This window comes from Amblyomma maculatum, chromosome 1, assembly GCF_055883805.1.
Source record: "Amblyomma maculatum isolate TAMU_Amacu chromosome 1, ASM5588380v1, whole genome shotgun sequence".
Classification (NCBI taxonomy): domain Eukaryota; kingdom Metazoa; phylum Arthropoda; class Arachnida; order Ixodida; family Ixodidae; genus Amblyomma; species Amblyomma maculatum.
In genome coordinates, this window is record NC_139344.1 from 192,421,598 (window position 1) to 192,565,776 (window position 144,179).

At 46.4% G+C, this 144,179-nt stretch overlaps 3 protein-coding genes across 6 annotated transcripts; 1 reads left to right on the forward strand and 2 right to left on the reverse strand.

Moving 5' to 3' along the window:
* The first annotated feature begins 220 nt into the window (after positions 1 to 220).
* On the forward strand, positions 221 to 81,912 carry LOC146205277 (lon protease homolog 2, peroxisomal-like). 4 transcript variants are annotated; one of them, XM_084589940.1, is made up of 18 exons: positions 221 to 336; positions 33,076 to 33,169; positions 46,219 to 46,414; positions 51,118 to 51,236; positions 53,691 to 53,843; positions 54,753 to 54,913; positions 56,331 to 56,382; positions 57,671 to 57,792; positions 57,868 to 58,053; positions 58,461 to 58,608; positions 58,710 to 58,789; positions 58,982 to 59,078; positions 63,785 to 63,920; positions 65,447 to 65,667; positions 66,156 to 66,368; positions 77,869 to 78,072; positions 79,051 to 79,161; positions 79,553 to 81,912. In XM_084589940.1, exons 2-18 carry the CDS (start codon positions 33,077 to 33,079, stop codon positions 79,664 to 79,666), a joined length of 2,406 nt encoding a protein of 801 aa, XP_084446066.1. In that variant the 5' UTR covers positions 221 to 336; position 33,076; the 3' UTR covers positions 79,667 to 81,912. The 4 variants fall into 4 exon arrangements, with proteins under 4 accessions (XP_084446066.1, XP_084446064.1, XP_084446067.1 ...); XM_084589938.1 differs by lacking the exon at positions 221 to 336 and adding an exon at positions 30,152 to 30,318; XM_084589939.1 differs by lacking the exon at positions 221 to 336 and adding an exon at positions 30,428 to 30,563.
* An 8,060-nt stretch (positions 81,913 to 89,972) lies between these two features.
* LOC146205278 (polycomb protein suz12-like) lies at positions 89,973 to 92,492 on the reverse strand. The gene is made up of 2 exons (XM_084606556.1): positions 91,388 to 92,492; positions 89,973 to 91,324 (listed from the first exon to the last, which is right to left on the reverse strand). The coding sequence occupies exons 1-2, from the start codon at positions 92,490 to 92,492 to the stop codon at positions 90,486 to 90,488; spliced, it is 1,944 nt and encodes a 647-aa protein (XP_084462682.1). The 3' UTR covers positions 89,973 to 90,485.
* A 40,680-nt stretch (positions 92,493 to 133,172) lies between these two features.
* On the reverse strand, positions 133,173 to 138,388 carry LOC146205279 (venom protein 302-like). The gene is made up of 3 exons (XM_084589942.1): positions 138,237 to 138,388; positions 136,281 to 136,395; positions 133,173 to 134,989 (listed from the first exon to the last, which is right to left on the reverse strand). The coding sequence occupies exons 1-3, from the start codon at positions 138,284 to 138,286 to the stop codon at positions 134,873 to 134,875; spliced, it is 282 nt and encodes a 93-aa protein (XP_084446068.1). The 5' UTR covers positions 138,287 to 138,388; the 3' UTR covers positions 133,173 to 134,872.
* Between the last annotated feature and the right edge of the window lie 5,791 nt (positions 138,389 to 144,179).

The window sequence follows — 144,179 nt, forward strand, 5'->3', positions numbered from 1 at the left end:
GGGCGGCACCTCGAGTGATCCCTTGCCCCCACTGATTGGATAGCATCGATGAACTTTGTTTCCCCAGCTAGGGAACTGGGGATACCAAACCATATTTAACTGACGGATTTTTGTTTGTACAGAGAGCTCCGTTTTCCTCTCTTGACTTGTACCCTCTTCAGTATGTAGAAAGTGTATATAAACTTTACTTTTTGCCTCTCCTCCCTGGCTGTCGTCCGCCTCAATGCATCGTCGCCTCCTGAGCCCGCTGCGGTGAAGCTCGCCCCCTGAACCTGACACACATCAACTGGTTGGCTGCGGTGGAATCGTCCACGCTTGGTCCTGGCATCGGAAATGGTGAGCGCTTGACTTTCTCTGAGAATTTGCCAGGTTTGATAACTCAGGGACTTTATCAAAACTAGCAGATTTCATTTTGTGCTTTTGAAGCAGCAGTGTTTTACGAAAGTCATCGTTCAAAAGTGACCATGAACATCAGCAAGTTAAAGAAACAGGAGTTGATTCTGCTTTGCGAAGAGCTTGGTATTGACGTGGGGAAAAGCCATAGAAAGCCACAGCTTATTGAGGCTATTCAGGAGTGTGGGGCGGATGGCAATGAAATTTCGGAGACTTGGGATTTCATTTAGGAGAAGTCCAGGGAGGCTAAAGAAGCAGAGGAGAGGAAAATTGCACTCAGGCAGTTAGATCTTCAAATTGCTGAGGCAACGCGCGCCGGAAATAATTCTAACAATCAGGCTATTCCGACGCAACAATAAAAATGAAAGATCTCCTGCAGCCCTACAAGACAAACGAGGACATTGGGCTGTTCCTCGTAAACTTTGAAAGGATCTGTGAAAAGGAGGGAATTCAGCGGGACATCTGGCCCCAGAAAATATTAAACGTACTTCCTTGTGAAGCGGCTGGAGCAATTACCAGATTGTCGAAAGAGGATGCCGAAAGGTACGCGAAAGTCTCCTTAAAAAGTACCGGCTATCAGCTGATGCATTCCGGCGCCGCTTTTGAGAGGCAGCACGGAAGCAAGGCGAGACGTTTCAGGAATTTTCGTACAAATTGAAAGCAGATATGATCGAATGGCTGAAAGGTGAAGAGGCTTATGACAGTCGCGATAGCGTCATTGAGGTAATCTGCCTTTAACAGTTTTACGGTAGTCTGGGAGAGGAAATGCGCCAATGGGTGCAGGAAAGGCCCTGCAAAAAGACTTTGGAACGCGCGGCAGAATTAGCTGACGAGTTCTCGACCCGTCGAGAATCGGAGAAAGCACGCATCAAATCCAGTGCGAAAGTCGGTAGGGATAATCGGGCGCACTCTCACACACAGGGAAAAGTGGGAATTGCGTCGTCTAATATCCCTGTTGCACAGCAAAGAGGTGCAGTAAGCAGCTCGAAGGAAGACGCGAGGAAAGAAAAGGTTTTCGAATCTAAGAAGCCGGTCGTCTGCTTCCGCTGCCAGCAGCCTGGGCACGTAGCGGCCGGCTGCCGTAATCCAAAAGTGGTGTTTTCGTTTCTGGATAACGAGGACGACAACTTGCGATTGTTGCAGCCTTATCTTAGGGATCTGACCGTATAAATGGCAAACCATGCAAAGTTCTCCGCGACTCCGCTGCTACAATGGACGTCATCCACCCTGAATATGTTAGGGCTGGAGAATTCACGGGTGAATGCGTCTGGATACGACAGGTGGTTGCGGAGAATAGCGTATGTCCGCCGATTGCCCGTGTCGAGATCGAGGGACCGTTCAGGGTGCTTCACACTGAGGCAGCCGTCTCTCAAAACCTACCCAAGCAGTATCCCTACATATTTTCTAATCGCTCGGACATGCTGTTCAGGTAAAAGAGGCTGAGTTTTGGAGACCATGCTGTCCAGTGTTAGGTTTGGTCTTGCGCGCCCCTCGGTAGCGTTGGCCTGGCGGCTCCGTGGACGGAGGACGGCATCAAAGGTGCTAGCAAAGACGAGGCGTCTTCGAACGAAACAACCTTTACTACAACATCGTGAAGATACGGGCAGAGAAGCTGACCCGGAGAGAATACAGACACTCTCACACAGCTGGTGTCTAGCGTCGTCTCCACGGCGCGTCAAAGTAGTCTCTATCTCAGCGGAGTCGGCCGCTGCTTTTTATAGGTTTTTCAGTTCACAGGGGAAGGGTAAACCCTCACAGGAAATGGAGCGCCCAACAAGTCTGGGCAAGTTGGGATGACTCAATCGCAGGTGGTCCGAACGCATCTCCTCCACCTCCTGCAGACGGGTGAGGGCGGCGCACTCTCCCACGAGCTCCAGGCTTGGCCGGCGTTTGCACACACACGCACGCACACACATTTGGCGCGTGGCAGGATCACGTCGAGTCTTGTCGGCGGGAGGAAGCGTTGCGCGGCCGATGAATGGCGTCGAAATGGCCGATCCGCTCGCGGTTCTGCCTGTTGCTATGCAGTGGCCGCGTCAGCTGTCCCACTTGTCGGTGGAGAAACTTAACAGACTGCCCCGCCGGAGAAGGGAGATCCCGAAGGGCAGGGGACTGCATCCGCTGTCCGGAGGGATCGGGATGTTGCTGCTAGCCGGGGTCACCCGACTCTGCTTCCCTTGAGCCAGTTAGCCTGAAGAAGTCCTTGGCAAGTCCGGGTTTCCAAGGCACTCTGCAACTTGTCTTCAGGAGAGTTTGCTGACAACCCAGAACGTCACAACCACGCTAAAAACTCAACCGGTCAGCCAGCAAGCACGGCACAATCTTCACTAAGTTATGCCAGACTATTTCCCTCTTATGCCCCCATCTATATTAAAGGGCAGCTCAGCAGCACTTGGAACGCGTCCACAAATTTGAAAATTGCGCTTTCAAAAACGTCATTCTCAAACAAAAATAATACAATGCAATCTGTTCAAAATCCTATGTCAGGAAGAAAAACACCAAGAAGTGAAAACTGAGGCTTCTTCTGACGTCATGGGCTCCGACTTAAGCCATCGGCATTAAACCATTGCGATAACCTTTTTCACTGAAGCTTCGGCTGTCGGTTTCACGGAACAACCTTGCCTTCCTGTTTCTGTGCAACCAATCACATGAGGATGAATCACTCACTTTTCGGAACAACCTACCCCTCTCCTTACGGGTTGCGCACCAGTCACGCATTTTCTCGGCACGGGCGCATTTACGCCTTTGGGATAGTCGCTTTCTTTTTCGCGATAGCCTCAACTTGCTCCATTCTTTCTCGCGCCTGCCTTTCCGTTTTTTTCTGCGGCAGGGCTGGAACACAGGTTTTCTTTTTGCAACCGTTTGGGCTTGCTCTCCTTACGACGGCAGCAATCTTTCTCGTGCCTGCCCTTCCGCGTTTTTCGGTGGCAGCACTTGAATACTCTAGTCCTACTTTCTTTCGGCGTGAGCTCCGGCAAGCTAGCGGTTAACATTCTAGCGGTAACCGGAGCTAGTAGGACATGGTTGTCGTCGAAGTGGTCAAAGTGCGGCGCCGCGTCTGCATCGTGGCCAGCAGCGCATGACTCACTTTCAGTCAAGTCCGAACGACAACGGCTGACCTCAGTCGCGTCAGTCCTCCTCCTAGGCATATGCTCTGGCGGCTCGCCACTCAGTGTGTCGTCTCGCTCAGCGCAACAATCAGGCTCCTTCGACCGCTGGGGCGCTTCGGATTGAGTGAGGGCCATATGTGCCACGTCCGCGTTCGCACTGGGGTTGCTTTCGCGAATACAACCTAGCGTGGTATCGGGGCACGAACGATTCTGACTCTGCTCTGGTCGCTCGCTGTCGCCTTCGCAAGTCTCGCTCTTTACAGCGTACGCGCACTCCTCGTCGGTCTGCCCTGGCTGATCACAGCTCGCGGGCTGCGCTGTTTCCCTGATCGGCACTTCGTTTTTCTGCGTGCCCTGCTCTACGACACAGCTGATTTCGGAAACCGCAATTTTCTCATTTCTAAGCTGGCTTCCTTCTCCGCCACGCTCTACACAAGCTTCTGCATTTAACTCGAGAGGCTGTTCAGTTACTACCAATTCCCCACACTCATATGATAGAACTGTATCTCCTACAGCTACTTGGGTCGGCGTACAGTTCACCTCGCTTAACGGCGTCACTTCGGACTTCTCGCCGATTAAGCCTGCGCTAACCTTTTCAGCTGGTGGCTCGACCAAGGTAACGCAATACTCCTCTGTTCGAGGCTCGGCAGGCTCGCTACTGCGGTCACATTGCTCGGCCGCTTCCCCAAGTTGTTTCTCACACTCCGGTGCAAGTTCGATTTGCTCCGGAACTTCCGCACTGTCTAGCCATTCGCTTACAGCGGCTTTCAACTGATAGGCCAAATCAAAGTATGCCTCGTTACAATGTTTCTCGCTCTCATATCTCTTCCGAAGATCCTGAGGCGTTATCTGATATCAACAATGACTGTTTTAGTTCATCGTAATTTTTCAAGCAGTCGCCAACCAATCGCTTGATTTCTTCCGACGCTTCAGCGGAGAGAAGAGCTACCAACTTCTGCGCCCAACTATCTCGCTCGAAACGTTTACTTCTGCAGACATTCTCGAAGTCTGCCAAATACTCGGCCACATCCTCGGCAATGAGGAACGGTGACGGACCATCTCGCGGTATTGAACCGTTACACTGAATGGCATTGCAAGCTTTAATCCTTTCCACGCTCATTCTATGTGCTGAAATCTCCAGCTGCATCAGTTTCCTATGTTCACGTTCACGCTTCTCTTTCTCTAGCCTTTCCTTACGTTCTTCAATGATCTCAAGGCATTCCAAAAGCTCGTCATCTTCAGCTTCCAACGCAAGAATAGCCTTTAACACTTCTTGTTTTCTGAGTTTGTCTGACAAATCCAGACCCCACTCCTCCGCAAGCTCCAGCAATTTCGGTTTGCGCAACGACTTCAAATCCAAATTCATGGCTGTTCCGAGTGCTGCCTTCTCTACTGCCCACTATTGCCTTGCTGCACTTAATCCAGCAACAACGACAACACAATTACCAGCTCTGTTCTCTACTTAACAAAAGCCTGGCAAAACTTAGTAGAAGAAAGTCCCACACTCACCAAACCTCGCAGCCAAGAATCCAACGCAGTCGTTCCGCTGCAGGCAACCAGTCATCACACAGGGCTCGTTGCACTGCTCCCTACTTTCCGCTGAGCTGCTTTGATTCACGGGTCACGCCTGGGACATCTCCGCTCTTCCCACCAGATGTTGCACCTCGGTAGGCCTGTCTCGTTTTACCGACCACGGTCACTGTTTGGTCGTCCTCGTACCTCCGCTGTTCACGTTGGACGACGGTATCGCCTGGCTCCTCCGACCACGGTTACGGCTTGGTCGTCGTCGTCCCACCGCTGTTCACCAATTGTTAGGTTTTGGTTTCGCGCGCCCCTCGGTAGCGTTGGCCTGGCGGCTCCGTGGACGGCGGACGGCATCAAAGGTGCCAGCAAAGACGAGGCGTCTTCGAACGAAACAACCTTTACTACAACATCGTGAAGATACGGGCAGAGAAGCTGACCCGGAGAGAATACAGACACTCACACAGCTGGCGTCTAGCTTCGTCTCCACGGCGCGTCGAAGTAGTCTCTATCTCAGCGGAGTCGGCCACTGCTTTTTATAGGTTTTCCAGTTCACAGGGAAAGGGTAAACCCTCACAGGAAATGGAGCGCCCAACAAGTCTGGGCAAGTTGGGATGACTCAATCGCAGGTGGTCCGAACGCATCTCCTCCACCTCCTGCAGACGGGCGAGGGCGGCGCACTCTCCCACGAGCTCCAGGCTTGGCCGCCGTTTGCACACACACGCACGCACACACATTTGGCGCGTGGCAGGATCCCCTTGTCGGCGGGAGGAAGCGTTGCGCGGCCGATGAACGGCGTCGAAATGGCCGATCCGCTCGCGGTTCTGCCTGTTGCTATGCTGTGGCCGCGTCAGCTGTCCCACTTGTCGGTGGAGAAACGTAACACCAGGCTCTCACACGTGCGAAGGCGCGAGAAATCGCAGCGCAGACGAAGCTAGAGGCACGGCCGCTCGATGGATGGAAGCGCACTAGGTGCGGCCTGCTACGTCGCCCGAAACCGGCGGGAGGCGCCTAGTTCCAGTCGCCACCGCCGCGGCGCCACCGTTCGGGGACAGCCACGCGCGGAGAGTTGCGCCTGGCTGCGCTTTGAGGGAGGCGTCGGCGTGGTAGAAGCCTTTTATTTTAAGGATATAAGAGCTTCGCTTCACACAATTTGGCAACACGAGTATACTGTCATGTCTAGTGTGGCCATGTCAGCACTTAGCGCTTGCTCGGCAAGGATGTATACTGGGGTGTACCCCGAAAAACTTATAGTGACGGTGGTTCAAGGCCACTCGATTGGAGAGCTCGCATTACCGTGATGTTGCATTCGGATCCAGTTGTTCGTCACATTAAAATGTGAACCGGCTGTTAACAATTCGAAGCTGTTCAGCTGCCATGGTAGCCTAATGCATAACCATTTAATTAACTATGTCGCGAATTCCGTGTGTCATTTTCATACCATTTACTCATTCCTGCATACAGCTTTTATACACAAATTGATGTCAACCTGTTCTAAGCTACCAGCGCTATCCAATAAAAAAATGTCCTACTATGAGCAACCTCTGTGAAAATGCGACACGTATATAACCAACCTTTCTATCTCATTATGACAAATTTTACGGTGGAAATATGAAGATGTTTATTAGGTTAAATCTAGATGATAACCTGTGATCTTCTACTCAGTTTGAGACCTTAAACTCTGTACGGCAGAACGCTATCCGTCATGGCTTCCCGCATTTTGCATGACCGGACAAAGTAAGCGCGCTTGATAGAGCCGGTCTGCCTCAAGGTGCTACGTATATGCGCCGAAAGTTTTTATTACTATTTTTATTGGCTGCTCGCAAACCCATACAATTTTGCTGGTTCGTACTTTTCAATGGAAGAACGCGCATCGAGTGTTGCTGTTGTGAAACTCTTAGCTGTGACCACAAGAATGTTCACGCGTCAGAGCGCAACTGCAGCCGAGATTCAGCGTGCAGCCGAGTACGCTTATTTAATGGCCACACACACACAAAAAAATGAAGAATATTACCAATCGCAGACGGAAAACTTTTCCTGAGATAGGTTTATGCCATAGCCATAAACATCGCTCCGCTGTTGAGTTGACATTTCCAGCCCAGCTCGCTATCAGTGGGGGCAGCAACTTAACGATATCTTGCATAGCGCCTTAGCATGGGCACGATCATTGTTTTTATAGATTAGCTGCAGGTACTGTGTACAGTGAGAAAACAATGATGAAACCAAAAGTTTACACAGCTTGCTACTTCACCGGACCTCTTCAGACTTCATCATCCTGTTAAAGGTGCTCGTAAGCTGACAAAGCTTGATTACTTCCTTTGCGGGGTACATCAAGCCTCCAGTGTCCTTGGTTTTCATTAACCTGTAGCTGGTGCAGTTGACTCATATTTCCTGCAACAGGCTCTTGCTCGACTGACATGTCGTCTCAAAACCATTACCAAATATCGCATAAATTAAGCAACAACCTGGTAGCGATAAACAAAACTTGGGGTTCTTAAGTCTCCTTGAGGAGCCTCGTTAGAGTGTCCGCACTTTGCTACCTGCTTATTCACGTATCCCGTAATTGCTGCCTCTGTCGCATATCATTAAAATGCAGCCTTAAGCCACCGCATTATATGAAATAGCACCCTACACATAGCTATATAAAGCCTCTCTTTACCGAAGCCGTACGAACGTGCCCTATAGGAGTATAGTGTGCCTGACTTGGGATCTAAGGGTCCCGCTTTCAATAATTCCCATTTCACCCTTACATCTTATTGTCTCTCTCTGGTTTGGCAGCTCCTGCCACATTGAGCATGTCATGTGTTCTCATTGCGCCAAAGGTGTCTGGCCATATCACCAACTAAAGTGTCTCTTACCAGAGAGGTTTTTTTCCGACTTTACGTCGACAGAGCGGGCGCCAGATTTTATGTGGAACCTGGCTCTTCATTTTATCGCATCGGCTCAAACAGTCTCAACAGTATAAACAAATGCTGTATGCACAGGCTCCTTTACTTGCAAGACCACTCAGATTTGCGCAGCAAAATTTATAACAAATTGCATGTTTATATAAAAAACACCTTCGTAGCTTTTTCTGATATGTCCTCGCAACATAACCTGCGAGAAAAGCTTCTGGTGCTACCTCATCGTGTTCATCTGCTTCACAACACATCGTAAAAATCCTAGTTCACTGGCCAGCTCCCTGGAAACTAAATAGGTTCAACAACGTGACGGGAACACAGGGAAAGAGGACGACACAACTAGCGCGGTTGCGTCTTCTTCTCCTGTGTTCCCGTCACGTTGTTTGCACGGTTAACTTATAATTAATCACATCACCAGCAAGAACAATCTGCTGTCCCTTGTAGCAAATTCAATGGCAGCTGATAGGGCATTATGCTTCAGCATCTGGACTTTTTAACCTCAGCGCCGCTTTCATTTCAGAGGAAGCGAGTGCATTTCCACTCATCGCTGCTGTCTTTGCCTGAAGCGAGCTCAGCAGATAAAATTAGAGAGTCTCTTAGATGTCTCCTAAGCGTAGGACGGCGAAAGCCTACCCTTCTCCTATCATTTGCCTTTCATCGTTTGCCAGAGTTCATTTCAAGTCGTCGTTTGATATATTGGTCGTTTCTCAGTCATGGTGAGTCTGCCTGCGTAGTCATTGTAGCCCTTATCACTCATAACTAAGCAGGTTACTCATTTAGAATCAGCAGTGGTCATTACATGTCTTCGTTTCACATATTGCTCATTTCGTCATTATTAACCATTATTAGTCATTACCTCTATCAATGTCTATTTATAACTTTTATTGATTACCTATCACGCTCAATCATTTTCATTCTTAATCTCCCTCCTTGCACGTCCGCTTTTGCGACTGGCACACCAGTGCACAGATGCGACGCACAGAAAACAGGCACAGCTTCTGCGCATAGATTTTCGCTCCATGAGCCTAGAACGGCTTTCGCCTTAAAAAAACAAACGCATCCGGTATCAACGTTAATGTGCTTGCACACGCGTACACAAAAAAGTTTGCGTTTACCACGCAGACGCGAGGCGAACGCGCCCAGAAAGGAAGCAAACCGCGCGTTCAGATCCGGCGACCCCGGCGGCGACGTGTCCCTGAACAGTGGCGCCCTCAGCAGAAATAGCGGGCGCAATTGTAAACTCCCCAAGGACGCGCTTGCCCATTGACGGCGGCGAGACGCAGCAGGCCGCACCCAGTGCGCTTCCATCGAGCGGCCGTGCTAGAGGAAAAGGGTAAGCATGAAACTGTAAGCCAAGTGCAGGATCACGGTGGCGAGCAGCAACACTAACTGATAGCGCTGATCTAGAAAGCACCGATAGAGGTGCTGGCTGCACTGACTGTCCCAATTTATGTGCAACTGCTCAATCTGAGCCAGGAGAGGAAGTCAGTACGAATCTGGTGCTGCCGCATTCAGAGGGTTTTCTCGAGCTCCTTCGGGTGGACCGAGAAATGTTTGCCGCTGAGCAAGAGAGAGAGATCAGTCTCTGCAAAACTTGAGTGATCCAAGAGAAACGGGTGTGTCACGCAAAAACATCGCTTTCCAGAGCCGGTCTGGCCTATGGTATCGCCAGTATAAGGACAGGAAAGGAGTAGAACACGACCAGCTTGTTGTCCCGTCTAAGTATAGTGCTCAAGTTCTCGCCCTTTCGCATGGAAAAGGTTGGGCCTGTCACTTGGGTATAAAAAAAACTAAAGACAGGCTGCTGAGAGAATTTTACTGGCCCGGATGTTTTAAAGACGTCGAAAAATTTGTTCAGACATGCGACACTTGCCAGAGAATTGGCAAACCGCACGAGACAAGAAAGGCACCTATGAAATTAGTGCCCATAATCACAGAGCCCTTCCGGCGTGTTGTAGATGTAGTGGGACCGTTGCCTGTAACTACGTCAGGTTACAGATATATTTTGACTATAATATGTCCGGCCACCAAATTCCCGGAAGCCGTCCCACTTAAGAAAGTAATCTCGGTAGAGGTGGTCGAAGCGCTGCTTTCTGTGTTTTCTCGAATGGGTTTTCCGGCCGAAGTGCAGAGTGATCAGGGCAGCGTCTTTACCAGCGCTCTGACAACTACCTTCCTTGAGAGATGCAGTATTCACATTATACGCAGTTCCGTGCGGCACCCACAGAGCAACAGTGTAGAGGCCTGGCACTCCAAGTTGAAAAGAGTGCTAAGGGCTTTGTGCCATGAAAACAAAACAGATTGGGAAGCTTCCTTGCCAGCTACCATGTTTGCGTTGAGGTGCGTGCCACATGAGGCCACCGGCTTCAGCCCAGCAGAACTCGTGTTCGGCCGTTCTATGAGGTCCCCGCTTCAGATGCTCCGAGAGGCATGGGAAGGGCGCGGAGAGGACCCCACAGTGGTTGAGTATGTGTTGCAGCTACTAGAACGTCTTCAGTCATGTCGCGAGCTAGTGGAGACTAACATGAAATCAGCTCAGGGCAAGGCGAAACTATATTACGACCGGAACGCCCGAAAACGAACTTTTGCTGTTGGAGACAAAGTGCTCTTACTGACTGCGTCGCGAAAGAACAAACTAGATGTTTTATGGGAGGGTCCCGCAGAGGTTGTACAGCAGATTTCGGACACTAACTATGTTATTAGAATGCCGGGAAGACCCAAAGAGGTGAGGATCTACCACACCAATTTAATGAAACCGTACAGACAGAGGGAAGTCGTTGTGCAGCTCGCTCTAAATGTTCCTGAAGAGATGGAAAACAATTTTTTTTTCCAGAAGTACAACCAGATTCCGCACTCGAAAAACTTTGCCAGAAAATTGAATGCGACGCCAAACTGGAAGATAAACAGAAAGAAGAGCTAGAAACGCTTCTGCGAGAGTTCAGAGATTAATTGCTTCGTTGACCGACCCGGCAGGACTAACTTGATCGAACATGATATAGAGCTAATTTGCGACAAGCCCATCCGGTGCAGGCCTTACCGGGTTTCACCCCGGCAGAAGGAAATATTGGCAACTGAGATTCAGCGGATGTTAGACATGGGGCTGAATGTACTATCCGAGAGTGAATACACGTCCCCCATCATATTGGTTGAGGCGCCAGGTACCCTCGTCCATGTATCGACTACCGCCGTCTGAATGAGATCACACGTGATCAGAGCTACCCGATTCCGAATCTTGATGAAAGGGTTGAGGCCATAAGTGGTGCTCATTATATATCCACGCTGGACCTCACTATGGGGTATTGGCAGGTGCCTCTGACCGAGAAAGCGAGCCGAATCGCCACTTTGATTTCCCCTCTAGGAACCTTTCGTCCTCTCGTCCTTACTTTTGGCCTCAAAAACGCGCCCTTTTGTTTTTCCCGTCTCATGGCCCGTGTGCTGCAGGTTACGGGGGACTATGCTCTTCCATATTTAGATGACATAGCTATCTTTTCTAAGAGCTGGGAGGAACACCTCTGTCATTTGAGGGACAGTGTACTGACACGGTTACGTGAGGCAGGCTTGACTGTGAGAGCGGAGAAATGTCAGTTGGGAAAAGCTCAAGTGACTGATTTGGGTCACATTGTCGGACGCGGTTATCGGCACCCGCTAGAACTAAAAGTAGCGGCAATATCCGAATTCCCCAGGCCAGTCGCCAAGACAGATATTCGTTCATTCCTCTGACTAACCGGATGCTATCAACATTATATCCGCAATTTTTCCGAAATTGCCAGCCCCCTTACCGACAGTTTGCGAAAGAATGAACCTGTCAAAGTAGAATGGAATTCGGACAAAGAACGCTCTTTTCTGGCCCTGAAAGCGGCTTTGACCAGTCAGCCTGTTTTGAGAACTCCAGACTACACGCGTCAGTTTATGCTACAATGCGACGCGAGTGACCGCGGTATGGGGGCCGTCCTCAGCCAGGAAGATGACAATGGGGAGGAGCACCCTGCTGTATTTGTAAGTAGGAAGCTCACCCTACGCGAGCAGGCCTATAGTGCATCAGAAAAGGAATGCGCCTGTCTCGTGTGGGCGATTCAGAAGCTGCAGTGTTATTTGGCAGGGTCTCCGTTTCTTGTAGAGACTGACCATTGTCATTTGACTTAACTTCGTAATATGTCCGCCAAAAATGGCAGGCTGCTTCGTTGGAGTCTAGCCTTGCAGGAGCACGCATTTGACGTGCGTTATAGAAAGGGGCGCGATAATGCTAACGCTGAAGGCCTCAGCCGAAGTTTCCCTGGGTAAAGCTCTCTGGTTGGGCTCCCAGTTGTTAACTGGCTACGCATATCATATATTTTTCTTTTTTTTTCTTGCGTAGTCGTTTTTTTGTTGATGTTGTTGATGCTGTTCTTACTATCGTTTACCTACCGCTCCACCTTGGGATATGTTCTCACAGGAAGTGGCCGTTGTTACATTTGGTGGTCGCGTGCTCAACCCACCGCTGACGCCAGTTGTTAGGTTTGGGTCGCGAGCGCCGGGGTAGCGTACCGCTGCGGCGCGCGGCCTCTCGGTAGCGTTGGCCTGGCGGCTCCGTGGACGGCGGACGGCATCAAAGGTGCCAGCAAAGACGAGGCGTCTTTTAACGAAACAACCTTTACTGCAACATCATGAAGAAACGGGCAGTGAAGCTGACCCGGAGAGATTACAGACACTCTCACACAGCTGGTGTCTAACGTCGTAACAACGGCGCGTCAAAGTAGTCTCTCTCTCAGCGGAGTCGGCCGCTGCTTTTTATAGTTTTTCCAGTTCACAGGGAAAGGGTAAACCCTCACAGGAAAGGGAGAGCCAAACATGTTGGTTCACGACGAATGACTCAATCGCAGGTGTTCCGACCTCATCTCCTCCACTTCCTGCAGACAGGAGAGGGCGACGCACTTTCCCTCGATCTCCAGGCTTGGCCAGCTTGTGCACACACACGCACGCACAGGAACACGCTGAGACTTGTCGGCGGGAGGAAGCGTTGCGCGGCCGATGAACGGCGTCGAAATGGCCGATCCGCTCGCGGTTCTGCCTGTTGCTATGCGGTGGCCGCGTCAGCTGTCCCACTTCTCGGTGGAGAAACGTAACAGACTGCCCCGCCGGGGAAGGGAGATCCCGAAGGGCAGGGGACTGCATCCGCTGTCCGGAGGGATCGGGATGTTGCTGCTAGCCAGGGTCGTCCGACTCTGTTTCTCTTGAGCCAGTCAGCCTGAAGAAGTCCTTGGCAAGTCCGGGTTTCCAAGGCACTCTGCAACTTGTCTTCAGGAGAGATTTCTGACAACCTACAGCATCACAACCACGCTAAAAACTCAACCGGTCAGCCAGCAAGCACGGCACAAACTTCACTAAGTTTTGTCAGACTATTTCCCTCTTATGCCCCCATCTACATTAAAGGGCAGCTCAGCAGCACTTGGAACGCGTCCACAAATTTGAAAATCGCGCTTTCAAAAACGTCATTCTCAAACAAAAATAATACAATGCAATCTGTTTAAAATCCTAGGCCAGGAAGAAAAACACCAACTAGTGAATAAAGGCTTCTTCTCAAGTTATGGGCTTCGACTTAAGCCATCGGCATTACCGTTGAGATCACCCTTTTCACTAAAGCTTCGGCTGTCCGTTTCACGGAACAACCGTACCTTCCTGTTTCTGTGCAAAGAAACGCATGAGCATAAGTCACTAGCTTTGCTAAACAACCTATCCCTCTCCTTACGCTTGGCGCACCAGTCACGCATTTTCTGGGCACGGGCGCATTTCTGCCTTTGGGATAGTCGCTTTCTCTTTCGCGATAGCTTCAACTTGTTCCATTCTTTCTCGCGCCTGCCTTTCCGCTTTTTTCTGCGGCAGTACTGGAACACATGCTTTCTGCTTTCTTTTTGCAGTCTTTGGAGTTTGCTCTCCTTACGATGGTAGCATTCTTCCTCGCGCCTGCCTTTCCGCGTTTTTCGTCGGCAGCACTGGAATACTAGCCTTCTGCTTTCTTTCTGCAATCGTTTGAGTTTGCTCTCCTTACGATGGCAGCATTCTTTCTCGCGCCTGCCTTTCCGCGTTTTTCGGTGGCAGGACTTGAATACTCTAGTCCTACTTTCTTTCGGCGCGAGCTCTGGCAAGCTAGCGGTAACCGTTCTAGCGGTAACCGGAGCTAGTAGGGTACCGGTGTCGTCAAAGTGGTCAAAGTGCGGCGCCGCGTCTGATTCGCGGCCAGCAGCGCATGACTCACTTTCTGTCAAGTTCGAACAACAACCGCTAATGCCAGTCCCCAAGCTAGGCATTTCCTCTGGCGGCGCCGCGGCTGCATCGCTTGACTCACTTTCATTCAAATCCGAACAACCGCTCATGCCAGCCCTCAAGCTAGGCATTTCCTCTGGCGGCTCGCCACTCACGTTACACGGGTCCTCCGATGAGCCGCATCGCTCAACGTTAACCGGCGCACGATCAAGCTCCTTCGACAGCTGGGGCGCTTCGGATTGCGTGAGGGTCATGTATGCCACGTCCGCGTTCGCACTGGGGTTGCTTTCGCGAATACAACCTAGCGTGGTATCAGGGCACGAACGATTCTGACTCTGCTCTGGTCGCTCGCTGTCGCCTTCGCAAGTCTCGCTCTCTACAGCGGACGCACACTCCTCGTCGGTCTGCCCTGGCTGATCACAACTCGCGGGCTGCGCAGTTTCCCTGATCGGCACTTCGTTTTTCTGCGTGCCCTGCTCTACGATGAAGCTGATTTCGGAAACCGAAATTCTGTCATTTCCTAGCTGGTTTCCTTCTCCGCCACGCTCTACACAAGCTTCTGCACTGAGAGGCGGTTCAGCTATTACCAGTTCCCCACTCTCATGTGATGGAACTGTATCTCCTACAGCTACTTGGGTCGGCATGCAGTTCACCTCGCTTAACGGCGTCACTTCGGACTTCTCGCCGATTAAGCCTGTGCTAACCGTCTCAGCTAGTGGCTCGACCAAGGTAACACGATGCTCTTCTGTTACAGCCTCGGTCGGCTCGCTACTGCGGTCACATTGCTCGGCCGCTTCCCCAAGCTGTTTCTCACAGTCCGATGCAAGTTCGATTTGCTCCGGAACTTCCGCACTGTCTAGCCATTCGCTTACAGCTGCTTTCAACTGATAGGCCAAATCAAAGTACGCCTCGTTACAATGTTTCTCGCTCTCATATCTCTTCCGAAGATCCTGAGGCGTTATCTGATATCGTATCAGCAATGACTCTTTTAGTTCATCGTAATTTTTCAAGCGGTCGCCAACCAATCGCTTGATTTCTTCCGACGCTTCAGCGGAGAGAAGAGCTACCAACATCTGCGCCCAACTATCTCGCTCGAAACGTTTACTTCTACAGACATTCTCGAAGTCTGCCAAATAACCTGCCATATCCTCGGCGATGAGGAACGGTGGCGTACCGTCTCGCGGTATCGAACCGTTACGCTGAATGGCACTGAAAGCGTCAAGCTTTTCCACGCTCATTCGATGTGCTGAAATCTCCAGCTGCATCAGTTTCCTTACGCGGGCGTCCTCTTTCTCGAAACGTTCCCTGCGTTCACGCATCTCTTTCTCGTGACGTTCTCTACGTTCACGCATCTCTTTCTCGTGACGTTCTCTACGTTCACGTTCCTCTTTCTCTTGACGTTCCTCTTGACGTTCGTCAATGATCTCAAGGCATTCCAAAAGCTCGTCATCTTCAGCTTCCAACGCAAGAATAGCCTTTAACACTTCTGGTTTTCTGAGTTTGTCTGACAAATCCAGACCCAACTCCTCCGCAAGCTCCAGCAATTTCGGTTTGCGCAACGACTTCAAATCCAAACTCATGGCTGTTCCGAGTGCTGCCTCCTCTACTGCCCACTATTGCCTTGCTGCACTTAACCCAGCAACAACGACAACACAATTACCAGCTCTGTTCTCTACTTAACAAAAGCCTGGCAAAACTCAGTAGAAGAAAGTCCCGCACTCACCAAACCTCGCAGCCAAGAATCCAACGCAGTCGTTCCGCTGCAGGCAACCAGTCATCACACAGGGCTCGTTGCACTGCTCCCGCCTTTTCCGCTGAGCTGCTTTGATTCACGAGTCACGCCTCGGACATCTCCGCTCTTCCCACCAGATGTTGCACTTCGGTCAGGCCTGGCTCGTTTCACCGACCACGGTCACTGCTTGGTCGTCCTCGTCTCTCCGCTTTCCGCTGTTCACCAGTTGTTGGACGACGGTATCGCCTGGCTCGTCCCTCCAACCACGGTTACGGCTTGGTCGTCCCACCGATGCCTACCAGTTGTTACATTTGGGGGTCGCGCGCCCCTCGGTAGCGTTGGCCTGGCGGCTCCGTGGACGGCGGACGGCATCAAAGGTGCCAGCAAAGACGAGGCGTCTTTTAACGAAACAACCTTTACTGCAACATCATGAAGAAACGGGCAGTGAAGCTGACCCGGAGAGATTACAGACACTCTCACACAGCTGGTGTCTAACGTCGTAACAACGGCGCGTCAAAGTAGTCTCTCTCTCAGCGGAGTCGGCCGCTGCTTTTTATAGTTTTTCCAGTTCACAGGGAAAGGGTAAACCCTCACAGGAAAGGGAGAGCCAAACATGTTGGTTCACGACGAATGACTCAATCGCAGGTGTTCCGACCTCATCTCCTCCACTTCCTGCAGACAGGAGAGGGCGACGCACTTTCCCTCGATCTCCAGGCTTGGCCAGCTTGTGCACACACACGCACGCACAGGAACACGCTGAGACTTGTCGGCGGGAGGAAGCGTTGCGCGGCCGATGAACGGCGTCGAAATGGCCGATCCGCTCGCGGTTCTGCCTGTTGCTATGCGGTGGCCGCGTCAGCTGTCCCACTTCTCGGTGGAGAAACGTAACACCGTCTATGGCATCTTTCATGTTACGACATGGATCAAAATTTTAGCTAGCATATTTGCAAAAAAAAAAAAATCTTGTTTTTTTCCTTGTCTCTGAGACATGGTCACTTTTGAAAGAAAACTTAAAATTCTCTGGACGAATTTCATTTTGTTTTCTTTACTTTGAAATGGCAATCATTGTTATGAAGGCAGCCTGGCACTTCTCAGAGTTTGTTTTGCGCTCGCTGCTTGCTGTGTTTTGGGCTTTGAGGGTCTGAGTCTGCTAAGTTCAGTTCAGTCGTTCAGTCGTGTCCGACTCTTCGTGACCCTATGGACCATGTCACGCCACGCTTTCCGGTTTCTCACTATCTTCCTAACATCACATAACTTCATCTGCAGTGCCTCGAGGATGCCATCTAACCATCGCGTTCGCTGCCTACCCCTTCTCCGGCGACCCTCAACCTTTCCCAACATCAAATCTTTCTCCAGCGACTCCTCTCTTATCATCAGATGACCAAAGTAGCTGAGCTTTAACTTTAGAATTTGACCCTCCAATGAGCAGTCAGGGTTTATGGTCGACAATATCGACTGATTTGATCTTCTGGCAGTCCAAGGAACTCTCAAGAGTCTTCGCCAGCATCACAATTCAAACGCGTCAATTCTTCGGCGGTCAGCCTTTTTCACAGTCCAACTCTCGCATCCATACCACAACTGGAAATACCATAGCACGAGTTATACGGATCTTGGTTGGCAGACTAATGTCTCTGCTCTTTACTAGGCGGCCAAGGCTAACCATTGCTCTCTTTCCCTGACGCAGGCATCTCCTAATTTCATGGCTGCAGTCTCCTTCTGAGGTAATCTTGCAGCCCAAGAACAGAAAATCTGTCACAGCTTCCACTTCTTGTCCATTGATGCTCCAGGACTTGATAGGGCAAGACGGCATGATCTTTGTCTTTTTAATGTTCAGTTTAAGCCCAAACTTCTCACTCTCTTCTTGTACGCGCATCAGAAGTCTCTTGAGTTCCACTTCACTTTCTGCCATTAAAGTGGTATTTTCCGCATATCTAAGCTTGTTGATACGTTTTCCAGCAATCTTCACTCCAGCTGAAGACTCGTCCAGACCGGCCTTCCTCATGATGCACTCTACATATAGGTTAAATAGGCAGGGCGACAGTATGCAGCCTTGCCTCACTCCTTTCTCGATCGGAAACCAATCAGTAAGACCATGCCCAGTTCTGACTGTGGCCTCTTGCCCTTCATACAGGTTCCTGAGGAGACAGATGAGGTGAATTGGAACTCCCATCTCTTGGAGAGCTTGCCACAATCTATTGTGATCTACGCAGTCAAACGCTTTCGCATAATAAATAAAGCAGAAGTAGATGGGTTTCTGGAATTCTCTTGATTTTTCCATGATCCAGCGAAGGTTAGCAATTTGATCTCTATTCCTCTGCCCTTGCGAAACCCAGCTTGCATGTCCGGAAGCTCCCGATCCACATACTGCTGCAGCCTACCTTGGAGGATTTTCAACATCACCTTGCTAGCATGCGAAATAAACGCGATCGTGCGGTAGTTGGAACAATCTTTGGCACTGCCTTTCTTTGGAATGGGGATGTAAACTGACCTCCTCCAATCATGTGGCCACTGCAGGGTTGTCCAAATCTTCTGACAATGTATGCAGAATGTTAACAGCGTCATGGTTGAGGTTTTGAAGCAACTCAGCTGGAATGTCATCAATTCCGCTAGCTTTGTTCTTAGCAAGGCTGGCTAAGGCCCCTTCAACTTCACTCTTCAGGATGCCCGGCTCGAGATCAGTAATCACAACCGTCTTATGTTGGGTTTGCACATTGGGGTCCTTCTTGTACAGTTCTTCTGCGTATTCCTGTCACCTCTTCTTTATCTCTGAGGCTTCAGTGAGGTCCTTGCCTCGTTTGTCCTTTATCACGCCCAGCTTAGCACAGATATCTTTGATTGTTTAATACAGAGTTTGCTCTTTGATTGTTTAATACAGAGTTCTTGTGTTCCTTAATTGGCTGTTGTTCTCAACTGCTTGGCACTGTATGTTCAGGAAGGCATTCTTATCTCTCCTTGCTATTTTCTGAAAATCCGCTTTGAGAACCTTGTATCTTTCTCTTTCCCCCATAACTTTTGCCATCCTCCTTTCCTCAGCTATTTGCAAAGCCTCTTCAGATAACCAGTTTGCTTTCTTGCATTTCTTTTGCTTTGGAACTACCTTAGTAGCAACTTCTTGTATTATATCACGAACATCAGTCCACATCTCTTCGGGCTCTCTGTCTTCTAGACCTAATTCTTGAAATCGATTCCTCACTTCCACAGCATATTCTAATGGAATTTGATCCAGATCATACCTGAAAGGCCTTCTAGTTTTATGCGTTGTCCTCAATCGAAGCTTAATTTTGGCAACAAGAAGCTGATGATCGGTGCCAAAATCGGCCCCAGGCCTTGTTTTTACTGCTTGTATAGCGCTTCTCCATCTCTGCCGGCAAAGAATATAATCGGTCTGATTCCTGTACAGAGCTTCCGGTGAAGTCCATGTGTACAGGCGCCTCTTGTGCTGTTGAAAATGAGTATTCGCTATGGTGAGGTTGTTTTCTTGACAAAACTCTACTAGCCTCTGCCCAGCTTCATTTGGCTCGCCAAGACCGAACTTGCCTACAATTCCGGATATTTCTTCACTCCCGACCTTAGCATTCCAGTCTCCTATGAGAAAAGCGACGTCTGATGATGGGGTGCGGTCTAAAAGGCATTGTAGGTCCGCATAAAATCTCTCAACGTCAGCTTCTTCAGCAGTAGTGGTCGGTTGATAGACTTGGATAACTGTTATGTTGAAAGGGTGACCTTGGATCCAAAGTGAAATCATTCGATCGTTTTTGGGGTTGTACCCTAGCACTGCTTTGCCCATTCTTCTGTTTACTATGAGAGCGACCCCATTCCTTCTCTTGGATTCGTGCCCACAATAAAAGACATAACGGTCGCCGGAGTTAAATTCTCCCATTCCGGTCCACTTGAGCTCGCTGATACCCAAGATATCAATGTTCAATCTGTCCATTTCTCGCTTGACGACATCCAGTTTATCTTGCGTCATAGACCTTACATTCCATGTTGCCATGTGATATATCTCCTTGCAACATCGGACTTTCCGGTCGCTTCCCGACACATCCACAACTGAGCATCCTTTTTGCTTTAGCCCAGCCGCTTCATTCGTCTTGGAGCTACTAGGAATCGCCCTTTGTTCATCCCCAGTAACATGTGGGACGCCTTCCAACCTGGGGGGCTCATCTTCCGGCGCCATATCATTAATAGTATTGTGACTGGCCATAGGGTTTTCTTTGCAGGAAATACTGGAGTGGGATGCCATTACCTTCTCCAGTCTGCTAGCGCTGTTCAACAAGGAAGCAGGAACCAGATGGCCAGGTTTGACGTGGCCAGACCGACCAGGCTGAACCAACTCCAGGTCTCTGCGGGGTGCAGCGTTGGCTGCTTACACTACGAGACCTTTTCGGGCGGCGGATGGGCTGTTGTGACCGGAGTTCCGGCCAGACTTCAGTAGCTGACAACGGAGGCTGTTGTAGTCGGAGTTCCGGCCAGGCTTCAGCAGCTCACAATGGAGGCGTACTTAGCGGACGCCGGCGAGCGACCGCGAACAAAAGCAGCGAAGCGACGGCGACAACAGGGCACCTATTCTTGTGCTTAATGGGCACGAGACGCGTCGCCGAGCAGCATTGACACCGCTCGCCGAATTCTCGAGGCAAGCAGGTGGTCCCCTTGGAATTTCGCGGGGTGAATGACCACCGTCAATAGGCGACTTCTCGGACCAATTTGCGCTGGTACCGAAACTCCATCGCCCGCACAAAATCATCATCGATGTCAGAAGATTTGCCCTAGCCACCGGAAGATGTGCAAGGAGGTTCACCCTCGGCAGTGGGCGGCACCTCGAGTGATCCCTTGCCCCCACTGATTGGAAAGCATCGATTAACTTTGTTTCTCCAGCTAGGGAACTGGGGATACCAAACCATATTTAACTGACGGATTTTTGTTTGTACAGAGAGCTCCGTTTTCCTCACATGACTTGTACCCTCTTCAGTATGTAGAAAGTGTATATAAACTTTACTTTTTGCCTCTCCTCCCTGGCTGTCATCCGCCTCGATGCATCGTCGCCTCCTGAGCCCTCTGCTACAGTGCTCTAGACCTCTGCGGTGAAGCTCGCCCCCTGAACCCGAGATACATCAGCGGCCACACGCTTGTCAGGGTGTTGGCGGCGAACGTAGCGAGCGATGATGAGTCACGCTGCATCGTAGTGGGAGGAGATGACGAGAGGGGCACGGGGAGGTGGTGCGCCTGCTTTGCTAGCTGATCGGCGGTCTCGTTTCCATGGGTGCCAGCGTGTGAGGGCGTCCATTGGAAAACGACTTGAGCACCTCGCTGCTCCAACTCGTCGAGCTTGGTAACAATGACGAGCGGGAGGTTGTGGCCTCTCTCGTGGTTGAGGAGGCACTGCATTGCCGAACGGGAGTCAGTCATGATTGCCGCGTTGATGGGGCGCGGCATGTCAAGCATGAGATCGAGAGCAAGGTCGATAGGGGCGAGCTCTGCGACGGTTGAGGAGGTGGGCGTGGGAAGTCTGCACTGCTTTGTCAAGCCCAAGGCAGGGGAAACACAAGCTGCCGTTGCAGAGTTTCCTTGGTTTGTGACGGCACCGTCAGTATATACGAACTCGAAATTGGGATAGAGTTCATGCTGCACTGCTGCCACCTCTTGCTGGAGAGCACAGAGCGGGGTGAAGCGTTTAGTTGTTACTCCCGGGAGGTTTGCGGCGACTTGGGGTGGGCGGTAAAGATGGGGAGGCCTCGGCAGGTGCGCTGAGTTGGGAGGAGGACCGAGGAGCTCGTTGAAGAGTAGGAGAGCCCTTCCCATTCGTGAGCGACTGTTGCCGCGCAGGTAGCGGAGCAGAGGCGCACACTCGGGTGCTCGGTGGATACGCTCGACGTGGTTGAGCAGCGTTTGGAGCGCTCTGAGGGAGACAGGAGAGGAGCGTGTCTCCGCATAGGTGGCAGGAATTTGAGAGAAGCTGGGGAGGTCGTAAAAGAGCCGGATAGCTGTCCGGTGGTCTGCGTCAAGGGAATGCCATTTGAATGGGGCGAGGTTGACAAGAAGCAGGGCATAGAGCACCTTCGACGTAGCGACAGCTTCGTACAGTCGCTGGCATAATGCAGGTGTGGCACCTTCGCCTCGCGCAAGAAAGCGACGTGCTTGAGCAGCGACTCGCTTGGTCTCTTTGCGGAGGGCGTTGACAGCGGGAGATCACTTTAGTGTGCAGTCAATGAGCAGACCTAGGTAACGGACCTGCTTGCACCACGGGAGAGGTAGGCCGCCGATACGACGTTTGGTGAGCACCCGACGCGGACTGTAGCCACGGGGATGTACCAGTAGTACCTTGGTCTTGTCACTGGAGAATCGATACATGTGACGACGGCGTAGGCGTTGAAAACCGGAGAAGCAGCGTGCTTCCCGACAGCGACGCCGACGTCACAGCCACTGTCGACTCCGTAACGGCAAGCAGCTAATCTGCCGAGCGGCGCTCGTCAACGCCGAATACGAGTCCGGTGGACTGGTTGCGAGGGGCTGGTTCCTTAGCGCGCACTGCCAGGCCACGTTCCTTTGTGATGGCAGCGCCGCGGTCTGCCGGCCGGAACAGCACTGTCCAGTGAAGCCCCTCGTGAGATGGCACAACAGCGGCAGCTTTCTGGAGGGCAGCCCTGCGTCTCCGTTGGGCTCGGGTTAAGACCTGGCGCCAGGGAATCAGGCCGGTGGCCTCCTGTGAGCACGCGGATGCCATGGTGGTGTGGCCCTCTTCACTGTCGAGCGGGCGTACGAACGGACGGCCGTTCGTCTGGTCCCGCGTCGGGCTCAGGCTGGCTGCAGCACACTCACGGGCGGTGTCCGTTGGCGCCTGCTGCTCCTCCTCAGCCTACGTCCTCGCCATCAGCTGATCATCCGTAGTGCTGGTTCCTCTTCCTTCGAGAGCGGGGGCAAGACGGACGGCAGGTGTGGGAGGGGAGGCAGAAGGGGTGACACATAGCGCTTCGCGCTTAGCAGCAGATTCCTCCCCACTGCTGCTATTGTCCTCCTCTCTCCCCTAGCTGAGTGGGTGAAACGACGCCTCTTGCGATGGGTCGTCTCATATCCATGGTATTGTCCGCATAGCTGCACCTGCTGCAGGAATGTGTCCCCGCTGGCTGGTGGCTGCAGGTGCTGCGCCGAGCTGGCAATGGCGGCTTCCTCGTGCTCACCCGCTTGCGCCGCCATCTCTGCAACACGTGGTGGAAGGGTCATGGTTCGCAGCGTCTCCTTCGCCGTCTACGGGGTTAGGGCAGCGCGCTGAGCTGCACGCTGCACGCACTCGATCCATCTCCCCAAAAGCGGTGACGAATCGAAAGACCCGTCGCGGCGGGCGCTGTGCGAGCGAAATCCACTTTGGTGTATTTTTGCCTGCTTTCGCAGCCCGCGGCGGCGGGTTTCTTGGGAGGGCTCCATGGCCGGGGCCCCCGGGAGGTGATTATCCCAGGTCCAGGCCAGGGGCGTGCGAGACGATCGGGCGCGAGGTAGGGGCCCAACACGAGGTGCCGAAGCGCGCGGCCAGTCCAGTCCGAAGTCGAGGGAGCTAGCATGAAAAACACGTCCTGCTCCGTCGGAGGCCGGCGAGAGTCTCGGGAAGCAAGAGCCACGCATGCATTTTTCCATGTACTGGCTCCCCCTGCTCACAATACACTCACACCCCACCCTTTTTGTCAGCAGTGGCAAGAGCTTCGGAAGGGGTCAGCGTCCTATATCCCCACCCCAAGGCGTCTTGACGACTGGCATGTAGTTGCTTTTTTTTCCGCTACTGGAGTTGGAGGGCGCGTGAGGGCGAGAGAATCGAGACGGCTGTGAAGGGCGCCTGCTCCGGAGAGCGCGCGCTAGTCGCGCACCCCGTAGGTGGAGCCACGGTCGAAATGCGAGAGGAGGAGCGGCGCCGCCGGAGGAGGAGAGAGGAGATGGCGCTACTTTTAGTTTATTGAGGGGTTTTAACTCCTCTTAAAGTCCCTTGATAATTTGAAAGTAGCGACACTCTCCTCCGCGCCGCGCTTTCCTCCTCGATTCTCCTCGCGCGGCGGCGGTGAGCGCTGCGCACGACACGCTTTTTCCCCCTGACGCCCGCCGGCCGGCCGCAGCAGTGAGTGAAGCGCGAGCTTTTGGGCCAGGTCTGCGCTCCAGGAGTGCACAAAATTTTTGAAAAATTGCGAGAAAAGCATTGAGAATGCCGATAGTAAAGTTCATGAATTGATTGGTTTCTTCTTAGAACTGTTTGAATGGGGAATACTGATAAACAAAGCTTTCAGGCGAGTTCTGTGCTACAGACGCTTTTTAAGTCTCATGATAAGGTTTTACTTTGTGCACTTAATCTAGTACTGCCTCTGACTTTGTGTTTGTGTTTTTTTAGAGCGTGAAATCTGTCACCGCGGTAAAACTTCAGAAAACGATCCAGGCTGGTGCTTTGAACTTCAAGATTAGAGAAGGTTAAAGCAGGACTTAGTCTATTTCGCTACTGTCAAGCTATCTCTCTAAGCATAGTATATGTCACGTGATCAACCATGAGATTGGATTATTGGTTAATTGTACATGTATTTCAATCAATTACTGGGCCAAATTAATTGATATTTAGTAAATTGCAATTAAAATCTAAATTTTAGCTGCAACACAGAACCGTATACCGTTGGAAAGCTTAGGCCAAGCGTAATGGCACTGTGCTAGTTAGCGATCCGCGATAATCTGCGTTCATTAGTTAATTTTGTATAAAATCAAATTTTGAGCTGTTCCTTGCTGCTTCGAGGCAAGGAACAGGTTTGCCACGGCAGTCTTGATATGATGCTGATGGAGGAATTAAATAATTTTATGAGTACGTGGCCCCTCACTGACTTCGCGTGTGGTTAAAAGACAGCAGGGTACACTGGGAGAAGTGGTGGGCCCTATTGCCGATACACTGAAGTTCTGGGGCAAGCATGCTGTGGTCTCATGCGCTGTGTAAAAGAGCTGATTTCATTGAACGCAACAATCAAATAAAAAAATTACAAGGTGCACATAGGTCTTCAACGTGCGGAAATGAGAAAGCATATAACTGCCAATTCATTAACTATCGCTATCATATCTATCACTATATCTACTAATGCCAGAGACCTATCGTAACTGTCACTATCCGCAACGAACACTATCACCTTACTATCCGGGCCTATTAATATAATTTACTATTATTATCCGTAACAGTCACCATCATTACTTATCACTATTCATAACCATCACTATTTAATCTGATGCCGTCCCATGACCCATTGATATACTTCAATTTTCATTGACTTACGTTGTCAGTTATATCTCTATTATTTCATAATATCTGACGAGACAACTATACATTGACTTTTAATTCTTGTACTTTCTTGTTTTCTCATAAATGGAGGTGGGAAAAGAGCAAGCCACAGAAATAACTTACTAATATCAGCGCGAGGTTCATGTCTCTGTCGAGGAGGCTTCCTTTACTTCAGGACAGGTAGGTGAGAGAAAATTGATGGAACTGCGTTTGGTCTGTTCTTTTTTTCGAGTTCGTGTAATATTGGCGGCTCAAACTGGTCTTCAGTGAAATGCAGCTAGAACATAGAGCGATGACATAATTACTCAGGCTAAGTGAAAAAGAAAATCTTGCATACAATTGAAATGAGTAATATGTTACAGTGTTAAGAATTGTTGCTCGCAAAATGTTCCCCTATTTTTACATAATAACTATAATCATTATTTATTGTTTAGGTTCGTAAATACAGAAAATTGATGCAATGATTCCGGCTGATTTGACATCGATGGGATAACTTTTCTCGCAATAAATGAATACGCGGAATCGCGCTTTTAGAGCTCCAGCTTTCAAAGCGAAGGTAACCTGCCAACGCCTAGTAGTCATGGTCAAAGTGAAGCGTGTGTGATCATATGAACACCTCCTGCACATTGGCCGTATCCCTGATAAAACGAACGCATATTTTTTAACCCACGCGTGCGTCGAAGCATGGCAAGACACATTCAAGAATTGAAAAAAAAAAAATGCCATACGACCTAACTAGTGCAGATTACCCGCAATACCTCGGGTTTACTTGCCAAAGAGTTTTTCAGGGCCAGCATTCATTGCTCCCGAGTAACCGACGCACACTACAAGTAAAAGCTGGAAAGGCTAGCTCCTCTACAAGCCCGAATTTTGATTTTTAGTGAAGGAGGCCAGGAATCCTAGCATAATCGCGACAAATGCAATCGAGAGACTGTAATTTTCCAGTTATTTCTGACAGCAAAAAGCAGATTATAGCGCCCTGTTTCTGACTGTACAGAAGTCGAAGCGTGTTAAATGATGGAGCCTTGGAGCCTCGCAGAAAATTCAGCATGCTGCAGAGGACAACCTTATTTTTATACAATGAACATGCTGCCGCCGCAAAAATATTGAGCAGCAAGCAGGAATAAAAAACGCAGCGTCAGGTGACGCGTTATTACGGGGAGTGAGAAAGGCACTCGACGTCGCAAACAACTCTGTTGTTTCTAGGAATAAACGTCTTTCGACTAATCTTGTGATTCCATTGACTCGTGCGCAAGCCGTCACGCTTGCCTTGAGATATCATGAATACCGCATAACCACCTTCAGGTCGCTTGCTGCAGTTGTACGCGCAACAGCACGGCATAGAGCTTGCACGCTGCAATAAAAGCACAGCGCGCAATATTCGCTCGCCGAGACTAGGGGAAAAATGGCGCGAAGGAAAAAGAAAACACAAGGAAAACGCCGGACGCGCGTCGGTTTCTAATGGCAACGGCAGGGAGACCAATCGTCGCTCAGGAAATCGGGCGGAGAGCCGGCCTTCAGCGAAGGGGCGCGCAAGGGGAGAGGGGGAGGCGAGGAGGTAGCGCGGCGGCGGCAAAGTTCAATCGTTGGCGTAACTTTCAAAGTATCAAGGGGCTTTAGGCTAGACGACCTTGGGCAGGAGAGTGAAAAACCTTTGCGAGGGAACGGAAGGAGAGAGGCATGACAGAATCGGGTGATTGCGGTGGCTGTAACTGCGTTATTAGTTACTCTTTTCAAAAACATTTTGCGGACTTGCGTTCTAGGGGCGAAGTCTCACAGTCACCGGGGAAGAAAATATTTTCGACCGGAGGGTGGACAGTGGGCCTTTAAGGCGACCCTTTTGCACTCACTGCGAGCACTCCGGGCCTATGCTACATCGCACACCATACTGCCGCCGACATCGCCAGTTCTTCCCCCATGGAATTTTGTTCAGCTGAGCGAAAACAAACCTACTGACCTTCATAGATCAACGACATCTTATGCGGCATCATCCCTTCGTGAAAAGATAGCAGAGCAGGACGCTGCCCCAAGGCTCAATAATTGCATATGTAGATGCTATAGCATTGACAGATGTGAAACGACAACTGCAATTCATTGTCCTTGTAAGACGGCGCTTAATAGCACATCCAGATATCAATTTGCTGAATCTCCTTCTTCTTTCTCTGCTGAGCTGGTTGCTGTCCAAAAGGCCCTTCGCTCTCTCTCCGTCACGACCTTACTACCTACAGCCAAAATTGTCATCCGCACCGACGCCCTGCAAGCAATATGTATGCTCCGACGCGTCGGTCGCAGCCCAGAAATCTTCCAGAATATATCGTCTGGCGGCTCGCATCTCGCAAATTAGTTCTCAAACCTCTGCAGATTCTGCAACCCGCGGCGACTCTACCTTCATCATTGACACGCTTCCTCACTATGGATGATGCCATTCTGCTTCCCACAAGAAAGGAGCACCTCCGGCGCTGCACACGTACACTTGTCCCACCGTGTGCGATAGCCCTCCCCAGCGGTCTTACCCGGGCTGAGGAGGTTGCGCTACGGAGGATCCGGGTCGGGGTTGCCCTCACACCTGCGGTGACACGAAAATGGCCGCAATATCGATATTTATATCAACATCCAGGATGTCCTGTCCGCAAGTCACCGGATCGCGAGGCAGATATCCACCACTTGTTGTGGGTTTGCCCGGCACTGAAGCCGACGAGAATTCGGCGCCTGACGGCAGTTGGCCTTTCGCCGAACCCATCTTCATACATTGCATGGAATTAAGGGCCTTATCATCGCTCTCTCTTGAACTTTATTAGAACAGCCAACCTTTTTTCTTTCATTTAATACCCCCTTTATTTTCTGCATATCTCATTATGCCCCGAGGAAAAAAAAAAACAACGTTATTAAAAAAAAAAAAAAGATGCTGCATTATAATTCGGGGTTAGACTTTTCGGCTTAAACCGAAAAACATCGATAGAGGTACGCCGAAACGATTTTGAAAGGTTCGGCTTAAACTGAAAAAGGTCAGTCATTTTCATCCACTCCGCCCACTCTCGATGGCGGGAGAAAATAACAACAGTGTTCAATCCAGGGACATGATGTAAGACAGTGGGATATTTGGCTTAAGTACAGCGGTTGAGGGTTTTTGAGGCATTGTTCATGGCCTCACGAATGGGGAAAGAATGGCAGCCGTGCTTCCCGAGCCTCATAAACATATCAAGCGTCCTAGGAAAGGCGCTTGCGGCAAGGAAGGCACATTTTTAATAACGTTGTTTATTGCTTCAGGGCGTAATGGAATATGTAAAAAAAATTAAAGGGGTATTAAATGAAAGAAAAAAAGGTTGGCTAGGGCCGAAGAACAGACCAGAGCATTCCAAAAGATCGCGAAGACCAAAGCCCGCCAGTTTCTTAACCACGTGGCACTTCTCAGATACAAGCCGAGAGAAGCGCATTTGTTTTTTTTTTAAAGTGATTTAGGTTATGCAAAAATTTGATTGTAATAAATAATATTTCAGTTACTCCTTTGTCTAACGTGTGAATTTGTTTTACATATGCATTTTTTCATAACGCTAATTTTCTTCATGAAAATATAATTTTCCTCCAGGAACTTAGCTGTATATATGACGACCAACTGTGCATTAATTAAAAGTGCATAAAACAACATGCAAAAAAAAAAGCCGTAATAAACATTACGTCACTTTTAACTGTTAACAGCCTCTTATCTCACCGAAAAAAGCCGATATTTCTTCAGCAGAAGATGATATTCACCGAAAGAAATCGGAAGTTGTGTTTGCATATAAACACCGAAAAAAGTCAGCCGAATTCTCGGAAAATAAAAACCGAAAACTCCAACCCCCAAATTATAATCAATGTTATAAGCAGACTGGAGAGAGTGCAGGCAACTATTTCATCTGCGGGTCCGTCAGAAAGACTACGTATTCGAACTAATGTAATTGTATGGCTGGAAAACTAGCTATGATGAATTTTCAGTTCTGCATTTGCTAAATTAAGCAAATGATTTCCTTCTGAAACAATACATGCGCAGTATACTCGATGGCATGAAAGCCCCGGACGGTAATATTGTTCCGTGCAATTTTTGCATCCCGGCTTGCAGAATTTATGACGCAGTTGAGAGGTGACAGGTAAGGTATCTCGATACGGAAGAGACTGAGCTGCAACGTCAGCCCCCCTCGAAAAACATTTCTGGCTACGCCACTGGCATATATATAGTCGAATTTTATAGTGAATCATGTGAGTTACTGTTTACTATGACCACAGGCAAATAGGTGAAGCATTCTTAATCTGGGAATTGCCGTTATGCAGCGTTCTAAAGAGCCAGAAATGCACCATTGTGATTCTAAGAACTATCCGAAAATATATATATAATCGAAGAAATGAACAAACGCTCATGAGGCGGCCTGCCACGGCGCCGCGATTCCATGCACTCTCGCAAGACCGGTTTACACCGTCGAGTGCAGTGCCCTGAGTCTTTCCCATGGCCTCTTGTTTTGACGGTCAGGGGCTTCACCTTGGTCCATAAACAAGTTCCTCATTACTTCCGTAAAGTCTGAAGTCGCATATCCGTTCAAGCGGGGTCAGCCGCTTCTCTCCTACCGGTCAGCTAGCGCCTGGCGTCAACGGTTGCCGCTTCTCTCCAGTTGGCTGCGTCGCTCCGTTGGCTCCGTTGCCACCATGCAACCGCGCCAACCGTGCTCCGCAACTACAGTGCCGCAACCACGCCGACCACGAGCCGATGGCCGATCGGCGACAACCAAGCTCTAAGGTTCTACCGGTTCTACCTACTTCCGTGACCTACAACCACTACAAAAGCGAAACCGGATATACTAGTAACAAAGGTCATTTTAAACGGTGCGTTCAACTTGTGCGTCGGCCGTAGCGTGAAGAAAACACACCGCAGAACGCTACGAGGAAACCAATTTTGTTTCTACGCGGTTTTAGCTTCCGTCAGCGTGGAACACAAAAGTCCATGTTTGAAGTTCCCGCATTCAGCGGCGGTGGCACCAGCAGCGCTAGTGTAGTTTCAAAAATGGCGACGCCGACAGCAAAACTTCCTCGACGGCTGCCGTTGCTTTTGATTGACGAGGTCCTCTTTCCTGGAGCATCGATAAGAATACCGGTGTCATCGCAAAGAAAGTGAGTGATTCGTGCATTTAAGCAATTGATGTCGTTGTGTCTGGCAGTTTAGTGCAGCTGTTGCTTACCCTCGCGACAGCACTGTGTATGTCCCCAATTGGGCTGGCGCATCGGCACAGTGAAGATTAGTGTTTGTGGGTGTCTGTACACAGTATACTCTTTTAGCCATCTTCAGATGTAGTCTTGAGGCGTGTCCGATTTCCATAAAAAACTACATAAGCGAACAACATGAAGCAGCTCGTTCGGTGCGTAGTTAATGGTTCGCAATTTAATCTGGTGGTTGTTTCACATTTTGCTTGGTTAAAGTTGTTTGAAGTGAAGTTGTGGAGAACAAACACGTGTAGATTTGAATAGAATGCCGAAAATTTCCTGAAACAAATTTTGCCTTCGCTTTGAGGCTGATAGTGGTGCATGCATGCAAGTATTGGCAGTCAGCTTTGGCGCGTATCCTTGCCGTTTCTACCAGATTGGTTATTCCTCTTCATCTTTTTAGAGATAATCATTTTCTTATCTTGGTAATGTTTGTCCGCATCGGGTTCACTTGCTGATTGTTCCCTTATCTTGGTAATGTTTGTCCGCATCGGGTTCACTTGCTGATTGTTCCAGTGCGCTGCAGTTAAGCGCGCAGCTTCATAAGGAAGTCGAAGAGATAGCTGTTGGATTAACTTCGTGTTTACAAACGTAAGCGTAAATGTGTTTCCGTAAACTTGAAGGGACCTCTTCTGTGTGTGCCGGGGATGCGAGTGTATAGTACCGCATGGGATCGTGTACTGTACAGCGCTGTTGAAACCTTGCTGTAGGATGTTTTAATGGGTGTCATGCAATTTAAATTTACTACTAGGAGTTCATTCTCGCTTTTTATTTTCATTGTGAAATGCGGGAATATTTGGACTTAGAAAGGTTGTCCGAATTTGGATGTGTCAAGTCACACTGTTTCAGTATTACCGAACATCTAGCGATGTCTGTGTTGTAAAATGCATATTTTGAGCTTGGTTGTGCCCAGGCGAAGAAACCCATTGGGTCCATTTGGGCTTTCCAAATGCGAAATCTCAGTGTTTTTGGAACCAGTTGCAAGCTCCATTTGAAAATGATAAGAATGCCTGGAACATTGCAATCAAGTGCAGCTGTTCTGTTGGACAATAACAGTGGGAACATTTCTATGATTCCAAATAAACAATTGGAAGCAGTTGTGTATTCCAACTGGCTTGAATTTTGTATTTGGAACTAATTGGAACAGATGGAGAATTCAGATGGGAGCTTATAAGACAAATAGCCCATTCACACTTGCAACTCACAGGGGTTATGCAACCATTTTGGCAGACAAGCAGCAGTCGCAAAGCGGTAACCAATCAGCGGTGAAGTGAACAGAAGTTAGTTTTACATCTGGCTTCTTGTTGCTGGTCAACAGTCTAGATAGACAATTTTCGCTCCAAATGAGACCATTTCATCAAAGCAATCCGCAGGTCACCTTTGCAAGTGTGAACATCAGTTGGGTTGGGCTCCCTGGTCGTATTTGACAGCCAGTCGCATGCCCTTCGCCACTCGCAAGTGAGTGAATGGGCCTTAACAGTTGGCTTCCAACTGGATTGGCAGTTCAGAGTGGGTCAAAGAAAAGCATGCATGACATATAAGCCATAGCAACACTGCAACCGTGGAGGGGTGAGGCAACGCTAAGATGTTCAATATCGGTTCATTAAAATAATTTCCCTCTTCTGGTGTATATACCTTGTTCAAGGGAGCCTCCTGCTAGAGCGAGTGGTGCGCTTGTTTGTTGAGCAAATTGCAGCTGCAGTGATGGTGCAAATCATAACAGGTCAGTAGATTAAGCTGCTAATATCTATCTTACAAGAGCTTAATTAGTTAGCTGTTCAGTATTTGTAGAGAGCAATGTGTACTCTAGGAAATCATTGGCTTCTAGTTGGAGTTTCAATTAGAATTGCACTGTCAGAGCCAATTAAAATCTCTTGGAAGCTCTAATTGGAATGTTCCATTGGAGGTTCTAACTGGATGCCCAGTTGTCAACATTTTTATATGTGAAGTATTAAAAGGAAACACAGTCATCATCATCAGCCTGACTGCACCTACTGCAGAGCGAAGACCTCTCCCATATCCCTACAATCAGCCCTGTCCTGTACCAGCTGCAGCCACCTAAACTCTGCAAACTTCCTAATTTCACCTGGCCACCTAACTTTCTGCCGCACCCTGCTGCTTTGCCTTCTCTTCGGATCTAGTCAGTTACCCTTAGCGGTCATCAGTTATCTTGCTTTCGCATTACATGCCCTGCTCATGCCCATTTCTTCTTCTTGATTTCCATTAGAATGCCATTAACTTGCGTTTGTTCCCTGTCCTTTTCTGCGCACTGCTTGTCTCTTAATGTTACACCTATCATTTTCCTTTCCATAGCCCTCTGCGTTGTCCTCAATTTAAGTTGAACCCTTTTTGTTAACCTCTACGTTTCTGCCCCATGGGTGAGTACCAGTACCATAGATACTATTTATTAGGTATTATTGATTGAACAGAAAGTATACCTAGTGTTGTTTGCTCGTAATTAATTTCCTGGCTAAGCGGTTCATGTAAAGGAGGCTTTTAGAAGTTTACTTTTAGTGCTGATTTGTGCAGTGTTTTATGTAGATGTTTGGTCTTGTTGTACAGTGTCATATTTTGTGTTATTTTTGGTGAGTAGGGCGTCATTAGGGGGGGGACCTGCATTTCAGATTCATCAGACTTTCAAAGCGTATTATCAAACCTGTTTTTCAGCATGAACATGGTGAAGCTCCATCTGCTTGGACATGGCACTTTCAACAGTGCCATAATTGGTGTGGTCCCAAGAGAGGAAAATCAGTCACATGAGGTGGGTGCATAATCTTGAATCAGCTGCATCATATCGTCAGGAGAAGGGTGGTAAGAAATAGCCAATTTTAACTGCTCAAATGTTAGTTTGTATAGCATCAAAAAATTTGGTTGTATAGCATTAAAAAATAATTGAAAATGCTTTGTTTTCTTTGTAATATTCTGCACTATATATTAATTTTTGTAAGCACTGTATGAAAGTGCTGCACCAGAATGGATACTTTCTTTTGGTGAGCTGCATTTGGTGCCATATTTCCAAATAATACTATGTCATTGTTTCATTTGTGCAGACATACTAAATAACAGCATTAGAGCTTGATGGGCATTTCATGATTAGCTGCTTGATTAGTGGCTTGACGATTGCAGTGTTGGCGGAAAGAATGCTATGTTTTTCTTCAGTGGGAACTTGTTTTTTTTTTTTTTTTTCTTGTCATCAATGCGAGACCATCTCATGCAGTAACCCCTTTGTAAAGCAGAAGTGAAGTATGTTTTGCTGGGCATTGGCACCAACAGTGTGGATCCTGATTGTGGACCATTTTTATTTTTTATTCGTTCATACTGAGTCCTCACATAAGGGGTTGCATGCCAAGCGATAAAGTTAATGAAATACTTCATATTAAGTTTCAGTTTTGTGAGTGTTCATTAAATAGCGTCGTGACCATTTGTTTGCTGGGACAGAAATGTTAGCAATACATATGGTGTGCCTGCTTTGTAAAGAGCTTTTGTTGTAACTGCTTGATCTGCGCGCATGTAATTAGCATCTTCATCAACTCAACACAGTGTTCTTTTTTTTCGCACGCAAGCTTGCCATAAGGCATATTATAGAAACTCATGTAAATGGTTTTCTGTAAGAAACCGGAGCAGGCTCCCGCTCTTAGCGTTGTCGGTGAGCCATTTAGAAAAGTCCTCTTCCCTTGTTGTGGTTAGTCCCGCTTCGCGCAGAATCTGTGTCCTTGATGCCCTTGTCCCTGCACAAGTCCATAGCAGGTGGCAACATCCACTTCTGCATCCACATTTTTAGCAAGCCCTCTCTTCTTTTTATTTTTTTGCTGCAAGCAAGCATGTTTTGATTTAGGAGTTGTGCCCACTATAACAACCTGTCTTGCTGCCCTTGAAGACTGACTGTTTACTTTTTGCTTTTTTTGTTGAGAGCTTTCCTTAGCAGCTGCATAGAACAGTTTCATGGTGCTGCTTTCCTTGTTGCCGTCACTTTTTGTCGCCCTGCTTATGCAATGAATGGGGTGAGCTTTGCGTGGCCTTGTTGTGTCCTTTGAGGAAACACAAAAGTGCGTCATCAGAGCCCAGTTCCTTTCATAAAAGTGTCTCTGTTTTTTTTCTGTCTAGATAAGTGAACCCCCCTCATCTTATTGTCTTTATGAAAGTTTGCCTTTAAAACCTAGGGCATTGCATTAATCTGGTTGCAAGATGCTCGATGTGACGACACACTAAACTGTAATAGAAAATTTCGCCTGGAAGTGCTCCTTCTACTGCTAAAGGCACCACATATGATTCTGTTATTACATACACCAATCCAGGGGCTTGAGAAGAAAGAGTTGTCAAGTTGAAGAACTTTCCTTGTTCAAAGTTTCATAGTATGAGGACACTTGTGTTTTGATGTTTAATGGCACCTTACATCCTAGAGAGATCATGTACTGTTTTAGCAGTTTATTTAATTTGTCATGTTTAGTAAAAGGATCTTGAAACACTACTTTAAGGACCACCAAATCTGTCAAGCAAGATAAGGCATTGCTTACAGAATCTCGCTCTTGAAGAGGATGTGTATCGTTAGAACTATGAGCAATAAAAAAAATTATCTTGCGATGCCTTCAAGGCTGTTCCCCCTATAATTCCTACTGTGCTTGAAGCTGAATATTTATGCCAGCAGTATCAGATGCTTAATGGGTGCCCTTGTGCAGTGGTATGTGACATCGCATGCTTTGTTTTGTTTTCAAACTAATTACTACTTATTTAGTGTATTTTCTTAGCCCGCTTCCATTGTGGAGTTGTCATTGAAGGAATATCTACTATTTGCGGGCGGGACCTGTGACAAGCATCAGTGGTGATGCTTTGCAAGAGACACAGGAAATACCAGGAAATAGTAAGCAGCCTAAAGGCAGGATGTTGGATCTATGGCTCGGCATAGAGAGCCTGTGTGGCTCAAGTGTCCATTCACTTGGGGCTCAATGATTAGGTGTCTTTGCTTACCATTTGCGAATAATGGTTTAGGGCTTTTTATAAAGGAATTTAAGCCGGACAGCTCAGTTTTTGAAAATTTTCTTTGATCTTTTTTTTTTTTCTCAGAAGCCCCAAGGAAGAGTAGATTTGTAAAAAAGGAATAACTACTCCTATAGCAGAAATCAATTCCACCTTGAGAGGTTCCCGCAAAAGAGATTAGAACAACACAATTAGCACTTTGAATTGCTAGTTTGCTGTCACCCTGCCATCATCTAGCCGCCCTGGTTAGCCTAGTTGGTAGAGCGACTGCCCTGGCTGGTGTTGGTCTCAGGTTCAAGCTCTGGACCAGACTTAATTTTTTTTTTATGTACAAAGTTTCTTAAGAGCTGTATAGCTTTAGCCGTATAGCCGTATGGCTGTGCTTGGTGGATGCTAATAAGTAATTACTTTTATTTTATAGCAGCCTCACTACTATCAATGAAACTGATCTTTGAGAAGTATATCCTCACTGTGCAGGCTTGTTATAGAAGAGTTATTCAATAAAGACTAAGACTAATTTTCTAAAACATTAATTTCTGAAAGGTACTCATCAGGACTTAAAAAACTTTTAAAGTGCTGTACGCAAAGGGAAATTCACCTGTCCCACCATTTCTGCTATGCCTGGAAAACATCTACGAAGCCATTTTTCGCTACCTGTTTGGAAGCCGCCTCCAAAGCATTGACTGGGTTCTGTGCCATATTGAAATGAGGTCCCTTTAATTCCCTTTTTTGCTGCTGCAGACCAGAAGGGGTCGCGGGGGCCAGGTCTGCACTGTACGGTAGATGGACTGTAGCAATTTTTTCCAGAGCGAGAAATTGAACCAGAGTATTCACAACGTGAGTCCTTGATTTGTCGTGGTGTAGTTTCCATTTTCCCGCAAGGTCGGGCCTTTATCTGGAGATGTTTTCCTTAATAAGTGTTCCCAAAACACTTTTACAGTGCTCTGCTTTTATGTTCTGGCCTCTAGGAACTGCATAGGTGTATGACATTGAGCGGGCTCATCGACTAGGCCGATATTCAAACCCTGGATGCAGTCCGGTGATTGCCAAGTTCGCTAACTTCAAAATCAAAGAAACAATTCTGAGCTATAAAAAAGAGATAAAAGAAAAAGACATTCAAGTATCAGAAGATTACTCGTTTGCCACATGCCAAGCACGCAGAAAACTGATTGATTTTGCAAAATCACTCCCCGGCTCCCCACCTTTCAAACTAAAATACAATAAGCTAGTCGTGAATAACAGATCCTACATGTATGACCCTGTCAGTGAAGAAACGTACCAAATTTCCACTGAACGCACCAAGACAAGATCAGCTCAAGCATCACCATCATCCTACTCTTCACCTAGCGCTGACAAATCTGATTACCGGTCGCTGAGGGGTGGTGGCCTTTGCCTTAGCTTATCCGAAATATCAGTATTATTTACTAATATTCGAAGTGTTATCAAAAAACATACAGAACTCTCCACTGCCATAAACGCATGCTCCGCTAACATCATCATCCTAACTGAGACTTGGCTCCATGAAAACATACAAGACTGTGAAATTTTCGATCCTTCAAATACTTTTTGCTTCTATCGTTGTGGCAGGACAGACAGGCAGGGTGGAGGTGTACTAATAGCAATTAAGAAAACAATAGGATCGAGCACCATCCACATAACATCGAGCATCGAAATGGTGTGGGTGTCTTTGCAACTAAGTTATCGGAGAATAATCCTAGGCGCATGCTACCGTCCGCCAAATGCCCATCCTACATTTGTTGCTGAGCTTCACGATGCCGTTAATATCGTCGTTACGCGCTACCCTTCATCTTCAATTTTTTATGAGGTGACTTCAACTTTCCGGGATCAATTGGTCTCTAGCACAGCCTTCCACGTCTTCGTCTACATGCCAGGAATTCGTTAACTTATGCTCGCTGTTTAGCCTTACCCTAATCGTCAATCAATCTACTAGTATTACCGAAGTTACTGCAAGCACATTAGACCTTATACTAACCAATTGTCCGGAATTGTGTTCAGAAATAACCTACATGCCCAAATTAAGCGACCATTCTTTACTAAGAACTTACGCACTGAACATCATTGGTCTCATTACCGCTCTGCAGCTGAGACTTACATTTCCGCCGTGAAAAGTGCCAAAACCAATTATCTGAATAATATAATGCCGGGCATGTTGCTGAATAATCCGAGAAAATTTTGGAACATTATTAACCCGTCTGAAACGTCTAGAATAGTACTAACGAATTCAAGTGATGAACCGATATCTGATAGCGCATGCGCAAGTGTACTAAATGATGTGTTTTCGAGATTTTTTTTCAAGTGTTAAAATGACGGATTTGCCTGATTTGGCGGATTGCAACTACCTTCCGATGTATCCTGTTGTAATCAATCCTCATGGTATAGCTAAAATTATTGACAATGTTAAAATATCCTCGTCTGCTGGTGTTGACTGCATTACTGTGAAATTTCTAAAAAGTACTAAAATGTATTCATCTCTTGCCTTAACTAAAATTTTTCAGCAGTCATTGGACAATGGTGAATTGCCGACTGATTGGAAGATGGGTAAGGTGGTTCCTGTGCATAAATCTGGCAATAAACACTCTCCTTTTAACTGCCTGCCCATATCAATTACCAGCATCCTATGCAAAATCTTGGAGCACATACTGTTTTCACATATTGTCAGTTTTCTTGAATCCAACTCGTTTTTTCCTCCCTCTCAGCACGGTTTTAGGAAGTCTTATTCATGCGAAACACAGCTACTTTTGTTCACACACAAACTTCACACAATTTTAGACCGTCGCTCGGTTGCCGATTGCATCTATCTTGACTTCGCGAAGGCGTTTGATAAGGTTTCTCATCCCCTCTTGTTACTAAAACTGCGCACGATAGGATTAGATACTAACATTCTAAAATGGCTGGAATGTTTTCTTACGCACCGTCAGCAGTTCATTGCAGTTAACGACGTTAATTCCACCATTCACCCTGTTCTTTCCGGTGTTCCCCAGGGCACTGTCTTGGGGCCTCTGCTCTTTCTTAAAAGTGCGAACATGTTTTGTACCCGGGCGCAGTAGCGGGCACAGAGCGCGCAACGCCGAAACCCCCTTTTCAGACCACCTAAAAATGCAGCTTAACGCGAACTGGGGTTACGAAATAACGTGCTGACATAGGAGCTGATGACTAATTGTGTCTCGTTTGCGAACGCATGGCATATGCTAAGATCATGGGGAACTTTTTCGATAGAAAATACTCGGGACAAATCTTCACCCAAAACCTGCGCAGTTAATTCCATCATTCACCCTGTTCTTTCCGGTGTTCCCCAGGGCACTGTCTTGGGGCCTCTGCTCTTTCTTATCTTTATAAACGACTTACCCAAAAATCTCTCCTCTTCTGTGCATCTGTTTGCTGATGACTGCATTCTTTTTCGGGAAATAACAAACGACAGAGACTAGCACTTGATTTAAACTGACCTTAACACTATCTCATCCTGGTGTAAAACTTGGCACATGACACTCAATCCTAACAAGTGCAAACTTATGCGCATTGCTCGTGTTAATAATGATCTGCCCCACTATTCCCTTGATGATGTCTTTCTTGAACCTGTTACAACATATAAGTATCTCGGAATTCATATTACTTCCGATCTCAGTTGGTCCACACACATAGAGTACCTTACTAACAAAGCTAGTCGCATGCTCGGTTATTTGAGACGTAACTTTCACGCAGCCCCAGCAAACATCAAACTTCTTTTATACACCACACTCGTCCGCTCATAGCTTGAATACGCTTCAGCAGTCTGGGATCCTGGTACTAAACGTTTGATCGACCTACTGGAAATGACACAACACAAATCAACTCGTTTTATCCTCTCTGACTACCTGCACACATCAAGCGTAACCACCATGAAACGTAACTTGGGCTTAACTTCACTTGCATCACGACGCAAAACTGCACGTCTGTGTCTTTTTCACAAAATGCTTCATCACGAATCGATTCGCCGTGAGCTGCTCGTTCCCCCTTCATACATTTCACCTCGAACCGATCACATACATAAAGTAGGCATCACCATATGCAACTAATACCCCCAGTCACACGGTCATTTTCAAAGGCGATTAAGTTGATAGCCTTCGAGATTTTCAATCGCGATCGAACTAGGAGGAGTTGTGCCGTTGCTACACGGCAAAACTCGAAGGCTATTGAAATAGTTCTGGTGTTTGGCGCCAAATTTTTATGGCGTCACTATCGTTGCTTTTGGTTTTGCTTAAAGAACTAAAATCTCTCTATAAACGCAAAATAAAATTTAACTGTTACCACTTTTTTAGTAACTGCAGGTGGTTTAGTTGTTATTCAAGAACAACTTTTTTTTTTTTTAAAGGTCCACGGAAACGGCCCCCAAGAAACCACTGATAAACGTGTTCAGTGTGTAGAACATATCGTTTTGAGCATTAACGCAAAGTATAACTCCTTGGAACAAAGCCAGCGATTTATTATTAATTTTTAAAAACAGCGTTTTTTGAAATTCGCGGGCAGAGGGAATGTCGCTTGGCGGTGTCGCATGGAACTATTTCCTAATCCCGTGACGTCACGGGTCGGTTGACTGGCAAGGCTTTCTAGAAGCTGCCATTCGCTGCGGTCACTGCAACCATGACGTCACGAACACACTTCCGGTAGCTGCGAAAGTCGTCTGCTCGTGCGCTGCTCGAACTCTGTGCGGGCTGTTACAGCTCGCCGCCCTTATCGGTTAGGTGGCCATTGCCCATTAAGTGCAACAACCGAAGCGACGCAGGGATCGACAGAACGAAGCTGCATTACAAATATCTTATTTATATAACGTGGTTTCAGGAGTATCGGAGTGTCGTCCGACGAGGCGTCAACAGCACGGTCAAGCACCGCACGATGGCAGCACCTCCTTGACCGCCGTAAACATCGCCGCTGTGGCCCCTCCTCCCGCCTACCGTTCGCGAACCACACGGCGGATCGTTAGCACCGATGTCCGAAATAAAGCGTGCTAAAATTTGTTGGCGTCTGGAATATTGAGCCGAATATCAAGTATGAAGCCCTCGTGAGGATCGCTGACCAGCAGCAAATTGCTGGTAAGAGCGATAGCCGTGATACAAGCTAGTTTATGCTCAAGCCAGCTGCCGCTGGTGCATTTCGGCTGATCCGATCTGCTCGTACTAGCTCTGCGATTAATGTGTCGGCAGAGTTAATCCTATAATTATTTTACTATGGCAGGATAGGAATCACTATAAGGCAGTTTCATAAGTAGACGATTTACGATAGCGTTGATCATGTTCCAAAGCGTCGACCGCCGCGGCTTCGAAGCGAAACAATAGGCCTAGCAACGACTAGGGACGCACGGCGCCAGCGTTCGCCGCGCTCGCACATTCCACCCCCCGGTAATTGTGTAACGTACCTCAGCCTGCTCGCGGCATCCCGTGCTGCAAGCGTTGCAAACTCGTGTACTTTCATAGCTAAGGCCGCGTATTTTTTGGCGTTCTGCTCAGCAACAAGCCGTTCAAACGATACTGTAGGCACGACAAGGCTTCAGTACGCAGTCGCTGCGCTGTCGGCCGTAATCGAAGACGTCGGGCGGCACCATAATCTATACATCGATCTTAAACGTGATACAGTGGGCAAATGAATAACTTTGTGAAGCAGACCCGCTCGTACGTTTCGCGCACTCGGGCGCCGACGAGTAGCTTCTGTCAACAGACGCCGTCATAACCTCGGTTAACGACGCAAACCGAGGTCGTCAAGCTCGGTTTGCGGTAACCGCGGTTAGTGGTGCAACCATGGTTTGGTCCGCCGTGTAACATAGGATAACCACGGGTTCGCGGTTACACTAACCGTCGCTGCGCGAACTGGCGAACTCCTCAGGCGTGTGCGAGCGAGGACGGGTTGGCGGAGTACGCCAGCGAGCGAGCGCGCAGCAACCGGAAGTTCGTCGAAGTGACGTATGTCTGGGCGGAGCTTTGAACTTGCTTGTATTCTTTGTTTTTTTATGGCTCCCTTCGGCGTACGAGTTGAGAGGGAAAATTGGAAGGGTCATTTTTAATCGCCGATATCTCTGGTGTTGCAGAAGCTAGATTGAAAATTTTTGTGGGAGAATGATGGGTGGTTCAATAACTATCAGTGTTATGGCGTTGTTTACCCTTTTTGGTGACCTCTTTCTGGGGACCTTTAACGCGTTGGCGTTCATACGACTGTGCTTTTCATTGTGTTTTTTTTCTCGGCGGCGCATGCTATAGTAGTAGAGAAGAGTACATAAATAATACGCCTAAAAAAAGAGCGATACTATTTAAAAATTATTACGGGTATTAATATTTTGCCGCGTAAATTAAAGATATAAAATAATAATGCTTGTTCATGTTTTTGTATCGTAAACGCGCTGAGCACGTGTGTGCGAGACGCTCCTCGGGTCAACGCTAGCAACTTTGCGCGACGTTCGAAGGCCTTCGAGATCTCGATAGAGTTCTGAGCTGTTCCGTTGACTCGATAGACTATCGACTCAATGGCCATTGAAAACGCCCGTGTGGCAGCTTTCGAAGGCCTTCGAGTCGATAGCAAGTCGGTTCGAGGGCCTTCGAAATGCCCGTGTGACAGCGGTATAAAACGTTTTTGGACTCTTTTATACCTCGTACATCATATGACTGGAACCACCTTCCTTCTTCTGTTGTGGCAATTACTGATCCTGTTCTGTTTCGTTCTGCTGTTACCGTTTCTAATGTTTAATATTGTATTATTTACTTGTAATGATTTTTTTTCTTTTCTTTTAGCGATTTGTTGCATTCTGTTCATGTTTCACATTTTTCAGTGTTTTTATGTACTTTTCCACTCCCCTCTGTAATGCTTTGCCCTGTAATAAATAAATACAATCTCCATTTGTGGTAAAGAAATGTGATTACCATTGCCTTGTGTAAGAAGACTGGCGTAAGAAGGGGATCCGCTGCACACAGATTCTCTACATGGGAAGATGTTTGTTCAAAATTCTTTTGGTGCTTTCTACTTAAACCGCCTGTTATTGGGAATGTTGTATAATAGTGAGGCATCCAGCAGTCTATCTTTGCATCCACTGTGTTAATGGTTCTCATAGAAACCCCTGTAATGGGGACACCACCACCTTCCTGCAGTTCAGGGTGTCCCTGCTGTTCTTACTTGAACTACTGAAAACAAGTTGCACCAGACCTGACGCCCTCACCAAATGCATGCCTTACATAAGCATGTTTCCATGGCGATTTGGTTAAGCCGCAAATAAAACTTGATAGTGTAGCGTCGTTCACGCAAGGTCCACATGGGAGGACCTTGCAATTTGAATTCGATAAAATACTGTATCTCCTGTTAGAATAAATATTGCTGCCACCTCAGAGCCAGAGTGTGGGGCATGTAGTGCGATATTAGTGGAGTCACGATGTTTACCAAAAATGCCGAGAGGTGGTGCAGTGAGTGCACAGCAAAGAGCACTAGATCCAGTCTCAGTATTTATTGACCAACCCTTTTATGTGGTGAACTTCAGTCTTGTCTTAATGTTGGGAAATAGTAAAGGTAATCGCTAAGATGAAAATCACTGAGCCTTTTTTTTTTGACACAGTCGACGTCTATGCTTGTGCTTACGAAGTAAATGACCGCGTTTTATCTCTTGCAAAAATGCACGTATACCATAAGAACCTGCATATAATACATGTTTTTTTTTTTTTTTTCGCGATTTTGTTTTGTCACATTTCTGCCTCGTATTATATGCGAGTTCATATATACAGGAGTATTTACGGTGTATTGTGTATATATATATATATATATATATATATATTATAAATAGAGGCTTTACAAAAGTTAGCGCCATCTAGTGAAAGAAACAGAAACTGTGCGCGGCGGCCATGTTTTGCTCAGTCCGCCCGCGCCTCCCATCGAGTACGCTGTCATCGTGCGCCTTCGTAGAACCCGTGCATGCACCGAAAGGTGCATTGGAATGCTCACAAGCGATTGTTTCATTTTTTACCATCACAGCAGTCGCTGTTAGCTCCAAGCTCTATTCGGAATGATGCCAGCATGTTGTTGCGTGCCCTTCTGCAGCCAGCGGACCGTCATAGACGCGCACGGAATCAAGGTATACGTGTATGCGACCATTCGTGTGCAGTCCTAATCGGCTTTACAAGGGTCACTTGCATCATGTAACGCATTACTGCACGTCCCTCTGACTGGGAGCTAACTCACAGAATGTGCTATCACCTAAAACAGCAAGGTTAATTGTTTTGCGTGCTATGGAGCCTTGTGAACTTGAAGGATAAACTTATGCTGCGATGGAGGACACGGGAGAAGGAGCAATGCATGTGTAACGAATGCTATTGTGCAAATACGTTCTTTGAAACATTTTGTACGTAGGTGGCATTTACCATTGTGTATTGGATTTAAGACACGGGCATGATTACCGAAACTACTTTTCACAGTCGTACGAAATTGTAGTGCTTGGTGCAGAGAGCAATACGGTTGTCTAGTGCGCCCGAGGTGCGTGTTTCACGCTGCAAAAGCAAGCGGCTGCCAAACCCGCGGCGTCTAGAAAAGCAGAAAAAGATGACATTCCACTAGTGTGTTGTAACATGCTCACGTACAGCCCCTTTTGACCGGTCCACGTCTAGAGCGCGCAGCTCAGGTTTTAAACCTGCCAGCACGGCCGATAAAATAACGAAGCGTGCGGTTCACTTTTGTGTTTTTTCGAGTCACCCGATGGATCGCTAATTCACAGCTACCTGAAATTCACTGGAATTTTTAAATATGTCGATTTCTTGTTTATTCCTTCTGTCAAAGTAAACATTTGAAGCCGTAATCTCATATGAAAGCGCTGACATTGGAAGCTTCGAGGAACTCGGGGGAGGAAGAACTCGGCTGAAACGAAAAGAAATTTGAAAAGTCAACTCACATTACTGTGAAGTGTCTGTGCTTTGTGCAACTGGCTGTGTTCATAAAATCAAATTTATATTATATCATATCGTTATATAAAAATTAGGGGGTCACTTAAGCTTCGCCGTTAAAAGTATAACGCGATAGTGCCTCTCTCTCATACACACACGCACGAAGTTTTTTTTTTTCGCGTGTTATATTTTAGCTCTTTTCTTTATTTATTTTATTTACCAAATACTGCAGGCCCTAACTGGGCCCTAGCAGGAGGGGCGAAAAGAATACAATGCAGTGAAATATGAATTCATCAAAAGTAACATACTACACACAAGTGTAGTATGTTATATGTTGTTATGTATGTTATATTTCTATATTATGCATGTTATGTTATATTTCTATCATTTCTTTATTTATTTTTATTTTATTTGACGTTTTATATTTTTATACACCAATACGCATGTGTCAGCAACAATCTGCTTTCCATTTTGAGCAATTTGACACTTTTGAACACATTCTTCAATTATTTCAATTAATCAATTACACATTCTAAATTTTCTTCCTTAGCATCACCAAGCCCTGGTTTTTCATTCTGACACCTTTAAACCCTTACCTTCCAATTTTTCTTTTTTTTTGTTTCTTTATTTCATCAATTCATCAATTAATTACAAAGATTTTATTAACTCGTCATCGCCTATCGCACACCACTCAATATTCAATCGCTGGAAGCACAAATTACCATGGCACTTTTTTTCTTACGCAGCCCCCGATTATTTCTGAGACTAATGCCAACTACTGCGTCGACGGCATGGGAAGGAAAGTGCTAAGTGCCAGTCCAACTTACGTCAAATTACGCATGATCCTTTTATCATAAAATAAAATGCATCCTCGCTCATTTCACCAACCAAGTATCTTCCAGTGAGATGAGCGACGGTGATTGCGCAAACCAAGCAAACAAACTCGCGATGAGCTCTCATAGGCATTTAAGTAAACAGCAAAGGCGCACAGGCAAAAAAAATCCACATTACAGAGCTCTGGATACTGTACCTGGATAGGGATGACGCTGCGGATTGCCGAGGGAGGGGAGGCATGCACAACTCGTAGAGCAATTTGTAACTGCGCTCGGCAGCGCAGCCGGTTGGGCCCCGCCACGTCTCGGCTGTCAAAATACGCTTCTAGGCGTCTCTAACAGAAACCGCCAGGGACCGAACAGAGGTCCAAGCACAGCACACTAGGTTAAAACGTGAAAAGCGCAAACAGAACGGCGAGCGCTGACGGACGGACATGAAGCGAACGGATGGAGCGAACAAAATATGGTGGCCAGCGCGGGATCAGGGTGCCGCTCACGGTTGCCAGACGTACTTTTGTAAACCCTCTATTGTGTGGCTGGTATTTGTCCTTCAACACTTGATGTCAGGGTCTATTGTTCCGTGTCGTCTTATGGTACAGCCCTGTCAAAAGTATACACCCCAAGGGGTTTGTTTCAAAACTGCGTAACGGGGCGGGGCTACCTATCTCATCTGACAGTCCAAACTTGGAAGGATTATGGTCACTGAGAATGCTAAACAAGGCAGGCTGCACGACTCGGAAGCAAACACCTTCGACTCTATACTTTTGGGGAGGGTGTACGTTATTTTGTTGCTACCTCCCTGTTGTCCTTGCATTATGAATGGAATTTTCATAACCAAGACATTTTAGTAGCCTTTCTTAGAGCATATTTGCTGGGGTAAGTTTTGTCCGTTTCATTTCAGAGGTTAATAATGTTGCAATTTGATGTTGTAAGAAAGCTGCATGTATATAGTATTTAGGGTGAGAAGCGACAGTGGCTCTTTTTCCACATTATTGGGCATCGTATCACCTTCAGCCAAATCACCTTCAGCCAAATTTTTTCTTTATTTATTCATGTGGGTGGTGCTAACCATGTGTGTATTGAGAGAAGACACCTCCTTGCAGGAAGAAATGTTGTCTATGCATCACTTGGGGACGGCAGGCATCGTTGTCCAGGTGACAGGCACCAACTGGCCAAGACCTTCGTACACACTTCTTGTGACGGGCCTTTGTCGCTTCCGCATTGATGGCCTTGTCCTGGAGGCGCCTTATCTGGTGGGAAATGTTTCTCAGCTTGACAAATTGCCTGGGGAGGATGGCTGTAAGTAATGAGGCCACTACCGTACTGCCCTCACTGTTATTTTTATATTACCTTTTGGTTTGGTTTATGGAGCTCAACGTCCCAAAGTGACTCAGGCTACGAGAGACGCCTTTCTACCTTTGGACTTTATTACATTTATATGTGCTGCTTTTACACAGTGATGCTGATTTAGTTACTGACATTGAAGCTGTGCGATACCATTGTTACATTGGATAATAAGCGTGCTTGCATAATCAACTCATCCTCATGCTGGCCATTAACATATGATAAAATTTTACCTGGTGGTTTAACTTTGGTTAACCCTGGAGGGAAGCGAGAGCTTCATGTACATGGCTGCGCTCATCGCTTAGCTTGGATTAAACACATTGTGCGTTTCTCCAAATGCAAAGCCCGCTCTTCATCGGTCTCTTCGGCACGCCACCTTTTCAGGGCCTCATTTCGACTTGCCTTCTTCACATTCCAATGCACTACTGTAGCAGGGTGTTCATCCTCCCCCACCTCGCGCAGTGTTGTAACCTAGGCAGGAGGCTGGGGGCTCCTATTTTTATATGTTGTCGCCCCTCTAGTACCCTGTACTTCCACGTCACCCTGATGTCACCTCGCGCGACGTTGACCTTGACAGTGGTCACGGGCCACTTGGTGGCCTACGTGATTATGCCCCAAAGTTGCTTGGTGACCACCAGGTCACGTGACCTTGACAGTGTCACGGGCCACTTGTGTCCTACGTGACTATGCCCTAATCATATGGCGACCACCAGGCTTAACACAAAAGTTTGACCTCAATCTCCCTCAAGGTGAAAACCTTTCACACCCGATGGCTCGAACTGCCTGGCGTAGTGAAGCTCTCGCTTCAAAATTTTGCTTCTACACAGTGCGAATTTCGCCTTAGATAATAAATTTTTGCTTCTTTGTTTTTTTATCTAGGCCTTACTGGAGAAGAGTTTTACTAGTACTTCTAACATAGAAGTTCCTATCAAATTTATTTGAAGTTTTAATATTCATTTCTTCTAGCCTTTTCCTACTTATGAAGGTTTTGTTTGTGAGGGTTTAAATCCCAAAGCGACTCAGGCTATGAGAGACTCTGCTTATGAAGGTTCTTATCATTTATTGAAGAGGTACTTCTCTTTGAAAAGCCCTGTAGGCCAGTGCAGGAAGTGTGACTAACTGAAATATTTTCACTTGTAATAAAGGCTTAAAGTGAAGTACAACTGAATGGCTTAGTGGAGATGCATAGATACCAACTATTGTGGGCCTGTTTATACTTGAGTATCAACTTAGTGGCATCTCACTTCCATGCTTATATGCTAGTTTCCCGATAAGCAACGTCTAGTTGGTTAGGCGATCTGCAAAGGTGCAAAGCAGTATTTTTTCTTTTCAGCTTTAGGTTAACCATTTAGCTTTTAATGAACATAAAAGATGGCACTGGCACTTATAGCAGCTAAAATCATTTTTGCAAGATGGGTACTTAAATTTACAAATGTTTATATAAGAAGGCAATACAACATTAATGTTCTGCTTAAGCAGTACATATACATGGTTTGGTCCATGATGTAAGAATAGAAAGTTGTACCAATGGCACCGCTTCTCCTGCGCTCCGAATGTTGTACGTAAGTCTCGAAGTTTGCTGCCTGCCGACAGATGAAGACATGCGGGTGCTAGTGGGCGCTCCCGCCATTTGTGTCATCTGCTTGCAGTGAATGCTTCGTTAAACGTAAATTTTGTTCGGCATGGTCTTCTAATTCGGTCTGTGTTGTTTTTCGTTTTTTTCACTGAAGCATGACTATTTTGATTGTGGGTGTGTATGGCACTGTCGCCGGTGCTTCGATGCTTTGACAATGGGACGAAAGTGCTTTGCTTCGTGACACACGACTGGCTACAAGTCATGCAAAGAAACATCGCTGTTTTCGGCATCAGAAGGCGAAGAGCATTTGAAGGTGTAGAGAAATTACATTCCAAGTAAGGACCGTTTGCTGCAACCTTCAGACTTTTCATGTGAGAAGCATTTCGAGCCTCATTTCGTGTCAGAGTCTTGGAAAGCTATGTACAAGGGCCATGCACTTGTCAGTGCATCGCGGTGACCATGTCTTACAAAAGATGCGGTGCCAACAAAGTTTCCCGACTTCCTTGCACACCTGTCAAAAGTCAGGAACGAAACAAAAGGTCTGCTTAGAGGCATGACATTCTGGTGCCAAAGAAATGCCTTGGTCCTCAAGAGGATGCACCGAATCGAGACCTGTACGTCTATGGAGCAGGGCCTGCTGAAAAAATCCTCCTTGAATGCCACATGCGCAGCTTCAGCTGTTTGTTTGAAGTGTCGCTGAACGTTTTACCTTCGAGCTCTTGTCGGGGCTGCCTTTGACTCGTAGCGAACTGGATGGAGTCAGAAGCATTTCTAAAAACTAGCATTCGAGGTCTGATTTACATGCTGCTTGTTTTGTAAGTCGTACATGTGCTCTTTTGCTCACCAGTCACACCGATTTTAGACTTTTGTAGTGAAAGCTACACTGCGCTAGGTTTTCAAACTGTCGGCGTGGCACCATGGTGCCGTGTCACGTGGCCATCGCCTAGCAACTGTCACGTGGTATAGACCGAGAGCTGAGTTGGAGGAGGAAAGAAGAAGGGAAAGAAGAAGAAGGAAAAGAAGACAGATAACTCGGTAGTTGATAGAGGCGATCGACAGCAGCGAGTTGCAAGGACAGAAGGTTCGTTCAAACGTTGTGATGGCAGCACATTAAATCCAGGTGTCTGCAGAAACATTTGCTGCAACACTCACAGCTTTCACTCTATCACTAGATTCAAGCCATGCTTAAACCCTTACAATTTTTGCGCTTTGCCATTAAAGATAGTCATTTGTGCCCAATCAATTGTATGAGATTAATTACGAGCACATTATATATGCAGTTTCAGTATAGCATGCACTTTTTTGTCGTGCATGAGATAGCTTCACACTATGCAAAAAATTTCACATTTAATTAGTTTATAGTCTGTAATAACAATTATAGTAGCTGTCTGATTTTGTTCAGCTCAGCCGCCATAACGAGAGAATTACGATCGCTCACCGTGGTCCGCACCACTGCTCAGACAAGCTGCACGTCGAGGACTAAATACTCTGAATGTTTTTTCTATTGATGCCCAACTTACTTTGCCGTTTCTAGCTCCAAAAGCACCCGCAGTCATCTGGGGCTATCTGATGGAGTGCCGGGAGTTACGAGAGTTTCTGTGCTACACGCGAAGCGCTCGTCTTGCTATTCTTACACCGTGGTCTGTTCTAACATAGGCAGTCATCTTGCTCAGTGCTGTGTGAATTGTGGCTATGTGCTTTCATTCTAACAGCTAAGTGGTATGCAGTCTCTGGCTGTAGAAAAAATAGTGAGAACTGCATCGTTTTCATACTTGCTGACCACATTTTGCCCCAGAAATGTGATTGCACCTTTATATGTGACATCATAGGCCCATAAAAGCCACAACAGAGGGCACAACATAAAATTTTGCTGAATTTTGAGCCATGTTGGAATTAGTGAAAATAAGGAAGCAGATGTATGTGCTGCACAAGTCCAGCATACAGAAATCAAGAATGAGATAAATAGCATTCTAAATGAAATATTGAAGTAAATAATGAAGTGCACTGAGTAAACCTCTGCTAGGAGAATATGCCACCATAAATATAGAAAACCAAGAATGTTTTATTATCTGCACCTTAGCATTGTGCACACATGCCTGACACACAGTTTTTTCTTGCAAAACTGGAGAGACTACCAATATGGACTACCAATATGTAAGCTGTATGGAGAAGTGATCATCACAAACCACATTTTATGTTTCAGAAAATAAGAAAAAAGCACTTCCCACAACTTCTAGGTAAACACATCTTCCTTTATCCTAGCTTAATCTTAGGACAAATTCACTTCATGAAATTCCTTCCGTCATTTCTTCTTTAAAAGAAGCTGACCTTCTAGACCAGTTATAGTATATTAAAATAACCTTTTAACTTCCTGCTGCCAAGCAGCTGCATGCAACATTGTATTTGATGCATGGTAGCCCCTTAGTTTCCCATGTGCATAAAATACAACACACAGTGGATTGTGTGCACTCATATGGAATCAAGTTCATCATGCTGCTCATCATGCTGCTGTGGTGTTAGCAAAGAGGTTCTTGCTATATTGGGTGGCAGGTGTGTACCAGTTCCCTTTGTTATGACATTTGCCTCTGCATACTTTAATTGTACCTGACTACAGAAAAAGGTAACTGCTAAGTGATACAGTCATCTCTGAGTCACTATGTTAGGTAAAGATTTAAGAATTGCACACATTGTACCTATATTAAAATAAAAAAATGTCTTAGAGCAGACTTCATAAGGCACAAAATGTGGTTTATTAGCTTATATGTAGCTATTTATTTATTTATTTCTTTTTATGGGGGGGGGGGGGGGGGGGGCTTAACATCACAAAGCAACTCAAGCTATAAAGGGATGCTTTTGTGAAGGCTCCAAATAATTTTGACTACTTGTTTTTTTAATGTGCACTGACATTTCACAGCATTTGCATTTCTCCTCCATCAAAACGCTGTTGCTGCGGCAACGAATGAGCCGCCGCAGCAGTGAGGCTTTTGGCTGAAACAACAGTTTTTATTTCTTCGCACATTTGATCCTTTTCTAAGTTGAAAACACAACCTGCAGTTATGAAAGATTTTTTTTTTTTTTACAGCTGTGGACATAGATGATAGTGACACAGATCTAATGGAATTGATGGGCCAGTTTCGAGAGCAAGTCGACAGATTGATCGATACGCTGGACCACTCGGTTCCTTCCATCGTCAGGCTAAAGGTGAAGCTTGTTTCTCTTTTCTTTAAATTGTGTATATTGATGGATATGCATGCCTGCCAACCCTCCCAATCCACTCGGAATTCCGAGTTTTAGCTGAACTTTCCGATTGTACGACCACTGCCCTATATCTCCCGATAAGTTGCCTCTACCCGTGCAAGAATGGGTATTTGTGAAACCGGCCCTGGAGAGAGCCTGCAGCTGCATTGTAATCTCCAGCATCACTATCTTCAGCTGTACTAGCACTGTTGGCATCATCAGCATCATCGGCTGTGCAGCCGATCAAAGCCAAATCAGGGCAAAGGCAGAGTAGCTGGTGCTGGTTGCCTTTCGTATTTGTGACACTGCAGCTGCTTGTGTGTACATTAATGATCAGCTAGGCTATCTGTGTGTGATGCACAGTGTAAGTTTATTATTCTTATGTGCTTGAAGTCGTGGCATTATTAAAGCTCAACATGATGCATTTGCAGAAGTTTTTGTGATCTTGCACTTCTGAGTTTTCGTGACATGGGGGAAGGTCGACCATTTTGCATTTTGCACGTGTGGATGAGACGTCAGCATGTCTCACGGTAACAGAGTGATTTGAAACTGAAACTAGAGCTGAGTTCTACTAATCGGTGTGCAACACAATCTTACATCTGCTGCTGCGACTCTGGACCATGCTTTGAGCAGAAGTACAGATTTTTGAAGCTAGAAAAGTTTGCTACTGCAAGTGCTGAGCAAAAGGTTTCAGTGTGCACTGCCTGAAAGTTTGGGTGACCCCCATATCTGAGAACCTGGAACAATAAATGTAGCTTACCCTTCCCCGTTGGTGCAAAAAAAAAATTAAAAAATTATATCGCCAGGTTGGCAGGTATGGATATGATACTTGAAAATGGGGCCACCTACTCCTTGTCACGTGGAGACTGGAACCTTTTCCATGAATCTTTTACATGAATGAAAGTGCATGCCACATTGCTGACTGAAAACAGTTGATTAAATATTACTGTTTTTACTCACTGTGTGTGCATGAATGCATGTTTTGCATATGGCGGTCCTGTTTTACTTAAAGGGACAGCATACTGCCGGAGTCTAGTATTAGGGTATTGGCATATTCTAGTATATCTCACCACTTGGTTTCAGTAACAGTGGCAGAGCTCACAGTTCTGGCAGAAATTTATATTTTAAATTGGTCAGACGTTCAGGTTTCAGTGGATGGTGGCGTCATGCTGTTTCCTTCTGTTGGGGCTAACATGGTAGCTGCCTGGAGCATTTGAAGGGAATATACATTTTATTACTATACCACAGATAGCCCCATTTGTTATCTTCGGTAACATAATCCTAACGTAATATTCGGTGAATTGAACTTAAAGACCACCGGATTACTCACACACAGATATAGGTCACGAAAAATATGTGCAACTTCCTTGCTATGTATCTCAAACAAGAGACCACGAATAAAAAGTCAAGGAGTATTCTTCTAACAGTAACCTATTTCGTTATTCATTTTTTGTACATACGGCCATTGCCAGCTGAAGTTGTTGCTATCAACAATAGTGATACCCTTTTTCAAGCTTTAATTTCATCGCAAGCTTTGTGAAACTTGGTGGTTTTGTTTAAGTCCATTGTTCTGAATTCGTTTGTACCCCCCCTCCACACACACACACACCCACACGCACGCGCGCACACACACACACCCACACGCATGCGCGCACACACACACACACACACACATGCGCGCGCACACACACACACACACGCACGCACGCACGCACGCGCACACACACACACACACACACACACACACACACACACTTGCTATAATATTTTAAGGTGATGCAGGTATCCAGTAAGTAAATAAATGAAATTAGTATCAACATAAGGCAGTGTACTTTCTCCTCTTAAAAATAAATCATCACTATGTTCTTTATTGTTTTATTGGCTTTTAAAGTGCTTTCAAGAAAGAAATCGCACAGCCAAACATACCTCTATACTTACTTGGTAGGGGCCTACAGGCAACAATGATTGCTTGTAGATACTAGGTCACCAGATTTATTTAGGCTATTTATTCATTTTATTCTATTTAAGGCTGTCTTAGTATTTTCAATTATAAATTTACCAAAATTTGCGCACCTTAGTAAATATCATGCTTTGCAGGTGACCTAGGTGATGCAGCAGTCATTGGGTTTACAAAGTTGCATAGTTACAGTACTATGTATATATATATCATGTCTAGATGTCATTGTTTACAGACACTGCATACCACTGAGAAAACGAGGCTACCGGTAATATAGAAAAATTGAGTATTAAATTGTTCTGCAGTGTTTCAAATTGTTCTGCAGTGTTTCTTAGCTGCCAAGGCAGATATTTGTTAATTTGGGGACGGAGCTTTTGAATGATGCTAAAAAAAAAAAATTGTTGAAAAAGTCTCCACTGTTTCTTTAAATCAGCATGCTGATGTCTTAATTTTTCTTGCAGCGTCTGTTGGCCTCTCTTCCCATTCAAAGCTTGCCAGATGTCTGTGCTGCTATCGTGAGAGCTACTCATGCCGAGCGACTCCAAGTTTTGGATGCAGTTGATTTAGGCGAGCGCTTTAAGAAGACTCTTCCCTTACTTATTCGACAAATTGAAGTGAGCTTGGTGACCTTTATGTCCACTTTCTATTCTTGTGCATGTTTTGAAGTTTCCTCTTTTTTGTTTTAATAATTTGTCATTGCTTATGAGTAGTCTCTGGGCCTGGAGTTAATGGGCTGTGACTGTTTCAGAATTTTTGTTTTTATTGTGACATGCTTGTAACGGAAACAGTTGTTTCAGTTGGGCTGGTCTGTTTTAGTAATGGTATATCTCTACTGCTACTTCATAATAAGGCATTGGTTACATTTTTCTGATCTTGAGCTAATTCATATAATTCATATTGCTGTTTCTTTATAATAAAGCATCTCATTAGTGCTACATAAGATGGGACTGAGGATTCATTTCGCCTTACTTATTGCTACTAGAAGCCCTAAGGACATTATATAAAGGGCGGTATACTTCTGTGGATTTGCAGAAGACTTAATTATCAAGGTACCACAACAGATGTGGTGACGCTGTGCAGTGTACTTACTTAGGAAGATAATGTAATTTGCAGTTGAAACACATCTGCCTAAGTATTGATAGAGCATCAGTAAATGAGAAGAAATCCTTACGTGTTGACCTGGATTTCAGTACAGGAGTTTATGAAATGCTTCTACGTACCTGTTGTTAGCATATGTTGCACTATTTTGCTTGCTTTTTATCTGCATCATTTTTACAATGCATCATTAAAATCTAGCATTTGCCTATTAGTGGACACTTGAACAACTAGAAAGGCAATAAAAGCTATCTGAACTAATATCACGAGCTCGATTGTGATTGCCACCAGTGATCAAAATATTTGAGTGCTGTGGCTATGGCTTTAGAGATGTGGAAAATGTTTTTTGAGGAGTAAGTTAAAGCATTGCTTTCATGTGATTTCTATTGCATTTGCTTGTCGGCAATTTCTTTCTCTTCTTGTAAAAGGGGCTTCAGTTCTTGCGTCAAGCCAAGAAAGATGGAAGCCCATCCCGCTCTTTCCAAATTGACAAGGTTGGGTCACCACACCGCCCAAGGCAGCAGCTGGATATTGATGATGATGATTTTGAGGACGGGGATGAAGTTGGCTTGTTGGAGAAGAAGATAAAGTAAACAATTATTTCAAATTATGCATTCTTATGCTCTCATCACCATCATCGTCATCATCTGATTAATTTGATATATTTTTTTCTTTCTTTCTGAGAAAGAAAAGGAGCAAAAGCAAAAGCATTCTGTCATCATTTGATAATTTCTTTACAGAATGTTGTTATGAAATATACATGCTAAATTTCTCCTATCAGTTTAGTATGAGCCACTGAATATCAGCTGTATATTCTGGACAGTAGTTTTGAAGAAGGGGAGGAACTTGATTTGCTTGAAGATGGTGTAGAATTACAGTTCTTCCATATATACCAGGCTTAGCAGGTAAATTTAACCAAGCTTTTAGAAATGAGAGAGTCGTCTTGTCTACACTATTTCGTTTTTTTCTCCAAAGTTAATTAGTGAAAATAGGCAACATTTTAATTATTGCTTTGAGAAATAAAGCATGAATTCATAAATTGTAGATTGTCTTAAAGAGTGGCTGAGAAAAATGCTTACACCAACTTTTTAATTATTGTTTTTGAGAAACAAAGTGGGAATTCAAAAGTTGTAGATAGTCTGAAAAATGGCAGACTAAAATATCTGCACCAAAGTGCCATTTACATAGACTTCTTTCTTTTTTTAATGCTCCTAAATGATAACTTGCACAATTAAAAAGGCTTCCACAGGACAGCGAGTGCTGCTTAAGCATCACCAGATGTGCATCAAAGAACATTTTCACAGGACAGCGGTGCTGTTTCAGCGTCATAAGATCCGGGCCGAAGCCAGGAAAGAACTCAGAAAATCTCATATGGGGAGGACGCAGGAAAAGGCTGTGCATTCTAGACGCTTATCGAACTATGGCCGTATTCGTACTTTGTATTCGTACTTTTGCAAAAGTTGAATGTGTTCGTGGTGCCCAGCCCGCCCGAGACAAATACATCTTTGCGAAGAGGGCTTTCGAACAGCCCGACCTGGCCCGCGCTTTCGGGCCGGCGCAAGCTCGTGCACAGCTCTATGTGCAGGCATACACTGCTTTACTTTCAGTGTTTTGCAGCAGATGGTGTACTACTTATTTTTTTTTTATGCCATTAAACTTCGTTTTGTCGTTTAGTCATGATGTCAATACAGTTAATTCTTAATAATTTGAACTCAAATGGGGATGAAATTATGTTTAAATAAAGGGGGTCTTTTTAATTTTAAAAACACTCTTGATGTTGATGGGAACAAATCATTGTTCAAATAAAGTGGAAATTCAGATTAAGCAAGTTCAAATTAACTAGTCCATTGTAGTCACTTATGGTCTTGTTTTGAAGGAAGTAGGCAAAGCTTTTATTGGCATGTTAACTAGCACCACCAGTTGTCATATTTGAGTGCATGCAGGGGGGGGGGGGGGGGGGGGCTGCATATTTTGATGCCAGTTATGTTTTTGCTCTTTTTCTATAGGGCAGCTGAGATGCCTGACCATGCAAAGAAAGTAGCTGCAAAGGAATTACAGGTATCCCGCAACTTTCTTAAATGCCTCCATGCCAGATTTATTGTGTTCACGGTAAATTAAGACTGTGTTGCTGAAAATCTATGCCCGCTACCAGGGATTGACTCGCAGGAGTTATTGTTTTCTATACCTTGCCAGGGCGTTTTTGGAAACCTGTTGGTGCATTACTGGGCTTGGTTTTTTAGTGCATATAGAGAGCAAAAAAAAAAAAAGAACGAACTTGACAAGACAGAGTGCTAACAAACAACTCAGGTTTTTGTTAACAGACCACTTGCTTATGCAGGGTGTCTCAGCTAACTTTAACCAAGGGTTAAAGTATAAAACATTCGAGGTAGGCCAGAGAAACCGCTTGGTTCCAGCCATCTTTCACACCACAGGCAATTTTGTGTTTTGCAATTAGCAATTAGGGTTTTTTTTTTCTAAATTACTAAATATTACTTTTAGACAATAAATGTTTGCAAATTTAAAACCACTTTCCATTAATTCCAAGACGTTCCATTAATTTGTGATAAGGAAGGCCATACATGTTTTTTTTTCTTTTCTGAGCTCCAAAGAAAGCCCGTGAAATACAAAACCTATCATGGGACTAGCACATTAGTGTGCCCAGTCATAGTTTCAGTCAACAAAATTAGCTGCTACCATGACTCAAAGACCCAGTTCTATTGTTAGGCTTACAAACACTATCACATGCGTCGAATGGCTGATGCGGGCGAACAAACCGTCGCAGACATATCGGCCTGCCGCTGTAATGGGACCATGGAGCCATGGCCGCAGCTGATTTCGTTCACTGAAACCACGAATAAGAGCAGTATAATTTTGGTGCACAGACGCAATGGTCACATGATTTTTTTGTATTTCACGGGTTTTTCTTTGGAGATTGGAAAAAAAGGTACACATGAGGCTTTCTTCACTGCAAATAAATAAAATGGGGGTTTTTGAAGGTGCTTTCCAACTTTTTAAATCATATATATTGTATAAAATCAACATTTAGTAATTTAGAAAAATTGCTAATAACTAATTGCCAAACAAAAAATTGTCTGTGGTGCTCAAGGCAGCTGGTAGCTCTATGCAACTGGTTTTCTTGGCCTACCTCAAATGTTTTGATTTGTTGACCTTTGGCTAAATTTAGCTGGGACACCCTGTATACAGTAGCTGCTCACACCAGGAAAAAGGAAAGACAAGAAATCACACAAACAAATTGAGGCAACTGATATCCTGTCATCCCTGAAAGGGAAGGCAGAAAAATTGCACCAAAATGTCATCATGCCTCTCTGACAACATTGGCTTTCAGAGGTTAAAGAAGATGCCGCCACATATGCCTGAGCATGCCATGACCAGGAATTACTTAGAGCTGCTCATTGACCTCCCCTGGTCTCACTGTTCAGCTGAAGTTGTTGACCTTGCCAAATCGAGGTATATTTGCTTTACTGTAGGTTTTTGATTTTCCACTCAGCGACCACCAAGCTTATGATGGTGCAAATTTTGCAGGTCTGATTTGGATGCTGATCACTACGGAATGGAGAAGTTGAAGAAACGTGTCCTTGAGTACTTGGCTGTGAGAAAGCTTAAGAGCACTGTGAAGGGCCCTATTCTCTGCTTTGTAGGTCCCCCTGGAGTTGGAAAGACCAGTGTTGGACGTTCTATTGCTCGCTCTTTGGGTCGAGAATTCTACAGGCATGTCATATTTGCTTAGCTACAAGGGTTGGTTCGTGCAGGAAGGGTGGAGGCAGTAGTATGATGTGGACCTTATCAGGAATTTTTTCATTGGAAAATATTAGGTCTACCTAGTTCCTCATGCACTTAGGAAGGTGGTCCATCTCTTGTCAGCTTGCATTCTCAATTTAGTACCTCTTTGACTGTGTTGAACTGAAATCCAGTGCTTTCTTTAGCTGTGAGATTTTCTGTACAGCATACAGACCCAGCTTTAGCTGGATAGATTTGTTGGTGGTTTTGCTAAGCTTTCTTCATATCATAAATCTTAAGGTTGGATGGAAGTATTGATTTAAATTAGGCATTACCTTCTCATCCTTTGTTGTGCACTTCATCCAGAAATAATGAAGTATCAATGATATTTCTTTCAGGATATCATTGGGGGGAGTGAGTGACCAAGCAGATATCAGAGGCCACCGCAGAACCTACATTGGTTCCATGCCAGGCAGAATCATACAAGGCTTGCGCACTGTTGGCGTCAGAAACCCCGTGTTCTTGCTGGATGAGATTGACAAGATGGTAAGTTACATTATTGTGTGAAAATAAGAATAATAAAGCTTATTAGTGTCAATTCACCTCTCAGCATTGCTTGTTGTGCGACGTTTGTGCCTTTTCTGTAGACCCCCGGCATTCATGGTGACCCTGCGGCAGCTTTGCTTGAAGTCTTGGATCCAGAACAGAACTGTGCCTTCATTGATCAGTATCCTTTCTCTAATATGACATCAGTGCACTTAAGTGCCTGCAACTTTTGTAGCCAAGCAATTACAACAGCTTTGCATAAGCTTTAGGTAGCTTCTTGTCTTTCATAAATGGCCTGGTCTACTTCAAATAGGCATGATTGCCTGTTTTTTCCTGTTAGCCTTCTTTAACTTTTCCTTACTTGGACTTTCAGTTACCTGAACATTCCATATGACCTATCAAGTGTCTTGTTCATCGCCACAGCTAACACAGTCTCCACAATTCCAGCCGCCTTGCTGGACAGGATGGAGGCAAGTTGGTTTTTCATGTGCTGTCCAGTTTTTCTTTTTTTTTTCAGTAATTGACTAATGCTTATTGCATTAGGCATTACATATATGCTCCTATGGCATTTAAATAGTTTTCATAGCCATGTAATAAGTCTAGCCTTGCTTGCTTTTGGCACAGAGCAGTTATTTGTAGAATACATTTATTTTACAGTCAGGCTGTTGATAAATGTGCGTTTTATAATGAGACCCATATACATTTAAATCTGGATATAACGAAATTTAGAAAATTCCACGATTTTTCGTTAAATCCAGTTTTTCGTTGCATGTAGTTATTGCAAGAAGGCCCATAAGAACACTGCAGAACAGAAACACGAACGTTTCGCACATATGCTCTGATAACATGACTGCAGCAGCACAATTCTACGAGTTGGGCGGGGATAGTGGGGAGGCGGGGGAGCGGGAGGCACCTTGGCCAGGCTAGAGGAGAATTCACACACGCTTGCACTACCATTGCTATAGCTAGACCAGCGATAAAGGCACGCGCTTCCCACATTTCTACACTCGATCTGCCAGCTGTCATCATCCCAGGAAACAGACTCTCTGCCTTTTTTGCTCCCGACGCATGGCAGCTATTAGTGCTGGAATGGCAGCTGTAAGCGCTGAAAGCAACCATGTGTCAGCAGAGTAAGGTATCAAGTGCTGCGAGGGAATGATGGCTGGTTATGCTATCTAGGCCAAGTAGTAATCCCTCGTTATAACGAAATCGCTTTATTCGAAATATCGTTTTATTCGAAATATCTTCCGGTCCCGACCCAAGTGCATGCATTTTAAGCCGCATTACTCGAAGTGCACGAAGAGCTTGACCCGCTTACAGCGAAGTGGCGAGCGGAGGTGTCGCCGAGCGGCAGCGTCGCTTTTGCTCAATGCGCAGCGGTAACAGCCACTGGCGATGTGTCATGCGACGCCAACGCCTGTCGTTGCCGCTAGCGCATACCGCTCAGCACGGAGCGGATATCTAAAAACCCAAAAACGGAGCGACAGCAACCAGCAGCAATGCTTTGGCAGTCCTCAGCCGTCGCGCGGCCTGTCAACTCCGGTCGGAATCGTATCGTTGGTATCCCCCGTGATAGAATCTGCACAAAATTGATTTTTTTCTCATGATTTGCGATGCCAGAAAAGCACGGTCTCTTGGATGCTGAAGTGGCCAAAAGACCGCGTTGGCATGGGGTGCGTTCGGTGAGCAAATTTTTACCGCTGGAAAGAGCTCTTCTGGCGCTAGCACAAAAGAAAAAAAAAAGTCCGTCGTTAGCTTTGTTGCTCTTTTGACGGTGGAAACCGACGGATAGCTTTGCGAAAACACACGAATTCGAGCGTCGCAGGCCGCGAGGCCAGCGAAGCAGCAGCATTTGCGGCGCTACCGCGCTACCCAGTGTCATGCGCACCTCCCCCCAGCTCCCGAAGTGGACTCGCCTAAATTGACGGACAGCTTTCCGAAAACATCGGGGGCGAGGCAGCGTCAGCGGAATAAGCGGCGCTACCGCGCTACCCATGCGCTACCCAGTGTCCCGCGCTAGTAGCGCTAGGGTGCCTCGATGCGCGCCAAGCGCGCGCGCATGGGGAGGCGGGAGACCGCGCGCATCAAGGCACCCTCTCCCGCGCACCTCCCCCCCACCTCCCGAAGTGGTTTCGCCTTCCCTCACCGAGATAGGCATCTGGGAAGTGCGCATGCACGTCGACTGTGCGATCCGTTTGAACTGCCTGCTGCCAGTTTTGAGTGCTGTCGCGGTTCCTGCCTCCTCCTCACCTCGCGAGGCCTTCCGTGCTTCATACTTCTCGGAACTCCGGTCGCCTTTCTTCCGTCTGCAGACGCGAAGCCCGCCATTGCAACCGTCATCCCCAGTGTGCTCCGACGAGGACAGCGAGATGACCTGAAGGCATGACCACATTTTGAAGCTTCTGCCGTCTTCTTCGCCCGCCGCTTTCGCGCCGACGGCGCATGCATTTGGATCCGTGCTGCAGGCCACGTGGTTGCGTGTTATTCGGAATGCTACGTTAGTCTTGCCTCGCGTGTGTTCTTGTGGTCTACAGTGACAAATGGCTCCGTCAGTCTCCAGGCGAAAATGTCTGACTTTGGAGCAGAAAGTTCTGCTGATAAAAGAAGTGGAAAAAGGCCGCCGGCAGAAAACTGACATCGCGAAGGAATTTGGCATACTGCCGTCAACTTTATCAACTGTGTTGAAAAATAAGGACGCTATGCTGGATGGCTTTGAAAAGAGCTTCTCGTCAAAGAGAAAGAGGAATCGTGATTCAAAATATCCGGAAGTGGAGGGTGCACTTCTACAGTGGCTGAAGAACGCCAGGAGCGCAAATCTCCCTGTAAATGGACCTGCACTTACTGCAAAAGCCGAAGCTCTCGCCCTCCAAATGGGGCATAAGGATTTCAAATGCAGCAATGGCTGGCTTGAGCGCTTCAAAAAACGACACGGCGTGACCTCGAAGACGATCGTTGGCGAAAGCGCAGCCGTGAGCCGTGACACTGTAGACGTATGGCGCCAACATCGGCTCCAAGCTCTACTTGAAAAATATGAAGACAAGACATCTACAACCTTGATGAGGCAGCATTTTTCTACAAAATGCTACCGAATCGCACGTTCACGACCCCTGGCACATCCTCATCCGGAGGAAAACAGAGCAAGGAGCGTGTCACAGTGCTTTTTGGTGCTAATGCAACAGGCGAGGACGAGCTTCCCTTGTTGATACTGGGAAAGGCGGAGAAACCGCGGTGCTTCCGAAATGCAACTGTTCCAAATGAATGCGTCTACAGAAGCAATAAGCGAGCTTGGATGACTGCTGCAATTTTTGAAGACTACGTGCGCCTAATGGATAGACGGTTCAGCGCAAAGAATCGGCAAGTGCTCTTCATCATTGATAATTGTCCGAGCCATGGGAAGATCGACCACCTCAAGGCGATTACTTTGGAATTTTTGCCTGCCAACACTACCGCGGTATTGCAACCGATGGATCAGGGCATCATTGAGACCACCCGGAAGCTGTACCGCAAGGCTCTTTTGCAGCGCATGCTCACAGCGTATGATGCCAGCAAGAGTTACAGCATTGATTTGCTTGGTGCGATCCATTTGCTAAACTTTTCATGGAGAGAACTTGCACCTTGGAAGATCGCCAACTGCTTTGCGCACGCCGGCTTTTCCCGTGCCGCCGTCACCGACCCTGACGATGACCAGCCTGACGATGACCAAACTTGCAGCGATTTGTACGAGGCTGTACATAAAATTGCTGGCGAAGAGGTAGACGGTGACTTCGACACATTCGCGTTGGCTGACGCGGCTGCTCCCGTGGTCGCTCCAGCGACGGACGCGGAAATAATTGACGCTGTTGGTGGCCCCGACGAGGACGAAGAGCCACGTGAAGTGCCAACTATGGTGCAGACATGGGAGTACCTACGCCTGCTACGAAATAAGGTTGAATGTATGGGCGGCGACCACGGCCTCGTGCAGAGCTTGTTCAAATTAGAGCAGGGGTTGCTTGCGCTCGGTAAGAACTTCAAGCAACCAAAGCTCACTGCTTTTTTTGCACATGAATAAAGTTTTGATTCACTGAAAATATTTATTTTGACTTGCTTGCAGTTTTGGTGCAATTAAAGCCCGACTGGTCAAGACTTTGTCAAGTGGTCGCGTATATCGAAATACCGCTTATAACGAATTTTTTCGCTGTCCCGCTGATTTCGTTATAACGAGGGATTATTGTAGTTACTGTAGACCGGGAACATGAGAAGAAAAAGAATTTGCCTCCCATCGTTAGTCTCTTGTCGGTATTCGTTGCAATGCTACATATAATTATAATTTGTTTACAGGAAAGGAAAGGTGCGGTATCTATCACACTTTCTCTGGCCAGCGTGAGTTGGACGGTACACCATCGCTCCTGTCGTGTGGGGTTCCTTGGCGCGCATTCAAGCGTGGCATTGCAGATGGCAGGGACGCATACCGCCTCGGCCAATCAGAATGCCACAAAAGCGGGACACACTTTGTCCACGACAGCATGAGCCATTATAGGCTTTTGCCTTAATAATCAGTAGGATAACAACAGGTTATGCACTTGGTAAGCACACTCATATCATGAATGGCACCTTACCAACATTCTCCACGGGAAAGTAGCCTTGTCCTGACAGTGCTAGCCTACGGGGCTGAAACATAAAATGCAATGAAAAAGTTTGAAATTTATTTAAGGACCAAGTGGCAAGCCTTGGAAAAGAGAACAATAGGGGTAAGATTAAGAAACATATAATGAGAGCGACGTGGATTAACGTTAATTGTATTTAAAGTAAAACCTAGGGTGAGAAATAGACTTAAGTGAGACAAACTATAGAAAAAAAGCTGATAACCAGTGGCTTGTTAAGGTAACAGACCAGATTAAAAGTGAAAGAAAACAGCCAATAGCACCAGACTCGTGTGGGGAGATGTGAGATTTGCTAGGACATGGCGGCCCTGGCTGGTGCAGGACAGTGCTAATTCAGGAATCGTGGATCATTGAACGAGTCATTTGTTCTGCAGTAGATGCAGTCGGGTTGATGTTAACATTCTGTGCATTATTTTCGTACAAGTTCTACTATTGTTGGTGTATTGCTGGTGTGAATGTTGAAAGAAATTACTGTGGCAATTTAAAGGCCGAACTGAGATGTGGTGTTGCAATTGTTTGTTTTCTTTGATGAATAGGTTATTTCTGTCCCTGGTTATACTCACGAGGAGAAGGAACACATAGCTCGAAACCATCTTCTTCCTAAGCAACTTAAAGAGCATGGTATCACAACTGACATGATGCAAGTGACCGATGAGGCACTGAAGAAGCTTGGTGAGTGATTAGGGCACCCTGTCCTCTTTGAAAGAAGGCTTTTTGTTGATTCACCCTGTAGTTCATTGTAGCATGCAGGCAGAGTTAAACTGTCCTTAAATAAGAGGCGTTCTGCAGTACATCCCTCTTTCTGCAACATGTCTATTCACCCTCTTTTTCCAGTGCCTTACAGTCACCCATTTATAGAATCACATCGCCAACTATATGTTTCACGGCCTTGCAGCATATCACTGGTAGTTCTCTGTGGTTTTGGTTTTGAATTCTATTTTTTCACTGCTGGTATATTTATAAAGAAAATATGTTCAGCCATGAAGATGTGTGTTACTTTATGGTTCACTTATGGAATGTTGTACCTTTCACAGGCATCTGAGTTATCACAGTGCAAACACTTTTCGAGCAGGTATAGTTTAGAAGGCAGCTCTGTTGCATGAAATGAGTGATGATTCGTGTTTATATATTGTTAGCTTTGACAGGGACAGCGATATGAGATCACTGCCTGCAGCTGGGTATCTAGAAAAGTGGGTAGGACTTTTTTGGTTTTGTGCAGTTCAAATGTTACCAGGTACTTAATTGGGGAACTTGATAACAAGGCATCAAGGAAAACATGCATCTGTGCTTCCTTTCTACGAGAGAACATTGAGTTTTTTGCTTGTTTGATTCTTCATGTTTTGTCACCCTTCTTATGATGCTAACATTTATTAAAGCAGCTGTAAGGTTTTGTGGGTAATGCCAAAGACTTGTGAAATTAAGCTCACCAAAGGCTGTAGCCAGATGGCATGCAGTGCACAACAATCGCTTTATGGAGTTTCTTTCAGGAGCATTGCAGCTGTAATTTTTAGAAATAACAAAGAAGCATGCTGTATTACAGTTTTGATTTCATGTATCTTGGACTGTTTATGAATATTTGTGTACTTGCTTTCATCAGTAACGCTCTTGAAAGGGCTCGCAGGCACTGTTAATTAGGCATTTCATTAAACCAGAAATAGACATCGTAGCTTTTCTAATGTTGACAAAAATGACTTTTATTTTGCAAAAGAAACCTTGATAAGATGGCTTTAGAAACAGCAGTTAAGTGGTATCTGGGCTGCTTGCTTTCTGTTCTTTAAATCATGGCTGTACCATTGTGCATGGCAGTTATTTTGTCATTTGCAACTAAACTTGAACATACTTTGCTGCCTAGTGGTCTGTTATGCTCATTTTGTATGCACCTTCAAATTTGCTAAATTTGTTCCTTTCTTTTGCTTCACCTTCAGCATGGATGAGTAGCTCAAGCAAAAATTGTTCTTTTGAGTTTATTGATCGAATGATTTGCATTATTTTCTCAAGGATTATACCACGTAAGCCACATGCATACCTTGCCCCTAATGTTTTGAAATTCAGAAAATTAGACCACTACATGCCAAGAGGAGTTTTTGTGTTGATCAATATTTTCTGCTTACTCATGTAGCGTAAACTGTTTACATAACTGTTGAATTTGGGAAGAAATGGTTCATGTGATGTCCTTGATTGCTTCTTGTTGACTGCAGTCGTGAAATACACCAGAGAAGCTGGAGTGCGGACATTGGAGCGCAAGATTGGAGCTCTTTGCCGAGCTGTTGCTGTAAAGGTCGTTGAAAGTGAAGCCCTCTGTCCCGTGGCTCTTCAGCAAGATCAGCTGTCCAACCAGTGTGCTGTCACAGCGACTGTGGCACGCCCACCTTCTCTCCCCATTGTCATTGATGAAATGGCCATTGAAACCGTTCTGGGAGTGAGCTACCATTTTGTGTCTCAATCAGTTGTAGCTTGAGTTTGTAAGTTGCAGGGCACAGATTGGTGCCATGTAATGTCCCTCCCTCCCTACCAGTGAGCGGGAGGCCGTTATGGTTAGCTTCTTTTCTAAGTGGCAGATTTTAAATGTTGCAGCAATAGACATGTTTGGTGTGGTTGTGTGATAACTGATTCTGCTTAAAAATTTACCTGATTAAAGTTTAAAATAAGAGTGTTTATTAATGACTTGGTTATCCTGTGTACAACTCTTAATCTGGTCTCAAATTTCACATTTCATGTTCGAAGTTTTTCTTCTAGTTATGTAAGAACCGAAACTGTTACTTAAGTTCTTACCACTTACTGCTATATGTTCTTCAAGGTTTTCATATAGTGGTTGCTTTGCCACACCCTAGGAATGCTTCTTTTACATGGTAGCTTTGTATTGTAGTAATTAACAGCATAAGTAATTTGGTGGTACTTTTGTTGCAGCCACCCCAGTATGATCAGGACATGGACTCTCGCCTTCTGCAGCCAGGGGTGGCAGTAGGTCTGGCATGGACTGTGGCTGGTGGCGAGATCATGTTTGTGGAGGCCTCACGCATGGAAGGTGATGGGCAGCTCATCCTCACAGGGCAATTGGGCGATGTCATGAAGGAGTCGGCCAAGCTGGCCCTCAACTGGCTACGCATTCATGCTGACATGGTAGGCACACTTTCTGTGTACAGCTCAGCATTTTTGTTGGTCAAACAACATGGCTGAAGCTGCTCTAGTGCCTGTTGTTCGTTTTCTTTTCTTTTCCTCTTTGTTAAGGGTTAATGGCTCGTGCTCGCGGCCAGGATAGTGTCCGTCCGTCTGTCCATCCGTAGCGCTTTCGATGGCCGAGCACTAACTGGACGTAGGGTTTCCTGACATTACGTTTGGCAGGAGCTGCCAACTCGGGCCTCTCCTTTCATATCAGCCTGCCAAGACCCTTGCATTTACGTTATCCCTAGGCCACGCAGGCACGTTCATACGACTTGGTTAAAGTGGGGCTTTATATGTGGGCTGAGGAAGGAGAAAAAGAGAAGAAGAAGAACGCTTGGTCACCCGCAGCTAATGCTTTCGCTCAATATTTGGTTCAGCAGCATTGAACCCTTGTAATTTTAATCTGATGTGATGTACGGCTGTAATCAATGTTTCACCTTGATGATAAGCCATAGAATATCTATAAGGTGCAACCGTGAACAACAAGGTAAGCCAGAACTACGCCAAGGAGCCACAAGCTAAGCCATGGCATCGCTGAAGCTTTTCGCTTCTGATATCCAGGCTTAACCAAGCTAAGCCACCACCAATTTTTTTTTTTTTTTTTCATTTGGCACTTCCTCGAACGCCGCATCACACAACATACAGAAGCAGACACAGTACAGCAGGCATCAGCGGCGTTTCAAACTGGTTTACAGGAAAGAGAAGGCTCACTATCTGTCACAATTCTCCACGGGCACCTTAGCCATGCTGTAAGGAAAAGGAGGAAGGTGGGAGTGAAAATGGAGAAAAAGAGGTGCCATAGTGGAGGGCTTCGGACCACCGTGCTATAGAGGCTTTCGCCTCATCGCAGTTCAGTGATCCAAAGTGCCCCCTAGAGTTTTTTCAAAACTCGAGCATGAAAATCCCTTTTTCAAGTTACCGTTCCTTTCTTTGGCAAGGCATGTCATCTCTTCTGCTAATTATTGGACCTAGTGATAGTCCCCTTTCTTCTGACCATGTGCTTCTTCCATGCACGCTTTTCTGAATTGTTTACTCCAAAAAGCTAAGCCTAATTTTCATATTGTTTGCTTGCAATACCTTTAGAAATTTATCTAGCACAGAAAAAGAAAAGATATGGGTGCTATTTCATGATGCGGCAAAAAAATTTGGAGGCGGCACCTTCTGTGCAATTTCTATTAATTTTTTGTTCTGTAGGCATTCTGATTGGAATTATGTCAAAATCTTTGAAGAATGATTTGTACTTTTTGATTTGTTCCATTACTTGTTTTAGGCTCTGCACTATGTAGTGAATTATTGGATGTTGTGTGCAATATATTTTTACCTACACATATTTCAAACAAGTCAAATAGGTTTATTATTGTAAATCAGCTTCCTAATCCTTTCCAGCACAGTGGTGCCAATTGAAAAGTCACCAAATTTGAAGGGCATTTTATCTGAATCAGTAATTTGCTCTCAGATAACATGAAAAATTCGTTTTTCTTCGACTATTAGATTAATGGCGTTTCAGTTAAAGAAGTGCCAAGGTATAAGTAAGTACCTTGGTATTATGGTAAACTTGGAACTAAAATGGAGCGACCACATAGACCACATTAAATCATCAGCTTTACGTAAACTTGGTTTTCTTCACCATAAACTAAATGTGCGCCTAGCAGCTGCATCTTATTAGCTTTCTCTAAGATCAAAACTTTAAAATGCCGCCATTGTTTGGGACCTCCATATGAAAAAAGCACATAACAGAACTAGCAAAAATACAGACACACAGTATGTGTTATATTTAAAAGGTACAGGTGTGGACATAAGTAAACGGAGCACGCTTTTTTGTTCAAATTGCAATCACGCCGTCTGTATTGGAGATAATAAAACATTATTTGTACATGTGAAAGTGCACTGGCACCTAATACTGATTCTCACATAACATGACTCTCAGTTTCAGTTATGCATCCTGTGAAAAATTTTAGAAAGAAATAGTGTGCTTAGTTTACTTTTGTCCACACAAGTACAATAGAACTGATTCCCTATCTTCACTAATGGGAGGAAACAATATTAAACCTCTCCATGTCAGACGTAAGATCGCCTGCCTTTGCTTTTTTCATTAACTAATTCATGAAAAACTAGGCATTTCTCCAGCCCCTTATATATAGTTTTCATAAATGCGTAGAACTCGTTATCATGATCACACCTTAGCACCATACTTTGCTCATACTAAAGCTTTTTAATTTTTTTTTTCAGGCACGATTGATGAATGGAATTTCTGGCCTCTACGAGTTATCTCGGTCGTTGATTTTTGCGAGGCACTTTGTAATCTATTTTAGGTTCTGTATGTTATGCTATGTACTATATCAGGCAATTTTATTGATCTCTTTGTTTTACTGGTGTTGCCTGCCGTTGTATTGAGTGATTTTATTTTTCTGCGCTTCGTGCCTGGGCTCAAGTGAGCATCTGCAGTATTGTGTAAATAAAAATAAAATAAATTAGCTGTTTATCTATTTTTAGCATTTCCAAATGAAAAGATCCTCCTTTAGGCATTAGATCTGAAAGTAAGAAAACAGTCGCCCTACCTCTTATACCGTATGTACTCTCATATTGATTGCACCCCGAATTTTGAGGTCAAAATTCCATTTTTTAAATTCCCCGCGTAATGATTGCACTCCGAACTTGCTTCCGCCGCCATTTTTGTTTTCATGTCCCGCACTGTTATAGCGGCAGCCGCCTGTTGGTTGATCTGCAGTCATCCGCGCAGCGAATGCATTCCGACGAGTTCCCATGATTCCTTAATTAACCCTTTCACTGTCACGAACGTACCGGTACGTATTCGCGTTTCCTCCCCGCAGTGTCAATAACGTACCCGTACGTATTCTATCTTGCGTTCAAATCTTCGCGCCTCACCGTAAAGCTGCCGCGCTTGGACTTGCTCCGCCATCTGTTGAATCTTTCTACAAGCTGATATGCTCGCTCCGCGCCGATAAGACACATATATGGAAGAGTATGGTGCAACCGCGCCCGCCCGTTCTTTGCTCGTGGGAGGGGGCGTGGTCGCTCCGTGACACTACTCTCTCGAGCGAGCGATCCTTCGGCGCGCGCGTGCGTTTATGGGTTCAAAGTTTGTTCTGCCATCTGCGGCAGGTTTGGAGGTTTTTATTTTTGTTCTTTGTCGCGCTTCCGCTACGGCGTGGCAAGTTCAGGGTCGCACGCGGTTTCCTCTCTCCGACTGACATATGACTCGATTGCTGCATTCGCTCTCTCCACGCGCCCTCGCTTGAGGACAGCTTGCCGTTAGCAGCAGCAGCACACGAGTGTTTTAGCCCCTTTCCATCTTTTTCTCTTTTGACTTCACTACGCGCCGTTTCTCTCCCTTGTGCTGGCCACTGAATGTGCGCCCTCCGCGCGCGCTTACTTTCGGATGGCGGACCGCGCGGGACCTTCGACGGCTGACTGGAGCGATGGCTCTTCGGGTTCTGATTACCAGCCAAGCTCGGATTCAGACTCAGGATCCACCACACTCTGAAGAAGTATTGAGCGTGTTTTTTTTTATTTTATCATATATCATTTATAGTCAGACTGATGATGATGATGTTTATTTAAACACCTGCAGAACACTGACATGTGCAAATTGCATTGACTAATTTATTTGTATACCCATCATGATGCAAAATAAATCTTTATGCTCGTTCCCTGATATGCTCGTTCTCTGAAACCAAGCCGACACTGGGGGTGCGTCCCAGTCAGAAACAGCCGACAGTGAAAGGGTTAAAACGCGCTTTACGGCATTCGCCGTTTTGCAATTCGGCAGCTTCGCAGCGTGCTTTGTAGTTTTGTGTGAGTTTACGCCATTTCACCATGGGGCGGTATGCCAGTTACACCGCCGCGTTCAAGCTCAAGGCAGTTGACTATGCACTGGAGCATAGCAACTGCGCTGCTGGCAGGCATTTCGGCGTCGATGAAATCAGGATACGCTATTGGAGGAAGCAGCGCGAGAAGCTGATGGCTGCGAACAAGACACGGCGGGCTTTCCGTGGACCCAAAACGGGCAAATTCCGTCATGTTGAGGAGGCGATCCTAGAATACGTGAGGGACCTGTGCAAGAATGGTTGTGCAGTGTCATTAGAAATGATACAGACGCAGGCGCGCACAACTGCCAGGAAGCTGGGAATTGCCGCAAAGGATTTCCGCGCTAGCTCCGGTTGGACGACTCGCTTTATGCTACGGAATGGACTTTCCTTGAGGCGGCAGACGTCGTTGTGCCAGCGGCTCCCATCCGCGTATGAAAGCAAAGTGATAGACTTTCATCACTTCGTCACTAGGCTTCGCAAGAAAAGCGGTTACCTCATGTCGCAAATTAGAAATGCCGATCAAACTCCACTGACGTTCGACATGCCTCTGAATACAACTGTGAATGAGAAGAGTACTCGGAGCGTCCTCGTGAAGACGTCTGGCGCAGAAAAACAGCGATGCACCGTCATGCTTGCTATGACGGCCGACGGGCGGAAGCTGCCACCATACGTCATCTTCAAACGGAAGACTATTCTGAAAGGAAACTTTCCCCGTGACATCAGTGGCGTAGCCAAAAATGTTTTTCGAGGGGGGCTGACGTTGCTGCTCAGCCTCCTCAGTATCGAGATACCTGTCGCCAACCTGTCACCTCTCAACTGCGCCATAAATTCTGCATGCCGGGATGCAAAGATTGCATGGAAGAATAGTACCATCCGGGACTTTCGTGATCCATCGAGTATCCTGCACATGAATTGTTTCAGACGAAAATCATTCGTTTAATTTAACAATTGCAGAACTGAAAATTCTTCACAGGCAGTTTTTCAGCCATATACAATTAACATTAGCTCGAATACATAGTGCTCTTGACGGACCCGCGGATGAAATTGTTCTCTGCATTCTCTCCAGTGTGCTTATAATTTTGATTATAATGCAGCATCTGCACTCTAACAAACTAAAGTGTTACGAACAGACAAGGACTCTCAGCAGACCACTTCAACATAAAAACACCGAGATTCAGTGCGAACAAGAGGCCCGAGAGGGAGAAGACAGCGCGGCGTCAGAAGATCGAGTTTGGCCTGTGGAGGCTGCGCACGTGGCGTCACGCTCTCTCCTAGTTTTTTTTTTATTATTATTATTATTTCCCCACGCATTCCTTCTCTGCGTGCTTTATCAGCTTATCTAGTAGTATGGCTTGTCTCCTTTGTATGGTCCGGTGGATGATTTCAGAAAACTAAATGCACCTTTCGCTTTTTTTTTATTCCCGCAGAAATCTCTTTTTGAGCATGAAAAAGACATACTGGAGACAAAGTCCAGATTGATTTCCGGCTCTGGTAGCTGTTTTGGTCTGCGGTGTATGACAGTACAAAAAAATTTCTTGGGGGGCTACAGCCCTATAAGCCCTCCCCCTGGCTATGCACCTGCATGGCATCTATATACGTGCACAAATGAAAGGATGGATGACTGCAGACCTGATGGTCGACTGGATTAAGACTGTTTGGGGACGAAGACTAGGAGCACTTCTGCTTCCCTCGCTTCTGGTTTTGGACCGTTTCAGGGGTCACCTTGTGGACAGCGTGCGTGCTAAGCTTAAAGAGCTGCGCACGGACATTGCAATGATTCCTGGGGGTCTGACTTCGCTGCTGTAGCCTCTCGACATGTCGCTGAACAAACTGTTCAAGGACAACGTTCGAAGACTTTATGCAGAGTGGATGGCAATGGGCCAGCATGATTTGACGCCGAGCGGAAAGATCAGTAGGCCATCCGTGGAGATGCTTTGCTTGTGGATCGCAGAAGCGTGGAGCAGTATCCCCGACGAGGTAGTGTCCAAGAGCTTCAACAAGACAGGCATATCGAACGTTTTGTATGGAACGGAAGATCACTTACGGGATTGTGAAGATGCTCTCAGCAACGACTCTGCCGTTTCCAGTGATGAGTCATGCAGCAATGAAAGTGAGGATTCAGACTCTGATTAGACTACTTACGAGAAAAAATAAATGGGTATTGTGCAGTTCATGTGATACTTAATGTGCGTGTTTATTGCGAAGGTAAGCCTTACTCGACTTTTATTTTTGGTTGTAATTGAGATATCTGTTCTAGACGTCTGACCTGCAACTTGTTTGCGTTTTCGGTGCTCAAAAATTTTATTGTGGAACATTTACCCCGCGTAATGATCGCACCCCGAAATTTGCGTGTTTTTTTTTTTTTTTTTTAAGTGCGATCATTATGCGAGTAAATACGGTACACTGTCTCTAGCAAAACCAGCACATCACACACTGCCCCACACTATAGCAAAGAGCAGGGGCACAAGCTTTATGCAGAGTCTGTTAGTGCAAAACCTCGAGCAGGTGGTCTTTACGGTGCCATTGAATCCAACCTGGCCACGCATCAAAGCAAAGTGACCAGGGTCCAGAGAGACCTAGAGGTGGTGCTAAACATGGCCTGCTCAGCCAGGTCGGATACAATGGCAATTTAAAGAGAGCAACCACCTGCTCGAGTGCTTGCAATAATAGTGGACGACCCTGCACCTCCACATGTTAAAGTCGATCAACGACATTACAAATGCATCACACAGCTGTACACTACAAAGACTGGCATTGTTCTGTTACTTTTGGGGGCAATATTTTTTTTTCAATGAGCTCATTCAATAATGCATTCGACACCTCCTGAATACCACTGATTCCAACTTGAATCACCCATAATAAACGGATAGAGAAAAAGATGAGCCTGAATTGTTGCATTCCACTGAATTATCCTCTTTCCAAGCACACAAGTCTTCTTTTATTAGTTTTCTATTACCTGGTATTCTTTGCCTAACTTGTCATTAACTTCATTAGAATGGCTAAAATCTTTACCATGCCGTTATACAATCTGACCCAAGGAGTTGTTTGCAAGAACTGTGTGTTCCTCTTTCCTTTTATTTCTTTTAAGGGGGATGCTAGGCTAAAGGGTCAAGTTATAAACTGCTGTGCCAATTTGGATAAAATTTGCAGGCATGGCTTGTCTTCCTCTTATTAGAAATATTCTAAATTTAATCACCTAGTACAAGGAGAAAAATATTGTAGCTGTCATATTGAGCAATTAAATATGTCAGCTTTGGAAAACTATCATTTCTGAAATGTAATGAAGATGTACTAATTGTTTGTCATTAGATACCTTCTAGGTAGATCATTATTTGGGATAAGGCCAATCACGGGTTCTTTGACTGTTTTGTAAAAGTGTGAACATCTTAAAAATGAATTTCATTTCTTTGTCATCATCAGTCGCCGACTGATTATTCTGACTGCTTCGCGGCACTGTCACCCTTCCCATAGGCCGTAATGCATAACAAATACCGAAATTTCGGACACTTCGCAACCTCTAATTTGATTTTTCGGACCCTACTCGGGCCAACTCGATCGACAGCAGCTACCCACACCGTCACTGACTGAAGCATGAAGCGCCATTTCTATTTTGGAATGAGCCTCCTTACCGCCCCAAGAGGTGGCAATAGGAACGGAGTCCGCTCATCATCATCGTTTTTGTGTGTTCCGACACAATGGCTAGTTTCAGTCTCGCCCATCCAAATCCAGGTCAAATCCAGTAGCCGGTGGCCCAGTCGTCTCTTCTTTCTTCTTTGTGACGGTGTGCGGTGTTTATTCTACTTGTGTTCCTTGTGTGTTGTGTACGCCTAGCAGTGAGACCAACGAAGCACACGGGAATGGCGCCAACATCGGGGCAGTTAGCGCCGGGGAATTCAGCTAAGAAGCGCGGCAAATACGCAATGATGACAATGGTGAAGAAGATCGCCATGATCCATCAAGTGCAGAATGGCCGCCTGCAGAGCGAAGTTGCCCGGGAGTTCAGCATCTCGAAGCAGACTGTGTCGGACTATATGAAAAACAAAATGAAGATTTTGAACGAATCATTGCAGTCTTCTTCAGTGCTGGAAAGAAAACATTTCAGAGAGGGCAGCCACCCGAAGCTCGAAGAAGCGCTCCACATGTGGCTGTGTGCGACAGTTGCAAAGAGGATCCCAGTGTCGGGCGATCTTCTGAAACAAAAGGCGGAGGCCCTCGCACTGCGAATGAACATCGAAGGCTTTTAAGTTTAGTGATTGCTGGCTCCGTAACTTTAAGAAGAGGTACGACGTCACTTTCAAGAAAATATGCGGCGAGAGTGGTGCCGTGGACCAGACTCTTGTAACAAATTACCGCTCCGACAGACTGGAGTCGCTGCTGGACCGATTTTCGCCTGATGATGTCTTCAAATGTGACGAAACAGTTCTTTTTTTATAAGATGTTACCCGAGAAGACACTGTCCATGTCTGGCGACCCCTGCCACGGTGGAAGGCATAGCAAAGACCGGGTCACAGTGATGGTTGGCAGCAACATGTCGGGAAATGAAAAGCTCCCGATTCTTGTGATTGGGCAATCAAAGAGCCCGAGATGCTTCAAGGGGGTAAAAACATTGCCCGTGTGGTATGAAGCCAATTCGAAAGCTTCGATTGCGCAGCATCTTTTCGCTGCCTATGTACGCAAGCTGGACCGGAAATTCAAGGCCCAAAATCGCAAGGTGTTACTCTTTGTGGACAATTGCGGTGCACATGGCCACATCGATGACCTGGAATCCATTCAGTTGGAATTCCTGCCACCAAACACAACGAGTGTCCTTCAACCCATGGACCAGGGTGAGATTAAAAAATTGAAGGTGCTATACAGAGCACACTTGCTGAGCCGCATGGTTCTGTGCATTGACGCCGGCAAGCAGTATGCTGTAACTCTGCTGTCGGTGATCAGCATGCTTGCTGACGCCTGGAAGGCAGTTACTGCAGCCACACTCCGAAACTGCTTTCGGCATGCTGGCGAACATGTGCTGCAAGACTTGCGCAGTGGCGGCAGGGTGATCCCAGACGCAGTCACCTTTGAGAACTTTTCATCTGCCGACAGTGCAGCACTCACAGACGAGCTAATTCGTCAGGTAGACACCTGTCCCGCCTGACGACGAATCTGAGTCAGAGGACGACGCACCACCTGTTCCGCTGCCGTCGCACGTGGACCTTGTGAATGCGGTGACGATGCTTGCAGCTGCCTACAGTGACAGCACGACCCTTTCAGAGATTCAAGCCGATCTGATTGCTCGCAAACGGAGGAGCATCCCGCAGCGTATTCACGAATTTTTCCAGCCAATTGCGGGACCTGAATAAGTGCATAGGACATGCCAGTGCATAGAAATAAAGTTTTCACTTCTTTTTTTTCTGATGTTTTTTCGGACTCCTGTTTATTCTGATTTTTCGGTGGTCCCCGTGAGGTCCGAATAATCGGTCGGCGACTGTATCTGTTATTTTTTTTCTTAAGGAATAATTAGAGATCCAAAAAGTACCGCATCTTGTTCCTGACAAAATTTTAGTCGAGAAACCATCTTGAAAGCAGCTCTTGGCGAAAGAGTTTGGTAATGATAATTTTCCTAACGGTTTTGCTCTTGCAAGAAGCGCAAACAGAAAAATGAGTTCAATAATTTCAGAAGATGCTATATAATTTTAGGGCCTAAAATATTAAAGTGCCCTGCTGCATATGTTGGGATAGCCTTTTCAACATGACGCTGCTGTGTGGTGATTGCTTCAGTTCGCCTCTTTTTATTGCGAAAGCAATACTACTTTCACTTTCAAGCCTTTGCGGTGCGACGGCGGTGCACATGAAGTCACCTTTCGCATGACCTCTGTGTGACGTCATGCCTCAAAGCTGGGCGACCAACCCATGCCGTCCGTGAGAGACTGCGGTGCACATGAACGGCAGCCTAACTCCTTCTCTCTACGCCAGGAGCGCCACAGGTGTTATGACGTCACGCCTCAAAGCTGGGCGACCAACTCGCGCCGTCCGTAAAAGATGGCAGTGCGCATGTACGGCGGCCTAACTCTTGCTCTCTCTGCCAGGAGCGCCACAGGTGTTATGACGTCACGCCTCAAAGCTGGGCGACGAACTCACGCCGTCCGTGAAAGACGGCGGTGCGCATGAACAGCGGCCTAACTCCCGCTCTCTCTGCCAGGAGCGCCACAGGTATTGTGACGTTATACAGCTGTATAAAGCGGCGACCGACTCGCGCCGTCCGTGAGAGACGGTGGTGCGCATGACTACGATGCCGCCTACTGCTAAGGATGCTTTCGCAACCTACCGGGCTTAACCAAGCTAAGCCTCTGCCAACTTTTTTTTCATCTTTTCTTTTTTCAGTTTTACAGCTGTCCAGCGCCCTTGTCTGCGCTTGTGAAAGGCTTTCCTTTGTTGCTGATGGATGGGCTTCTTCGTCTGAGCTCCTTATTCTATCTCCAGTTTATTGAGCACTCTGGTTAGCCAGGCTCTTTATTGCGGGAAAACAGCATTCAAAGGTCACATGCTACATTTCTGTCAATCCAAGCTTCAGTTTCGGTTTACCAGCCAGCCCGCTGTTGCCACAGTCCAAAATATGTTTTTCCTTTTTTTTTTCTTTTTTTTTTCTGCCTGCTGTATTCTCAATAGCAGGTCTTCTTTGGCTAAAAAGCACGAAAGACGCGCTAACTTGGAGATTCACTCCGCGTTCAGTTTCTTGCCCAATCTGCCACTGCGTCTTCAAAACAGTATTCATAAGCCCTTTTGGCGGTTGAGTACGCTTCGTCTCGCAAATAAAATTCATTTTATTTATTCTACTGCACAGATGACAATCCAAACTTGGTGAGAAATGTCTTTATTACATGCACAATCCAGAACAACAAAAATTTAACACCTTTTGTTTTTTTGCAGAAAGTGCAATTTTAATGTCGCATCGCCCCTCAATGCAGCTGAACCCAGATATATCGAACTCAAACTAGCTCGATGTATCGCCAAAAATGAGGCTAAATGGGGGCACACCCTGACGTGCCGCTCTTTGGACCAGACTGGAGCGTCTGAGCTGCTGCTGCTTGTATCTTGCGCTAGGAAGTCTGATTCTGTTACTGGTACACTTGGATACAGTTGGATATAGTTGATTTCTGCATTGTCTTCAGCAGCGAAGCAGGCCACATGAGAGTCACTGCAAGCCTTCAGTCAGCTAGACTGGCTTCATCGAACACTGGCTTCCTTGCATAACAGTAGTACCGTGCTCAGAACAAGCGTGCCAAACAGGAGACCACTTATAAGCAGACTCGATGTTCACCTCATCACGGGGTTTTACAGTGTTAGCGCTGCCAGCGGGTGCCCAAGGGTACTCAGGTAACCTGACTTCATGCACGCAAAGTGATCACGGGAGCGCCATTAAGAAAAGTGCCCTTTGCTGGAAAATGGCACGCAGTTCAATATATTGAGCGTTCCATTAGCGGGAGTTCGATGAACATTAGTAGAAATGCTATGCTTTTACGTGGGATTTCCAAGAGAATAATCAGGCAGTTCGATATAGCCAGCTTCAGCGGTACTTGTTGATCATTATCATGAGTAAATGGTGCATCATTTTCAGACCAAAGGTCTGTGTGTTTTTTTTAATGCAGTTCCACCTGCCAGTGCAGAAGGGCACTGACCTGATGGAAGGCACCGATGTGCACATTCATTTCCCTGCTGGAGCTGTTGGAAAAGATGGACCTTCAGCCGGCATCACCATTGTCACAGTGCTGGTATCCCTCTTCACCGGTCGCACAGTTCTTCCTTATGTGGCCATGACTGGTGAAATCACTCTGCAAGGCTTGGTGCTTCCGGTGAAGTTTTTTCTCTCCTCTTTTGGGTGACTTCTTTAGATGGCTTTGTTCACGTTTCTGCCAGTGCAGTCAAAAGTTCATGGAACTTAGTTTTGAGACTCAAATGCACTGGCACGCAACCTTCTGGAATTTACCAAGCATGCTGGAGCCATTTGTGTTCCAGTGCCAGAACTTTGTACCAATGTACTACTCTAGACCCCCATTAAAACAAACTCAGTTAAGATTAATTCTCAGGTAAGATAAACAGTGTGATACCATTAGTTCATTTCCCATATAAAAAATCAAATGTCAGCTAAGGTGAACTGTTATATGTGCCTTTCAGCTGAGTTGATTTTCGTGGTGGCCGTAAGACGTGATGACCCCGCCCTATGGCACTCACGGGGCATCTGCAAAGCACCATCAAGGTAGAAAGAGAAAATACGTAACATGCAAGAAAGCGCACCCCCGTAAGATGGCTTCTATGCACCTTTGCAGAGAATGACAGGGAAGCTCTCTTGCACAAGTGTGCTTTCTTGGAGTGGAAGTCTTCTTGCTGGTGTGGGAAAGGCAGGACATATCATGCAGTCTCGTGCCATGTGCTGTCTCCCACAGAAAGTACACCCGCTTGAAGCTTAAAAACTCTGGGGCCGCATTTCCAATTAAAGGGGTGTTGCGATACGTGTTATTGCGGTGCAGAGATGGCCAGATGTTGCTGTATTGCCTGTGGTGTGCAAAAAGGCGAGAAGTGTGCTTTGCTTGTGGAGCTGGTAACAGCTATGCTGCAGGTAGATTGAGTGGTACAAGAGAGAGGCTAAAGTAAATAAATTAGTGATAATTCTATTGGGCCATGAATAAGTCGCCCAAAGCACATGTCTTATTAGCTTATCTGAATACTACATATTTATACCTTGGTTTTAATTTTTGCTGGTGAAGGTTTAGAACATGCTGGTCATTTTGATTTAGACATATGTCTTACTGTTTGCTGGTATAACATTCTAGGTTGGGGGAATTAAAGACAAAGTGCTGGCAGCCCATCGTGCTGGCATGTGCAAAGTCATCCTGCCTAAAAGAAACAAGAAAGACCTTCAGGAAGTTCCTGAATCCATCAAAGTAAGGATGTGATACCTTTTTTTTTTTTTTTTTTTTTTTTTTAAGGGGGGGGGGGGGGGGGGGTAATTTCTGCACCATCATTACATGTCACGTGTGGCAAACACTAGTGCTCTAATGAACTGTTTCGAAGTGCACCAGGGCACATGTTCTTCAGTTTTGTTATTCCTAAGGCTCTGCGTACAGTAATGAAGAACAAAATGAGTCAGAACCAGGGTACTTGGTGCCCTACTCCTTAACTTCCTTTGGGGCGCATTACTGGAGCACTCTATTTGGAACAAACATTTACTAGTGCCTTTCTAGCTTTGTAGCTGTAAGTTGTCTACATTGAGGTTCTTCTGCCCTGGTTTTGTACCAAAGGGCTACCCATGTAACCCCATTCATTTCCACACAGGCGGAATTGTCCTTCTGCTTCGTGACCCACATTGAAGAAGTTCTCCAGGAGGCTTTTGAAGGCGGCTTTCCTGACCTGCCAAGCTCAGTGGTGCACATGCTGAGCAAGCTGTAGCCTTTCCTTGGAGCTGTTGAGAGTAATGATAAAATGAGGGCATGTTAATGCCTTCCAATGGTGTGCGTTTCTGCATTCAATGCTGATACGATCACGTCTTTGGCAGATCGCCTAGTGGGTCACTGCCCAGATTAATGTACATTTTCATTATGAGTGTCATTTTTTTTTAGTTTGTGTGCTAAAGTGTTTCTGAGAGACAGCACAGTGGCTGTGGTATTTGTCATATTGAAACTTGCTCATTCTGCAAGAGCTTATTTTAGACAGAAATAAGCAGCTCTAATATATTATTTTTAACGTCATTGCAAACATCTTACTGTATTTTCTAGTGTATAAATATAATACACATCTTTGCATAGGATGCACCCCTCACGTTTAGAGGCTTTCAATGAAAAAGTTGATGTGTAAGACACACCTGAATTTACCCAGTTCGGGCAGCGAAACTTGATTATAAATGCTTATGTGGCCATCACGAAATGCACTGTACCTGTGAGAGCATTTGTTTTGCGATGCAAAAGGCAACACTTATGCCCCTCCTCTCTCTCCCCCACGAAAAAAAACTCTTCTCTCAGAGATAAAGCAGCAACACTTTCTTTTTACTCCAAGCCTTCAAAGGCTTTTCTTCTAGCACACGGCAATTTCTGGCGAACTCTGCAGCAGAGTGAAAGAATTGCTGTTCTGATAGTCTTCGTACTCTTGCATCATTGTGCTTGTGTGTTGTCACGCAAGGGCGTTAGGAGCAGTACAGGCAAGTGGAAAACACACGTGCACTGGCCACGAAACAAAGTTGGAAATGGCAAAAGGATAAATGCTTACATTTCCTATGGTAGTAACTGGAAAAGTCAGTCGGCTTTGCATGGCAGTGTGGTTGGACGAGAAGCGCGGATGTCACATTCTTATGGCACTTCATTTAGTATATATTACTAATGCTTGGGGCCTATGAAAAACCATAGTTTTATAATCGTAGATAGCGTTTCCACCGCCACTTCATAATAAAGCTCACACAGAAACATTGCACTAATCAAAAAAGAAAATCTTCTATAACATGCACCGTTTATAGGATGCGCTAGCAAAATTTTCGTAAAGAAATAAGACATCAAAAAGAAAAAAAAAAAAACCTCTTATACACCGGAAAATATTGTACATGACCTGAAATGTTGCATGATTTTTCAGCAGAGGTATACTAGTATTTAGTTACCAAATGAAAGTTGTGGTTGTCACTGTGAAATTTTTGACTTGGGACTTTTAGCTTTTTTTTAATCCTGTTGGACTCCTTTGTGGTTTTAAGCTAGAGGCCTTGTGTGTACTTTGACAAAAACGTAACAGAAGTGGCTCCTTTAACCAAACTGACTGGCATTTATCTGTTATGTGCTGCTCTTTATTGCACAATTTGCAGTTTTAGGCAAATGTGTGACATCTTAAGTGAGAACACTTATAGTCAGATACAACTCGGGGAAGCATTGGCAAATGCTCCTCAATGGTGGCTCTTCAGCCAGGGGTGTTAACTAATTCTCCTGACATCACAGTTGATCCCCCAGGCACGGGTCTGAAATGCACGAGTGACATACGGACCACAAAGCTTTGTGGTACAGCCCGCCGGCTCCAAAATTTGGAGCGTTTGTTCCGAACACGGGCCAGCTTGAAGAGAGCTTTACCACCAGAATTGCTTTCAGCTAAAATCATCGAGAAGGCCTTTTTTCCAAATGGTACAATTCTTTGTGGAAATGAATGGAGACACTGGCCCTATAATTTGCACTAACTTCAGATGGACTTAAGCTGCCTCCAAGAATGAGGTGCTGGACAACCCAGCCTCACTGTCGTCTCCACATTTTTTCTCATTAGGCTCAGTAACAGTGCTGTTAACCATTATACACTTTCAGTATGGCTCAGTCTGAGCCATCTTGAAGTGGCTTGAAGTGTTGTCTGGTGTTGAATGAACGAAACATGCACTGCTTTTATTTTTTGTGAAGAATGGTTGAGTGCTGTCTGGGAATAAGACTTTTTGAGTGTTTTTTTTTTTTTTTAATTTTGTTTATTGCTTTTACTTGTTTCTTTTTTGGCTAATTTCTGTCTCCTGGCCTGTGAGGGATGAAACTTTCAGTGCAGCCCACATAGTATATGAGATTGAGACTCATGCTGTAGTATGAAATCGCCGGTGTATGGCTGGTGCAGCTATAAAAATGGGATCAACAACGTCATGACAATCGGTCAATGCCATTGGCTCAAGTGTTTTTTTTTTTAGTTGCATTCACCATTGCTTTCCTGTGTTGGACCTTAATTGGCCCTCCGGACTTGCGGTATTTGATTTCACCAAATTTGATGTCCAACGTAATTCGTGTATGCCCAACTCAGTGGGGCCTGCCAATTTTAAGTGGTCCATCCAAGAAATTTGGCATGCTTGCGCATTCTTCATGCATTAGAGGCTTTTATTTTTTTTTTGTCATTTCTATTTGAGGCATTCTCAAATTTAACCTGCAATATTTAGGTTACAAGATGTGTGCTGTTCTTATTCTAGTTCATGGCACCCTTTTCGTGCATTACACTTACGTACAAAATGTGCATTACAGTCTTTGTAGGGGTGCCAGTGGTGCATTTCTTTAAGGGAAGAATAGCAGTGTAGATAGCATTGATGTTGCTCTCCAAGGACACTGTTACCATGTGATGCAGTTGGTATTGTGTGCATTGTAGTGGATGAATATTTTACGAGTGCATGCTGTTCCTCATTGCTGCGTAAGATACATGTTTAATGTTGGGTGTAATTTCATGCCTACTTGGCTTCACCATTGAACAGCAGTAGGTAGTATTCATCTAAACAGTTGGACATGCTTTGTTATGTTTTGTTACATCAGTACTTTCAAGTTTCTGATACATTTGACAGAGCATGAGCTGGTATTGCAACCAATGTGTAAACAAATGTCTGCAGCTGGCACTTGTGAACTGCATGCGTATGTTCTTTCGGCATTGTCATGTAGCAAGAAACCTGGCCAGCCTCAGACATGTTTTTTTGAGGTTGTCTTCCCAGAGTTGGCTTGGGTATTTATTACAACCTGTTTATGTGCTCAATCTGACAAAGTGACCAATTAATGCTGGTGCTTTGGTGCAGTTAATTTTGAAGCAGCCAAGTTTGTTAAGCCATTTTTTTCAAAATTTGCAAAGCACCTTTTGTGTACAGTATTACTGATCAAAAAATGTACATTGTTTACTGAAACGTGTTGGAGTAGACATTTATGCAATGTGAACAGCTGATTATGCTGTGGCCATATTGCTTGATGCAGCATTCTTCCCTGTGCCTTGAAACCTCAAGGTGGTGCAGATGGTACACAGGAAAGGGTTTACAGAATCTTAGTGTTGAGACAGCCACGTGAGTTGTTATTCTGCAGGAGTAAGCGTATAACATCAGTAACGGCTGTTTGTTCTTGATGCGTGATACCCAGACAAAACAGACCTCCCCTCCTCTCAGATGCACCTCTGTTCTTTTTTCTTGCTTTTCCACAAAAGCAGGGAGCCTAATTTCACCATTAGTACATACCACGGAGTAAGATAGACAGGAGCGCCGACTCCACTTTTGGGAAGGGCGAAATTTTGCCGCATCGGAGAAAGCTTGGTGGCAGACCCGATAGATGGCACTAGGATCACCAAATATCATCGACGCTATTGAAGCGTGCTGCCGCCGCGCACGCCACTGCTCCGGCGGTTCCGTGCTGCCGCCGCGTCGTCTGCTTCCTGTCGCTGCACTTGTGTATCACATGCATCGCCATGGGAATATATCCCTCGAAGTCGTGTTGTCTGCATCTTCGTGCTGGACTAAGCTGTCATCTGTTGCCCGCCTCATCGCTGGCATACGGTCGCATTGCGCTCGCCTGCTTCATACAGCTCACCTGCCGTGTCTCACTGACTCCTTCAAAGATCCCCATGCAGACAGCGCATTTCACGTCACTGTGTTTTCTCTTGCGTTCTGTGGATGGAAGTGTTGTGAGTATTACGATTAGAACAACTGTATGGGATGTCAAGTTCAGTGTTTGGCACCTGCACATAGGCAAACAGAGGCCGAAGTGGCAGCTGGATCAATTTTGCTCACCTAGCGCTCTTGAATGTGCACTGACATCGAAATTCAACAGCTGTCCTGCTCCAATGCAGGACAGCCAATTACTCCACAAAACAAAATCTCTCAAAACAAACAGCACAAGATATTTATATCCCAATCTTCTTGTTATTTCCTTTTCATGGTCCGGATCTGCGGTTACTACCTGTCCTAAGTAGACATATTCGCCTACTACTTCCAGTACTTTGCTAACTAATGTAAACTGCTGTTCCTTCCCGAGGCTGTTGAACATTACCTTAGTCTTCTGCACATTGAATTTCAAGCCTTCTTCTTTTCCTGTCTAGGTCATCAATCAATATTTGTAGTTCGGGGTGTGTGAATATTCGAAGGTTTACTATAGTGAATTGAATATTCTTCTATTCAGCTTGCTGAATGGATCAAATGGTCCAAAGTTAGTTGAAGCAAGACGAATCTATTCTCAAGTATTCTAATAATTGGTATGGGGTGGTGCACTACAGATTTTCGATCATTGTTTCAAAATCCAAAAGCAAGGCCCGCTCCGATGCCGCGTAGCACACTGTTGCTGTCAGTTTGTGTAGGAAGGAAGGTTCAGCACTGCAACACAGTCCAATCATTGTGGTGGCATTTTCATTACTCATAGATGCGGCCTTCAGACTAGGCAATACAACAGCAGTTGGCAAGGTAGCCGCTCGAAGGGACGACGCGTACAGCAGCACGGTCAGTGCAAGAATGATCGTTTATTGCCAGCACAGTTTATAAAGGCACGAACACGCGCGCTGTCTCTACTGCGCATCACTGATACGCATCGGCACTGATAACAGTCACTACACGTGTCCGATACATCCTCCCTTGGGACGAACAAAAATTACACACTTGTAAAAATATAAGCAGCGATCACAACTATGGCACTTGATTGAATTGTTCGTCATAGTGTAACTTCTTTGGGGGCCGGGTGCTACGAGTTGACCTTCTCAAAGGGGGTGGCGATGGGATGCTCGGCGGAGAATCACGGCCACTTGCTGGTAGCGTCGATCCCACGCCGTTTTGTGAAGAGACTCCCGAGGATTGTGCACTTGGTTCAGCTCCGCTCGTAGGCTGCTGTGTCCGGGACTGGGAGCCTGTGCAACTTTCCTCGTCGTCATCGCTTTCACTACTGCTATACCGCTCCTTTGTCGTAATCAGATGCCGGCGGTTTCGCCGCAACATGCGATGATCTTGGGTTTTTACCAGGTATGATCGTGGAGCGCTTTCGGCAATGACCTTCGCCTTGCGTGACCAACCCGCAGCATCCTGAAGCCGCACTGTTGCGCCTCCGGGTAGTACCGCCAAAGGCTTTCCAGCCCTGGCTTGGCGGTGTTTCCTCACTTTGCGACGGGATACCCGGCCGAAGTCAGGAAGGTTAGAACGAAGGTGCCTTCTCTGAAGGAGCTCACCCGGAGAATGGCCATCTTCGAGTGGTGTAGAGCGGTATGCTAGGAGACCGAGCCAGAAGTCCTCCCTCGCCTCGATGGTCTTTTTCAGGATACGCTTGACGATCTGCACACCCTTTTCAGCCAAGCCGTTGGACTGCGGATAACGGGGACTCGAGGTTATGTGATGAAAGTCGTACGTTTTAGCAAACAGGGCAAATTCGCGGCTCGAGAACTGGGGTCCGTTATCCGTACAGACTTCCACTGGTACACCGTACCTGGCGAACATGGCACTAAGGGCTGTAATTGTGGTTTCGGCGGTTGTGTCTTCTAGAATGTCGACCTCAGGAAAATTGGAAAAGGCATCATAAGCAACCACGTACGACTTGCCCGCATACGAAAAGATGTCCACTCCAACCCTGTACCAAGCACATTTCGGAACTGGTCGCATCAGAAGTGGTTCCTGCGGCTGTCTGTACGCGTACTTTCTGCACGTTGCGCAGCTTTCTACACAGGTAGCGATGTCTCCATTCATACCAGGCCAAAATACGAGTTTTCGCGCCCTCTCCTTGCACTTTTGCAACCCGAGGTGACCCGCATGAATCCTTTCCAGCATGAGTCGTCGCATACTCTTCGGAATTACAACTTTTGCACCCTTTAGTACAACTCCATTAACGACAGAGAGTTCTTTCGAAAATGGCTTGAGTTCACCTGTCACCGGCTGCCCGCTCACCAAGCATGCAATCACTGTCTGCAGGTAGGCATCTCGACAAGTTTCCAGCTGCAGTGACCGGTGTGTTTCGGGGGTGACCATGTAGCCCAAGGACTGCACTGCATGAACCTCAACATCATTTGTTGTGCGAACTTGGTCTTCGCCCTGTTCCACCGTTGACCGTGACAACATGTCAGCGAGCAGCAGCTGCTTTCCTGGAATGTACTGCAAGATAAAGTCATATTTTAGCAAACGCAAAAAGAATCGTTGCACTCGCGGTGGCATGTCAGCAATTTCTTTCCGTGCTATCGCCACCAGCGGCTTGTGATCAGTCTCGATAAGCACCTTTCTTCCGTACACAAACTCGTGAAACCTTTCGCAGCCAAAACATATTCCAAGCGCTTCTTTTTCGATTAGTGCATAGTTCTTTTCGGCTTGCGTTAAGACACGAGATGCGTACGCTACAGGCCTCCATTCACCGTGGTAGCATTGCAGTAACGCTGCACCAACACCATCCTTCGATGCATCGCAACTAATCTTAGTTTGTCTCTGCGGATCAAAGATTGCAAGTAGGGGGGCGGTGGTCAAGATTTGAGTTAACTTTTTCCACTCCAGCGCATGATTTTCGGTCCATTGGAACTTTGACCGAGATTTTACAAGCTCACGCAAAAGAGTTGTTCGCTCGGACAATTGTGGCACAAATTTGCTGAAATAGTTAACCACACCCAACATTCGCTGGATGTCATTCTTGGACGTTGGTGTTGGCATTTTCACCAAGCTTTTGATTAGCTTTGGGTCAGGCGATATTCCGTTTCGGCTTATGACATCACCAAGGAATTTCACTTCATTCAACCCAAATTTACATTTCTGGGCGTTAAAAGTTAAGCCTGCTTTCTCGGCAGCCTTAAGCACTGCCATCAACCGCTCATCGTGTTCTTGCTTACTGGAACCCCATACTAAAATATCGTCCACATATATCAGTACGCCCGGTAAGCCGTCAAATACTTGACTCATGCTTTGTTGAAATACTTCCGGTGCGGAAGAAATGCCGAAGGGCAAACGGAGAAAGCGGTATCTCCCAAACGGTGAAGAAAAAGTGCAGATTTTAGAAGTCCGCTCATCGAGCGGTATCTGATGATAGCCAGAGTTTGCGTCAAGACAGCTGAAGTACTTTGCATTGGTTAAATGGGCTTCCAAATCCTCTCGCCTAGGAAGCGGGAAATGCTGCCGCTTTATGTACTTGTTGATAGCTCTTGGATCCATGCAAACCCGTATCGCGCCATCTTTCTTTTTTGCCAACACTAAAGGGCTGACCCAGTCAGTAGGTTCGTTCACCCTGACAATTATACCAGCACGTACCATTTTTTCAAGTTCTTTCTTTAGGGGTTCTTCTAGCGCCACTGGAACTCGTCGAGCTGGTTGCACTACAGGAACCACATCAGATGAAAGGACCATGCTGTACGCCTGCTTCAAACAACCGAGGCCATGAAAAACGTGCCTGAAATTGTTTAGAAGGGCGTTGTATGAAGTCTTGTCTATGGCACATACTTTACGCTGAACTAGCCCCAGAGCTTCACTTGCTTCTAGTCCGAGTATGGCCTGCCGTTCGTTTTTCACCACAAAAAACTTCACTGTAGCAGACGTGTTCGCTTGGTGTACTTCTAGCGTACACGTTCCAAAACACGTTATAGTGCCACCGTTATACGCCCGCAGGACCGAATTAGTCGGCTTCAGCTCCTCTGCTCCCCGCAGTTTTTTGTAAACAGACATGGGAAGCAGGCTTGCCTGCGATCCGGTGTCTACCTTAAATCTGACCTCGCAGTTACGAACTTGAGCCTTGACCATCCAATCCCTTTCTCGTCTTGCGGTGGTGACCTCTAGAATGTCAAAGTCCTCTTCTTCCAGTTCCCTTACTTCACTCACCCTTGCAGACGCACAGGCACTTGCAAAATGGTTCGCCTTGTGACACAAGCGACACTTCTTACCGAAGGCTGGGCATTGTTTGGGCTTGTGCCAGCGGTTGCACTTACTACAATGAAAAGATGCTTTAACTTCTTTCCGCTCATTTGCAGGAGCCGGGCGCTTCGAAATCGTGTCGACACATTCGTCCCCTTTGCGCCATATTTCGTTCCGCTGGGCTACCGTTTCTGCTGCTCTGCACATTTCTTCTGCCTTTTGCAAAGTCAGTTGGTTATCTCGAAGCATTTTCTCGCGTAGTCGATGATTAAGCGTACCGAACACTATCTGGTCCCTTATCATTGATTCTTGCAACGTGCCAAAGTTACACTGTGCTGCTTGCTTTTTCAGGTCGCGAATAAACCTTTCAAATGGTTCGCCCTCCGCTTGCTTTCTTGAACGGAATACGTATCTCTCATGCACTTCGTTGCTAACTTCGGCACAATAGGCATCAAATTTTCTCACCACGGTGATGTAGTCCTTTTCTTCATTCAACTCGAACTGGAAGTTGTTGAAGACGTCCAAAGCGTCGTCGCCCGCAACGCTCAACAGGAGTGCTGCCTTGGCTGCTTCTGTTTTCGGCTGGTCCGTAGGTGCCGTCGCCTGCAGATATAACTCAAACTTCTGCTTAAAACGCTTCCAATTTTCTGCTACATTACCAGTCAGCCGCAAAGGCTCCGGTGTCTTCAGCAGGGCCATGGCGCACCGGACTCGGGAACGATTTCCTTCAGGCCTCAAAGGGCCACTTCTGACACCATGTAGCCGCTCGAAGGGACGACGCGTACAGCAGCACGGTCAGTGCAAGAATGATCGTTTATTGCCAGCACAGTTTATAAAGGCACGAACACGCGCGCTGTCTCTACTGCGCATCACTGATACGCATCGGCACTGATAACAGTCACTACACGTGTCCGATACACTGTTCCTTCCCGAGGCTGTTGAACATTACCTTAGTCTTCTGCACATTGAATTTCAAGCCTTCTTCTTTTCCTGTCTAGGTCATCAATCAGTATTTGTAGTTCGGGGTGTGTGAATATTCGAAGGTTTACTATAGTGAATTGAATATTCTTCTATTCAGCTTGCTGAATGGATCAAATGGTCCAAAGTTAGTTGAAGCAAGACGAATCTATTCTCAAGTATTCTAATAATTGGTATGGGGTGGTGCACTACAGATTTTCGATCATTGTTTCAAAATCCAAAAGCAAGGCCCGCTCCGATGCCGCGTAGCACACTGTTGCTGTCAGTTTGTGTAGGAAGGAAGGTTCAGCACTGCAACACAGTCCAATCATTGTGGTGGCATTTTCATTACTCATAGATGCGGCCTTCAGACTAGGCAATACAACAGCAGTTGGCAAGGTTTAGCGAATCTTGCATTGCCTTCAAGCCGAAAATCGCAAACCGTGGCTCAAGCTCTTGTCCTTCTCATAGGATTTGGCAGTATTTTGCTGTCATCAGTTGCAAATGGTAATTTTAGTAGTCGTATAACTCGATAGACTATCGATTTCATGTTACATGTCCCCCTAGTGAAGATCAAAGGCTACAGCTTTAACTTCACAACTTATAATGTGCCCCGCTAGCGCTCCGCTATTTCTCATGAATATATTTATTTTATATGAATATTTATTTACCCAAGTAGCAGGCAACCACACTAATACTCAATTTGTATTCAGTTCAGTAGCAAAAGTAGCTATTCATATTTCTATTAAATTCTGTAAAATATGCTATTCATATTACTCATTGTTATATAGCTATTCATATTATGTTAAAAGTAGCAGCTATTTTATTAAAAGTTAAACACCTGCTGGATCTTTGAGATAATACTGAACCATACTATATTAAAGCCTTATGTAAGCACAAATGCAAAGGCAACTGTGTGAAATATACAGTGCAAGGCACCATGAAAGCTAAAGCATCGTGCAATCAAAAAAAAAAAAAAGCTAGTCCCAGTGATACTCGGTCTCTAATCAAGAGGCTACTTCTAGCATTTGTTGCCCAAGCAAGCCTATGCATGACATTTCTTAGAACAGAACAGCCATATTTTTCAAGTCTGGCCATGTGAGATGTTGAAAACCTGCAAAACAGATGGTTCTGCAATAAGAGCATAGGTCATGGCAAGATGAAACTCTCTTGAAATTTGCTACTTTTATGCCATCTGTGACGAAACATGAACTGACATTAGCTGTGATAGATCTTGCGTATTGGAAAAGCCTCCTATGGATACTGCCACAATGCTACTTGCACAGCAGGTGCAACCTTTGTGTAGGTATCTTTATATAGCAGGTAGCAAAACCTCTGGTGCTTTCTAATATGCATCTGATTCAAGGAGCAGGAGCGCTGCCAAAACTCTCATGGCAGAGATGGATGGTAGCAACTCCTGGGATTTCAAGACAGTCAGACCACTATGTATGCTTCAACTCGATTTAATACACACTTGAAGGTTCAGTACACTGCATTTCACCTTTTCACAAATCAGATTCCCCACATCATTGTCATTTTTTGTCAACTGATCAACTCCCTAATCCCTTTCTCACTAACCAGATTTCCAGGATGGAGGTGTTCCTGCTAATCTGGATGCTGTAGCACTGAATTCAGCTCTTGATGGAAAACTCGTCATATGCTGCACTGCTTCTTCCCTATTTGCTACCAGCCAATTCAGTGTTATGTCTATAAAACTTGCAGGTGCTAATGGGTGTCCTTGACAGGGAGGAATGTCTGTAGTTTCCGAACGGTGTAATAGATGTCTGATTGACTGACCAGGCCATAGTCAAATAAGTTGTTCATGTGCAGGACAAAGTTGTTGTATAGGTTGCTTCGTATCAGCTCTTTCCCTTGCTCCTCTACAAACAGGTTGCAGGCTCGAGGAACATGGCAGTCGCCAATGACGTTGTGTTTTATGATGTGGGAGTTCCACATCTTCATGAGCTCCTTCTCTCCTTCATTGACGTCATCGAATTCATCAATCATCATCTTGTCGTGGATGCTTCGCCACTCTGGGTATGTCTCAGATTCGCTGTCATAGTCAGCCTGCTGTGGTCTGATTGGTGTACCAGTGGAGTGGTAGTAGACCCTGCTGTGTCCTGGGATGTAGGGCGTCTCATTATCAGGCCCACCTTGCTCCACGAACTCCAAAATGCTGAGGGGGGTTCTCTTGGGTCTGCAGACCATGACATCAGTGACTGGTGTGCGCCAGGCCGGGCGTGCCTGTCCAAAGGTGTAGCCCACCTGCAGGTGAAGTTCCTCCTGGAGATCACCAGCATGCGATTTGTTGTAATATTCATTGATTGAGACTTGAATGCACGCCCCCTTGGGATGAGGCGCGTACAAGAATGTGAAGCGTTCGTGGCAGCACTTGAGGTGCTTGAGGAGGGCAGGCAGCAGGCAGCACTGCAACAGGCACCAGGGGCAGCGCAGGTCGTTGCGTGCCTTTGTGCGCAGTAGCATCTTCTGCTGGAATACAAACTGGTATGCCACCCGCGTGGGCTGAGCCAGCTTTTTCTGCTGCTCCTTCTGCTGGCTTTCCGCTGTCCCAGAACTCTCGGGCGCCTCTTGTCCATTGCTTTGCTGCTGCTGCTGCTCCTGCTGACTCCCACCTTTCTCGGGTTGCTTGTGCACCTCTTGTCCATTGCCCTGTATCTGCTGCTGCTGGCATGCCTGTATATCTCTATTGCACATGTTATGCATATTCTTGCGCCAGGGTTCAGCCACATTCAGATCCAAAGGAGATAGGACAGGCCGAACCTTCGGGGTGTGGTTTGCTGTAACCTCACTAGAGCTCTCAGCTGTGCCCCAGGCCAGCCGGAATGCCACTTTGGGACACTTCTCAAAGGCCTCCAATAATGGGACGACCTCGGCATTCTCGGAACTTTCCCAGGAAGCTACTCGGGCAGGGGGTGCTGCCTTTGGTTTCCAAGGCCTTAGCACCAGCTCGTAGTCGCCCTCGGTGAGAATGCATCTCTGTTGCTTGTACACAGTCATCTCGCCCACATAGTGGCGAATTCCCGCCGAGGCGATGCCACCACCAGAGGCCGGGCCGCGCCTACACCCGTCGTGCAGAGCCTTTTTGAATGGTGGTTCATCAAGTTCACTATCGTTGGTCTCGCCTCTGGCAGCCACCTTCAATAGCAGCACGTGCGACCGCACAAGACCCGTCTCACTTGCGCAGAAGCTGTTGCCAGGCACTGTGATGACCGACGTGCGGGTTTTCAATGCACCGCTGGCGTTCGCGGTACCCTCCGGATTGTGAGGCACCTCGCAGCTTCCCACTGGCACGCAGCTTTTGAACGGAGGCTGCGTGAGCGGCAATTCATTTTTGTTCCAAACCTTCAAGATGACAGCTTCTACTGTGACCTCGTCCCTCTTTGTTGACCAGTCGTAGAATCCCGCGAACGTCAGCGTCATCTGGCTGGGGGGCCTAAACGATGGTGCTTGGACTCTTTCCAGAAGACTGTCCACTTTGAAATTTCTCCTATTTTTATGATTTCTCGACATGCGATGGGCCATGTATGTTAATGTCCTATGAAGAAACACTGGCGATGACTCGTGCCTTGCTCGTAAATACCTGTACATTTGTGTTGGCTTCTCGAAGACCTGACGAACGATCTTCTTCTCGAGATCACGCTGTTCCTTGCGCAGCTTTCTTAACATTGTGGATTTTCTTGTGCCGGCAGCGGGGTTCTCTTTAGGCGGCATTGCGAGTCCGTCCGAGTTGTAGTCCAGTCGCTGACTCCGCTATGGTGCCTAGGAATGTGCCACGCACTGTACTTCCGCCAGTTGATAGCGTGATGATGATAGGTGACAATGTTAATTAAGGGGCTAATTAGCGCTTTGGCGCCATCTGTACTCAGACTAAATGAAAGCTTGCAGTCTGACGGGGGGGTAGGTACGTGAATAGGTTACAGCCCTTAGAGTCGCGACTTATCTAGCGACTCGTTTTAATTGATTCACAGGAAGGGATAGTAATTGGTTAACAGGGAAAGGCGCAGTATCTGTCACACTTGTTCTGTGGACACCTGAACCGCGCCGTAAAGGAAGATGGGAGTGAAAGTGGAAAGGGATGTGGAGGAGCCGTAGTGAAGGGCTACGGAGTAATTTTGACCACCTGGGAACCTTTAACGTGCACTGACATCGCACAGCACACGGACGCTTCTTTTCGCCTCCATCGAAACGCAGCCGCTGGCAGTCGGGATCGAATCTGGGAACTCCGGCATAGTAACCTGGCATCTTACCACTGTACCACCGCGGCGGGGCCGAAGGCGCTGTAGCTGTCACACTTGAACCGCGCCGTTAGGGAAGGGAGGAAGGTGGGAATGAAAGTGGATAGAGAGAAAGAGCATGCGTAGTGGATGTCTCCGGAGTAATTTCGACCACCTGGGGATCTTTAACGTGCGCTGACATCAGAAAGCGCAGCGAGAGATGAGAGGAGAGGGCGCTGTCAGGGAAGTGGCAAGTACCGAGTACAACCAACACCTCACGTGGCGTTGTGGCTGTAGGAAGAAGAAAAAAAAATGCACGGGCCTGCTACTGGCTCTGTAGCTGAGCCACCTCCGCTGCCTCGTGCAGACGGAAGAGAAAATGTTAACGTATATGTATGTACTTGTATGTGTTCGTGTGCAGTAGGCAAAAGCGACTTACAACTATTGGGCCAGGCCACGATATTGTTCTAATGCAATATCCACCCGTCAAAAAGGGGAAGGCCACAACATCCATCCACCCATCCGACTACCGACGCTGTTAAGCAGTTGAAGCGTGCTGCCGCCGCGTCTGCTTCCTATCGCTGCACTTAATTGCGTATTGCCTGCATCGACGCGGGAATAAGTCCCTTGAAATTGCGTTGTCTGCATTTCCGAGCTGCACGGGTGCCGTCTGTTGCCCGCCTCATCGTTGGCATATATCTCTTTCAGTCGCGTTGCGCTCGCCTGCTTCATACAGCTCACCTGCCGCGTCCCACCGACTCCGAAGGTCGATCCCATGCAGACAGCGCGTTTTACGTTTCTGTGTTTTCTCTTGCGTCCTGCGGATGGTAGTGTTGTGAGCATTGCGATTAGTAAAATGGTACAGGATGTCAAGTTCAGTGTCCGGCGCCTTCACATGGGCAAACAGAGGCCGAAGCAGATGGTTCTGGATCAATTTGGGTCGGCTTCATCGCACAGCGCGCGCATAATCTGCGTGATTGTTAAATTTCCGCAACTCAACGTTGCAGATGTAGCATCATCGGTGGTAGGATAGTCCTCCGCGGAGCGAACAACTTGGTGTGGCTGTAAATGACTGAGGGTAAGTCTTGCAACATAAGAGTGAGCCGGGTTTTTTTTTATTTTATTTTATTTTATTTTTTACCATGTAAACACGCGCACGCGCCAGGGAAAAGGTACTTTAATGCAAAGCCATCGCTGAAAGCTAAAGTGAATATTTTAGAAGTTTATTTCTTCTAAAAATTAAGGAAGCCGGCCACTGCAATGTGCACTACGTTCACCCATCATACAAGAACAGCGAGAAACTTTAATAGACACTTCAATAGACTAGAATTTCATTTTTGATATGCCGCGCCACACCCTGTGCTTCTGAGTTAATTCTCGGCCAATTTGGGGAATGTTCTGATTCCACAGCTCGAAAAGGCGGTCGAAACAATGGGGCTTTTTTGTTTCCTTTGCCGTACCCTCAATTACAGCCAACGACAAAACACATATCGCCTACCCTACCATCCGCATAAAAAAAAAAAAAAAAAAAAAAAAAAAAAAACGTGACGTCAAAGCTGATGTCAGTGTGCAGCCGACGCCATCTTTGCGTCCTGTTCTGACTAGTACTAGCACGGGGCGGCAGTGTTGTGCCGGTGGGGTTATCACACAGTAGCCCACCGTCAACAGGGTTGTGCCAAGGAGGTGGTTGCGTAGCGCTCGTCACCCGTTTCGTGAACGAGGGCTGTCGCTCCCTGGGCGGTAGCGATGAATCCGAGTCGGCGCATGGTGAGATAGTGAGACGACGAAAAAGCTTTATACACTATATACAGGCATTTACACAACGAGATCGGCTCTGGGGCTGAAAGCTAACATCCATACGCGACTGTTCTCGCGCAGCGACGGTCGGGGAGATTCCGCCACGTCCGCTCTCTCACGGGACGAACTGTTCCCGATGGACGCTAGTGACGAACTCTCACTCGGAGTCTCGAACGGAAGCACTTGAGTCTCCGTAAACCGAGAAACCGTTGACGCTCAAATGGTCCAATCCAACGGCAGCACTTTCGCAGAGCCAATGGGACAGCTTGCTGCGCTCTTGCTTCAAATATTCCGCGGGGCGAGAAGGGGCCCACCGCCAGGGCCACGTACGGCGCCGAGCTGTCTGGATGCTCAGCTCATGTTCAAACACGTCGCTTCTCTCCTTTTGGTACGGCTCACCTTCAGTGCACTGGTGCTTTGCAGAGAAGTATCCGGGTTTTCTGAAGGAGGCGTTCCAAGGGAGTTCTCCGGAGAAGTTTGGCGTCCGGCTGAATTTCTGGGCGGCTTTGGCCGGGCACAACAGCAGTTAGCTTAGCTGTTCGTGCGCGTCCATTTGCTCTGTCACTCTGCCTCATGCCAGCACCGTTGTTATGAAAACTCAATCTGTATCATGAGTGACATTTCGATTTATCGGCAAAGTGTGCGCGATGCGGACAGAGACCTGTACGAAACAAAACTTTGGTACTGACCCGTGTGCAGTCGATATGCGCAACTGCACGGTAAGCGACGGCCTGTGTCCACGCATAAATATGTGCGACATTCATGAATTCCTTGTCTTACGGACGAGCTTCGTCACAAGAAACAAATCGCAAGCCTACTGACCACTCGAAGAACGCAACTACGTTACAAGCTGCTGGGTTAAGAGTTAAGAGCCGCGGTTGATGCAGACGAACTCGCTGCCGTCCATCGTTTATACCAACTAAACCGGTGAGTTTTTGTAGCTGATATTCTGCATAGAAATGGCGTTTGGTAGTCAGTATCTTTTATACAAAACTTGGTTGGTGTACTTGCCTCAATCAATCAGAAGAAGTCGGATGTTTGCATCGTCTGTGTCAGTAAGGAAGCAAAAGAAACCGCTGCCACAGGCCACAGCGATATGACACCGGTGGCGCCACCTCGTTGCCTTGCGGGGTCGAAATAACTTTTGGCAGTGGCTATTTTCACACACGGAGGAATTGACTTAAATGACATCAGTGTATAAAAAAAGGTTGTTCTTTAGCATGCGTTTGTACATAATAATAAGAGAAGAACTAACATGTAAAGTAAAATAATATCCTTAACGTTAGCTTTTTGCAGAACAGAAACGCAACTTTATTCGTGCGTGCGTGCCCACTGCTAGGTGGCTAGGCCAACTTCCTCCATGCCCATACTACTGTTGTACTACTGTACCCACCCACACCTATGCCCGCACCACCCTTTACAGCGCGAGCGCATGGGCGCTGCCATATTTGATCACGTGACCCTTCCGCCATCGCCGGCCTTCTGGCCTTCTGGTTTGACGGCTTCCGGCCCGCTCGTACTCGGCTGCACGGTGCGGCGTACCAGCTTTCGCTGGGGACAACGAGCTTGTAGACAGGCAATTAACTTCATGTGTATGCCTATAGTATGTGTAGGTGCTAAAAAATGTTTAATTTAACCACGTAGTTCATTTATTGCGTCCTCCTAAATGTCTGCATTGGCTAGAACGTTTCGACAAACCCATCAGCCGTCGACTCGGTTTTCTGTTTTGCTTTTTTTTATCAATTCCCTCTCTAATGCTCTTTGTGGAAAACGTGACTTTCTGTAAAACTGAATAGATTACAAACTGATTATTCCCTCAAACTTATTTTTTTTTTTATTTTCTTGCGCAAAGGGCGAACGCATGCATTGCTCAGACTATGCTGGCTGAGACGCATTATGAATGTTCATTTAACATTGTGCCCAATAATTACTGCTCAGTATGGACGCGCGTGTAATCCCCGTTAATTGATAAGATATAATTTTATCTCCTGTAAACGTCCTGGCTTCAAAAGACTATATTACGCTGCTTGAAGGCCGCATCAGACGCTCAGCGGCGTTCATCTGCGCTCGGGCGAAGGTGACTGGAAACTGCACCGGAATTCAGAACGCACAGTACGCAGCCAAAGCAAGCGGGGATATAAAAAAATCTTATCATGGTAAATTTCATCGTTGGCCCGTGCATTAGTTTCATAAAAGCAGCAGTTATTACATGTATTTCAGCAGTACTTGTCTAATTAAAGTTTGGTTTTGTTTGTGCGTTGTTACGTCCCAAAGCGACTCAGGCTATGAGCTGGAGGACTGCGGAAATTCCCATCCCCTTGGGGTTCTTTAATGTGCACTGATATCGCACAAAACACGGGCGCCTGAGTTTTTGGCTCCAGCGAAAAGCAGCCGCCGAGGCCGATCGAGATTCGATCCCGCATATCCTAGGGAATAGTACCTAATTAAAGTAAACAGATGCACTTACATGTCCACACTAACTTTCCTTCTCTGCGCAATCAATTCGTATAACTGCATAGACATTAATAGCAACGTCAAGGTACCTCTTAACGCTCTGCGAAAAAAACTCGGCAGCAGGGCAGACGCAATATCCAATTCCTGAGAAAACTTCAGGGTCGTTCTCGCATTCCCATGGCTACTGCCGGTGCTAAAACGAGCTGGGGCGTGAGGTATAGCCATTCTCTGCAATTCACAGGCGCTTTCTTGTCCCAGAAAGGAACATGAACTCGTGATACATCTCCCAGAAAAACGGTTGCCTAGGCCATGATGTGCACCTTATGTAGAAAGCGTCTTCTGTTCTTCCGCCAATAAACAACAGGGTCATTAGCTCTACTTCCTCGCAGAATACTTCGACAATACAGATGACACCTGCATCAAAGCAGCGCTGTTTAAAAGTCAGCTGGTATTCTTACACAAGATACACAGCAGCAGTTAGCACTGCGCGCCGATGCGTTGCGAAGGCCAGCAATGACGGCCGTCCTAGTGGCGCCACCTGTTAGGGAGCACTATACCCCTACGGGCCACACTCACCGGGTTGCCACTGCTGGCGGTCGGGGGCTGCGCATATGCGCCGTGGCATCGGCGTAGTCGCATAGTGTTGGAGTGGTGTTGGCGGAGAGCTGAAATAAAAGAGGAGACCGAGTGCTAGAGAGACAGGACAGATATTAGAGGTGTAGTAAAAGTAATAATAAATTTAAGTAGTCGGTATCTGGCCCGGACGTGATTGTCTTAGCAGTCTGCTGAGCTCGTCACTACAGGTGGGCGTGTGTACTGCACGGCTGCATATTATAGAGCACACAATAAGTTCGGGTGCGCGGGCAGAAAGAAGACCCGCCGCCACGGTGTTACCACGGTCTACACAAAGGCTTTGAGCCCTTAAGTTCACGTACGACACACTTTAATCTCTGTCCACATATGTCCTTCCTTCTTGAACGTAATTACGCGCACAGCATCGCGCGATTTTCTTTTTATTTTTCTTTTATGAACGAGGGGAACGCTGGGGGCCCTACCACTTTGCTTTGATAAGCTACAAGTTCCCATCACACGTTCGTACATTTTAACGCGCACGGATCAGGCAAAGTTGTAGACACGCAGGCGCTTATAATTGTGCATTCTTTTCTCCGCGGCAAGTTTAATCCAACACTAGTTATCATCGGTTAAAATTTAACAATCTATGCTGCAAATTAAAGATCAAGAAATTAAGTCACCACTAGCGAAACATGCTTTTAAGGCATATATAGTTCCGTCTTTGCTCGTTCGGTCGTTCGATCGCGTTGCATTGGTTATGGAACTGTACTGAAAGCCGCAACAAAGTTCACATCCCTCTTAAACGAGCTTAATTGTCGTAGACAGAATCGGTGTGAGGCATGTGCGCTGACAGCCGCCGAACACAAGCGTCACGGAGTGCTGCTTTGGACGCCAATGCGAACACTTCGTTATGAAAATTTATCTGTTGGTTTCCATCAGGAATTTGTTGCTGCTGGTTGAATTGTCTCAATAAAGAAGGAAGCCTTCTGGTTTCGGTAGCTATAGGGAGCACCAGCTGGTTCTGTGCTGTGGCTGCCGGGATGGTCGGAAGCAAACTTTTCTTCTTGGTAGTAATCTGTTGGCCTGTGGCTGTGAACTGCGATCTACTGGTTCCAGCCGAGGGCGTTTTCGCTGCATATGCTTGAGTGAGCGTTTGCAATTTGTGTGATAACGATGTTCTATAAGCAACAAAATATTTCACCTAAACGTGTTTATAATTCTGCCAACTATAACGTACATTAACTATAGTACCAAAAACTGAACAATAAAATTTGCTCAGTAGCTATGCGCGCGTTATATAGCTATGTTGTACTCTTGGCGAGGGAGTTTATATATATCTAGCCGAGCCCACTTACACAGGCTGCGCAGTTACAACGAACGTTCGTTTATTACGAAGACGTATTTTGGAGGTAGCACTGTCAGAATAAATGCACTGCTCCTCGCATATATACACCACGCGAATTGATTAGAAAGATAGCGCGCCGTAAAGGAGGTCTCCGGAAATTTCGACCACCTAGGGTTCTTTAACGTGCACTGACAATTGAGCAGTACAACAGGGCACATTAGGGCGCTTTCATTTCGTCTCCATTGAAAAGCGACCGTCGCTGCCGGAATTCGATCCCGCATCCTTGATGCACAGTAGTCTAGCGCCCGATATATATCGCATGCATTCAATGGTTAAGGCGCTCGACTGCAGACAGGCAATCGCGTGAACACGACTGCAAGCCTACATATACGTGCCCTATGGCTGTTATGGCGAACCACAATGTTCCCCGAGGCCAGTGCCGCTGTGAGATGAGATGAGCTATAGGATTCTCGATCACATATAATTTGGGAATGTCCGCACTCTAGCTCCCCCGGTGGAGTGCAAAAAATGGATGGTGGATGTATAATTGCTGCGTAGCTCAGAACGACGGGAGCTCAAGTAATGGACTATATCGACAAGAGACGTATGTAATACGTGAGGTCAATCATTTTCTCGCATACACTGTGCCGTTTCCGCCGATCGAACCGCGTTGGAAGACACTAAACTAACAGCGCTGGTTTCATCGGCAGCAAGGCAGTGAGCGTAACCGCAAGCGAATTCACTCATGGGAGCCTGTGTGTGTTCCCACAGCATGAAAGCCCTGCATGCTTTCCTCTTCCCGTCTGTTCAGCAGGAAAAAGAAGGGAGGAGGGGGGAGGGGGGGGGGGGGGTACTTCTTTCTGCCAGCACGCCCGATCTTATATTGTGTGCACTATATGCAGCCATGTTGTACACACGTCCGCCAGAGTGACGAGCTCTGCAGACTGCTAAGACAATAACCTACGGGCCAGATACCGACTACTTTTAAGGCGAAAGCCTTTAATGGCTCATGCTGTGGTGGACAAAGTGTGCGCCGCTTTTGCAGCGTTCTGATTGTCCGAGGCGGGATGCGATCCCTGCCATCTACAACGCCACGCTTGAACGCGCGCTAAGGAACGCCACGCGACAGGAGCGATGGTGTACCGTCCAAACTCACACTTGCCGGAGAAAGTGTGATAGATACTGCGCCTTCCCTTTCCTGTAAACCAATTAAATTAAAAGCAGCACTGCAACGAATTTCGATAAGAGGCTAACGGTTGGAGGCAAATTATAGGATAGAAAGGGTAGGCTTTCGCCATTCTCCTCTTGAGAGACATCTAAGACACCCTCTAATTTTTATTATTATTTTTGCTACACCTCTAATATCTGTGTTGTCTCTTTTTTTTTTTCTACAAGCGCAATGTACCACCATATATATGTATGAATCTCCGCGAGTATGCAAGACTTGGCACCATCACTGTGCTGCATGTTCAAAACGTCTTAAATGCACTAGTCGTGCCTTATAGCTCCGAGCTTGAGCACCGTCGGTCGCGTTGAGCGGGCGTGCGCTACGATTTGCGTTATATCTGTAGCAGCTGCAAACCATAACGTGTATCGGTGTAACAATGCTTTAAATGGGGCTAGGTTTGTTCCAATATTAAAAGAGCGCGCTAATTAACTTGACAGAACAGACAAACGGGATGAAAAAAATACACGATACGAGACACAAAGCGCAGTGTCCACGCTTTGTGTCTGGTGTCTTGTATTTTTTTCATCCCGTTTGTCTGTTTTGTCAAGTTAGCGCACTCCTTTAATTAATCTGTGTAATGTATACAACCTGCGTTGTTTAAGCTGCACAGGTTAAAAAAAACATGCCAAAAACGAAACCATAAAGCTCGATCGTGCTCCATCTGCTACGGCATAGTTTCGTTTCTTTCTTTCTTTCGTGTGTGTGTGTGTGTGTGTGTGTGTGTGTGTGTGTGTGTGTGTGTGTGTGTGTGTGTGTGTGTGTGTGTGTGTGTGTGTGTGTGTGTGTGTGTGTGTGTGTGTGTGTGTGTGTGTGTGTGTGTGTGTGTGTGTGTGTGTGTGTGTGTGTGTGTGTGTGTGTGTGTGTGTGTGTGTGTGTGTGTGTGTGTGTGTGTGTGTGTGTGTGTGTGTGTGTGTGTGTGTGTGTGTGTGTGTGTGTGTGTGTGTGTGTGTGTGTGTGTGTGTGTGTGTGTGTGTGTGTGTGTGTGATTTTGACTGTTCGCGCTCGTGTTAAATGCAGCGGTTATCGAGCTGCTTCGTGAGTAGGAACAAAATTCACGTCGTCTGAGCGTGCGGGACGTCGTGTGAAACAAACAGAGCATGCACTGAACTGAAGCGCTCTATTTCACGCCATACATGCGCCGATGGAGAGTATATAGATTAGGACGGCATGTGTGCTAAACACCGTCCAACGGCCACATAGCGAAATGCGACCTGCGGAATCACTGCCACAAATCTGTATTGCATGCTAGCAGTGTTTAGTGAAAATGCAACTGTCTGCGTCCCAAGCATCACTCCACCTTACACCAATATATGCCTTCTACGTCCCTTTTCTCTAGAAACTTAAATTAGGAGTAAGTGTCTAAATCAAGACCGACTGAAATACAGACCTGCACAGATAGCACTGCTCCAGCGCGCACCTTCTAGTTCATAGCCTTCGCCGCTAGGGAACGAACATTACGGGTAACCTGGCGCTACTGTAAACCTATTAATAAGAAGGGTCTATTAGTTCTGTCATTTTTCTTCGTCGTTATAGTTTATTTATCTGTCCACGCTGTAATGCACAAGCACCTGTTCTGCGCATGTGCAGCGAGTAACTGCAGTGCTGTCGCACAAAGCGGAATCGCGGTATGTCTTCTAGCGAGAGAAAAACATTATAAAAATAAACACTCTCCGCTAAAATACAAAAAGGCAAAATTTTAGAAGTATAACTTGGACAAAGATCTTTTTTTTTTAATTTGGGTACAGTTTGTTTATATTAATTTGTGATTTGATGATGATAACAATGACAGACGAACAGGTCAACCGAGCGCCCTCAACGACGAGAAAGGTAACGAAAGTTGGCGCACGAGGTCCCATAGGACCCTGTTTTTTGTGCAGGTCTGTATTTCAGTCGGTCTTGGTCTAAATAAGGGGGGGGGGGGGATATGCATTTGAGAAGGGTGTAAGGTGTAGAAGCACCTCCGGCTAGAAATGCGGGATGTGTGGGGATGGAAGAGATGTGCTTCGCAGCAGGACACTGGCATCCTAATTAAGACTAACTAGACTAGCAATTCATATTTTTCAGGCCAGGTCTCTAAAATTGCCCACTTCACCTACACTTCCAATATGCCAACAAGCTCCCAACATCCCTCTGCCAGGTACCCCTGAGAAGAGCTCCCTACCCTTTGCACCCCTGCAAAATGCCGCTTTCTTCTAGAATATTTGTGCACTACACATATGCCTAGACCATTTTCTCCTCCTGTGTACTGGGGCAGTAAAATTTGCAGAAGACATATATTCCACCACTGCTACACTGTATAGTGCTGTATAGATTTATTTTAGGGTATGAAAATACCATTTTGGTTTGATCACTGTGCATTTACTTCGACTATTTAGCTGCCTTTCTTGAGAAATTGCTTCACTGAGCAAGGCCATAAAATAAATTTCTTACAACTTGCCGTGCTTGGCCATTTGGTGAATGCCACCGGAGTGCAACCCGATCCCGACAAAGTTCGCGCTGTCAGTGCGTTTCCATGTCCCCGTTCACCCCGTGATGTCCGCAGCTTTATAGGACTGTGTTCTTATTTTCGCCGGTTCGTCCCAAACTTTGCCGCTGTTGCTCGCCCTCTCACCAATCTGCTGAAGAAAGGCGTTCCTTTCTCATGGGGACCAGAGCAGGCTAACGCATTCTCCACCCTCATCGCTATTCTCACCAATCCTCCTGTGTTGGCCCATTTCAACCCGTCAGCCCCAACGGAACTTCGCACCGACGCCAGTGGCCACGGGATTGGTGCCATTCTTACACAGCGACAACGCGGCCAACATTGCGTTATTGCCTACGCCAGTCGTCTCCTGTCATCAGCAGAACAGAACTATTCTATTACGGAACGGGAGTGCCTGGCTCTCGTTTGGGCCGTTGGAAAATTCAGACCCTACTTGTTTGGCCGACCCTTCACTGTAATTACCGATCACCACGCCTTATGTTGGCTCTCTTCCCTCAAGGATCCTGCTGGCCGCCTCGGCCGCTGGGCACTGCGCTTGCAGGAGTATACCTTTTCCGTTGTATACAAATCCGGTCGGCTTCACCAGGATGCAGACTGTCTGTCCCGTTATCCCGTCGATCCCCCTTCCTCCACTGACCATGAGTCGGACCCCTGTGTCTTCTATATATCGGACTTTTCCCACATAGCCGACGAACAGCGGTTGGACCCAACCCTCAGTTCTCTTATCGACCGTATCCGCACACACAGCCGTGACTCTTCCCTCGCCCGGTTCTTCCTTCATGGGAATACGCTATACCGCCGCAACATGCGACCTGATGGCGCTGAGCACTTGCTGGTCGTTCCCCAACACCTATGCTCTGCCGTTCTCGAACAAATGCACGACGCCCCTACAGCTGGTCATCTTGGCCTCTCACGCACATACGACCGCGTGCGCCGGCGTTTCTTCTGGCCTGGACTCTACCGCTCTGTCCAACGTTATGTAGCCGCTTGCGACCTCTGTCAACGCCGGAAGAAACCCCCTGTGCTACCACCCGGACACCTGCAGCCGATTGCTATCCCGACTGAGCCATTTTCTCGTGTTGGCCTTGACCTCCTAGGGCCCTTCCCCGAGTCCTTGTCAGGAAACAAATGGATCGCTGTGACCACCGATTATGCCACGCGGTACGTGATCACTCGCGCCATTCCAACCAGCTGCGCCACAGACGTTGCTGACTTCCTTTTGTACGACGTCATACTACACCATGGTGCTCCCCGTCAACTACTTACCGACCGTGGCCGCTGTTTCCTTTCCCGAGTTGTTGAGGAAATACTTCGTTCTTGCTCCGTTCGGCACAAGTTCACCACTGCGTATCACCCTCAGACGAACGGCCTTACGGAGCGTCTTAACCGCACACTCACCGACATGCTCGCAATGTACGTATCCGACAGTCATCGCGACTGGGATATTAGTCTGCCATTTGTCACCTTTGCATATAACTCTTCGCGTCATGACACTGCTGGGTACTCTCCATTCTATCTTCTCTTTGGAAGAGACCCCTTACTGCCTTTCGACACTTTGCTGTCCGCCGCTGGCACCGTCACAACCTATGCCCGCGATACCATCGCCCGAGCCGACGCTGCTCGCCAGATTGCTCGTCACAATCTCACCATCTCTAAAGAAGTTCAGAGACGCCGCTACGACGCTCACCACCGCGATGTGCACTATCCTCCCGGATCTCTGGTGTTGCTCTGGCTTCCGTGCCGTCGTATGGGGTTGTGTCAAAAACTTCTGCCCCACTACACAGGTCCTTACCGTGTACTACGCCCAGTGACCGCCGTGACCTATGAGATTTCACCGCTCCACCCAAAGTCACCGACTGCTACATCCACTTCCGAAATCGTACATGTCGCCCGCCTAAAGCCATATTACTCCCCCTCCACATCGCACGCCTAATACGCACCGGGACGTTGCCTTTTGCCGAGGGGGGTAGTGTTACCTGGAAACGCGGGACCAAAGTGATGTGCTCACTGACGAAGACGACGACCGAGGAACACGGGCACGACAAAGCGTTGAAAAAGAGGACGACGCTCTGACAGAGTGGACACTGCACGGCTACTGAAGTCTCAGCGTCGAGTTCAGCCCATCTCGCGGTACTGTTACATTAAGCACATCCCCGTAACAATATTAACCATCACCATAATGTTTGCGTCATTTCTGCATCAAGCTGCGACAACACCTTGAAAGTCATTCTGAGCACGACAATGTGCAGTGTGCAGAAAAAGTGACCGAAAGGAGGCAGCATCTATATATAGTGCTCTAAGGGCCATAGCAAAAATAACAATTTTATTGGTGAAACTTGTAACAGCTCATTCACAAAATGGTACCACAAGTGGTGGTCTGAACAACCAGTATGACATTCTCAGCATCCATGCAAATGTTAAAAGGATAAGATACAGTAAATCGGATCATATTGATTAGGTGTGCATACTTGAGCCTGCTGTTGCAGCATTTAATAATCCTCCTGGTCCAGGGATACAACTGAATGCTTTGCATAAATTGGTCTCTCAGTACAACAGCACCCATTCTGTACAGGTGAGTGCAGATTGATTCATTCACCGAAACTGCACCTAGCATTAATGTTTTGTGGTTTCATATTGTAATATGCACTGCATAGAGCACAAATAACCCTGAAATAACAAACCACATGTAGTTTAGATTTCAGCAATAGCATGGTGAAACTGGTAGCCGAGACAGTGTTTGCGGCTTTGGCATAACTGCTGTTATTAGCTACTAAAAGCAGGCAACTCCTTGTGATGGTGGATTTTTACGGTACAGGGGATCTGAAGCCAAAGAGTGCAAAGCACAAGAAAAGTGGTTAACTCAAGTCAGTAAAATGTGCTGGGTGTGAAGCTTTTAGAAAGTGATTAAGTATCAATAGCCCTAAAATATTAGTTTGCAGTGTATAACGAGATCTGTAAAATTGCTAAGGTGACATGAGTGGCAGCCCTTGCCTGGACAAATACGTTGAGGCCTGTGTGGTACTTTTTCTCAGTGTTCATAGTACTACAGATAGTGGCTGACACAGGCAGTCTGTTGGCTGTCTCATTTCTAGGCATGTTATGGTAATGTAGCACCCAGCTTATTTCAGACTTGGATTTGCAAGCATGACATGAGGTTATTAAAAAGAAAATTTGTCTATGAATTCATGTCACAGAGAATAAAGGCAGTTGCCAAACTTCTGTGCAAATGACAGACATGCGCATTTTTTTTTCTATGATGCGTCTTGCAGTAATAGGATGGCACAGCACTTGGCAGTACATGCATGTCTGTCTGCTGATTGTTTTTGATTTCAAGAACAAGGGCCCATATGCTGCACACAGGATCAGAAAACTTGGAGAGGTATCTGTATAAAACTCATAACACCTGTATTCTGCCAGCAAGGACTTGAAGTGATATCATACAACAATTGATTGCTCATACTTTCATACCTCAAGGAATATGTCACAACAGTCTGCATTTCCAAGCAGTTGCACTTTTTGTGAAGGCCATTTAAGACCAAAAACCTGAGTGTACAGCTATGGGCTTTGTTTGGTGCTTTACCTGATGTCTCTGTAATCTATTTCTGTGCACATTTTCTCATGCAGTGCTACCAAGGATTGTTATGATGTGCACTTGAGTGGTTTATGAAGAGGACACTGCCAAGAGCTTCACAATTTCTAGTTAACAGTATGCTCTTGAAACTTACTAAGATTATTTATGCTTGGATTCACGTTTTTTGTTTTAGAGAAATGGGAAAGTGACCACTTCCATAGAAAGTAATAGTAGTACAATCAGTGGTAGCGAAGAGCTGTGGACAGCCAATGACAAGGTCTATTGCTGCATACATTTAGTGGTATATGTTGTAGTATGCTTTCTCTTGCTTGTTAAATAAGCAAGATCCGGAGGACAACATGTTTTCTATTAGTACATCTCGCAAGTTGGTTTTTGGACAACCCCACAATATATAGTGTGCATTAAAGCTTGCAACAAGGATGGCTATGGAAGCTGGCCCATTACTTTTTAAAGTTCTTTGCTGCACAGCCTATATATAATCCAGTGGAATACAGAGTGAATAGACCGTTATATACCAACAACAAAAAAAAAAAGGCTCATACTACCTTCACCCCTGCAGATTGCTATCTAGATACAAATTTAAGAAGAGGGCTTCGTCGGGCTGGTTGGTTCATGTTGAACGGAAGGAAGAAACAGCTCTAGCAGACGAGACAGACACATGAGTAGCTCATGTCTGTCTGTCTCACCTTTCTACACGTCCTGTCCGTTTGAGCTGTTTCTTCCTTCTGTTCAGACACAAATTTCAACATGAAATGGATTTCTGGATTACAATGACTACATCACCTACTGGGTTTGCTTGCTTGATAATCCTTGTGGAATACAATGTCATAAAATTTATGCGATTCTTGTAGGCAAAGTATATTGAGCTGGTGCTCTATATACATTTTCCTATACATCAACCATGATGTTCAACAGCTTTTGTGATTCCAGTGGACAATACTCACAGTAAGCACGATAATAAGTGGGGAAGAGGGAAAGAGTGGCTATATTTTAGGCATTCTTTTATGCAACAGCTGGACTGGAGGCTGCTTTTTAGGTCTGTTGCAGTCCAGAAGGCGACGCCTACTTTAGGTTTGGCCCTGGTTATCACCGACGTGGAGTCCGTGGTCGCCTCTAGCACCTTCAGTGGAGACTTTTTCTGAGGAAGGCCAATATGGATTCGTCACAAGGAGTCGGAGTCCCCACAGGTTGTCTTTTTAGAACCAGAGGCCTATGAGTTGACCTCTAGGATGTTGAAGATTGGTGCAGTCACTGGCCACGTGGTGGGAAGCCTACACCCGGGTTAAAATCATAACTGAAGCAACTGGTTTATGGAACAACTCCCACTCAGCTTGACCTGGGCTAAGGGTCAGTGGTAGTGCCGAGTACTATTATTCTCGAGACTCAAAGTGCCCCTGCTGCAAGAGATAACTTCTTAAAGCTTTAGGAAGCCCCAATTAACACACTGACTGGGAGTGTAACACAAATAAATTCAGTAACCAATATGTAAAATGCAAATTTATTGTTTTGTGAGGGAATGAATAGTGTAGTATCACAATAAGATACTGTCAGCAGCAAACATGTCAAGTTTTGATGAATGGGCCGTCTCCTTGTATATTTATTTTCGCTTATTTCAACAACAAAAACGTTTGTCTGCTACACACGCATCCACTATGTTGCCCAACTGAAGCCTTCTTCTGGGCAGCAATTCATTGCGAGACAGCTTAGATTATACCCTTTCCTGCAAAGGCAGCTGGATCGTGTATTACATGATGATCCAGGCAGAAGAACTTGGCAATGGGGTATTGAAGCACTCTGTCATAAATGAAATATAGAAAAGCAACATTCACTTGCACCTCAATTCAGCAAGACAGAGGAAGTTAATTTTACCTGTCGGAATGGCACGTCGCTGAAACTCTGAACTTAGAGTAATAAACAAGCGTCGTAAATACAGCCAAACGACATGGGCTCTGCCAGATATAATTGTGACACGGCCGAAGCAAACTGCCGTCAAGGTATTCGCCCTTAGCTTGTCTACAATTGTCCTGACGTCGTAATATCTCCATTTTGAAGCTAGTTCCCCACGCACAATCCTCAGCACACCGTCGCAGCAGGGGAGTCACGCACAGTGGAAGCAGAAAAATGACAGCCTTCCAACGGCGATGGGGCCCGAAGGCTACGTCCTTGCAGTTGCGAATAGTTCACACTGCAATGGAAGCAAACCGAGCGGCAAACCGTACGTACTTACGTTGCACTCCTTCTGCGCGGGTCAAACACAGAATGTACTACCGTAACTGAGCAGCTGCACTTGGGTATCATCTCCAGTAGGTCTGCTCTCAGCGACGGCCCCGATCGAGCTAGGAACTGCCGCAACAAAGGCCCAGCGAGGCTGCATAGGCGTAGGCCCGCGAACGAGGGCCTTGGTCATGACTAGGGAGCATAACAAAAAAAAAAAAAAAATCCAAAGGATCGTTCACTACAGAAGTAAAAATTTGACAATGCTTATTACTACAGTTCACTACATTTACAACAAACACAGATGACATGCGCCCCACCACGGCACCATAAATACGAAGAGCGCTATCACAAACCCGCCATGTGGGATTGAAATAAAGCGCTGCAGTGACTATAAACAATGCTAAAAACCATAAAATGCACTCTGAAGACGCGAACACGCCTAGACAGAGAAGATGCAACACGATCGCGTCGACGGTTACATCAGCACCAGGCTAACCAAGCAACACAGCACAACGGAGCACAGACAGAGCGATAGAGCACAAAAACTTTTAGCAAACCGCCATTAAACCAATGACGTCATTCTAATGTAAACGTCACTTTTGGTTTATGACGTCACTTCCGGCTATGACGTTACTTCCTCCGTGTGTGAAAATAGCCACTGCCGACCTTAATTCGCCACGCTCGACCAGATTATAGCCAGATGGCGTATGTGTATGACGTATTTACCTAAGTGCAATGAAAGAGGCGCAGATTGCCACTTTGCAACTTCATGTATTCACTGCCCAGCGCGAGAGTGTGCTGCAATAGGAACTTGATTGAGATGATGATGTTTGCTGCACAGTGCAAGAGTTCGTTGCAGTTTTTCACAAGGCGTGAATGACTTCGGCAAAGTATAATGATTTTGCACCTGGGCGAAGGAAGCTGATCTGTGCGGATATGGGTTCAGTTCATGGCATTGATTCTGTCCACGCCACTCGTGAGCCAGTAAGTGCTTTCGCATTAATAGGCAGCATCCTCTAATCGATCTAGCGGCATATATGAAGTTTTCTTGTTCCACAGAAATTTCATGATCAGTAGAAAATAGTCACTGCCATCAGTGTGGAAAATGGTAACGAAGCGCAGTAGTCGTGCGCTTCACAACGAGCCCATAGAAAAATGGTCTATGTACTTCAATGGAAAAGTTTATGGTCAGCTATGTCTATCTTTGGACTTTTATAGTCGGCTGTAAAGTGCCATTGAAATATTTATAGGCAGCTTTAGAAAATTCTATACCTCTCTGTCTATAGCTTCTGGACCATACAAAATCTCTTTAGCTAACTATAGAAAACCATATGTCCATGAAGCTATAGACTATTAGACATACAGTTATCTTTAGCTGTCTATAGAAATTTGAATGGCTCTAAAGCTACAGACTGCAAGCCATAGAATCAGTTTTAGCAAGCTATAGAAAAGTTTATGCTCCTGGAGCTATAGGTTATTAGTCATTCAGTTATCTTTAGCTGTCTATAGAAATTTGAATGCCTCTAAAGCTACAGACTGCAAGCCATAGAATCAGTTTTAGCAAGCTATAGAAAAGTTTATGCTCCTGAAGCTATAGAATATTAGTAATACCGATATGTTTAGCTGTCTATAGAAATTTGAATGTCTCTAAAGCTACAGACTACAAGCCATATAAGCTGATTTAGCTGGTTATAGAAAAGAGTATGTTCCTAAAGCTATAGACTACTAGTCATACAGTTACCTTTAGATGTTTATAGAAATGTGAATGTCTCTAAAGCTACAAACTACAAGTGCAAGTGGAACAATGTATGCTCCTAAAGCTATATACTATTAGTCATACAGTTATCTTTAGCTGTCTATAGAAATTTGAATGGCTCTAAAGCTACAGACTGATAGCCATATAAGCTGCTTTAGCTGTCTATAGAAAAGTGTATGCTCCTGAAGCTATAGACTAGTAGTAATAGTTATCTTTAGCTGTCTATAGAAATATCAATGCCTCTGAGCTACAGAAAGCAAGTCATATAAGCTGCTTTAACTGGCTATAGAAAAGTGCTTGCTCTCGAAGCTATAGACTAGTGGCCATACAGTTATCTTTAGCTGTCTATATAAATGTCAATGCCTCTAAAGCTACAGAATGCAAGCCATATAACCTGTTTTAGCTGGCTATAGAATATTGTATATTCCAAAAGCTATAGACCAGTAGGCGTACACCCTTATATGAAAGTAGATATATCGTCAGTTCGAATCCCTCGTACGACTTGTACTCTAGCTTGATTAAGAGTTTTGTGCTGTATGCAACGGGAAACCGTATGTAATCAACTACAACGCTGTACGACAAATGGATTACGTCACAATCTTGGTATAACTAGTGGGAGCACTGTCGCCGTATGGAAGTATGCCTGCAGTGAGTACCTCCGACCCATGATGGTTTTAGTCGTGAGGACTGTTGGCCAATTTTCAGTTATTTATTCATCGAATTGAAAATAAATGTCCGAAGATATAGAGCATGATACACATGTGCATACACACTTGCGCATGTACAAGCACACGCACGCACATACACACACGCACGCGCGCGCGAATATTCTATAGCTAACCATAGAAAATGCTAAAGGCTGCAAATACTTATATTAGGACACCATAATTAGTCCATAGGTTATAGACTTCTATAGCAGGCTATAGCTTTTTGGGCCAAAAATATCTATAGCCGACGATACACGGGATTTTCTATAGCTGGCCATAAACATTTGTACGCGACCATAGAAAATGCTAAAGACTGCAGCACATTTAGGGAGCCATAAGTCTATAGAATAGGTTAAATACTTCTATACAATAGACTATAAAAAAAACCTAAATACTACCATAGGAACGGCTATAGCTTTTTGGGCCAAATATCTGTAGCCGACGACACAAAGGATTTTCTATAGCTGACCAGAAAAGTTTATACCTGGCCATAAAAAATGCTAAAGACTACAGTAAATAGGAAGCCATAAGTCCATAGACCAGGTTAAAAAAGACTTCTATAGAACAGACTATAGAAAAACCTAAAGACAGCCATAAAAGCGGCTATAGATATTTGGGCCAAATTTCTATAGCCGATTATACAAAGGATCTTCTATAGCTGACCATAGGAAATTTTCAAGTACTGTGTTCGGCTCCGGCGCCGCTATCCGTAGTTTGGTTGCAACTGTGAACTTATTTTCTCCTGCATTTCCCTTCTGTAAATATACCCTGCAAAATTTATCGGAAATACAGGACGACCGCTATTCTCAAACACATCACTTCGTCCCCCTCTTTGTCAATCACGAGCGCTGAACTTTGTAGTTCTCATTTTCCATGCCAACGGCCTTTAGAGTATCAAAAGAGCATTGTGCAACGTAATGTATTTCCATTGTATTTTATGTGTGATTGTAAATAGATACATTTTTTTTCTATTTTTTGTTGCCTGGTATCTGTCTACAATTAAGGATTATTTTTTTTTGCTTTATTTGTATTATATGCCCGAATATCGGCAGTGCATACTCTCGGAAGACCAAAAAATTGGAATCCTCCATACACGTGTATGGTGGCTGGACCAAAGCATCGGTTTAAATAAACGAGAAGTTAAAATAATGCGATGCCATTACAGCAGCATTAAACTATTTCGAACAAACTGACTGCTGGCAAACGCCCCCCCCCCCCCCCCCCCCCTCGTTTCTTTTCTTTTTGTTTTGAAGGGGCGTTTATGGCCCGTGGAATTTATTAGGCTGATCAGCCGCGAGCAAAACGCCCCCACTTCTCTTCTTGTTGAACGCTGAAACCGGCGGCTAAACCAACTACCGCCTTCATGGAAAGCGAGCATCTTCCCCACCCCGATTTTTCCTCTTCAGGAATCAGCACTTATCAGGGCGTCAGGCGCTTTCCCTTTCTCGTTTTCTCAGAAACGTACCCGTACCGGCCTGCACTGCTAGGAGTCACCTTAAAAGGCAAGGAAAGAAAAATAGAAGCAAGACAATTTAAGCTTCATTAAGACTTCTGTATATAGCTATTTACAGCGAGTTTGCTGTTTAGTTTGGGGGGGGGGGGGGGGGGCTGATACATTTAGTGCCATCTGGCGGCCGACTAGAGCTAGCATTGAGGTGACCCAGAAGCAGCCGCTGTGTTTCTTGTGGTCAATGGGTTCTTTTTGCATTCGGGTTTTTTATCCCATTGAGCGTGATTTGCTCATTTAGTGGCTTCACTGAGCCCGTGCGATGCTTCGACTGCTACGGATGCGAACAAGAATATGTTCAGGGCCCGCATTCCGAGTTTGCATCGTTATCGAAATGTCGCTATCACACGTGACCTCGAGTCATCTGATTGGTTGAAACGCCGGAACCGGGTGTTGCCACTACGGAACCGGAAGAGGTGCATGGCAACACCCAGTTACGGCGTTTCGACCAATCAGATGACTCGAGGTCACGTGAGATAGTGACACTTTCGATAACGACGCAAACTCGGAATACGGGCCCAGGTACTGTTGCCTGAAGGATTGCCACAATCGCGAAGGGCACCCGAGCGTACCACTTCCTAGGGGGACTCAGGGAAGAAATGAGAAAAAATGGACAGCGGCTGTATGAGAGTAAGTGAAATTCGTTGGTTTATGGGGTCGGTGGCGTACAGACGCCAATTAAGGGGCGAATGAAACAATTGCTGTTCGAGCGGAGAACATGGTATAAACTTCTGACTGTGCAGTACGCACGGCGCGCTCTAAAATTTGGCGTGTGTTGGTATGTGCTGTGCGGGGTCAAGTGGCATATCGTTTGTCTTTTTAAGGACGGAATGTCCAGACAAAGTCGCGCAGTCGCAGTATCGAATTCCGGCCGCATTTCATGGGAGGCGAAATAAATTAATGCTCGTGTGTTCTCCGGACCGGACTGCAATTTTGGGGTCTATTCGGGATGCTAAACCTAACACACTCAAAAATTCGCAGTACAGCTTTGGACTTGTATATTTCTTGGTAAATACAATTTCTAAGATGCCGAACAACTTTGAACTGCAGTGTGTGGAGGCCCGTGACACCCTGTGCGCGGAGCAGGAATTTTGTACCCATGGCTTTTCAGTGGAGTCTCGGGGGCCCTGGGACCCTTCTCCAGTATTTAAGAGAGGTCAAAGACCGTCCGCGCTCAAATGTGTAAGGACTGCATGAATGTGCAAAGCAGGCTGTCTTTTTATTTTTGTCAGTGGTTTCCAGGACATTCCTTGTCTATGGTTCCCGCAGTTTCGTAGTGAGTTTTAATAAGACCATTAACATGCAAAGCGGGCCACCAGTCGCTTTCTCTCCCTCTATTTCTCAAAGCATGCTCGAATCACTACAGAGACCCCCCAGCGATGGAGCCAGACTTTAAAGGAGTATAGACACTTCATCTTTGAGTCAGTGCTTTATCATCTGTAATTATGCGTAATACATTGCTGTACATTAATCGTATAATATTCACATACGACCGCTGAATAATTTATAATCCCTCACCAGCTTCGGTATCAACAGTCGAGCAATGGCTGTGACGTCAAAGTCAAGTCTAGGTCACGTGAGGGATGAATAAACTGCGATATGATCGTTCCTGGAACAATAAAGCCTGCCTGCCACAGGAATTACAAAAGCTGAATAGTCAGCGATCATACCGCTGTTTTTTCATGCCGCGCATGGCTTAGACTTGTTTTTATTGATTTGTTTTACCCCCAAGGCCAGAGGCATGGGAGAGTGGAGGTTACAAAACGTAACAAAAAGAAAATAGAAAATAACGCAGACAAATCAGTCAACTGCATATACAATTTTAGCTATGGCAGTACGGAAATAATGGTCTTATGCTGGCGATCGGTGCGGGGAGGTGGTTCCAGTCCTTGGAGGTAAGAGGGAAGAAAGACTTGCAGCATGTCTTTGTTCTGAACAGATAGATCCCGACCTTGTGAGCATGGTCCAATCGTGAAGAGATGTACGAAGGCGGGGAAATGATGATGATGATGGTGAAAACATTTATTGACATTGGCTTAGATTAAGGGAAGGCTGGTCGGGTCCCTAGTCCGGGACGCCGTTGGTAAAGCCGCTGCCCGTCCTCTTTCGACGAGGGCTCGTTGTTCCTCGAGGTCCGAGCTTGCAGTGCAAATTTTGTGGCCAGGAGTCAAACTCATATGATATGGGCTTGTCAACAAAATACCAGTATTGACATAATAAATCAGCCAACGTGGGAAGGCTGGGAGGCGGGGTAATGAGTACGTTATATGTATCTGAGGGTAAATGTGAAATATTTTATGAAAGAAAAAAAAAACATGCGCGAAAGTTACGGCGAGAGGCCAATGAGGGAGGTTTAAAATGCGCTTCATTGCTGATATACTAGCGGTACGATGATAGTTGTGCAGGATAGTTGTGACGTCACAGCCATCTCTAGGCTGCTGAAACCGAAACTGGCGAGAAAAAAAAGCTTCAATTAAATTTTATTTAGCGGTCGTAGGCAAAACAAAAATGAGAAGGGTTTAACACTGCTTAACCGAATGTGGAGGGAAAGCATTAGTTGCGGGTGAGCGAGCGTATCGTTCTTCCTCTTCGCCTTCGTCTCTTCTTCGCCTTCTTCGTATTGTCTTCGTCTTTTTCCTCTTCTCGTAGCTATATACGCCTCTTCACGACGTAGCTGCGGGCACTCGAGGTCTTGAAAACCTATCGCAGTGTAGCTTTCGCTACAAAACCGCATGGCGATCCAGACACAGGAATGTCTTATGCATCAATAACAAAAATGAAAATGCCAACAAAATTGGTGTCTATAGACCCTTAAAAACTGCTCGTACCTATAGTTCCGCATCAAAAACCTCTTAGATGCTCGAGAGAGCAAATAATTATAATATTTGGTTCTCAGGAAGGGAAAGGCGCAGTATCTGTCACACTTGCTATGTGGACACCTGAACCGCGCCGTAAGGGAAGAAGGGGGGAGTGAAAGTGGCAAATGAATGAAGAGTTTCTCGTTCCAGGCGAGAGGCGCTCCATCAGTGGCAACCAAAAATCACCTCTAACGGCCTCACTTATGGACGCTTTTGTCATTGAGTACCGGCTTGCCCACCGACTTTCCTACGCTGTCGGTACGGAGGTACTGTACAAGATGTATGCTGATGAAGCACGCTACAGCCGCACAGTGCTCGCAATCGCCGAGACATCCGTACCTGCGTTCCTGTAATATCTGCGCCCCTATCGAAAGCTGCGCGCGACGATGTTTTCGGCATGGTATGAAGCTGTAAAGCGAAAGCGCGACACATAAGTATCATGCTGCTAGCAAATGAACAAAAGGGATGCAATAAATTTCAGCTTCATTCGGCACTTTCAATTTTTTTTACGCCCGTAATGGGTAAATAAAAGCTCCATTTACTCGCGCGTTGATGTACGTGCGCTTGTTCCTTCGCGAGTGGCGCGCACTTTGCGGTGAGGCCCCTCACCGACATTGTTCACGTTCTAAGCTTGACCATTCTCGCCCAGAAGGCGTCAGGGTCGTAAGCACGATGACCGTGGTTACTAGGCACCGTGGTCGTAAGTCTCAGTTCATTCGATGGATGGGTGGTTAGCAACACCTTCTAAAGAACGTGGGGCCTTGTCCTCTTCTACCCCTCCCATTGAGTTATGTCATGCAAAAAAGTCCTCATAGAAGTTCCGTACAGAGCGTTTCGAAGCTCAAGCGGAGCGCGGGTGTTGAAAATCAGGCTAGGATGGTATAAAATGACTAGTCCCGCCTATTCAAAAAAAAAAAAAAAAAAAAATGGAGGGTGGGATACAGGGCAGCAACATTGTGGTCGGTTCTGGAAACACACAACACTATCGTTACGTGGCGACAAGCAAGAGAACGGCACAACATGGTGACCTGGTGAAGGGTGATTTAATGGCTGGCCTAGAGCGAGGCCTCCTCTCGCGCCACTGCCGATCTTCTTTTTCGCAACACTTCCCGGGGCCACCGAGTGATCGTCCTGATCGGTTCGTCGAAGTCTATGGTGACGTGACGGTGTAGATGTGCAAAAAAATATATAAAAGAATAATGATACGCTTGCTACTATGATGACGATGGCCACGATGATGCTTGAGTGATCCGCTCCGCCTCCCCTGGGGCTCTTCAGCCATACGCCACCGAAGCATCCATGGGACCGATGGCTGGAGGTCGCGTCGGGCGGCTGGGCGGGACGGGGGTTGCGTGTTCTTGTCTTGCGGTTCTTCGGGTCCCTCGGGTCTTTTCTCTGGTCTGGTCTCTGGCCAGTTCATGTGTGCACCTTGTCTTCAGATCCGGGCTGGGGGCTGGGCGGCGGTAGTTGGTCGGGTTTGAGCAGGAAGGGCTGGGGCGAAGCTGCGCAGCGATATCCCAGGGCTCTCGGTCTATCGTCCCTGCATAAGGATGGTGTCTATGAAGGCGAGGCTAGGGATGAAGTACGTCGCACCTCCAACCAAAATGTTACGTGGCGACAAGCAAGAGAGCTGCACAATGGTGACGTGGTGAAGGATGAAGATGGCACATACCCACGGCGGGGGATTGGCCAGGGTTCATTGTAGATTGTGAATATATATGTTCAAGGACTGGAGTATTCAGATAAATATGGATGTTTAACTAGAATTTTGGAAAAATAAAAAGGAAAAGAATAAGTAATGAATTCATACCTAGCATAGGAATCTACCTGTTGAAATTATGATTTAATGACTGGCCTAGCGCGAGGGCTTTTCTCGCGCCACTGCCGATCTTCTTCTTCGCAACACTATCTTGACAGCCTGGGAGAAAGAGAAGTTGTGACATGCGGCGACGTGCTTCCGAACACACTCTTTTTCTAGACATTGACTGTGCATGCCGAGTCTAGCTGCGCTGATTGTGTGTTTATCGAGATGATGAGCTAGTGGTCTCATTGGAGTGTAATATGGATTACCCTTCTGCCAGGATATGCCTAGCAAGTGCTGCGTGCCCAATTGCCGCTGCAGTTCAAATTGGGGCCCAGGAAGGATGAACGGAACTCCTGAATTATTAGGGTGATGCCACAAGCCAATTTCGTTCTTCATGGCATTCCCACGTAAGGTGTTAGAAACTTCGGCAAATAATTGGAATACGACAACCTTAAAGAACTATAGGCATCTAATCTTTGGGTTCGTGTTTCATAGTTTGTAATGATGCCTAGACATTACTGTACACGGATCACCACGTCAAATTCGCCTACGACTACTGAATAATTTAAAATCGAATTTCTTTTCTCACCTGTTTCGGTTTCGGTTTCAACAGCTGAGTGTTGGCTGTGACGTCACAGTCAAGTCTAGGTCACGCGAGGGATGAAAATACAGCAATATAATCATTGCTGTGTCATTTGAATTCACTACAATAATAAAACCAGCCAGCCTCAAGAACAGAAATTACTACAAGTGAAAAAATTAGCGATTATATCGTCGTTTTTTCATGCCGCGCATCGAGACATGATTGTGACGTCATAGCCATCTCTCGGCTGTCGAAACCGAAACTGGTGAGAAAAGAAAATTCAAGTATATATTATTTAGCAGTTGTAGGCGAGAACTGCGTGCGGATCGATATACAGGAATGACTTACGCATCATTAACAAAAAGAAAAAAGGCATCAAAATTTGGTGTCTATAGTCCTTTAAGTGCTGCTCTATAAAAAAGTGTATTTAATCCAAGTAGCATGGTCAGGATTGTAAGCAGCGAATCTTTCAAAGGAACTCCTTGCCAAGTTAGAGCTTCTGTTTAAATAAAATTTCAACTTTGATTTAGGTTTGCGATCCTCACTTGACTGAGGCCATCTAAGAACGTTGTCTGAGGCTGACATCGTGCGAGCGGCCTGGGCAGGGCATTTAGTGCGAAGAGAGGATAACCGATGGTAGTTTAGGTAACAAATTTAATTCCAAGGGAAGGAAAGCGTAATAGGGGGCGATTTAAGTTAGGTGAGCCGATGAGCCTGTTCGCAGGGATAAATGGATGCAGCTAGCACAGGACTGGGTTAAATGGTGAAATATGGGAGAGACGTTCGCCCTGCAGTGGGTACAGTCCGGCTGATGATGATGATCACTAAGCTATATCAACAAGGTTGTGAGTGCAAAACGTGTATAGAGCCTTATGTCGCTCTCGCAGGAATTAGGAATGGTGGTAATCAAATGATGATGTGAGGATGTTAAACAAAAATATGTCAATAGGGTGATCAGTTAATTAGAGCCAAAAGATAAAAGTAAAATGAATCCGACGTCGAAATATCCGTACTACTAATGTCGACGTCCAATAGATGTGACGTCACGCCAACTGGAAGTGGATGTTTTTCTTACCTAATGAGCCAAATAAATGCGTGATGGTGACCAGAAGTGTAATTAGTGTCAGTTAATCAAATAAAAATCTAATTAGGGCTTAACGAAAGGCGAGAACGACCAAACAAATGCACAAAATGGCTATGCATATGTCGCACGCACTGCGGTTGAACGCGCTCCCTCAAAAGTGAGCTGCTTTGCTCACGGTGTGCCACATATATCAATATGAATAGAAGCTGCAGATGATGCAAACGATAAAATCTCATACTTTTACGTACTCAAAGTCCTCCTAGGATGCCTATTTTATGCAGTTATTCTTCGGGAATACACGACCAAGCAATTATATAGTGTGGTATCTGCGACACCCAGCATTATACCACATATATATTTTGCGAAACCTGTTCATGTAAAGTAGGCGTCTTACGGTGTCTTAAAAATAATCATTGTGGTCATAAGCAATTAAGTGCGCGGTAACGCAGAACACATCAGCTGCGCCTGAAGGAAGCAGTAGAGAATGAGTGAAAAAGGAAGACAGAAGTGCCCTAGTGGAGGGCTTCGGAATATTAGAGACTTTTAGTTTACCGCTGCAGCTTACCGCGCGCTGTCAGCACAGCATACTCTGATTGGTCCCTGCGTGCGGAGTCCGCCAGAATTTGACAGGAACGCGGTGCCATCTGTCGCCCTATGGTTGAGAGGCTCTGGGTAATCTGCACATGCGGAGTGACGCTCGCGCAGTAGTGGTAGACGGAAGCAGTAAGCGATAACGCTAAACTCAGTCTCTAATTTAGACCACCTGGGGATTTGCGCTAACATTGCACAGCACATGGACGCATTCTGCATTTCGCCTTCGAAAACGTTGCCACTGCAGTTCGGTTCAGGTACTCCGGTTCAGTAGTCACCGCGGCGAGGCTGCTTTAAACACCATTTTTTTTAGCCTGCGAAAACAGTTTTCTGGCACCGCAGCCGTTAATGTTGACGCTAAAACTCCCAATAAAACGAACAATTCCTGCTTTTTGTGCTTACTTTGATAAAAAGTTTGTGACGCGTTGACTAGAAGAGTATAAAACTCCGTAAAAATCATGATGTGACGCTGAAATTCTTATTAAAATCTGCAGAAACGTCTTGTTCCTCTTACGGTACCACTGTTTTCGGTGCAGATGGTAGAACAGATGTGCTTCTTTTCTTCGGCGATTTTAGGTAGTTAAAGAAAGCTGAAGATTAAACAGGAAATGCATATTTATAACTTACTGGAGCCAGTCAAAAGTATCGAAATCTTGCAGCTTCGTGAAAGCTAAGGTATGTAAAGAAATTTAGAATAAAGAAGTCGCGCACTATATGCAGTCCACAAGCGCCAGTATTCTAAATCGACATCAGTGAAATGCACTGCGAAACGTATCACCGTTAAAAAAATATGCCGAAGCTTACGTCGGAATAAAAAGGTCGTTGGCACAACGTTTTCTTTAAGCAGCTTTTGTTCATCCGCGCCGCGGTTGTTTATAAGCAGCTGTCCTCAAAATGGACTTGTACGCCAAATAAACAGTATTATTAGGAGTCGAATAATCCCTGCAGAAATAAATAAATTGGCGACTCTGACATTTAATTTAATTTACACAAGGTCACGGCACACTTGATCGACATTCTAGATGCGCGAATTGAGGATGCTGAAAATCGCTCGCGTCGCAATAATCTTATATTCTATGGCGTTCCCGATACTAACACATTCGAAAATTTTTCAGGCTCTGAGGAAACAGTCATCAACCATTGCCTTCAGAACTTGAGTCTAACAATTAACCCTGAGAACAGTGAAAGCGCCCATCGCCTTGGGCGTTGCAAATTTACCCACACTCGTCCAATCATTGTCAAGTTCACTTCATCGAAGATTAAAGATGCCATATTATCGAATGGTCATAAGTTTAAGGAAACTAATTTCAGCGTTGGTGAAGACTTTTCTCTCAAAGTCCGAAATGCGCGAAAACACTTAGTCGCGTTTGCTAAAGAAAAGTCTAAAATTTTGCTCTGAACTTTAAGACATATTGCATATCCATCCCAAGCGCTACGTGTTCGATGAAGCCACGAAAACAGTCAAATGGAGGGTAACTCGTCCCTCAATCAGATTAGCAATCACCTCATCATGAACCGTCGCTTCTTTATCTAGCCTTTCGCTCTCCCCTATATACACTAACATTCTTTGTTTTATTTCTAAGCGTGAACTTAATTCAAGCCTTGTTTCGTCATCTAGCAGCAACTTATACCCTTGTTACACGGGAAGAGTTAACCGCTGTTAGCGTAACAGCGGTTACGCGAAACCGTGGTTAGCGTATGGTACACGGCGGACCGACCTTGGTTTGCGTCGTTAACCGAGAAGTTGGCGGCGTCCATGGACAAACTTTTCCAAGCAATAATTTTGCGACATAGAACACACTCTTTACCTAAATCATGTTTTATAAATATCTACTAAATAACGCACATATTTGCGTAAGGCATTTCGTTCCGCCGAATTGTTGCGTCAGTTCGTCTTTTCCACCCAAAGGGGCATTAGCTGCCATAACGGAGTAAGGCTCCCTATAACCGAGGACTCTGGAGTGATACGTAACAACGACGAAGCGCAATTTGAGATAACCACAGTTCAGTTCGGTAACCGCGGTTAACTCTATCCGTGTAACAACTATATACTAACTGAGGCTTGGCTGAGCGGTGACATAACAGACATTAACGAAGTACTGACTAATTTACCCAACTTGCAGGTTTTTCAGAAAGACTGTAAAGATTCACGAGGAGGGATGTGTACTCATTGCTGTCAGCCAAGATTTATCATATTCCCTAATGCAAGATTCATCCGACCTCGAAATGTGGCTAATCTTTCACGCAGCACCTAACACCGTTTTACTCGGTGTTTGTTATAGGCCGCCACATAGATAGCCAGGATTTTCTCCGTCAGCTTAATAACGTACTAAGTCAGCTGTCCACAAAGTACCCTAATTCACATATCTTCCTTTTGGGCGATTTTAATTTCCCGAATATTGACTAGCATAACCAGCCCGCACCTACAGCTAAAACTAGGGAATTCTTAGATTTTTGCAACAACCTCAACCTTACTCAGGAAATACTTGAGCCGACCCGCGTAACGCAGAACTGTGCAAATATTTTAGATCTGTTAATAACCAATCACCCGGACAGCGTTCATCCTGTTACATACCTACCCGCAACAACAAGCGATCACGAAGTCATTCACGACCTTGTCCTTAGCCAAACCGGCGCCGCAAATACCATAAAACCATTCGTCTTTATGACAAAGGGAATTACAACGTCATAAATAATGATCTTAAAGCGTTTTATCTAGTCTTTTGTTACGGTTCCATTCCCGCAGTGCTAAATAAAATTTGTTACCGTTCAAAGTTGACGTTGAGAGATTTTATGCGGACCTACAATGCCTTTTAGACCGCACCCCATCATCAGACGTCGTTTTTCTTATAGGAGACTGGAATGCTAAGGTCGGGAGTGAAGAAATATCCGGAATTATAGGCAAGTTCGGTCTTGGTGAGCCAAATGAAGCTGGGCAGAGGCTAGTGGAGTTTTGTCAAGAAAACAACATGACCATAGCGAATACTCATATTCAACAGCACAAGAGGCGCCTGTACACATGGACTTCACCGGACGGTCTGTACAGGAATCAGATCGATTATATTCTTTGCCGGCAGAGATGGAGAAGCGCTGTACAAGCAGTAAAAACAAGGCCTGGGGCCGATTGTGGCACCGATCATCAGCTTCTTGTTGCCAAAATTAAGCTTCGATTGAGGAAAACGCAGAAAACTAGAAGGCCTGTCAGGCATGATCTGGATCAAATTCCATTAAAATATGCTGTGGAAGTGAGGAATCGATTTCAAGAATTAGATCTAGAAGACAGAGAGCCCGAAGAGATGTGGACTGATGTTCGTGATATAATACAAGAAGTTGCTACTAAGGTAGTTCCAAAGCAAAAGAAATGCAAGAAAGCAAACTGGTTACCTGAAGAGGCTTTGCAAATAGCTGAGGAAAGGAGAATGGCAAAAGTTATGGGGGAAAGAGAAAGATACAAGGTTCTCAATGCGGATTTTCAGAAAATAGCAAGGAGAGATAAGAATGCCTTTCTGAACATATAGTGCCAAGCAGTTGAGGACGAAAGCCAATTAAGGAACACAAGAGCTCTGTATAAGACAATAAAAGATATCAAAGGAAGCTTTTGTGCTAAGCTGCATGATAAAGGACAAACGAGGCAAGGACCTCACTGAAGCCTCAGAGATAAAGAAGAGGTGGCAGGAATACACAGAAGAACTGTACAAGAAGGACCCGAATGTGCAAACCCAACATAAGACGGTTGTGATTACTGATCTCGAGCCGGGCATCCTGAGGAGTGAAGTTGAATGGGCCTTAGCCAGCCTTGCTAAGAACAAAGCTAGCGGAATTGATGGCATTCAAGCTGAGTTGCTTCAAAACCTCAACCATGACGCTGTTAATATTCTGCATACATTATGTCAGAAGATTTGGACAACCCTGCAGTGGCCACAGGATTGGAGGAGGTCAGTTTAAATCCCCATTCCAAAGAAAGGCAGTGCCAAAGATTGTTCCAACTACCGCACGATCGCGCTTATTTCGCATGCTAGCAAGGTGATGTGTAAAATCCTCCAAGGTAGGCTGCAGCAGTATGTGGATCGGGATCTTCCGGACGTGCAAGCTGGGTTTCGCAAGGGCAGAGGAACTAGAGACCAAATTGCCAACCTTCGCTGGATCATGGAAAAAGCAAGACAGTTCCAGAAACCCATCTACTTCTGCTTTATTGATTATGCGAAAGCGTTTGACTGCGTAGATCACAGCAGATTGTGGCAAGCTGTCCAAGAGATGGGAGTTCCAATTCACCTCATCTGTCTCCTCAGGAACCTGTATGAAGGGCAAGAGGCCATAGTCAGAACTGGGCATGGTCTTACTGATTGGTTTCCGATTGAGAAAGGAGTGAGGCAAGGCTGAATACTGTCGCCCTGCCTATTTAACCTATATGCAGAGTGCATCATGAGGAAGGCCGGTCTGGACGAGTCTTCAGCTGGAGTGAAGATTGCTGGAAAACGTATCAACAACATCAGATATGCGGATGATACCACTTTAATGGCAGAAAGTGAAGTGGAACTCAAGAGACTTCTGATGCGCGTACAAGAAGAGAGTGAGATGTTTGGCCTTAAACTGAACATTAAAAAGACAAAGGTCATGGCGTCTTGCCCTATCAAGTCCTGGAGCATCAAGGGACAAGAAGTGGAAGTTGTGACAGATTTTCTCTTCTTGGGCTCCAAGATTACCTCGGAAGGAGACTGCAGCCATGAAATTAAGAGGCGCCTGCTTCTGGGAAAGAGAGCAATGGTTAGCCTTGACCGCCTAGTAAAGAGCAGAGACATTAGTCTGCCAACCAAGATCCGTATAACTCGTGCTATGGTCTTTCCAGTTGTGATTTATGGATGCGAGAGTTGGACTGTGAAAAAGGCTGACCGCCGAAGAATTGACGCGTTTGAATTGTGGTGCTGGCGAAGACTCTTGAGAGTTCCTTGGACTGCCAGAAGATCAAATCAGTCGATATTGTCGGCAATAATCCCTGACTGCTCATTCGAGGGTCAAATTCTAAAGTTAAAGCTCAGCTACTTTGGTCATCTGATGAGAAGAGAGGAGTCGCTGGAGAAAGATTTGATGTTGGGAAAGGTTGAGGGTCGCCGGATAAGGGGTAGGCAGCGAACGCGATGGTTAGATGGCATCCTCGAGGCACTGCAGATGAAGTTATGTGATGTTAGGAAGAAAGTGAGAGACCGGAAAGCGTGGTGTGACATGGTCCATAGGGTCACGAAGAGTCAGACACGACTGAACGACTGAACTGAACTGAAAGACCAACTAGAAAGTTCAACCAATAGTTTCATCCCCCAAAATTAGATTTTTTTTTTTTTGTAATTCACGAAAGTCGTCGTTTACTGAAACACTGAAACGTTTGGAGAGCAAAAAGAAACGCCTTTACTGTTCAGCCAAGTCTCAGGGGACACATAGCCCATGGGTAAAATATCACGAAGCTGATAAATCATATCTCGCTACTATTTTCAATACTAAGCATACCTTTTTTTCCCTCGGACTTCTCGAATATGCTCACAAGTAACCCCAGAAAATTCTGGCAAGTTATCAGTCCACATCACGCGCCAGAAATAACCCTCACCCGTGTCACACGGGCATTGTAAAGGCATTTGAATAAAAAGACACCTCCCCGAAGGAGTTTCATCCGCAGACACAGGACAAAGTTCAATCGCCGGTCCAGAAGCGGTTTTTTCCAAAACCGGAGATCGTCGATCTCTTCCACACCAGTGTTCTCCAGTGATTATCAACTAGTAAGGAAAGGAACCAGCAGTTTATTTTTGTGTCACGTTTACACTGTACAGAAGAGATATTTATGCTTCGCTGAACGTTAACTAGGCGCAATAATGCATTTTATCTACAGCACTCTCATGTGCAGTTTTGAAGCTATCACGCGATGACGTCAACCACCGATGCGGATGCGCGACATCTTTTTTTAAATTTACCGTTTGTGAACATACTGTAGCTAAATTTACTATAAACAACGTGTTATAACACACGTATTTGATTTATATGTTGCGATACGTCGGTTTATTGGGTTTATTCTGAGTGGTTTTGTTTCAAGATGTAGCGCCGCGCTTTCGATAGCGTCCTTGGTAGGAAACGCTAAAAGGAGATCGCCAGCGCCGTGTGTCTGCTATGCGACTCCTTTTGAATACAATTCTTTCAACTCGCTAGAAGACCGCTTAGGTGAAGGCGTTTTTGCTTGCTCGTGTGACACGGGTATAATAGGTACAGTTTTCAGTGATGCTGAGTGAACTACTATGTTTAACTCTGCCTTCTCATCCGTATTTACGAAACTAAAATATCATCATTTTCAGCTCCACCCTTAATGATAAATCATGCTATGCCACCTGCTGTATTCTTGTCATCTAACAATTCGTCCCTAATTGAAACCATGAAACTTTCGTCTTCATCCGGTATTGGCAATATTAACTCAAAGCTTTTGAAAAATATCAAGGATTTTTGCACGCAATTTTTATGCTCACTTTTTTCACAGTCACTGTTATCACGTCAACTACCACAGGATTTGAAAAACGGTAAGGTCGTTCCAGTCTTCAAATCATGTAAAAAAAAAAAAAAAAAATCACCGCCTAAGTGACCGTCCCGTGCTCTGCAAACTCATAGAACTCGTCATCTACTCCATCCCCATGGGGTTTCTTGACTGTTACAACTTTATTCATCCTGAGCATCATGGTTTTCGAAAAGGCTTCTGATGCGAAACACAGCTGGTCATTTTTATTCATGATTTGGATGCTAATCTTGACTCTAATCTATAGACTGATGCTATTTTTCTAGAATATGCGAAAGCGTTCGACAATGTTCCTCACAAACGCTCACTATACTAAAACTTTCATACTTGAACCTCCCGACTGATATCATTAAATGAATAAAAGAATTTTTGACTAACCGCTTACAATCCGTCACAATTAAATCACAATTTCGGTACTATTCCAGTAACGTTAAGTGTCCCGGAAGGAGCTGTCCTCGGTCCGCTTTTGTTTTTAATTTATATTAACGATTTGCCAACGACTGTATGTAGTAATACTGACATCGTCAAACAGCCAGAAGGTTAGAAGGTGGGTTTATTCACAGTGACGCGGCACTGGGACGCGGAAAGGCTGGAGGGAGCTCGAGAGAGGAAGACGAAGAAGGCCGGGGTCACTAGTGTGGCTAAGGCCAGCTAAAACGTCGGCAATCCAGTCTGGCCGCATGACGGCGCCCCCTCTTTGAAAGGCACCGTCCTCGGCGCTAACCGTTGGCGATCCGAGCAACAAGGAACATCGGTAGTATCGGGTGGCTGGGTCGAACGAGCGGCTAACGAGCATGGTACAGGGCTTCATTCGTGCAACGTGAACCACTTCGGACGTTCGCCGTCGAGAGGAACGGACAGTTCCCTGGGGCAGAACTTCATAGTTCACCTCACTGAGTTGGTGGACTACCTCATAAGGGCCAAAGTATCGCCGAAGCAGCCTTTCAGACCGCCGTGTTACACGGATTGGGCTCCACATCCAAACTTGTTCTCCGGGCTCGTAACTCGCATTTCTGTGGCGTAGGTTATACCGGTGAGCGTCTTTTTCTTGCTGGCGCCGGATACGCTGTCTGCGCTGTCGAGCAAGTTGGCGAGCGGTCTCGGCATGCAGAATGAATTCATCAGAACCCATGACTGCGGGATTAGCACTATCAGGAAGCAGCATTGCGTCCAACATAGTCATGGCTTCGCGGCCGTGAACTAAACGAAACGGAGTGAAGTACGTCGTTTCTTGCGGCGCAGTATTATACGCGAAGGTGACATAAGGAGGTATTGCGTCCCAGTTTCGATGGTCCTCGTCAACATAAATTGAAATCATATCGGCGATTGTCTCATTAAGCCGTTCGGTGAGTCCATTTGTTTGCGGGTGATAAGCTGTCGTTCTTCGGTGGCTTGTACCCACTGAGTCGCATAACCTCCTGCGTAAGCGCCGAGGTGAAAGCCTCAGTTATAATGACTGCGGGTGCACCGTGACGAAGTACAATGCTCTGCATAAAAAAAGGTCGCAATTTCAGCAGAGGTTCCGCGGGGAAGAGCTTTCGTTTCACAGTATCGGCTGACGTAGTCGATGGCGACCGCAATGTACCGATTACCGAGTGAGGACTCTGGAAACGGGCCGAGTAAATCCATGCCGACTTTTTGGAACGGGACTTGTGGCGGATCAATAGGTTGTAGCAGTCCGACCGGCTTAGTCGGCGGCGTCTTTCGACGTTGGCACTCCCGGCAAGTTATGACGTAACGCTTTACTACCGCAGTGAGCTTAGGCCAATAATACTTCTGGCGTATGCGTGCCAACGTTCGGGAAAAACCCAGGTGACCAGAAGAAGTGTCGTCGTGGAACGCCTGTAGGACTTCGTCGCAAATAGCCTTAGGTATGACGCGAAGGTAATTAGCTTTCGTCGACCTGTAGTTCTTGTACAGGATCCCGTCTCGTAAACAGAACGATGACAATCCGCGCGAGAAGATTCGCGGCGGAGCCGGATTATTTCCTTCTAGATACTCAATGAGATGCCGTAGTTCAAGGTCGTCTCTGTTGTTGAGCCAAAGTGCCCGCGGAGATAGCGCCAAGAAAAAGATAATCGTCGTCGAACTCAGTACTGTTATGCTGAAGCGCGCGGGACAAACAGTCTGCATCACTGTGCTTCTTGCCTGATTTATAGACGATGGTAACATCAAATTCTTGAAGTCGAAGGCTCCAGCGTGCTAGCCGCCCTGAAGGATCTTTGAGGCTCGCCAACCAACAGAGTGAGTGGTGATCGCTCACTACTCGGAAAGGCCGGCCATGCAAGTAGGGGCGAAATTTTGTCACTGCCCACACAATAGCAAGACATTCCTTTTCGGTAGTGGAGTAGTTCACCTCGGACCGGGATAAGGTGCGGCTTGCGTCTGCCATTACGCGTTCCACACCATCCTGCCATTGTACAAGGACCGCTCCAAGGCCGGCGTTGCTTGCGTCTGCCGTGCAGTTCTGTGTTGGTTTGCTCGTCGAAGTGACCAAGTATAGGGGCCCTTTGTAGATGAGTTCGTAAGTTGGCGAGGTCTGTTGGAGGCTTCCCAGGTTTGGGAATAGGGATCACGACAGCAGTTTTCCAGCTCTCGGGTACGACACCATCAAGCCACACTTTGTTTATGGTGTCTAGTAATTGAGGAAGTGCAGCAGTACTGAGGTTCTTGTAAACCTCATACTGAATTTTGTCCAGGCCGGGCGCTGTTTTCCGTTTCGCGTCATCAATTGCAGCCAGCAGCTAAGACATCGAAAAGGGGCTCGCAATTCCATCTGCGTCAGCAGCAGATGGTAGTTTCCATGCGTCTGCAGGGATACCTGCCAAATTAAAATTTGCAGCTGAAGGAGGCAATATATCGTATTTTGGGAAACATTTTCGAGCAGCTTCTTTGGCGAAATCGTCCGGCGACAGATTAGCCGCAAAGCATGCTGCTGCTGCTGCGTCAGTAGAACGACGACCGTGTCCCATTGCACGAAACGTTCGCCAGAGTGAGGCATTCGATGATTTATCGGAAAATTGTTCACACCATGCATGCCATTGGCGTCGCGAGAGATCGCGTTCATATCTCCGAGCCTTCGCAGTAAGATAATTCAGTCGTGTACGTGCTGCCCCGAAGTAGGGTCTCGCGTAGCAGCCAGCTCAGCTTGACGACGGGCTGCCCACAAGTTAAGCAGGCCGAGATCTGGTGCCGGTCGACCTACATCAATCCAGGTAGTAGTCGTAGCGCTGTTTAGTGCTCTCTGTATACGGTCAACAAGGAGTGACGGCGAATCTGAAGACATACTGTAGAGACTTGAGCGAAAGCTGTCCCAGTTTATCACAGAACATTTGTGGCGTAAAGGGCGGAGACGGGAGTGATGGAGACCGATGGTGATAGGCACTTCCCCAGCAGTTTGGCTCCATATGCCATGATGGAGTTCCCGCGCCCAACGACCACGTCAAGTCTGGAGCATAGGCAGCACTACGTATGTGACGCACAGGTCGTGTTGCTGTCCCAGGGTGATTAAGCAGAACAAACAGGGCATCAGTGAAGGCGTCCCGCAGACGCCTACCACGAGGGCTTGCAGTCGGATACCCCCAATCCTGGTGAGGGGCGTTAAAGTCGCCTCCGACTAAAATTGGACACCCGGGGTATTGCCGACGAACACTTAATAACCAGCCAAGATTAATACTGGAAGAGGCGCCTAGCTGGTCGAACGTAATATGAAACAAGAACAACGGTTCCTTTCAGAAATTTCGCAGCAACTGCTACTACCTCTTGGTATGATGTGCACCATTTTTCGAGAGAAAGGCGCACATGAGGAATACGCGTTTCAACATATACCGCCGCCTTTCCCGGGGGAGAAGCAGTCTGCACGCGACGGTCGGTCATTGAAGGAGACACGTAGCCGATGAAGCCCGGAATAGATGGCAAGGCGTTCGTTTCCTGAAGTAACATAGCCCTCACCCGAAGCTTGTTAAATCGCAGTCGGGTCTTGAGCTCGGCCACCTTCATGGAAATGTCTCTACAGTTCCACTGTAGTACACCAGGATGACCGGATTTCGCCATTTTCGTGTGCTAGTATTTATTGGGAGCAAATTGACAGACAGCTCAAAACAGTTACAAGATTCGTGATGTGTGTGTGTAAAATGTTCGCAGCTTCTTTTGAGTCTATAGTGTCGCCATTGGATGAAGTCTCCTTGATAGGGTGGGACCCTGTACGTATATAAAAAGCAACTGTAGACGTGGCAGCTAGCTTGGGTTATGAAATTAAGGGCATGGTTTTAATAAGTTGGGCCTTTGGGAGGCAACTGTAAATGATTTACAGGGTGTTCATCTTATTCGCAATACCTCTTATAACATTCATGTTCCTTTCAGTGCGCTTTGTTTCACGGACGTTGACGCTGACAAGTCTTCCAAGGAACACATCTAGCTCGAAACTGGCGCTTCCCTGCGCTTCATTAAGGCGGAGATATACTCCGACGTAGCGAGCGTGCGCGGCACGGCGACGTCACGTCGGCCAAAGCGCGACCTGCTACACTCCGGCGGCGCTCGACGCCGGCGCGTTCGGCTGCTTCCGGCGTGGTCCGACGGCGTCCAGCGCCGAATGCATCCGGATGCATTTCGCGCGGTTCGCGCCGGGGTATTGAGAGAGCGTTGCTCGGGGAAGGCCGCACGTGCACCCTCTCCCCTCGTTGCTTCTCGCCTTCTGCGCATGCGTCTGTCCAGCTGCAGGCGTCTCTCCGCGGTGGAACCGGTTTCACTGTAGGGAGCCGGTTTCGTGCCTGGTGTGGCGTCGCCGACTTGACGTATCCGACTTCGACCGGCGCTGCTGCGCGCCGAAAACGTCAGAGTATAACTAATATAACTCCGCCTTTAGGCCTCATTCTCACAGCTGGTGCTCCTCTCCGTCATGGCGGCAGTGGCGGGGTGCACCGCACGACGGATGGAGCGGCCCGGACGCCGTCAAACCTGTTCGGGCGGAGCCTCGCCGCTCCCACGTGACTCTACGTCAGAGCGTTTTTTTTTTGCTCTTGCAGGAAAACAAAAATGTGGAGGTGGCGTCTGCCCTCCCTGCGGCAGTGGAAGTCGTGCGCTCCGCGTCTGTATGAAAGAAAAAAAAGCCATGCTGTCTCACCTGCTCTAGCAGCAGTTTGGAGCTTGAACGCGTTTTCATCGCAGCTTCGGTAACGGTACAAACACTGCGAGTACTGTGCCAAAACAAATGAGTATAATTATAGCAACCATGCATTAAACCGCAGGAGAAATAACGCTCGCTCCAATAACATTATTCTTCGCAATCAGCGAAAACATAATTAACTAGAATTATTCTATCAATGAAAGAAGGGACAACATGGCAAGATGCTTTTCATAAAAGCATTAAAAAATGAAGTTAAAAAGGCATCAACTGAAACAATATTTCACGCAAATCTGCCGGAAGTCGAGGTTAGCTGTGATGCCTTGCATATTGGAAAAAATAATAAAATCGGCATTTGTTGTCAGTCTCTTGTGCTTTGGGGCTGGAACACGTTGCCATCTTAGCTTCCGTAGCTGTACGCAACTCCACAGTTTACTGCAAAGCACCGCGCGTACAGCCAACACCCTCTCAGTTGGTACAGCGCGGAAGCAATGTGTACGAATATAAGAAGCGATTATTTAAGCGTACTGTAAATACACACTCTAGTTATATTAATCTTGGTAAGCAGCTAAACTGAAAAAAAAAAAGCAGAAACATTAGCTCTTGCCAGAAATTTTGAGACTGCTCTTAAATCGCCACTTATGAATTAAGTAATATTATTTTAAATAATACCACACTGATATCGGCTGTGGAGACCAGTGCGGCTTTGAAAGCCGTAGCAATTGTGGAAACGCGGCTGCGTCTCAGCTTTCATTACAGGTACCGTTAGCGTAGCTCCGAAATGAAAGGGAGTGAAATTCCAAATCTGCTACTTGAGAATATTGTTACTTCAGCGCCCCAGATAAAAAAAAAATCCCCGTCTTTTATATTCCCCATTTAGTGCCGCGACCTCTCGCAGCAGTTTGGAGTTGGAACGCCTTCTTATCTCAGCCTCAGTACAAACAGCGCGTACTACGGAACAACAAATGGGTACGAATATATATCAAGCCAGAATCCAAGCTCAGCATAAATACGCACATCTATAATATTATTCATGTCAGTCAGGGAAATCGAATAAATATATAGGAACATATATAGTTAACTCTGTCATCAATAAAGGAATGGGTCGCCAGAACTGGCAAGATTTCTTTTGATACACCCATTCAAACTACAAGTAACACATCAGCTGAAACACCGTAAAGTTTTGCAGGAGGTCGTGTTTAGCTACGGCACCCTGTGCATTGAATAATGAAAAAAAAAAAAAAAATACTGCATCTGTTGTCGCTTGTCAGCGCGCGCTTAGCGGGGAACCAGAAAGGAGCGCAACCCACGCTTTTTTTTTTTTTTTTTTTTTTTTTTCTGTGTGCTGGCGCACCGCCGTCTGCATTCGAGCCCGCGGGAGCCGCGCGGCCGCTCCGCCGGCGCTCGCTCAGTCGCGACACGCAAGCCGTGACGTAGAGTCACGAGAGAGAAGCGAGCGCGCTCACTGGTCCGTCTTTCGTGGGGCTAAGTCCGTCGTTTGCCGGACCGGCGGCGCCTTGGAGCAAGCAGCACAGCGCCGGCCCGGCGAACGCCGGCGCGACGGAGGCGACGGAGGAGGGAAAAACCGGCTGTGAGAATACGTCACTGCGACGCAGCCGTTTCGCTCGGTATAGCAGTACCTGGTGCGCTTGTTGCTGTTGCTTCGGCTTATTCTTGGGGTGCATGGCCCGGACGGGCAAGTGCAGATCTAGAGGAGGGCGGTAAGGGGTCTCTTCCAGCTATCAGCGCGTGCGGCCACCGTTGAGGAGACAGGAGCAGTGAAAGTTGGCCAGTGCGCAGCATTGTCGCTGCTACACGGCCCGTTTCAGATACAACACATTGGTGGCGTTGAGATATGTTCCGAGAGTGGTGAGCCACATTGCTGCCTTGAGTGGCGCGGTTAATTGTAAGCACTGAGGGTGGGCTGCGTGCGTCTTTCGAACATGTAATTTTATTCAAGGTTGTGTACAGCTTCGTATATATTTGTGGCAGAGCACCTTGTGAATGTACAACACACGAGCACTTAATTGCAGTATTTGTAACACGCACCGTGGTGAAAGGCTATATCCGCGACAAACAGCAGGCACTGCAGCACAGAGTGAAATGAAACGGCTAAGAATAAGGCTCAGCACTTGTGCGTCCATTTTTCGGAAGCACTATTTACTATCGCAAGAGCCGCAATGTTTGACGCCTGTGAAGCGAACACATGCAGTGGTTATAATGACGTCATCAGCACAGTCAATATATTTTTGCGATGCTACAGCACTTAAAACTCACTATAAAATTTATATCGAAGGACAGCGGTTTGTTACGTTATTAAGACAACTGCATATTTACACATAAATAAGCTTTAAATTACAATGAGCGAAAGTGTGAATTGATGGACAATAAATTAATTATGAAACGTGATCGCTGCTGTCTTTCTCGCTTTTTAGAAGTGGCACAAGCAACACTTATCAGATGCGTGAAAATGCAGCCTCTCGATTTCACTGAGCGATGATTCTCAAACTTGGCCGGCGAGTATTTCTCTAGAGCTCGTAAAGCCTTAAGACACGTGCTTTCGGAAATCACTAGAATGCTAGAACGGTACGGCAGTGAAAAATGGGGAGAGAATAGTGCGGGGGGGGGGGGGGGGGGGGGTTCGAACTCGCATTAAAGACACCACGACACACCATTACCAGAGCGTTGTTCTTACTTTTTTGTCCCTTAGCTGCCGTTTGTTGGCTGAGCTGAATACCGTAGTGCAGCCCCTAACGACCGCTTGCTTTGAAACTTTGGTCACTATTCTGGCAATGGAGATGTGCGCTTTGTAGGCAGACAGATCTTTCTCCGCCTAGCACACCGTTCACTCTGCATATCGCTTCACCGAACGCACTCAGCAGATTGGACTTCGGCAGTCGTTCATTCAAAGCAAGTGCTCATCGTCGGGTATATGTTCACGCTGAGCAGGCAATTTCACACGTCCAATTGCGATTGACCTCGCTAGTGGTGTCGGACGCCTGCACCGCGCTTTCTAATGGGCGCTCGGCCGCCTTGAAGTGCGAGGTAGCGTAAACAGGAGGAGACAGCGTTGTATTATTGGGCTCTCGGTTAAGAACAGAAATTCGCCTTAACATGAGGGCCACTCTTCCTTGAACGAATACGAGACTTATATTCCTCATATGTCTACGATACGGGTCGGTTTAAACACGTATGCGCCACCGAGACTGAGGCTGTCGCCTGTCGCATAAAGTCTGCAAATGCAAGCCAGCAACTCTACAGCTGCTGGCTTACACCTGTGGACACTTCCTGCGACTATACAAGTTCAGTACATAACAGTAACATAAAATATCATCATTACCCTGATCATTTAGAAGTCATGGTCTGTTTAAGAGTCAAAAACATTGTCTTCCTCTACTTTGAGCGATAAAGCAATTGCGGACGCACGCGAACAAATGGGATTTGACTTCGTGCTTTCAGGAACGCCTTGGCCCAACTTGCACTGCCGCCCTTATTTTGATGTGGCTTTAGAACGAAAAGGTCTTCTGGCCTTTTTCGTGCTCGAGCTGGCCTGGAGTCGTTGTTGTGCTTCGGGTTTTGTGGCTTCGCATGCGTAGGTTGCAGGACCCTGTATTCGGCTCGGTTGGGGACTGTTCAACTGTAGACGCACTGCCCGGGTAGTTGGTTGAACATCAGGTTTGGTTTGCATGTGAGTCCTTCGGCACAGGTGCCTCCGTGATTCCAGTAGCCACCACATTCATCACCAGGCCCCTGAAACAGAAAACGAAAAAAAAAAAAGTAAAGTTGCGGTTATATGATATTAATTCCTTAGTGGGGGCTACTTCCTATAGGCTCGCTTGGCGTCTGTGGGCTTTAATTTTTAAGTGCGAAAAATCATCGCGGGATTTAATTAGACTGGAGAATGGAAAAGTAGGAAAAAAAAAAAGAATAACTGAAAACGGCTTGTGATCACTGCATGACAATTTAGGTTTCAACTAGTCTGAAATCACGAAGTTACTAAGCAACAACGTCTGAGCAGGCTGACGCCCCTAACGCTCAGTAGCAAGAGGAGAAAAAAGTGGCACAAAAGCTTGTTGACTAGGGCATGATGCGCATTTTAGAAACGTACTGCTGTACACTTCTTTTTTCAAGACACCTGCATACGATTCACGCCAGCCTTCGAGCCAAGAGTTGATGCCGCACACCATTTTAGAAAAAAAATTACCCTTCCATGTCTTCTAGTTGCAAAGCAGAACAGGTCTACCTCTGGTGCAGTGAGGGTGCATGGCGCGGTTAAGAATCGAGAGATGGCGGGCAGGCCATTTTATATTGGCACTCGCACATGGTGACCGTGGCTTATCATCCCATACGCGAGAAGGCATTCCTCTATTCATGCAAAAAAAAAAAAAAAGTATCGCCTGTCTTTACTACACGTAAAGCGTCTGTTTAAATAGCCTGCGATGTGATCTAATTCCGCTCACGCATCTTAAGGTGCACATTAGGTAAGTACTGTTGCGGTCGATCATCTCAGGGTTGCTACGCTCAATGCTACATTTGTTTAGGAGAAAATCGTTCGCTTACGGAGCGTCATTAATGGAAATGAAAGGACACAGCAAATGCGGCGTTTGAGGGTCTGTCCGTAGCGGATATGTTCTGAGGCCGAGGCTTGAACCTTAAAGCAGATTGAATGCGAGGTTTATTGGCGAGCGTGCTTTCACTGAGGTCTTTTATCGTTTGGTTTTACTGTTCTCGTTGTGGTCTTCCGGCCAACGTTGAAGCAAATCAACAAACAGGGAAAGCATTTTTGTCTCATGAATTGTGTAACGCATAGTCTGCCAGTGTCGGGTGCACACTCGTTTACAGAAATGTGCACTCGTGCGAAAAGAAGACAAAGAAAGGTAACAACAAAACCAAAAATATAAAAGCGAAAGAGCTCGATGGAGCAAGCTCACGACTGGAAGCCCCGGCTGTGAGGCTGTTTCGTAAGGTCTCCGCAGTCGTCAGTTTGCATCAGTTTTTCTTTCACCCTCCCTCTCCTGTGACGCAAGGGGTGCACACTCACGCTAGCGCAGACTTTGCAGCAGCCACACATGTCGCTCGTGACTCCGTAGGCGCAGTCTTCTTCCAGGGGGCAGTCGACCTCCACGCAGTCCGGACACGAGGGCATCGACTCGACCCTGGAGGTTGTGGGGCGAAAGCGAAAAAAAAAAAAAAAAAGAAAGAAAGAGCCATCGCAGTCAGCCAAGCGGGCCCGGCTTCCCTTTTGCAAAAACTATGGTGCTCGGGTACTACAGCAGAAACCAAGCGAGATGCACCGGTGCGCTTTACGAGCATCCGCTTGGGCTTTACGCAGGATGGAGCGAGCCGCCGCATGAATAGGATAAGATGCCCGCCTGAGCCGCTTTTGAAGCCGCCGTTGCGGCGCGCACAGTGACACGCGACACACGCTGTTTGCCACAAGAGTGAGCACAATTTTGCGTGCCGTTATAAACAGCGAGGAGGGGAGAGAGAGAGAGGCCACGTGTGTGAAGGTCGGTTACACCCGCCCCATTGATTCCGTGTAACTCTATCTCACGGAAGACGTGCAGTATTGTGTAAGCTATCGAGCGAGCGCATGTCGCCTAATTAACCGGAGCAGCCTTCAAAAAGCTGTTCGCATGTACAGAGGGTGACTCGAGGTTTTTCTGGCGTGACTGGTTCGGTCAATCACGACAGCCAGCGTTAGAGCGGGGTGCCGGTAAATCGCGGATTGTTAGTTGCAAGCGGACAGCTCTGCAACGCGGCCAGCCCAATAGTTTCGGCAATAATAAACTTCTTTTTTTTTTTTTTTGGCGGGCGTATTTTTGCCTTCTCCGTTAGTTTGTACGAACAGAGCGTGCGGCATAGGCAAAGACCAAGTCAGTGCATGCCCTTGAGCGCAACGGACCGTAAACGACGAGCCTATCCGATTGATCCGAGTTGGTTTCCGCGAACGTCATGCTTTGCTTTACTCCACGGCAAAGTAGATACGGGCCCGATGTAGAAGTAGTACTATCTGACAAGCCATTTTAACAACGAAAGTCCTTGCGCAGATGTTAATACATTTACGAAGTAGCATATGTGGTTCATCGGTGTACAAAATACTGATGAACCGTCTGTATACATTAATTAATGCTTAATTCGGGGAATTTTCGCATTTTCAGAGAATCTCAGGTGCTAGAAAGTACTTATACAGAATTTCGGAGAATTTGAAGAGCCAAAATTATCGCACTTTTCTCAGAGTGATGAAGTTTTAATGCTGCTGCGGGGGGGACCCGAAATCAGGATTTTAGGGCCTAACAGAAGGGCATTTCAGTTATGGCCTGGAACGTCACTGCGTTCGTACGACCTTCTGGGGCGCGGCTTTCCAGGGGAAATTTACGATGGTAGAGAATGCAGTCTGAAGCAGTTCGTGGACACTTAACCGAGCCACCTGTGTAGTTACCCCAACAGAAAGCCGAATCAGGTTTGAGTATATGTATAGCTGCAACATGAGAAAGTCAGTGGTCACAAGACATAAAGCATGGAATAATATTACACAATTCGCCGCTACTGGACTTACAGCTGATTTATTATACAGCACCTACATCATATCAACTCCATATAAACTACTCCTTGTGCGCATCGCTCACAAGATGAATTCGTGAATCACTGCGCTGCACAATAAAATAAATCTTTCAGTCAGGGGGCAGTGTGTACCATCTTTTTTCCGGCATGCAATTAACTACTAGTTACTTATTTATTGCAAGTAAGTATAGCTGAGTTCAGTGAGCAGTGACAGAAGAGTTATGCAGTGGTGGATAGCAGTGGTCGATCAGTTAGAATTTGGAGCCACTTGTATAGAAACGTCCGACTAGTTTTGAAAAAGTCACCTAGTCGGTGATATGCCTTTGTCGGATTCACTGGTCTCATAGAGCACAATTAGAGCTCGGATTGGGAGAATATTTACCATACCGTGAAAACCACAAAGAAAAATAAAGGAGAATATGAGCGTACTTACAGTGCGACGAGGCCGAAGAAGAGCAGAGCAGCGCACAAGGTCGTCTTCATGGTTTTGTCGAGGCGATGTTTTGTAAGCAGAGCTGTCTCTGTCTGAATGTGGTACGCTTATTAGCTCGGCTGGTTTCTTCGCGGCGCTTATATGCGGTCGAGATTTGGCGGGTTGTTTGCAGCCGGAAGTGGCATATCCGTCCGCTACGGGATGTCCGCACCCCTCCCACTATTGCTGGTTACGCACGCCGTGTTGTGCTTCGGGGCTCTCTTCCCGGTGGAGTAACATATTTCGTGACAAGACGTAAAGCCCCGCGGCGGTCAGAGCCGTTGCTCCGCGACGTTCTCACTGACGTGCGTTCCCTGATTAGGCGGGGTTTGTCCCGGAGTCGCCCTGATACTTCCCAGATCGTGTTACATGGGCCCTCTACTGACGAGGGGACCGAGACTTTGCTGCTCACTCCCGGTGACGTGCATGCCGCAAAGAAACCGAATACGAATAACCTTTCACCCTGTCTGTTCCCCACGAAAAAACAGAATGCATACGCTTAAAACAAATGAGAAGGGAAAACCGACTTGAGCAGCGGAGAGCCCTCGGTACGAGGTGAAATAATTCCGTAAAACGACGCGAACGGTGATTAGGACGCGGCGTTGCAACACCAGTGGTATCACGACAAATGCGTTCCTCCTTGCAGTAACTGGACACGGCCCGTGTGGGTCTATTTTTATCGGCTGTTTGCTCCGCGACTACTTCAGCAGCTGCCGGAGAGGACAGTTGTGGTTCGCTTCGCTTAATTAAGGCGCCCTCTCGCGATGCTTGTATCTCAGGCGACACGTTTCTTTTTTCTAGCGCGGCCTTCGTGCTCGCTTTCACTGGCAGTTTGACAGGAATAAGGGTTCGAACGTTGCTCTAAACGGACATCTTAAGCCTACAGCTTTTTTTCCGCACTCGGTTTAAATTAGGCTTAGAAGGATATATATATATATATATATATATATATATACATATATATATATATATATATATATATATATATATATATATATATATATATATATATATATATATATATATATATATATATATATATATAAAGTACCATCCCCAACGCTTTCCTTGGCCTCGCCGACTGTTGGCTTCTTTCATTCATGTATTATAACGAGCACCCTCATTTCCCCTTAATTGATCTGCTTGTAGCTTACGGGGTCTCGGTTCTGGCAGTCTTGAAGCCATAGGTAGCGTAAGAGGGTTCTAGCACAGCTTACGCCCTCGCTCTTGATCACGTTCTACGTGACGCTGGCGGTAACAAAGGACGTTCCACGTCCGCCGCCTTAGCTGAGGGTGGCGCTGGTGAACACTCTCAAGGTTCGTATACAGACAACATAAATACCCAAGAAAGTAGCAGAGGGGACAGCGGCCGATGTAGCTCAGTTGGAAGAGCACCGGACGCGTTATTCGGAGGTCGTGGGTTCGGTTCCCACCATCGGCACGTTGTTTTTTCTTCTACTTTGTGTTTAATTATCTTTCCCCTAAACAGATTACATTACTAATCTCTGTGATTATCCAAGTAAACATTAAAAGAAATAAAGACATAAAGTACCATCCCCAACGCTTTCCTTGGCCTCGCCGACTGTTGGCTTCTTTCATTCATATATATATATATATATATATATATATATATATATATATATATATATATATATATATATATATATATATATATATATATATACAGACGAGCTTGAAACCAAAGAAACTGAAAATGGAGAATGCCGGCACTAAACCTGAGAGCTATTTACGTCTCACCATTTTGTTTAGCTGCATTAGCTGCATCTGCGTGTGCTATGCTGCTTCTATTGAATGCAAGAGGCTACGCCGAGAACAAAAGGCGAGTTGTGCGACGTTTTTATGCAATCGATTGCCACGAATTGTGCGAAGAACGGTATGCGCATGCAATTCAGCGTATCAGAAAGCATGGATATGTTAGAACACGAGCGTTTAATTGTTTCTTCAGCAACGAATGTTGGCGGTTATAGTGGGTTCTGCATGTCAATTTCGTACTCTCTCCTCCCTCCTTTTGACCCACCGATGAGATGCAGTGGTTACGGCGCTCGAGTGCTCTGTCCAAGGACGCGGGATCGAATCCCGGCCGCGCTGGCCGCTTTTCGGTGGAGGCGGAAAGCAAGCCGTCCGTATGCTGTGCGATGTCACTGCACGTAAAAGAACCCCAAGTGGTCGAAATTCTCGGAGCCCATCACTACGGCGTCTCTCATAGCCTGAGTCGATTTGGGACGTACGTTAAACCCCCAAAACCAACAACCATTCTCCTTTTTTTTTTTTTTTTTAAAGGCTAAATACTTTAATGCCTCATCGTTGTTGACAGAAGATTGTCAGCAGAGGTGTCACGCTTTCGAGAGGGAGAGTTAACAATAAATTAAAAACCTTGTGTCCACCGGGAACCGAACCTCCATCCCTTGGATCCTCAGACCAGCGCTTTACCAACTGTGTCACGTCCCGGATCGTGAAACGCTCTTCATAATTCCCCCTGTCTACCGTGAGGATGATAGCGTGATTCCGCGAGTGACATATACTGCGCTTTTCCTTTCCTGTAAACGAATTATAGAACGCCGCTGAACTTTGATGCGTTCAATGAAATGTTGGTTGTGTTCGACAAGGGGCACGGGATGCACCGTCAGACAGGTCATGGCGTCACCAGGCGATTCATGCATAGAAGAAGCTGACCCCACCGGACGTCCGATTCAGGCGTCCGTGTGGCGTCTTTCATTTGCCGCTTCCTCGAACGCCGCACTACACAGCAAACAGCAGCAGACCCAGATGTCTAGGAGGCGTTAGTACAACAGAAAGCAGTGGCGTTTCAAATTGATAACACGATAGAAAAGGCGCAGTATCTGTCACAATTCTCCGCGGACACATGTACCACGCCATAAAGGAAGGGAGGAAGGTTGGAGTAAAAGAAGAGAGGCAGATAGAGGTGCCGCATAGTGGAGGGCTACGATTCTCCACGCTATAATAGCTTTCGCCTCATTGCACTTTAATGGTCCAAAGTGCCCTCTAGATTTTTTTTTTGTATGTAGTTCGTGTAGCTGTTTGTTTAAAAAAGAAGCCGCCTCTTGCGTGCCGTACTTGTTACGGTGGATCAGTGTGCACGATAGGGTGCTCCTAAACAATGTCGTAAAGCAGGGAAAACGACAGCATTCGTGAACACATTCAAGGGTCGAGAATAAGAAAGAAAAAGAGCTGTCACAAAATTTGACAGTGCTTTTCAACATGTGTTGAAGAGGGTTAGTAAGGGCACCGAAATTTCATGAATTGCCTTAGGAGTGTACTAATTTTCATTCTAGTAGGAACACTGACACACATGTGCGCCACCTAATTGAGGACATAAAATTTATGCTTGTGACTACCAGAGTTGTACGTAACGAGTTAAATGCAAGTGATTATTTGGCATTAATTATATTCTTCTGTAATTTTGTAAGTGCATGGTTGATTACTTTTTCTAATTGTAACGTTGCGGGTAATTTAATTACTTTTCCCTATTCGGTTACCCCTAACCAGCTCTTCTACAAATGCAAGCTGTAGCTAACGGCACAGATTTTAGAATCCCACTGGCGACAGACACTGGTGCTAATGGAGATGTCTCCTTTGTGAAAGAGCGACAGCAAGGTGTGTGTGTGTGTATGTGTGGAGGGGGGGGGGGGGGGGGGCTGGCAGAGAAGCGTTGCACGCGATCACACCTAGGCCACGACCGGGTTACTGACTACCCCGGAACGGGAGTTCCCGTCCGGATAGCACAATCAGCGAGAAAACGTGGGGCGCAATATATTTTAAGGCGAAAGCCTTTATAGGTTCATGAGTGCCCGTCCGCGAGAAGTGTCACACTTCGCGAGATTCCGCGAGGTACCGCGAGATTGTAACGTCATCACCTGGTGTCGTCTGTCCGGATGTGACGTCATGACCTGATGTGAGGTCATAATGACATTACATCCGGTCACGTATAATAAGTTGAACTGACGTCATCATGACCTCATATCCGTTCATGAACAATTACATCACCAGGTTATTCACGCATATACGAAGCTCACACCGCCGGGCGTCCGTGCTGCACCTTTCATTTAGCGCTTCCTCGAACGCCGCACTGCTCAGCATACAGAAGCAGACGCATGAATCAGCGGCGCTTCAAACAAAGGCTTCCGCCTCATCACACTTTAGTGGTCCGAAGTGCCTTGAAAACATTTTCCGCTTCCCGTAGAAGCCGGTTTAGAGCGCAAGCTCTACTACTGAGGATGCAACTTCGAATTGCGTCTCGCCGCATCAGAATGATCTTGAGTGAAGACATATATAGCGCCTTCCTTTCTCAAAAACAAACTTAAGCAAAAACTTAAGCAAAATCTAAAAAAAAAAAATCGCGAAATAAAAAGGCATTGTGATGTGATCTTGACCAAATTAAGAGTAGGTGTGCACCGAAAAGTGAGACCAATACTGCCCTTTCATTTCCTCCAAAACCAGCTTAAACAAAATATATTTAAAAACCTCACGGAATGAAAATACGGTGTCAGAACTGCTATCGCTTCTAGGTTAAGGCGAAGCTTGAGCGCCCCTTTAATTCAGACCGTCTGCACTCTTCCTAAACCATGCTTAAATGAGCTTGCACTCGTATAACTAGACTCTAGCCAAGTTTGAAGTCAGCGTCGTGAGCATTTCGCTAGCAAGACGTAGCTGGCAACTGACATAACCGCGCAATGACTGGTTGTCTCACGTTACGTTTGGCAGGAGCTGCAAACTCGGGCCTCTCCTGTCATATGGGATATCAGAATCAGCATGCCATGACCCTTGTATTCATGTTACCCCTCGGCCACGCAGGCATGTGGGCATGGTAGCCTACGCTATCGCGTAGTCCTTAAAGGCGAAGCTTAAGTGTCCACCATAGTTTTTCTCCCGCAGGCTGACTAGTTTGACGTTCCGCTGAGCGCTAGATTATGGGAGCTATTTTTTCCCGTTACGCACACAACGGAACTGCGAATTGGAGCCAACCGTGGACCGTGACGTCAGTCCAAGTTCAGTGACCTGCCGGCAGAGGTGGTGGCTGCGCGGGTCGCCGAGAAGACAAGAAGACGCCAACACGCGCTTTCTCGTCTTCGCCGGTGTCACAAAACTGAAGCAGTTTGTTTTTCGAGCACGAACAGACGAGTATAACGCGTGCGGTGTTAGTCTTGTTTTCGCCTGTTTCAGCTCGAAATATGAAGAACTACCACCTTCCCTCCGTGATCGGTAACGTCCTAGTGCCTCCTCTTCCATGGCGAACACAGCTGAAAGATGCGCGTAGTGTCATTCCGATTAGCTAAGAAGCAACGCTGTGGACGGTTTGCCGATAGTGTGAGCGGGGCTTCATAAATCGCCGCTGCTTATAACCTACCACTACAAGCAACGCGGCAGCTTCGACAGAGAGCACGAATGCGCGCAAAGCAAGGATTTCGTTGAAACCACCACTATTACGAATCCTGGTACAACAAGGAAAAGCTTTTGGACCGTGTGGGCTTCCACAGCAAAAAGAAAGAAAAAAACTGCTGCAAAGATGAAAAGGCTCACATGGTACACAGACACAGTTCTTTGTGTGCCTTTTCCTCCTAGTCCTTTTTTTTTACGCTTTTATATTTTTTTTTTAGTATGTGAAACTAACTAGATTAACGCTCAAACTTAGCGCATTAGAGGCTCTATTTAACCTACCAAAAATACGTCTACCGATAGAGTCAACTTGCCCTTTGACAGCAACTAACAAGGAACAAAAATTCTAATATTCCTCGCTGTGCATCTATATTCTTAGTCGTTAGTACCCATAGATGTGAGGAACGAAGGTTAGTGATTAGGGAATAGAGAATACCTTTGGAACTAATTAAGCACGCCGTACTCATGGTCGCGCCTCCGTTCTATTAA

Coding starts and splice junctions, on each gene's coding strand:
- LOC146205278 (XM_084606556.1), bottom strand. CDS start 92,492: ATGCCGCCTAAAGAGAACCCCGCTGCCGGCACAAGAAAATCCACAATG. Junction 91,325..91,387: donor GCAACCCGAGAAAGGTGGGA/GTCAGCAGGAGC, acceptor GTTCTGGGACAG/CGGAAAGCCAGCAGAAGGAG.
- LOC146205279 (XM_084589942.1), bottom strand. CDS start 138,286: ATGAAGACGACCTTGTGCGCTGCTCTGCTCTTCTTCGGCCTCGTCGCA. Junction 136,396..138,236: donor TTCTTCGGCCTCGTCGCACT/GTAAGTACGCTC, acceptor CACAACCTCCAG/GGTCGAGTCGATGCCCTCGT. Junction 134,990..136,280: donor GCTGCAAAGTCTGCGCTAGC/GTGAGTGTGCAC, acceptor TTTCTGTTTCAG/GGGCCTGGTGATGAATGTGG.
- LOC146205277 (XM_084589938.1), top strand. CDS start 30,152: ATGTTTGAAGTTCCCGCATTCAGCGGCGGTGGCACCAGCAGCGCTAGT. Junction 33,170..46,218: donor AGGAAAATCAGTCACATGAG/GTGGGTGCATAA, acceptor ACCTCCTTGCAG/GAAGAAATGTTGTCTATGCA. Junction 59,079..63,784: donor CCTTGCTGGACAGGATGGAG/GCAAGTTGGTTT, acceptor TTTGATGAATAG/GTTATTTCTGTCCCTGGTTA.